At 40.9% G+C, this 117,423-nt stretch overlaps 2 protein-coding genes across 5 annotated transcripts; both read right to left on the bottom strand.

The window, feature by feature from the left end:
* Positions 1-17,242: 17,242 nt before the first annotated feature.
* soga3a (SOGA family member 3a) lies at positions 17,243-32,364 on the bottom strand. Its single transcript, XM_059981521.1, has 6 exons — positions 29,982-32,364; positions 28,836-28,913; positions 25,540-25,686; positions 25,367-25,446; positions 20,587-21,967; positions 17,243-18,081 (listed from the first exon to the last, which is right to left on the bottom strand). Exons 1-6 carry the CDS (start codon positions 30,162-30,164, stop codon positions 17,908-17,910), a joined length of 2,043 nt encoding a protein of 680 aa, XP_059837504.1. The 5' UTR covers positions 30,165-32,364; the 3' UTR covers positions 17,243-17,907.
* Positions 32,365-35,644: 3,280 nt separating this feature from the next.
* Positions 35,645-97,408, bottom strand: LOC132400510 (protein SOGA3). 4 transcript variants are annotated; one of them, XR_009514275.1, is made up of 10 exons: positions 97,320-97,408; positions 91,217-91,862; positions 90,628-90,852; positions 90,288-90,446; positions 67,204-67,272; positions 64,458-65,672; positions 61,655-61,840; positions 48,553-48,744; positions 40,100-40,221; positions 35,645-35,803 (listed from the first exon to the last, which is right to left on the bottom strand). XR_009514275.1 is itself a non-coding variant. In XM_059981520.1 (7 exons), the coding sequence occupies exons 2-7, from the start codon at positions 91,802-91,804 to the stop codon at positions 61,841-61,843; spliced, it is 2,367 nt and encodes a 788-aa protein (XP_059837503.1). In that variant the 5' UTR covers positions 91,805-91,862; positions 97,320-97,408; the 3' UTR covers positions 61,704-61,840. The 4 variants fall into 4 exon arrangements, 1 of the variants encoding a protein (XP_059837503.1); XR_009514277.1 differs by lacking the exon at positions 61,655-61,840; XR_009514276.1 differs by lacking the exon at positions 97,320-97,408 and having other exon boundaries at positions 91,217-92,221.
* Between the last annotated feature and the right edge of the window lie 20,015 nt (positions 97,409-117,423).

Raw genomic sequence — 117,423 nt, forward strand, 5'->3', positions numbered from 1 at the left:
CTCGCGCCGATCTGCCCAAAAGCCCGTCAACAACCGCTTACAGACTCAGAAGAAAGAACAACATTAATCCCCATTTGGTTTACAAAGGAATACAATTCTCATTATCAGTAAATTTTAACCCAAACAAGCTTCCAGCACTCTCTCGCAACAAAGGAGCATTCCTGCTTTTAACAAAAAAAAGAAGCCCTTTTGATTACATACACAGTAACAAAGAAAAAAGAAGAAACCCCCTTTACATTAGCATTAATGAGACATGGTTGAAATGTTTTATAATAAACAGAATTAAGGATTTTACACATAGTTAAATGGATGTACATGTGCCTTACAGTTGAATACTATTTTCAATAAATTATCTATAACCTAATAAAATACACTCAGTGGCCACTTTATTGGGTGCAGCTGTACACCTCTTAATGAAAATATCTAATCAGCCAATCATGTGGCAGCAACTCAATGCATAAAAGCATGCAGGCATGGTCAAGAGGTTCAGTTGTTGTTCAGACCAGACATCAAAATGGGGAAGAAAAATGATCAAGGTGATTTTGGCAATAGATTGATCATTGGTGCCAGACGGGATGGTTTGAGTATCACACTGCTGATCTGGGGTTTTCATGCACAACCGTCTCTAGAGTTGAGAAAGAATCACGCGATAAACAAAATTCAGTGAGTGGCAGTTTTGTGGCGAAAGCACCTTGTTAATGAGGGAGATCAGAGGAGAATGGCCAGGCTGGTTCAAACTAACAGGATGATAAGAGTAACTCAAATAGCCATGTGTTACAACCTTGGTGTGCAGAAGCACATCTCTGAACGTACGACGTCAAACTTTGAGTGGATGGGCTACAGCAGCAGAAGCCCATGAGCATACACTCAGTTGTCATTTAATTAGATTCAGGAGATACCTAAAAAGTGGACAGTGAGTGTAGATATTTGCATGCAGCTGTCAACCTAGTAAATAACAAAATTAATTTTGTACAAATCCGTTATGAAACATGGCATCTGCAGTCAGCCAGAATTGGACAGTCCACAAGATGTTCAGTTGTCAAGCATTTTTGCGAACAAGAGCATTGATATGAGAATCAATTGTTTGTCACTAACTGTAAGATGTGAAGTGTTGTAAATCTAGCAAGGTTTCTTCCAAATCTTACATTCCTTGTAAGTAAATCCTTTGGAGTTCTTTGTCTAGTTATATGGTATGGACTACAAATTCATGATGGAATTGGATAGAGATCTACCATTGTTAGTCCTACTTTCTGTGAAATCTTCCTCGCTAGTCTTAAGGTTTGGATGCTTATAATTGTGATGGTGTTAAACATTGAGCAGAATTAAGTCGCTGCTGTGGGAACATTGGTTTATGCATTTGCGGTGCTTGTTAGGACATCTTGTTGAGCAAGTCACATCCAGTTAATCCATCAAAGTTTGCCACAACAGTCAGAGGAGGTATTACCCAACATTAGTTTTAATTAGTTTTAGCTCAGATGGCTGCCTCTCTGAAGGAATGATTGAAGAAGCCCTACATATAACTCTGATGAGATAGGAACATTAGGTTTCTTCTTAATGAGCCATTTATATTTCTATGGCTGATGTTTCATCAGTGGATAACTATCTAAATAAAAATAAAGAACTCTATAGTGCCTTAATTGAGAAGCTATGTCTTTTTTCTTCATACTTTATATCTTAAAATATTTAAGTGAAGAATTTCAACACATTTTAATTGCTTTTAATGTAAAAGTCTAGTCATTCTTCAATGATGTTACCTAAGCTCCATATAATATTGAGAACCGTATTAGACGCCGGAGCTAAAACTGAAACTAATGATTACATTCAACCAGCCAGGCAGCATCTGCAGAGGGATGCAGAAAATGGATCAGCCATATGTCAGTACCTCCAGTTGAATTTTGTCTTTTTGTGTGTTTTCCCCGTAGCCGTCAGTCTGTGGTTTTGTATTCCCATGTGCTCGTTTGTTTTCATGCCCCATGTGCTCTTGTCTCTCCTCCTGCTCTACTCCGTCCCCTGTATTACTGAGTACTCTGCCTCTCACCTGTTTCTCTTTATTACCTGTTCTGCTGCCACTTCTGTCTCATTGTGCTCCACTTATCATCTGCCTCTCTGTTAATTGCTCAGTGTATTTCAGTCCTGTGTTTTCACCTGTTTGTTGCCAGATTGTGCCAGTGAATTTTCCTGAGCCTTTCCAGCATTCGTATCTGTACTCTGTCCGTCTGAATATCAACTCTGCCTGAACTTTGACACCAATTATGTTTGCACCTCAGGATTTGTTACTCACTGTGTGCACAGTATTGGGTCTGTGATTGGATCCCTGCTGCAGTGCTCTGACACCATTATGAAATGGCGGAGCAGTCTTAATTGGTCAAGTGGCCTAACTCTGCTCCTGTATCTTATGTTCTGATGTAGAATTAATCTTTCACATCAGGATCATTTATCAACGCTTCATCATCATTTTGATAAATAAATTTCAAACTGAATAATGATTTCTTCTTCTATCTTCTTCTACTGACTGAGCTGCTGAGCATATCCCATAATTTCTGTTTTTAATTTCAGATTTCCAGCATGTGCAATTTTCTTTGTTTTTAATATAACTTTTGAGGTTTGCAATATCCATGAAAAACTCAGAATGACATGAGATCAGTGTGGTCCTGTCCAACCTTCCTAAAAGTGGGCAATATTGTATGTTGATGTGACTTTAACTGTGACCTGAGTGGTGATCGAATGACCTTTGCTTGGAATTTGCAGAAGGAGCAGGGAAATTTAGACTGGATCAGGACTAACAGGAAAGCAGACAAAACCTCAGTATAAAATTGAACTCTTATTCACTTGTTAAAGAATGGACAAAGTGAAGACTCTCCTTTATGTACTTCCCAATGAAATATAGATTTCCTCTTAAGTAAACTGCAATTAGCATTAAATAACCTAGCAAAACTTGTGCCTGTCACAGAAGAGTATTATCTGTATTTGTAACTGCTGTCTTTGGCAATGATTATTATTATCATTGAAATACTAAAAAAAATTACACAGATCTTTACTAGTCTTTAAAATGAGGCAAAAATAAATTCTAGCAAGGTATCAGTCTAGGTTTATGTCCATATAGGGCCTATGGCACATTTAACTAAAATGAAATATGTACAAAGTTGACTGATGTTATTTATTAATAGGAATAATGAAAATAAGTCATAGCATTGTATTTGGGCATCTTACCTGTTACTGGTCTGGGTGTGGATTTATGATCTTATAGGCATAGTTGCTTAGCCAAGGGTGGTAGTGGGGACAAGCTCACACTACCTATTAAATGCTCCTAATGGCGTGCACCTCAAATGGCTTCTGACAACCAAGTCCAGCTCCAGCTTTCATGTGTAGCTTAGCCCAGCAGAACCATTTCTACACTCAGGAGAAGGGGCAAAGGCAGGTGACTGGTGCCTTAAAACCAGTCACTTTGGGCAGATGGGGCTCATCTGCCATGGTTGGCAACTCATCTAGGAGAGGGAAAATCTGATCTCCACTGCCTTGCAGCTATACCCACTTATAGGATGGCTTCGGGAGTAAACACCAAGAGAAAAGTCCGGAGCTGGAGTCCCCAATACCTACATTGAGTTCAATGCCGAATGGAAACTCCTGCAACGCTTCTGGTACCAAACTGAATCAGTCTCTGCCGTCTCTTTGGGTTCATCAGATACGTGGAGAGGGGCAGCTTGTCGTACTGCCCGGCTTTGTGTATCTAGACAGCTAGGGTGCAACATCTGTAGTTGACCTCGACCAATATTTCACCAAGTTGATAAATTGGACAGTGTATTTTTGCATGACAGGCATCATGTAAAGAGCAACATCATAGGACAACACGCGGGTCCTGACGAAGGGTCTCGGCCCGAAACGTCGACAGCACTTCTCCCTATAGATGCTGTCTGGCCTGCTGTGTTCTACCAGCATTTTGTGTGTGTTGCTTGAACATCATAGATTTGTTTTAGCTACTGTTATATTTTCACCCTTATTTTTCCATTCTCTCTGAGGTCTTTATTTCCCCTATCTTTGTATTCTCTTCTAAGCATTACAATCATAATGGACCTGTACCCCACACATCACCAGGTTCAAGAACAGCTATTTCCCTTAAACCATTTGGTTCCTGAAGCAACATGTACAACCGTAATCTGAGCAATACATACATTGATAACTTTGCCCTACAATGGACTTTCTTTTGTGCTCATTGTGCCCTTCCTTATAATTGTGTATAATTAATTTTTCTGTTTTTTTTGTGAATGAAGTTTATCTGATGGTATGTGCCTGTGAAGCTGTACTTGCATGACTTGTACATATGACAATAAACTCAACTTTGACTTTCCCTTCCAAAATCCCACAAGTTCATGTGCAATCTAAACCCCACACATCCAGGTGCAGCCCAACAGCATTGGTTCCTGGTAACACACACAAAATGCTCTAAGAACTCAGCAGGCCAGGCAGCAACTATGGAAAAGAGTAAACAGTCGACATTTTGGGCAGAGACCCTTCTTCAGGGCTGTTATTTATGCTCCTGATTCCAAGGTAACGGGACAGAAGTTATTGATTTATTGAGATACAGCTGAATAGGCCCTTTTGTTCTTCAGCAGTCCTGAAGACGGGTCTCGTCCTGAAACGGCGACTGATTAATTTTTTTCTATAGATGCTGCCTGGCCTGCTGTGTTCCTTCAGTATTTTTTGTGTGTGTGTTGCTTTGGATCTCCAGCATCTGCAGATTTTCTCATATTTGTGAATCCAGCTCTGATTCCTGCTCCTTTTCTATCCCTACTCCTGGAAATGATTTTAGGCCGCTGCCTGTAAGGAATTTGTACGTTCTCCCCGCAACTGTGTGGATTTCCTCCGGGTGCTCCGGTTTCATCCCACAGTCCAAAGACATACCAGTTGGCAGGTTAATTTGTCACTGCAAACTGTACTGTGATTAGGCTAGGGCGGGGGTCGGCAACCCGCGGCTCCGGAGCCACATGTGGCTCTTTTACGTCTGTGCTGCGGCTCCCTGTTGCTTTGGGAAATAATTGGTTGTGGCGACCCTTTTCCTGGCACATCCGAACCGACTCACAATTAGATAGCCTACGGGGGTTTGCGAGCACAGAGCTTTGGAGCCTCTGCGCCATGGGGGGCAGGTTGAGGGAGGCTTAAAAGTGAGGCTGAAGATTTCGAATAAAGTTTTTTCCTTCGACTGCAGTTACCGACTCCGTGTCGTAATTTTAGCGCTGCGTGTAGCACACCGCTACATGGTCAGTATTTAATTAAAATGTATTTTATGTTAGTTTGTTAGTTTTTGAAATGTAAATCTAAATTTGAAGATTATGGTGATCTTGTACAATCTAAATAAGACGTTGTGGCGACCCATTTCCTGACACATCCGAACCGGCTCACAATTAGCCAGCGTTCAGGCTAAGGGAGATAGCCTACGGGGGTTTGTGAGTACGTGTCTTTTGCAGCATCCGCGCCCATGGGGGGCGGGTTGAGGGAGGCTTAAAAGCAAGGCTGTTTAGTTCGAATAAAGCTATCTTTGACTGCAGTTTACTGACTGTGTGTAGCACACCGCTACAACGTGTTTTTATCGCTGGCTGTCCAGAGGGGAGGTGCTGAAACGCTTTGTCGCGTGTCTGGAAGAAGTGAAAACTTTCCTGGGCAGCAAAGGGCTCAACTTTCCTGAGCTGGAACAGCCAGAGTGGCTGGAAAAGCTACACTTCATGGTAGACATGACAGCGCACCTGAACAGGCTGAACACAGCTCTTCAATGGGGTAAGGACGTACAGCCCTGCACATGTTGGAGGATGTTTTGGCATTCGAGCGCAAGTTGACGTTGCTTGCCAGAGATTTACAGAAAGGCACATTGTCGCACTTCCCCAATTTGAGAGAGTTCAAACAAGGTCACGACATGATAAATTCGGAGTATTTACATTCTGCAATCATCACAATGCAAACATCGTTTGGGAAACGCTTCTGTGAGTTCAGAGAGGAAAAAAACACATTATCCTTCCCGGTCACTCCCCTAAGCATCGATCCATCCCTACTGAATACGACTGCATTGTCAGGTGTGAGTCAACCTGAACAAGTATGATAAATATTTTAATTGCCTATTATTTTACGTATATTCATATGTTTTCATTGTTCAGTGAAATAGTCCTTTTATTTTTCAGGCTGTCAGCTGGCTGACGTTATTTTTGGTTTGCTGCTGGCGGCAAATTTAAGTTTGGCGTTTTTCATAAATACAAGAAGGACTCAAATAGACGTTGAGTATTTTACTTAAAAGTATCCTTCAACCCAACGTCTTTTTTTTGGAGTTCAAAATGTTTTTGTTGCATACAGAAATGTAATTTCGTTTTCTCTGCAGGAGTTCATCAATTTCATAAATGCAACACATTATAGTTTGTTTATACATAGCATAAAGGCAAAACAAAAGGTTGTATGCAGTGTTATTTCAGTTTAAATGTCAAACGGGTTTTGCGGCTCCCAGTGCTTTCTTTTCTGTGGGAAACGGGTCCAAGTGGCTCTTTCAGTGGTAAAGGTTGCTGACCCCTGGGCTAGGGTTAAATCGGGGGTTGCTGGCTCAAAGGGCCAGAAGGGCCTACTCAGCTGTATCTCAGTAAATTAATCAATCAATCAATAAATATATAAGGTCCCATTATCTTGGAATCAGGAGCATATATAGCAGAATCAAGTCACTTGCTCTTTGAGTAAGTCCTGGCTTTGCTCATGAGGGAATGAGAGCCCAGATTGCAATCAGTCATTCCTGTGCTCTGGGGGTGGGACAGCAGGCCGATAACAATGGTTGTCTTAATTCAATAAGACAGTGGCAGATGGAAGCCTGGATACTCGGTTAGGGAATTACTTTCTTCATAAGTATCATTATACATAGGTCTCAAGAGAAAGATTAAAGTGCCCCAGTAAAATTCAATGCACGGAAATTGTCTGATGTTACTCTTCCGCAGATGCCACTAACATCTGCCTGTTCACTCCGGCACAGGTTTCTAGCCTGCCCAGATATTTTCAGCTAATCTGCACTTTCAGCTGTCTTTGCCTGACTCTGGAGGTGTCGGGGGGTGGGGAGTTAGACAACATAAATAAGGCCTAAATATTATAATGGTGGTAAAACTGTTTTAATAATAGAGGCAGGTGGTCCATAGCAGCCTCAGGAGTCAGTGAAGTCTACGGAAAGCTTATTAAGGGGATGGTTGGGGTTGTAATCATGTTGGGAGATTGGGAAGTTTGGGAGTGTTGCATAGGAAATGGCACCACATCAAGTGGTGCTTTGAACCGTGGACACCTGAACCTGATTTCCAGTTCAAGGCTGCACAGCTTGAGATTTAAATTAATGTTTTTTTATCAACTCCTTCAAATTATTGTTTTAAATTAGATGATCTGAAATGTTCTGGCAATATCATGTTTTCCCTTCATAGTCATTTTTTAAAACAGTCTTTGGAGCCAACTTCACAGCATGGTTTTGGCCAAATCTTCCTGAGGTAAGTGTTTTAATTTTCAACTGTCTAATTAAAAAGTAAAGGTTCATGGTTTGAATTCTCTTTTGACATGTAAATGAAATGAAGTACCAAACATTATCCACACACAGTTTTGTGTCCTCCTTTGGTCAGGCTGCAGGAAGATACGTTTGATATTTTGTCATTGAGTTGGCATTGCAAAGCTGACCTGAATCTATTATGTCTGTGAGATGCTATAGACAGTAAAGGTTCAACTCAGGTTATTTTTATTATTGCCAGGAAAGTTTCTATTCACAGAAATCAAAATTAAAATTTTCTAACATTACACTGAGAAGAAAATCTTTCTCAGTGGGTAATTCTAAGTAAAATCACCAAAAGCATTATTATAATGTAATCAGGTGACCATCGAATCTTATTCGGTACCGTTAAAAGCTTGGGCACTCATCCGGGTAATGCTAGAATAGTCGTCTGTGCCTTTAAGTGGAGATGGTGATGTCATTACACACATGCGGGATAGAGGGGAGGCCATTTTGTTTTCTGCTGCAGGAGCAGGTGGGGCATTGGAATCAAGCTCCCCCAGAGGTACTGGGCTTGGTGAGGAAAGATCTTCACGAGTAAAGAACTTGACACTGGATAGTGTGGCTTGCAGAATTCCTCACCAGCCAAGTAGAATTGCCACTGACGTATTAGTACTGTGTTAGTTTTGTGCCTTTTTCTTTGTATTTTTATACTGCATACACAATTGGTCGAGACACAAGTGTGTGGATCGAAGGTTAAACGGAGACTGTAATGGCAGGACCTGATTGTAAAGTCATTCACTCCATAATGTACTGGTTAGGCACAGGAGTACATTCAGCCAGAGACTCATTCCACCGAGATGCAACACTGAGCGTCATAGGAAGTCATTCCTACCTGTGGCCATCAAACTTTACAACTCCTCCTTCAGAGTGTCAGACACCCTGAGCCAATAGGCTGGTCCTGGACTTATTTCCACTTGGCATGATTTAACTTATTATTATTTAATTATTTATGGTTTTATATTGCCATATTTCTTCACTATTCTTGGTGCGGCTGTAATGAAACCCAGTTTCCCTCGGGATCAATGAAGTACATCTGTCTGTCTGTCTGTTTTGTTTTAAGACCCTCTTCTGGCACTTAAACATCTAAAACAGATAAAGGAATTAAAACCCGAAAAAATAGTTGTTGTCCTGGGTGTGTACTTTTCCCCGGGCCACAACAATAATGTGCCATATATTAACCTTCACAGTTCGGGTGCCAATGATAATAGCTGAGAACCAGCTCCAACTCCCATTTGACAGCATAGTCTGTAAAATGAGCAGATTATTTCCAGAATATTTCAGCCATTTAAGATTTCCAACAACTGTAGTTATTTGCAGTATTATTTTTCCTTCTGCTCTGATTCATCTCCTACTTGCATCTTCTCCAGACAGATCAGCAGTAAATAATTATCCTTCTCCACCCTCTTTCAGCCACCTCCACCATTATTTGTCATCTGACTGTATTGATCTCCACCCTGTTCCCCTAATTCACTCCACCCTTCCATTTGTCTGTAAATTAAAATGATTGCTTCAATGTCGAATCATTGATATGAAACATTAACTCTTTACCTCTCCATAGCTACACACACAAAATGCTGGAGGAACTCAGCAGGGGCAGGCAGCTTCTGTGGAAACAGTCGATGTTTCAGGCTGATGCCTTTCTTCAGGACCAGAAAGGAAAGAAGACACTGTAGCGGTGTGCTACAAGCAGCGCTAGAATTACGACACGGAGTCGGTAACTGCAGTCGAAGGAAAAACTTTATTCGAAAACTTCAGCCTCACTTTTAAGCCTCTGTCAACCGGCCCCCCATGGCGAAGAGGCTCCAAAGCTCTGTGCTCGCAAACCCCCGTAGGCTATCTAATTGTGAGTCGGTTCGCATACGCTAGGAAATGAGCCGCCACATAACCCCCCCCCAGAACCGGCGATACACCCCCCAATGTCCACAGCCTGGGCCAGAACCTGCTTGGGAGGTCGGCCTCTGCGCCGAGGCGCCGGAAACTCGGCCGGTTGCGCCAGGTCCACATGGGCCGGCTTGAGGCGGTCCACCGTGAAAACCTCCTCCTTCCCCCCAACGTCCAGCACGAACGTGGACCCGTTGTTCCGGAGCACCGTAAACGGCCCCTCGTATGGCCGCTGCAGCGGTGGCCGATGCCCGCCCCTTCGTACAAACACAAACTTACAGTTCCGTAGGTCTTTGGGTACGCAGGTCGGGTGCCGCCCATGCTGTGAAGTGGGTATGGGGGCCAGGTTACCGAGCTTCTCGCGAAGTCTGCCCAGGACTGCAGCGGGTTCTTCCTCTTGCCCCCTCGGGGCTGGTAGGAACTCCCCGGGGACGACCAGGGGCGCGCCGTATACCAACTCGGCCGACGAGGCGTGCAGGTCATCCTTGGGCGCTGTGCGGATGCCGAGAAGGACCCAGGGAAGCTCGTCCGCCCAGTTGGCTCCTCGCAGGCGGGCCATGAGGGCCGACTTCAGGTGACGGTGGAAACGCTCCACTAGCCCGTTCGACTGTGGGTGGTAGGCAGTGGTGTGGTGCAGCTGAGTCCCCAAAAGGCTGGCCATAGCTGACCACAGGCTGGAGGTGAACTGGGCGCCTCTGTCGGAGGTAATGTGGGCTGGTACACCAAAGCGGGATATCCAGGTGGCGATCAGGGCTCGGGCGCAAGATTCGGAGGTGGTGTCGGTGAGCGGGACCGCCTCTGGCCATCTTGTGAACCGGTCCACGATAGTCAGGAGGTAACGCGCTCCGCGCGACACTGGCAGGGGGCCCACGATATCCACATGAATGTGGTCGAAACGCCGGTGGGCGGGATGGAACTGCTGCGGTGGGGCTTTGGTGTGCCGCTGAACCTTGGCCATCTGGCAGTGCATGCACGTCCTGGCCCATTCACTGACCTGTTTGCGGAGTCCGTGCCAAACGAACCTGCTGGAAACCATCCGGACAGTTGTCCGGATGGAGGGATGTGCCAAGTTATGAATGGAGTCGAAAACACGTCGCCGCCAGGCTGCGGGGACGACCGGACGGGGCTGGCTGGTGGCGACGTCACAGAGTAGGGTCCTCTCACCCGGGCCCACGGGGAGGTCCTGGAGCTGCAAACCAGAGACTGCAGTCCTGTAACTCGGAATCTCCTCATCTACCTGCTGTGCCTCTGCCAGTGCCTCAAAATCTACCCCTTGGGAAAGGGCATGAACGGTAGGGCGAGAGAGCGCATCCGCCACGACATTGTCCTTACCCGAGACGTGCCGGACATCCGTTGTGTATTCAGAGATGTAGGACAGGTGGCGTTGCTGGCGGGATGACCAGGGGTCGGATGCTTTCGTAAACGCAAAGGTAAGCGGTTTGTGGTCCGTGAACGCGGTGAAGGGCCGACCTTCTAGGAAGTACCTGAAATGCCGGATTGCCAGGTAGAGCGCCAACAGTTCCCGGTCAAAAGCACTGTACTTGAGCTCGGGTGGCCGCAGGTGTTTGCTGAAAAACGCCAGGGGTTGCCAGCGACCTGCGATGAGCTGCTCCAGCACCCCACCGACTGCCGTGTTTGATGCGTCCACTGTGAGGGCGGTAGGGGTGTCCATTCTGGGATGTACTAGCATTGCGGCGTCAGCCAAAGCTTCCTTCGTTTGAACGAAAGCGGCGGCGGACTCCTCGTCCCAGGTAATGTCCTTGCTCGGACCCGACATCAGGGCGAACAGGGGGCGCATGATCCGGGCAGCTGAAGGGAGGAAGCGGCGGTAGAAATTGACCATACCTACGAATTCCTGAAGGCCTTTGATCGTGGTGGGTCGGGGGAAGTGGCGGACCGCATCTACCTTAGCGGGCAGAGGGGTTGCCCCGTCTTTAGTAATCCTGTGGCCCAGGAAGTCAATGGTATCAAGTCCGAACTGGCATTTGGCAGGGTTGATTGTAAGACCGTACTCACTCAGTCGGGCGCAGAGTTGACGGAGGTGGGACAGATGCTCCTGACGACTGCCGCTGGCTATGAGGATGTCATCCAAATAGATGAACGCGAAGTCCAGGTCCCGTCCCACCGCGTCCATTAACCGCTGGAACGTCTGTGCGGCATTCTTCAGGCCGAACGGCATGCGGAGGAACTCGAAGAGGCCAAACGGGGTGATGAGAGCCGTCTTGGGGACGTCGTCAGGATGCATCGGGATTTGATGGTACCCTCGGACAAGGTCGACCTTGGAGAAGATCCGGGCGCCGTGCAGGTTTGCCGCAAAGTCCTGAATGTGCGGCACAGGGTAGCGGTCCGGTGTGGTAGCCTCGTTCAGCCTGCGGTAGTCGCCGCACGGTCTCCAGCCCCCCGTCGCTTTGGGCACCATGTGCAGGGGGGAAGCCCAGGGGCTGTCGGACCGCCGGATGATCCCCAATTCCTCCATTCTCTGGAACTCTTCCTTCGCCAGTCGGAGCTTGTCCGGGGGAAGCCGCCGAGCACGGGCATGGAGGGGTGGTCCCTGTGTCGGGATGTGGTGCTGTACGCCGTGCCTGGGCATGGCTGCTGTGAACTGCGGTGCCAGAACCGATGGGAACTCCGCCAGGACCCTGGTGAAGTCGTTGTCGGACAGCGTGATGGAGCCGAGGTGAGGGGCTGGCAACTGGGCCGCGCCCAGGGAGAACGTCTGAAAGGTCTTGGCGTGTACCAGTCTCTTCCTGGGCAGGTCAACCAGCAGGCTGTGAGCTCGCAAAAAATCCGCACCCAGAAGCGGTTGGGCTACGGCGGCCAGTGTGAAGTCCCACGTGAACTGGCTGGAGCCGAACTGTAGCTGCACCTGACGGGTGCCATAGGTCCTTACTGTGCTGCCATTCACGGCCCTCAGGGGGGGACCTGGTGCCCTGCTGCGAGTGTCGTAACTTGTCGGAGGCAAAACGCTGATCTCAGCCCCAGTATCGACCAAAAACCGGCGTCCCGACCTTCTATCCCACACATACAGGAGGCTATCCCGATGGCCAGCCGCCGTAGCCATCAGCGGCGGCTGGCCCTGGCGTTTCCCGGGAACTTGCAGGGCGGGCGACAACGGCGGGCTTCTGCGCCCCACCGCTGGTGGTAGAAGCACCAGTGTTCATTGGGCCGGGGGTTAGTGGGCTCTGCGGCCGGGCCTGGACTGGTTTGCTGCTGGGAGCGTGGCTGGGAGATCTGTGCGATGGACGCCCCGCTCACCTTTTTGGCGTTCCACAGCAAGTCCGCCCGGGCTGCCACCTTCCGGGGGTCACTGAAATCTGCGTCGGACAGCAGCAGGCGTATGTCCTCGGGCAGCTGCTCCAGGAATGCCTGCTCAAACATGAGGCATGTGTGTCCCTCGGCCAGAGACAACATCTCGTTCATTAAAGCCGATGGAGGTCTGTCGCCCAAGCCATCCAGGTGCAGTAAACGGGCAGCCCGCTCGCGCCGTGAGAGTCCGAAAGTCCTGAGGAGCAGGGCTTTGAATTCCGTGTACTTGCCGTCTGCCGGGGGCGACTGTACGAACTCCGCGACCTGGGCAGCTGTGTCCTGGTCGAGGGAACTCACCACGTAGTAGTAGCGGGTGTCTTCTGAGGTGATCCGGCGAACGTGGAATTGGGCTTCGGCTTGCTGGAACCATAGGTCCGGGCGCTGTGTCCAGAAACCCGGCAGTGTCAACGAAACCGCATGAACAGAGGCGGCGTCGGTCATTTCTGGTCCAAAAATCGTTTGGACCGTCGGGGTCACCAATTGTAGCGGTGTGCTACAAGCAGCGCTAGAATTACGACACGGAGTCGGTAACTGCAGTCGAAGGAAAAACTTTATTCGAAAACTTCAGCCTCACTTTTAAGCCTCTGTCAACCGGCCCCCCATGGCGAAGAGGCTCCAAAGCTCTGTGCTCGCAAACCCCCGTAGGCTATCTAATTGTGAGTCGGTTCGCATACGCTAGGAAATGAGCCGCCACAACACCAGGTTAAAAAGATGGAGTAGGGGGAGAAGAGGATTAACTATGACAGGTGAAACCAGACAGGTTGGAAAGGTAAAGGGCTGGAGAAGAAGGAATCTGATTTGAGAGGAGAGTGGACCATGGGAGAAAGGGAAGGAGGAGGCACACCAGTGGGAGGTGATGGGCGGGTGAGAAGAGAAACAGCACTATGCAAAAGTCTTAGGCATATGTATTTGTCAATGTGGAGCAAGGGGCGAGCTTTTAAATCTGGCGGGAGCAAAGGATGTTGGGAACGGTGAGGATGGAGGGCTGTGGGATTGGTGGCAGAGGAGTGCCGGAGTGGAGAGGGGATAGCATGGGTGCAGACACATTCAGCCCGAGACCTCAGGCAAGGTCACTTGATTCCAAAAAATTATGTTTTAAGATCATTCCAGAATGTCTCTGGTCCTTGCTCTTTTCCCAACCATGATTCCTCTCTCGCTGCCACCTTCCCACTCTCAATCCGTAATAGAGACCCATATCAGAATCAGATTTATCAATACTCACATATGTCATGAAATTAGTTTTTTTGTGTGGCAGCAGTACAGTGCAATATATAAAATTACTATAGTACTGTGCAAAGGTCTTAGGCACCCTAGCTATATAAATGTGCCTAAGACTATTGCACGGTATTCAAAGAGGCCAGAGTGGGGAGTAAGGGGAGCGAAGTTTTACCAGGAAAAATCGATGCTCTTGCCAGCAGTTGCTAGCTGACCTGCTGAGTCTGTCCCACATTTTCTGTTTTTACTTCAGGCACGGAGAGCAGGAAAATTGTGACATTCCCCTCTGTGGAACTGTGGTTCCAGTGCAGCTTCATTGCCGTAAAAGTCAAATCCTGCTATTGACATGCTAATGACGTGCTATGATAGTTAATCTCAGGATAGCAGGAACGTGATGCAGAGCTCGTTCGTGTCTATCCTGATAGCAAGAGGTATTAAAGCACTGATAGTCCCTCAAAAATCCATCTGGATGAAATTAGCCAATGCTGTAAATATTGTGTGCACTGGTGTGCAAACATGGGGGGAGAAAAAAATAAAGACACAGGTTAAACAGACGAAATCCACACAGTCATCACCAGAGGTCAGGATTGAACTTGGGTCGCTGGAGCTGTGGTAGTACCCACAGCACCACTGTGCTATTAACTCTTTATACATTGGTATTTTCTATTCATAGTAGATAAGTTAGATCAGTAAAAATAAATAAAAGCAGTATGTTGCATATCCAATTCCACATGTTGGGGGGGGGAAGAGTGTATTAATTTTACCCTGACTCTACTAGACAAGGCGCCTTGTTAAATGTCACTTGATTTCACTTTCCATTGACTTCAATGCTAAATGATTGCCTGTACACTTCTGAGCCAAAATTAGCTGGGTATGCTAAGCCTGGTGTGTCCAAATGCTGTGCCAACTTCATATCCAATGATGCTGACTTGTGATAAGGAGGATAATATCTTTACATACTTTCATCATCTATTAGTTTTGGGCACATTCACTACACAACAATTGAACTGTAATGCAAAGCTTCTTATTCTTTCCTGTTCTGCAGTGTAAAGTCACAACAGACATTAATACAGACGTTTTTCTCTTCTGACTTCCATAGAGTTTTTTTAAACACCATTCGGATCCACTTAGCAGTAATTGTGCTATATTATTTTAATGGGAAACAAGGGAGAATTTCACTTTCAGAAGACATTGTGTTGGCTATGAAGGAATTAAAATAAGGAAGAAAACATCAACTCCAACGAATCAAGGACAGTGGAATTAGACAAACCAGTTGATCTTTGTTCTTGGTATTTGGTTGAAAGAATGGAGGCTGCCATTTTGTGAAACAGTTCTGTAACCTCCATTTTGTGAAACAGCTCTGTAACCTCCATTTTGTGAGCTATCTTGTGAACTGATTTTGCTCTGGAATAACTGTATCAGATTGCTTTAAAACGGACACAGTGATGCTCCTGATAAATCTGCTGAACTAGATGATTACTGTACTTCCAAATAAAAAAAAATATTTGTGAGGTGTTCTCTGGTAAGATAGAATATGCAGGTTTATAAATAGGGGAGTCTGTGTCTGAGTCTAGCATCTGGCTGGTCTGCTGATTCAGAATAAAGAGACATTAAATTATACAAGTTGTTTCTTGTGAGAAGGGCAATAAAACGATGCTGGCTTGAACCAGAGCCAATGGGAAACTGACACGTTAGCCAGATAGGCCACAGCCAACAAGATTAAAAAATGAAAAGCAGTGAGAACTCTGGAGATTAACTATTGCAAGGAAGACCCTCATGCCCAGGGCTGTGAGTAGGATGAGCTGATTGGCCAGCCTCATTTCGGTATTATAACTTGGAGAAGTGGTCTGAGTGAGTATTGGTACAGAGGGAACAGCAGAATTCATGTTTTAAGTAGTTGGTCCAGGTTCAACGGTTATGTGATATTCGTGCAGACAATAAAATGCAAGCTTTGATTAAGAGTTGTGAATTGCCTAGCCTAAATCAGTTGATGATAGTCAACAATTGGAACTGAAGAATAGGTAGCAGAAGGCCAACCTAGAAATTGATACTACTAAGGAATGAAAGATTGTGTTAATTTCTTTAAAGTTTTGTCTGCCTTGTCAAAAAGGGCATGAGTTTATAATACTTGAAATTAGAATACATTGAGGTTTCTTCCAAAAAAATGATAAAGAATGTTAAAATTTTGCCATGAAAAACTATGTCCAGAACATATTTGGGCCTATTTTTGCTCAAAGTGTTACAAATTTTTGGCGCTGTTGCTGAAACATCCTTCAGCATAGCTGACGAGATCTTTATGTACTTATTAATTAAAGTGGAAGAGGAAAACTGTCAGAAGTTTAATGACACTGAGTCAAAGAACATACTTCACACTGGAGTTGGAATTCATCCAGTAGTTATGACATCTGTGTCTTTTAGTCATGTCTAAAGACAACACAAACTTATTGGTTTAATAATCTGGTTCTCAGGGGCAACAAGTTTACAAGGGAAAACTTAGTTAGCTAGATACTTCTATTCGATATTTGGAGTTTAATTTCTCTTGTTCTAAACATTTGCTGAAAACATCTTAAGACCAATTTGGATCTCCTGTCAAAATTTGTGAAAGTAGGCACAATATGAATGTGTAATACAAGAGGGGGGGGGGTGTAATTTTAAGTTTATCAGAGGAAAATATAGGGAGGGGGATATCAAAGATGAGTGTTTTCTTTAACACTGAGTGTGGTGGGTGCATGAAACTTCCTGCCAGGGTGGGGGTTGGTAGAGGCAGATACATTAGGGACAATTAAGGTTCCTAGAGAGGCACATGGATGATAGAAAAATAGAGGGCTATGTAGGAGGGATGGGTTAGAATGATCGCAAAGTAGGTTTGTAGTCAGCTCAACATTGTGGTTCCAAGAGTCTGCACAGTATTGTACTGCAATATTCTATGTTCTAATACATGTTGTGCTTTGCACATAGCATCACATGGTTCCAACTGGAAGCTGGGCAAAGAGCTTGCAATACCACACACTGATTGTTAAAAAGCCTGTTAAGTTCCTGGTGGAATTCACCCATTTGTAGCTACAGAAGAACTGTTTAATGTGCTGTCAATGGAGATGAGAAAATGTAAAGGGAGCAGTTAACAAGGTGCTGTGTGTGTGTGTGTGTGTGTGTGTGTGCTTTTTCCACACCATGACCTGCCCCAGTTAAGTGTTTTGCCACAACAAAGTGTGGAATGATCACAGAGCAAGAGACTACAGCAAATATCAATATTATATATAAAGTTATAGTAAAATGAAAAATTAAAAATCTATATACCAGAACTAGTCAGCTTTATTTTTAATATTGTACATTTACTTTTTTTTACAGATGAAAACAGGTTTAATAAGACCAACATTTTATTCTTCAAACTGCCTTAAGTCATACTTAAACTTAATGAGACAGTCTTCTTGCTTTATTTTATACTTCCACATATTTTGAATTGAAATAAAAACCTGCTTTCTATAATTAGACTGCTGCTCACCATGAACATATACTATAGATGCCAACTGTCCCCTAAATGCCCAAAGACACAGCATCAACTATTCATGCATAAACAAACACATTTGCATGCAAATAACTGAGCTCTCTGCTCTTCATAGAATACAGCTGATATACAAGTTTGCAACAAAATACAGAATGTTATAGTAAACATTTGTAAAATAATAACACTGAATTATTTAATAGGATGGAAAATTATTAAATATTGGAAACGATTTGTTATGACATAAGTTAATTGAAAATTATGCAAAATGTTTAGATTATGACAGTCAATATACAGTAATTACTGGAGACTACCAATCATAATTTCAACAATTTATTTTTGTATGTTGAGACTAGTTGAAGGATATATACTGCAGAAATTTTTATAGGAATGAACTGTAGCATTATTTAAGAAAGCCATTATAATATCTGTTAATTTGTAAGGGGCTTGTAACACATTATATTGCTGAGGTTTTTATATCAAAACGGAAAGCTTGATTGCATTTCTGTGAAGGCCACTTATGTGCAGCTGGTGACCGTGTTGCCCATCGTGAAGGTAATCGCCGGTTTTGTGGTCTAGCAGGACGGGAGAAACTCCTCTCGTTCAATCTCACTGTCACAGGCAACAAAGTCTGTAGGAAAAATTTTTGAGTTAGCAGGAAGAAATGCTACTACAATTCTGCAACATCCAGTATATTTGGATATTTATTTATTTATTGAGATACAGAGTGGAATAGGCCCTTCTGGCCCTTTCAGCCATGCCACTCAGTGATCTCCCAATTTAATTCTAGCCAAATCATGGGACAATTTACAATGACTGACTAACCTACCAATCAGTACATCATTGGACTGTATGAGGAAACTGGAGCATCCAGAGGAAACCCACATGTTCATGGGAGAATATACTAATTCAAGGCAACAGCAAGAATTGAACCCTGGTCGCCTGGGCTGTAAAGCACTGTGCTAACCACTATGCTACCGTGCCACTATTAAAAGCTCTGTTGTTACAACTAATGCATGTAGCATAACATGATAAAAATACTAGGTCTTAGTCATCCTAAAGTACACAATTTCAGCCATTCTTATTAAAGGTAAGTGTTGGCGCGTGGCCTAGTGGGCAAGGCATCAGACTAGTAACCTGAAGGTCACTGGTTCAAGCCTCAGCTGAGGCAGCGTGTTTGTATCCTTGAGCAAGGCACTTAACAACACATTGCTCTGCGATGTCACCGATGCCAAGCTGTATGGGTCCTAGTGCCCTTCACTTGGACAACAGCGGTGGCGTGGAGAGGGGAAGGCCTGCAGCTTGGGCAACTGCCGGTCTCCCATACAACCCTTCCCAGGCCCGCGCCCTGGAAACTCCAGGCGCAGATCCATGGTCTCTACAGACCGATGGATGCCACCACCATTACAGGTAGGACACTTACATTGCAGAGAACATAGTTATGGATTCACCAGGATATGCAAAGTATAGAACAGTATGTCAGCAACACTGGAAATATTTCTACTGGAATCTAAAATGTTTGTAAAACTGTGAAAAGTTTTTTCTTGAAGAGTAAGATTGAGATGGATCTTGAGAGTGAAACTTTTCACTCTTCACTGCCATTGCTCTGCATCCCATGGCGTAAGCGAGCATGAGAATCAAGGAATTCTTGTCAGTGATTCACTGCAGGCCATCAGGATGTGGTCCAACAGTAGCTCATCACAGAGTTCAGTGAAGAAGGAGACACTTGGGTTAACTGCTCGAAGCAGTCTGTGTCTAGTCACTTAGTTTGTTGAGTCATTTAGTTCATTCCTAGCTGATACTGGAACCAGATTTATCTAGAGACTCTGTTGTGATTAAAAGTGCAAAAAAAAAATCCAAAAGCAACGACTGGGTGTTACGAGTGCAAAGGGTGACAGCAGTGGGGAGAGGGAGTGTCAGCATGAGGAAGCAACAACAGGCGAAAGAATTTACGCCCGAGTCTAACAATATGTGAGTCTACGTTGCTAAAACTCACAGTATGACTTCACTGAAACATTATATGCTGTACAAGGAGAGGCAATACACTTGATGTTCAGAAACATCTAAAACCATCCATAAAACATTTAAAATAATAATCCATCCTCTTCATTTAAAAAATGGTGGATTTTTCATTTTTAAATGAAAATGTAAATAAACTCAATTAATTAAAATAAGCATCCATTCCTCTCTACTGGAGTGAATGGAGTTGCTGACTATTCCAGTCAGCTGGTAAGATTCTTTGGCAAGACTCTGCTTTCATTTGCTCTCCATCAGAGCATATTTGGGAAAACCATGGCAACGTATGTTTAGGATGCATATTTAGCATCCTTGAACAACCTGATACTAATAGCAATATGGCACAGGACATCTTACATTTCCTAACATACCCTAGTAAGTTCAAAGGTGTTTATAACCACTTATATGTATTATTATTTGACTTGTTAAAATTATTTGACTTTTTTCCACTGTGAGATGTTTTTGAGTATTTCTAAAAAAAAAATTTAGGGTTTGACAGTCTGAATCATGATTTAGCCAACTGTCAAGATTTCTTCATTGATTTTAAGGGTAAGGCTTGTTAGGCACCAATAGAAGTTTAAAGAGCCTCCAGCAACACCCACAGGTTTCAACTGGACACGTTCTTATATTGATTTCAGATGTGCACCTACAGAACAAAATCTATTTTAAGTACTTTTTTGTTCAAGACTGTTGCTAAACTATCAAATTTACTTATGTCAGAAGAGGCCATTTGACTGTTCAGCATATGTTAGCCTCCAGTGCAGTCCCATCAGTCCCATTTCTCCCTCCCATTTCCCAATAACCTAATTTCTCTCATCACCCACCTACAACACAGTTAATTTCATCATCATCATCATCATATGCCATGTCATATGATTTGGGCAACCATGGTCTTCCATCTGTCTTTATGAGTTAATTTACAATAGTAATTAACCTACCTACCATCAGGGAAGTGACAGGAAACTAGGACAACTAGAGGAAAATCCACAGGGGAGATGGAGAATGTGGAAACTGCACAGAGATAGTTGGTGGTGGTCAAGACTGGACTCAGCACACTGTAGCCGAGGGACTACCTGCTGCACTACTCCTCGGTTACTAAAAACATCAAAATCCTGCTTACCATCGGTAATGAAAGTTGCTGCCCTGAGACCCCCTGGGATTGTTGTGATTGTTTCTTCAACTCCTTTTCTTGATCCGGGTGAACCATTTGAAAAGGGTGCGAAATCCTATTTGAATTTCCATGCAATGCAACAGGACAAGATGTGTGTTGCTTTGTACCATCTGCAAAACACACAACTTCATTCTTCACTTGAAAGGAAGGATTTGGTGATCTTTCATCGTTCCTCAATGTTGTGTGACCGAAATCAAAATTCAACCATGCATCCCTTAAATGTGTTGGATTGGAAAAATGATCTGAAATCACGTCAACCTTGTCAAGCATGTGCCTTTTATCGTTATCCGCCATCTGACAAGGAAGTCCATGGCAATGCTTTGGCTCATCTATTTTTACACTGGTGATAGACAGTGGCTTACGGGGTTTAACTGCATAAACTGCAATATTTAAAGGAAGTTGTCTGGTTGCATGGACATTACTTTCAGAATGAATTTCAATGCTAGATCCTTGGCCAGGAGTTGTTGCATACTGCACCACAGATTTTCCACATGCATCAGAGTCACGACTTTTGGTGCTCAAGGTGTTGAGGCTATCATCTTGTCCTGATGGTACATCCTTTGCAGACCACAGATGCATGCTACTGGTATTGAAAATTTCTGTTGCCTTTGAAGACCTTCGAAAGTTATTCTCTATTCGATTAGTTTTCTGAGGCAGAGATTTTCTTGGCCTCAATATTTTACCTTGTTTTTTCTCTTGCATAGGTAACACTTGGTTTTTATCTGAAGACAACTGTATTTTTGAACCAATATATTGGCTTTCAGTTACTAAGTCAGTTGCTTCACATGATACCTGGCTGCAATTATCCTCACTGCCCTTAGGACCTGTGTCATATCCAATAAATGGTGCTGATGTTTTAAAATCCCTTCCATCTTTCAGAACCTTCAGCCCTTGATTCTGTAGCATTGCTTCATGAGGGCCAGTACAACTTTTTCTTGCAACACGACTGTGTATTTCACAATTACTGTTACCCTCCTTCAAAGCATCCTCATGATCCTGTGAAAATACCAAGAATGTACTTGCAAGATACAATGAGGATGTCCTTGGTGGGATTGGTGGAGCTTTTCCTCTTGTGAGAGAAGTATCATTTACACCATTTCCTCCTGAGGGCCCAGCAGAAATTTCAAATTTATCCCAGGTGAAGTGATTCCTGTTTATCTCACTATGTAGATCTTCAGAACGTTTTTGATGTCGAGAAAGTATAGGCTGAAATGCTTTAAATGTATCATTTGGCATGTGGTTTTTCTCATCTGAAGAGGTTTCATTTATTAATAATTCACTTCCATTACTTTTCTCTTGGCATGCTTGCAGATACGGATAGGGCTTTTGTCTAGATTTAAAAAAAATTGGTAGCTTTTTAGCAACTTTAAGATTAATAAGATGCTGAATTAAACATTTTTGTTTTAATCATTCAGTTTAGGCTGTTCAGTAATGATAGTGAGTTCTAGGGTTTGATGTAGAGTACTATGCAAAACTCTTAGGCACATATATATATATATATATATATATATATATATATATATATATATATATATATATATATAGCAAGGGTGCCTAAGACTTTTCAAAGTATTGTAGTAATTTTATATATTGCACTTTTCTGCTGTTGCTACAAAAATCAAATTTCATAATTTTAGTGAGTGATGATAAAGCTGATTCTGATATGGTTCTCCACTGGAGTATTCTAAGCAGTTAAAAACATTGAAACACAGAAAACCTACAACACAATACAGGCCCTTCGGCCCACAAAGTTGTGCCGAACATGTCCCTACCTTAGAAATTACTAGGGTTACACGTAACCCTCTGTTTTTCTAAGCTCCATGGACCAATCCAAAAGTCTCTTAAAAGACCCTATCATATCCGCCTCCTCCACCGTTGTCATCATCTTATTCACCTCTATCAGGTCATCTCTCATCCTCCGTCGCTCCAAGGAGAGACAGCCGAGTTCCCTCAACCTGTTTTCATAAGGCATGTTCCCCAATCCTGGCAACATCTTTGTAAATCTCCTCTGCACCCTTTCTATGGTTTCCATATCCTTCCTGTAGTGAGGTGACCAGAAATGAGCAGAGTACTCCACGTGGGGAATAACCAGGGTCCTATATAGCTGCAACATTACCTCTCGGCTCTTATATTCAATTCCACGATTGATGAAGGCCAGTACACCATATGCTTTCCGAGCATCCTATGGACTCAGACCCCATGATCCCTCTGATCCTCCACACTGCCAAGAATCTTACCATTAATACTATATTCTGCCATCATATTTGACCTACCAAAATGAACTACACACTTATCTAGGTTGAACTCCATCTGCCACTTCTCAGCCCAGTTTTGCATCCTATCGATCTCCCACTGTAATCTCTGACTGCCCTCCACACTATCCACAACACCTCCAACCTTTGTGTCATCAGCAAACATACTAACCCATACCAACACTTCCTCATCCAGATCATTTATAAAAATCACAAGGAGTAAGGGTCCCAGAACAGATCTCTGAGGTGCTCCTCTGGTCACTGGCATAAGAACTTAAGAAATTGGAACAGGAGTAGGACATCTGGCCCATTGAGCCTGCTCCACCATTCAATAAGATCATGGCTGATCTGGTCATGGATTCATCTCCACTGTCCTGCCTTTTCTCATAACCCATAATTCCTCTACTATGAAAAATCTATCCAAACTTGTATTAAATACATTTACTGAAGTAGCCTCCACTGCTTCATAGGCAGAGAATTCCAGACTCACCACTCTCTGGGAAAGGCAGATTCTCCTCATCTCTGTCCTAAATCTTTCCTGTCTCTATCTTATCTATCCCTTTCATAATTTTATATGTTTCTATAAGATCTCCTCTCATTCTTCTGAATTCCAGCGAGTACAGTCCCAGGCGACTCACAGTCTAACCCCCTCATTCTGGAATCAACGTGGTGAAATTCCTCTGAACTGCCTCCAAAGCCAGTAAGCCTAAGTGGTTTTGGGCTCCTTTTCTAAAAGGTGTGCTGGCATTGGACAGGGTCTAGACGAGGTTTCTGAGAATGATTCTGGGAATGGAAGGGTTAACTATGAGGAACATTTGATGGTTCTGGGCCTGTAGTCGCTGGAGTGTAGACAAATGAGGGAGGGAATCCCATTGAAACCTATTGAATATTGAAATGTCTAGATAGAGTGGTTGGAGAGGAAGTTTCCTATATTGGCAGAGCCTAGGATTAGAAGCCATAGCCTCAATAGAGGGATGTCCATTTAGAACAGAGATTAAGAGGAATTTATTTGACCAAAGGGTAATGACTCTGTGGAATTCATTGTCACAGATGGCTGTGGACCCAAGTCATTGAGTATATTTAAAGCGGAGGTTGATGGGTTCTTGATTATTCACAGCATCAGAGGTTATGGGGCAAGGGCAGGAGAATGGGGTTGAGAGAGATAATAAATCAGCCAAGATGGAGTATCAGAGAAGACTGAATGGCCTAATTCTGCTCCTGTGTCTTATGATGATCCTGTATGTTTAGGTCTCAACCTGTTTTTTTGGAGGCACATGTTAAAAGCTGGCTTGGTACAACAATGCAGTGTATTCAATATTTCGTCCCAATGTGTTTCACAAGAATGCCAACAAACACTACACTGTGCAAGATTTTGGGGCAAGTGATTATAAACTTGGCCAATGTTTTAAGAAATTGAGAGGCAGAATAACAAAATTTAATCCTATGATTGCTCTAGGGACTTCAATATTTGGGAGCTGCATTTTGAATGTCCAGGAGTCCATCACAGACACAGTGTCAATTTGAAGAATTGTAAGGATGGAGGGCAAGGGGAAGAAGGCCTGAAAACAAGGATGACAACTTTAGAATTGAGGAATTATATAACAGGAAGCTAACACATGTCAGTGAGTGCTAATTATATCTTCTAATAAACAAGTATCATTTTTACTGGAGCCCTGTGCAGGAAAGCCATTGTAGCTTCCAGTTTAGTCTAATCTGCAGGAGGTAGGCCTAACTAAGCCAAAGGGGTAAGTGCTATTGTTTTTAAATTAGATTTCTCTGTGGGGATAGAAAAGGCAGGGCTACTTTACCATCTATTCTACTCACTTTTTTCAGAAGGTAATACTATCCAATTGTCAGCACACCCAGCAGCAGCCTACTGTCACTTGAAATCTTTTGCACATTTATTCGTCTACCATTGCTTAATTTTCTTTCTCAGAAATAAAGGGATCTGATTATCAATAATATGTATAGGCTTGCTGTAATAAAAGCAAAGGAAACTTAAATTGCACAGCACAGCAACACATACAAAATGCTGGAGGAACTCAGCAGGCCAGGCAGCATCTATGGAAACATTCGACATTTTGGGCTGAGACCTTTCATCAGGACTGGAAAAAAGATGAGGAGTCAAAGAGTAAGAAATTGGGAGGGGGGGGGGGTGAATAACCATAAGGTGATAGGTGAAACCGGGAGGTGGGGAGGGGTGCAGCAAACAAGTTGGGAATTTGATTAGTGAAAAAGATACAGGGTTGGACCAGCCCTGATTTATCTCCCCTCAGCCAGTTATGGCCATTTCAGTCTGACATATTGACCTCAAAAATGAACTTTTTACATGTCCATGTTTTTCCATCATTAATTTTACACTGGTCACCTGCCAGTCTTCTCAATTCAAAGCACCTTGGCAAAAAGTCCTTCATTTTCACTTACATACCATAAATTCATAGGAACTGCAATTTATAATGTTTCAGACATACTGATACCTTATGGTGCTCATTTTTTTCTGGACTTCCTCCTGATAACTGCATAGTTCTTCACTTACTTTTGCTATTTCTTGTAAAGCCTGTGGAAAAGACAAATTATAAGATGTAAGGGTGCCCAAACGTCAATTCCTTATCTCCAAATGTAATGCAATTTGAAGATGCAGATTACTTACTGCATTCAATGCACTGCAGCAGTTCTTATCATTCTCCGTACTTCCCACATTTTGACCGTGACCACCTTTTTTAAAACTTTCAAGTGATAGTTCTTCTATGAACAATGAGTTATTTCTATTCTTTTCCATGCCTTGATCTGTAGGGACCTTTAAGGAACAGTGATTATTCTATCGATAACATGATCTATAAAAAGTGAGAGTAATTTAATCTCGCAACAGCAACCAAATCAGAATAAAGAAAACCAAGAAAGCGCAAGATAATTTGGCTACATTAGATTTTGAAACTACATTAAAACTTGTGACAGCAAACAAACAATGGCTAACAGTTAAAGACTACAATCTTTGCAAGTAATACATATCCCTTTTTAGACAAAGAAAATGTGGTCTACCTCAATTAAGAAAAAGTAAAAAGCAGATTAAAGAAAAAAAAAGGCACATAATGTTTCCCAAAACACTGCAAGTCTGAAAATGTAGTTAAATTACATAATTCTGCATAGGAGTACCTGAAGATTGATTAAGGGAAGTCAGTACATGGAAAGAAGTTTACAAGTACTATGGAAACAGACATCAACAGATAGAAAAAATTAGCTAAAGATGTTGCTCCCCATGGCAGGCCGCGTCAGGCTCGAGGTCGCTCCCCACAGCAGGCTGTGTTGGGCCCGAGGTCAGGAGCCTGCTTCTCAGCAGATAAAGGCCCCATGGAAGGACTGAGTTCAAGCTGTTGCCCTCAATGCTGACAGAAGATGTTTTTGAAATTCCGAGACATACGTGATTATCAGTGTGGACTATAGTTTATATTAGTCTCCTTCAGTTTTTCTGTGTTTCCTTTCTTGTTGCTGATTGGCAGGTAGGCGATGTGTTACTTTTTTGAGTGAGGGAAGGGTTGAGTGATGTTTTTGCTGGTGGAACACAGCAGGCCAGGCAGCATCTATAGGGAGAAGTGCTGTCGACGTTTCGGGCCGAGACCCTTCGTCAGGACTAACTGAAAGGGAAGAAACTAAGAGATTTGTAAGTAGTGGGGGGAAATGCGAAATGATAGGAGAAGACCGGAGGGGGTGGGATGAAGCTAAGAGCTGGAAAGGTGATTGGCAAAAGTGATACAGAGCTGGCGAAGGGAAAGGATCATGGGACTGGAGGCCTAGGGAGAAAGAAAGAGGGAGGGGAGTACCAGAGCTCTGGTCTTCTCCTATCATTTTGCATTCCCCCCCACTCCTACTTTCAAATCTCTTAGTATCTTTCCTTTCAGTTAGTCCTGATGAAGGGTCTCGGCCTGAAACGTCGACAGCGCTTCTCCCTATAGATGCTGCCTGGCCTGTTGTGTTCCAGCAGCATTTGGTGTGTGTTAAACTAATCATGGCTGATGCTTTTCTTTTCTCCTTCTCAACCCCAGTTCCTGGCCTTCACCCTGTAACCTTTGATGCCATGTGCAATCAAGAACCTACACACCCAAAAACCTGGCCTCCACAGCTGCACGTGGCAACAGATTCCACAAATTCACCACCCTTTGGCTAAAGAAATTTCTCCACATCTGTTTTGAAAGGGCACCCCTCTATCCTGAAGCTGTGCCCTCGTCCTAGATTCTCCCACCATGGGAAACATCCTTACCACATCTACTCAGTCTAGGTCTTTCAACATTCGAAAGGTTTCAATGAGATCCCCCCCACCATCCTTCTGAATTCCAGTGAGTACAGACCCAGAACCATCAAATGCTCCTCATAGTTAACCCTTTCATTCCCAGAACCATCCTTCTGAACCTCTTCTGGACCCTCTCCAATGCCAGCACATCTTTTCTAAGATGAGGGGCCCAAAACTCTTCACAAAAAATCCTCAAGGTGAGGCCTCACTAGTGCCTTACAAAGCCTCAGTATCACATCCTTGCTCTTGAATTCTAGACCTCTTGAAAAGAATGTTTGAGGTGGGTGGCGTCTTTGATTATGCTAGCGGCTTTATTGTTGTATTGAGAAGTATAGACAATGTTTGTAGAGAGGAGGCTAGTTTTCATGATGTGCTGTGTCCACAACTTTCTGCCGTTTCTTGCAGTCACATGCAGAGAGCAGTTGCCATGTCAAGCCATTATGCATCTAGACAGAATGCTTTCTATGGTGCATCAATAAAAATTGATAATCAACGGGGACATGCAAAACTTCTTTAGCTTCCTCAGGAAGCAGAGCTTTCTAGGCCACGGTATTTCATGGCTATTACAGATGTTCAATCTTAAGAAGTTGAAGCTCTTAACATCAATCAAGACAAGAAAATGTTAACTACCACCCTCCTTCCTGAAGTCAATGACCAGTTCTTTTAGGGGTAACATATATGTCAACTGGTTAAATGTTTTTAAGGTTTAAATCTAAATTTGTTGGTGGTACATAGCTGGGTTTGAGAAAAATCTCTACCAAAGGAGGTGTACAGTGCTCCTTCCCTCCACTGGCCCTTGATTATGTGACCACTGACTCCAGGCAGACAATCTCTGAAGAGTATTGATAAAGAATGGGGTCACTCATCATGTAAAGACACTGCCCAGAAGGAGGCAATGGCAAACCACTTCTGTAGAAACATTTACCAAGACCAATCATGATCCATGATCTCCCACGTCATATGCCATGGCACATAAATATGATGATGTTGACAACACGGCTGGATGGCAGTAGGAATTGCATGGAGAATGCAGAGATTTCTGAGGGATATACAGAAGTTAGATGAAAGGTTGAGGATATGGCAGATAAAATATAATGTGGAAAGAGATGGAATCGTCCGCTTTGGTAGCAGAAACAGGTGTGCTGTTCAGAAGGACTTGCCCTATACTCAATTACTCGAAGTTAATATAGAGGAGCAATAACAAATGGAAGGCAACAATATACTGGCTTTTGTTGCAAGAGATTTTCAGTACACAGGTAAGTTTTCCCTGGCCAGGCCGTGTGGAACCAGAGTCACATTGGGAAAAGACCAATCAGTCAAGACAAGGATGAGGAAGAATGTCTTCACCCAGACAATAGCAAATTACCAGAATTCAGTATCCAAGCAAGGCGTGGAGATCGTTTGGTATACTCAAGACAAAGTGATAAACGTTTTATATATTAATGGAACTGAGGAACATGGGTTGGTGAAGGAAAATAGCACATAAGTAAAAGATCAGCCATGGTCCCACTGAAAGGCCAGAAAGGGTGAATGGCCTACTGTGGCTTATGTTCATCCAAAATAACATCATCAGTTCTTGCTGCTTGCACACTGACGCTGTTCACACAAGCATGGTCTATTTCATTACATTCAAGATAAGAAGCATATAAATTGCACATTACCCAGTCATCTCTTCTGCTTTTTCTTTGTCCTTGTCCATGTAATTTACATTCTTGTCTTGAATTTACATCCCAGTAAATCTATGAAGATTGAAAACCATGTGCACATGATGTAAATTAGAGTATTTCGTCAAATAGGTAAATTTTGTGATTCAATCATTCTCAAGTTCATCTGAGAAGTAGTAGTAGTGTATGCTCTACAATTGTTGATGAAAATAGTTTTTACTGTAATTAAATACTTCTATTTGTGGCTTTAAATAGATTTCAAAATTTTTTGCAATTATTTGTCACTGCTTTGAATTAGCAGTTTATGTTTAATTTCATCATGCATCATAAATCAAAATTATTTTTAATTTTTATGTATAAACATTTGTATTGGCTGGAATGGGAGGGGGGATGCTGGGGAGCCAACGGGGTAGTAACCCAAAAATGTTTGGGAACCATAGCGGTAAACGGTGGGGGAGTGCCGCAAATGGAAAATTACAATGTATAAGAGGTCGGAGTTGCTGAAGGGTGTGATCAAAGTTATGATCAAGTGGAGAGGGAATGCAGACCCTTGAGGTTTAGCAAGTTAAAGGGAACTCTCTGCAGCTGGTTACCAGTACCAGACTCCATGGGTAGACTGGATGGCTAAGGCATTCTCAGAAGCCTGAAGGAAGTTTGCTTCTGCAGCAGTTGCCCATATCATTCATGGTCCCTACACAGGAGTGTGTACTTTTCACAGAAAATATGTGCTGTAGGCCACTAGATCACCCTGTGTGTCTCCAGGTACATACTCCTTGCAATTATCAACGACCCAGAAGCAACAGGACAAACACTGCGATGAACTCAGTGATGTGACTGGTATTCCAATGAAATTCTGGTATGTTGTTACACAACCAGAACTTCTGGATTTCTCCCTGATACGAGCTGTTTGAAGAACATTTTGATGCCATTCCAAATGCTGTTCGTGCATGGGGGGGGGGGGGGGGGTTCTTTCTAACATTTTTCTGTCATTCATTCTTTGGGTTTTTTTCTGTTTCATGAATGTCTGCAAAGAGTAAGAATTTCAGGTTTTATACTGTATACATTCTCTGATATTAAATTGAACCATTGAATAAACTGCAAGACATGCCATTATGTACTTTTTAGATATGATAAATAGAACACCTGCTCTATCTTCCTCTGCATATCCTTCAGCTGACATTCCCATTCCTTTCTTTCATTATCAAAGCACTTCAGTAATTCCATCTTCTCCATGCTCCAATTTTTCTCGCTCTCTTCCAAATGCTTCTTCAGATCCATGGTGACCAACAAACACTGCTCTTTCCCAAACGCTTCCTTTCTTTCCATGCACCGTTTAGTTTTCTTTTCTTCTAGCTTTCGTTTATGGAGACAAGAAAGGAGTATTCATGAGTACTTCACATGTTATACCTGGACTGGGGAGCATGCCTTATGAGAATAGGTCAAGTGAACTTGGCCTGTCTTACTGGAGCGATGGAGGATGAGAGGTGACCTGATAGAGGTGTATAAGATGATGAAAAGCACTGATCATGTGGATAGTCAGAGACTTTTTCCCAGGGCTGAAATGGCTAACGTGAAAGGGCATAGTTTTAAGGAGCTTGGAGGCACGTACAGAGGAGATGTCAGGGATAAGTTTTTTACGCAGAGAATGGTGAGCGCGTGGAATGGGCTGCCGGTGACGGTGGGTGGAGGTGGATACAATAGGGTCTTTTAAGAGACCCCTGGATAGGTATATGGAGCTTAGAAAAATAGAAGGCTATGGGTAACCTTAAGTAATTTCTAAAGTAAGTACATGTTCGGCACAGTATTGTGGGCTGAAGAGCCTGTATTGTGCTGTAGGTTTTCTATGTTTCTGTGTAAATCAGCATGCATTGTGTGGGAACCTGCAATTGCCACCACGTCTCTAATGCCAATGTAACATGTCTACAACTCTCTAATCCTAACTGCAAGTCTTTTTGGAATGTAGGACGAGCATCTGGAGCAATGTGGAGAATGCACAAACTCCTGGGTAGACAATTTCAAGAGCACCTGCCACACTCCTCCTCAAACTGTGGGAGTCCTTGTGCAGGATTCCCTAAAGGTTAACTTGCAGGTTGCATCAGTGCTAAGGAAGGCAAATGCAATGTTAGCATTAACTTCCACAACACTAGAATATAAGAGCAAGGATGTAATGCTGAAGCATTATAAGGCATTTGTCACACCACAGTTGGCGTATTGTGAGCCCTTAATCGAAGAAAAGATGTGCTGGCATTGGAGAGGATCCAGTGGAGGTCCACAAGAATGATCCCGGGAATGAAAGGGTTAACATATGAGGAGTGTTTGATGGCTTTTGTTTGATGACTTGCCGGAGTTTAGACAAATGAGGGGGGATCTCATTGAAACTTAACAAATATTGAAAGGCCTAGATAGAGTGCATGTAGAGAGGATACTTCCTATAGTGGGGGGGTCTAGGACCAGCGGGCAAAGTGTCAGAATAGAGGGACGTTCATTTAGAATGGAGATGAGAAGGATGGTGAATCTATGGAATGCATTGCCACTGGCAGTTGTCAAGACCAAGTCATCGAGCACATTTAAAGCAGAAGGGTATAGGTTTTTGATTGGTCAGGACATAAAAGGCTACAGGAGAAGGCAGGTTAAGAGGGATAATAAATCAGCCATGATACAGTGGTGGAGCAGAATCTATAGGTGGGTTCCTATGTCTCATGGTCACAATCTGGACTTGGAAACAATGTCATTCCTGGAATTCCCTGCCCAACAGCATAGTGGTACTGAAGGACTGTAGTAGATTACAAAGGTACCTTGTCACCTCCTGCTCATGGGCAATCAAGGCCTAACAAAATATATTGACTTTTACCAGGGTTATCTTGATCCTGAAAAATAATGAAGCTTTTATTCACTTTGGAAAAACACTGAATCTTATACTGGCAAAATGTTATTTTTTTTGTATGTGATCTTGGTGATAGAAAATAAGCCATATGCTATTGACACAAAGGTAAGTCACATATCAAACAGTATGAATGACAGCACTTTATAGGGAAATTGTAGGGAACTGACAGATTGACTAAATAGAAAAAGTTGTGGCAAATCATAAACACAAGAAATTCTGCAGATGCTGGAAATCTAGAGTAACACACACAAAACTCCAGAGGAACTCAGCAGGTCTGGCAGCATCTATAGGAAGGAATAAAGAGTCAACATTTCGGGTTGAGACCCTTGATCAGGACTAGAAAGGAAGGGAGAAGAAGCCTAAGAATGTTGAATGTTCTAAACAAGACACTAGGATAGGATTACATTGAGAAATTGCTGGCCAGCTTGGCTAAAAGGGCCTATTCTGTGCTGTACTTCAACAAGGGGGATTAAAAGTTACTTCACAGATATACAATGTCTTGTTTAGAGCATTCCTGTAGTACTCCAAGTAATTTTGGGCACATAGAGCACATTAGAATGGATAGATTGACTTTAAAGGCAAGGCTGCATTGATCTTTCAGAGTTAGACATAATCTGGAAAATAATTATTGGGAAAATTTACATAAGATTGTATTCCCTGCGTTTTCAATATATGATTGTAGGTTAAAATATCAAGTGGAACTGAGAAGGACAGATAGAGAGGAACTATTTCCGTGGTCACGGAGTCTAGTAGTAGGAGCAGAATCTGAAAATAGATCAGGCCTTTCATGAGTGAAATTAGTAAACTATTCTACATACAGAAGATGGTAAAAACATTAGAATCTTTGAATAGTAAATCATGCTCTAGAAATAGCTAACTTAAGATCTAATGAGGTAATTTTTATTAACCAAAAAGGATACAAAGAGGAAGCAAAGTTTAGGTTCTATTCAGTGACAGCACAGGCTCAAGCAGATAAATAATCTCATGTTCTTTTGCATCTATAAAAAGTGGTGAATCTACAGTATGCCAATGAAACCAAATATCTAGGATTGCTGAGGGAAACCTAAAACATTTATTGATATAAATAGCAAATTAAGACTACGTAGCCTAAACAACCTCACAGAATCACATTCTTCTTTATTTACCAATAGAGTACAGGTAGCTGCTGGTCAGATTCTGATAAAGAAGCTTAGCTTTGGACCATCAGATAGCGACACAACCTGAACTTGCTTTGTGTACCCAATGGATGAACAGAACATGAGCTTTGATAAAATTGAGGAAAAAAGAGAATATAAAAATATAGTCATCACCCATGAATAGCAGCATTACAGATCACTGAATATTTGTGTGGTTGAGTACAACAATGATTTCTGACTCCGGCATTAAAAGGTGGCAAACTATGATAGAGTATGGATTTGAATTTAGGAAGTTTAAACTCAAAACTACAGATTACAATAAACTTCATTTTCCAAAATTTGATTTGCACACCCTTCAATTTGAATAAATGAAACTTTCTGCTGTTCAATAAACATGCAGAAGTACAGCTTACTAGCCAACACCTCATTCAACTTTGTATCAAACTTTTCAAGCCAAATAATTACTTACTGTAAATACATATGGGTACTGCAATTTATTGACATTTGTAGCACCCACTTTCAATTAAAAATATGCATTGTACATTCACTGTTTGACACTATTTAATCTGCACTTCAGTGGAGACAATTAAAAATGTATAAGATTTCCCCACTATATTTCTGTAATGAACCTGAACATATTTATCTTTATATAAAGCTACTCTTTATCTTTCATCTGTATGCACATATAATGAATAACTGATGACTCCATTATGCATACCACACAGAGGATTTTTCTTTCATTTGCTTTTTTAAGATAAATGGATGTTACCGACTGTGCAAAACTTCAGCGTAAGTATTCATTTAACCATTCACAAATTAAATCATGTGCTTACTTAAACATGGGTTGCTCATTTCAAAAAGAAACAAGTGAATGTCTGAATGCTGCTCCATGGCAAATTTTACCATTCCACCAGGCACTACCTAATTTTGTCTCTTGTACAAACAGGAATGGTGCATAGTTCCTCGAAGGTGGAATCTCATGTGGATAGGGTGTTGAAGAAAGCTTTTGGTATGCTGGCCGTTATAATTCAGAGCATTGAGTATAGGAGTTGGGATGTAATGTTAAAATTGTACAAGGTATTGGTGAGGCTAAATTTGGAGTATTGTGTACAGTTCTGATCACCGAATTGTAGGAAAGATGTCAACAAAATTGAGAGAGTACGGAGGAGATTTACTAGAATGTTACCTGGGTTTCAGCACCTAAGTTACAGAGAAAGGTTGAACAAGTTAGGTCTTTGTTCTTTGGAGCACAGAAGGTTGAGGGAGACTTGATAGAGGTATTTAAAATTATGAGGGGGATAGATAGAGTTGATGTGGATAGGCTTTTTCCATTGAGAGTAGGGGAGATTCAAACAAGAGGACATGAGTTGAGAGTTAGGGGACAAAAGTTTAGGGGTAACACGAGGGGAACTTCTTTACTCAGAGAGTGGTAGCTGTGTGGAACTAGCTTCCAGTAGAAGTGGTAGAGGCAGGTTTGATATTGTCATTTAAGGTAAAATTGGATAGGTATATGGAGGGTTATGGGCTGAGTGCAGGTCAGTGGAACTTGGTGAGAGTAAGCATTCGGCACGGACTAGAAGGGCCGAGATGGCCTGTTTCCGTGTTGTAATTGTTATATGGTTATATGGAAGTACTGGGCAGGAAATTCATACAAGTACAATTGAAATCTGATATTCAAAAAGGACTGCAAAATAAACTTTACACTACACACCTGAATCTCATAGAACTAAATACTGACCACAGCCAAGATAATCGATTCCTTCCCCATTCTTCTGACAATCCACTATTTCACTATTTGAAAATCCCCATTGCTTACTAGATACTTCCTGGCTTTCCCTTTCCACTCACCGGCCCATGGTTCCCACGTTCGATTTCCACTCACCTGGTCCATTGCAAAATATTGTAGAACATTGAAAAGAGTCAAATGTAAGTATATTAATAGGAAATAACTTCAAATAATCTAGAACATCTGCCAGTACTACACCATTTTCTGAACACATTGTATCTAGTGACTATAATGCCAATAGTTTCAAGGTAATTATGGGAAAGGATAGGTCTGGTTCTTGGATTGAGATTCTAGATTGGAGAATGGCCAATTTTGATGCTATCAGAAAGGATCTGGCAAATGTGGACTGGGACAGGCTATTTTCTGCCAAAGGTGTACTTGGTAAGTGGGAGGCCTTCAAAAGTGAAATTTTGGGAGTACAAGGTTTGTTTGTTTCTGTCACAATAAAAGGCAAGGATAACAGGTTTAGGGAACTTCGTTTTCGAGAGAAATTGAGGCTCTGGTTAAGAAAAAGAAGGAGGTGCAGAGCAGATAGCTCCAAATGAGGTACTTGAGGAGTACAAGAAATGCGGGAGAACAATTAAGAAGGAAATCAGGAGGGCTAAAAGAAGACATGTGGTTGCCCTAGCAGACAAGGCGAAGGAGAATTCTAAGGTTTCTACAGATATATTAAGAGTGAAAGGATAGCAATGAACAAAATTGGCCCTCTGGAAGTTCAGGGTGGTCATCTATGTGTGGAGCAGAAAGGGATAGTTTCAAGATGGAGTGCAAATAGCACTCTTTCTGATTGTAGTATTCCACATTTTACAAGCAACATTTCATATTTCTTATAATTTAATTACATATTATGCGACTTAAATATTCTATTCAACTGTTGAGTAGTGCACTCAATAAAGTTCTTTCCAACTAACTGCTAAACACTGCACATCACTTTATCTCTCCCTGGTAACATGCATTTTAAAATTATACAAACATTTAACATGTTCAAACTGACCTGTTTAATACAATTTAGCTTTTTTCGTTCCAATTCCCAGGCATGTTTATCTTTAGAACACTGATGGTGTAGCTTTGCCTTTTGATCTTCCTCCTTGTTAATGTTAGCCTGAACACCTTGCAAAATGGACTTGAGATCTAGCAAAATTCTTCTGTTTTCATCAGCCTATGAGAAAGATGATAAACCTTCAATATTATGTCATTGGCTAAATTGATCCAACTATGAAGCATAGATGACATTGATTTACAAATATCTGTAAAATGAAAGGACTTTTGGTGCAATCACAAGTAAAAGGCAAATAGCTTATGTGAAAGTTATAATTAGGACGTGATCAGTGATGTACCATCTGAAGGGAAGAAAATCTGCCATCCATTATCAGTCTGACCTCCAACCAACTCAACCCTTGCAGTTTATTCTTAGATACCATCTGAAATGATCTGGTAAATTCAGAGCCTGTAAAAACTGATTGGAAAGCTGAGCCTATTGGGCCTGAACACCTCCCTTTGCAACTGGATCCTAGACTTCCTGACTGGGAGACCTCAGTTAGTCCGGATAGGGAGCAGCATCTCCAACACCATCACACTGAGCACAGGGGCTCCCGAGGGTTGCGTGCTCAGTCCACTGCTGTTCACTCTGCTGACCCACGACTGTGCTGCAACACACAGCTCGAACCACATCATCAAGTTCGCCGATGACACGACCGTGGTGGGTCTCATCAGCAAGAACGACAAGTCAGCTTACAGAGAGGAAGTGCAGCGGCTAACAGACTGGTGCAGAGCCAACAACCTGTCTCTTAATGTGAACAAAACAAAAGAGATGGTTGTTGACTTCAGGAGGGCATGGAGCGACCACTCCCTGCTGAACATCAACGGCTCCTCGGTAGAGATCTTAAAGAGCACCAAATTTCTTGGTGTTCACCTGATGGAGAACCTCACCTGGTCCCTCAACACCAGCTCCATAGCAAAGAAAGCCCAGCAGCATCTCTACTTTTTGCAAAGGCTGAGGGAAGTCCATCTCCCACCCCCCCCCCCATCCTCATCATATTCTACAGGGGTTGTATTGAGAGCATCCTGAGCAACTGCATCACTGCCTGGTTCAGAAATTGCACCATCTCAGATCGCAAGACCCTGCAGCAGATAGTGAGGTCAGCTGAGAAGATCATCGGGGTCTCTCTTCCTGCCATCACAGACATTTACACTACACGCTGCATCCGCAAAGGAAACAGCATTATGAAGGACCCCATGCACCCCTCATACAATCTCTTCTCCCTCCTGCTGTCTGGGAAAAGGCTCTGAAGCATTCGGGCTCTTACAACCAGACTATATACCAGTTTCTTCCCCCAAGCTATCAGACTCCTCAATATCCGAAGCCTGGACTGACACCTTGCCCTACTGTCCTGTTTATTATTTATTGTAATGCCTGCACTGTTTTTGTGCACTTTATGCAGTCCAGTGTAGATCTGTAGTCTAGTATAGCTTTCTCTGTTTTTTTTTATGTAGTTCAGTCTAGTTTTTGTACTGTGTCATGTAAACCATGTTCCTGAAAAACATTGTCTCATTTTTTACTATGCACTGTGCCAGTAGTTATGGTCGGAATGACAACAAAAGTTGACTTGACTTAATATACAAGGGGTGATTGATATGTTAGTGGCCTAAGGTAGAGGGAGTCAATTTTAGAAAACCTAGCACATTTTTCAGCATAGTCCCCTCCTACATGTACACACTAAGTCCAACAGTTGTACAGCGTACAGATCCCTTCTTTGTAGAAGAGGTCCACAGCAGCGATGATTGATAAGTTCGTGGCCTAATGTAGAAGGAGAGGAGTTATTAACTTCAAACTACGAGAGCCTTTTGGACCTCCAGGGTCCACAGCAGGGGTGATTGATAAGTTTGTGGCCTAAGGTAAAAGGAGATGAGTTATACAGCTCTCATTACATGCACATGCAGTTCAATTCTTTGAGTGAAAATGCAAAGTTTGAAGTTAATAACTCATCTCCTTCTATCTTAGGCATGAACATATCAATCACCCCTGCTGTGGACCACTTCTGGAGGTCCAAGACGCCAACTTCTACAAAGAAGGGCTCCGTATGCTCCACGACTGCTGGACTAAGTGTGTAAATGTAGGAAAAATAGATGTGCTTGGTTTTCTAAAATTGATTCCTTCTACCTTAGGCCACAAACTTATCAATCACCCCTCATATGACAGCACAGAGGAGATAAGGGAAGTTTAAACATTTTCCTTGCCCATCACCTGAATATATATTCTACAGTGACATTCCAGTGCTTTTTGTTAAAAATGAGACATGGTTTCTAACATATGATCTCTTTAAAGATCTAAAGGTACTATATGAAACAGGTTCTTCCGGTATCCTGCCTAAGCCTTTACTTCTCAACTAATAGCATTAAAATAGATGGATTAGTAATATATTCCATTGTATTTGTGCCAATTTCTGCATACAGCTTAACTCTTGTGCTTCCTACATTATAAAAATAGCATTTTAAAAATACTTAAGAGGCTGGAAAATGTTTTAGCATGTTGTGGCATGAGCAACAGAAATGAAAGATTCTTTTTCCTTTTAGTACACTTAATTTCAATGACTATGCCAATGTTATTGTTACTGGCTTCATAGGAGATGCCTGACATAAGAATTCTGGTTACTTGCAGTAAAGTGTCAGTTACCCAGCACCTCCGTTGACTGAGAACGGAGATCCGTTGACAGGGGGAGAAGTAGCACTGAGTACCTGGGCAGATATTGGGTTAATAGAATATTTAATTAACTGCCATCCAGCATATCAGAAACAGAGATCTCATCCAATGAGCTATTCAAATTTCCAATAAAATCTTAAAATTGTTTAATTACATTTTATTTCGCAACTTACAGTCTGACTTTACTCCACAATCCTGTGCACCAGTTTTAAATATTATGATTTTTTTTTGGAAGAGACAAATAACAGCATGTAATAAAACTTGACGGAAGTGATAATTTAAAAAGGTAAAAAAGACACTTTCAGGTGCATTTGGACCACATAAGAAGTTAGATTATTTCAATTTTCGAACTGAATGTGAAATACACGAAACCACCTTTATCAAAGAGGAACAAAAGCTTATTTAATTGCAACTTGAAAACTCAAGTAACATGTCAAATGCATTTGTCTCCTCTTTTAAAAAAAATGCTGTAGCACAGATTTTATTAAGAAATAATGCAAAGTATCTTAATAAAGAAATAAATATGTTCTCTAATATAGTACTGACCATTACATTCTACTATAGTAAACATTAAGTGAAGCAGAATGCATTTTATTTACTTGGATTCCAGTGACTTCCCTCAGTATCATTTCCCTTTCTTTCACCCATACTTCTTTCTCTTGTCTGTAGCATCTTTTGATTTCTTTGAACTTTCTCTTCAGTTGGAAGAGCTGGTCCTGGAGTTCACGAGCATCAGGTTGAGATATGCAGGTGTTTATTGGCGAGCTCTCCGCACGTGCAAAGCCAGGTGAAATCGACATAGCTGAGAGGGTTTTCTTCCTCTCCCTGCCTCTGCTTTTCTCTCAGGACTTCAATATACACTGCCAGCCCTGCACTCTGTTCTCAGTGCCTCCACCATAAGCCTCTGCACTACATCCAACAATATTCCACATCTTGGGTAGAAAGCAAGTATACTTCCTTTTACCCCTCGTCCTTTACTGGAAGAAAGTGGAATGCTGCTTTATCAAATATTTGCCTTGGTTCTTTGGAGTTTTGTGTCCCTGTGCTGCCCTGGTTCATGGACATCAGCTTCATATGGTGCATCTGCATACACAATCAAATCAGGCACGGCACGTAATACAGGAAATCACATCATGTTGACATGCAGATTCTGTTCGCTTATTCTTAGAACAATTTTGTCAACGACCCTGTTGATCTTTAGCATAAGCACATTATGTAAATATAATCTCAATTCATGTTGTAGAGATTCTCCTAACTCCTTCGGCAGTTCTAAGTAATACTTCAAAAATTCTACAGGTTCAACACACAGGTTTCTAAATGAAGGTATTGATGCAAGTTGGTTAAGTTCACAGTTGATTATTTCTATCTTTGAGTCTGCCCTCCAGCTGTCCCACTCTTCAAAGCTTTTATCACTTTAGACCTAGTGTTACTTGTGTTGGACACAGAAAAACTTCCTGACAGAACAATGCATATACAATAGTAAATAAACTAGGTACTTTTTTGGAGACTAACTTAAGGCTGACGTGCACCAGTGAGCAATAACAAAGGAGGGAGCTGGGGAGTGGCTAGAAAGAAAACCTCTCGATATTATATACTAAGGTTTTACAAAAAGGCTGTGACAGATATACAATTCCCAGTTAAATTATCCACTTCACTTTTAGTTCTAAGGAAAACAAGTGGCAGTGTCCATCAAGTTTGATTTTGTATTAGAAAGGCAACATTCCAGAATCGCAACAACAGCATCAGGTTTCTCACCTGCCTTCCTCTTTGTGGTTATGTCGAGCCTTGCTCTTTTCTGAACATAGTTGTATTGCCGGGAAACAGCCAAGTGGGCCAGGAAATGCAGGGGAGTAAAATTCTTCTCTGCACAGGACCTTCTGAGAAAGAGACAAAAGCGACGACAAGAAAATCATTGTTCAACTTATCTCCAAGTCAAAAACAACTAACTCTCAGTAGCCGGCACATGACAGAAAGTCAGGGCACCTTCAATTTATTTACACAAGCCAAGGTATGTACATAATATGAAATTTGACACTCTTCCTTTGCGCACCCCCCCCCCCCCAACATATACATACATACACACACACACACAAAAAACATCTTTGGATCCCAAGCCACTTTTAGGTTTCAAGTGAATATAGTCAGATTAACACATAGCAAAAACAGCAAATAAATCAGAGACCTGTTCTAAGTGTCAAAAGCAACTCCAAAGTCACATTCAGTAGGCTGTTAATCCTTGGGTCACATACATCAGCCCAAGTGTCTTCGTGCTTCAGATACCACCCACACTGATCACGTAAAGTATAAATTCATACTGACATAAGCTCCTGAATTGAATTATCGAGGTCTTTGGCAACAAAATAACTTTATTAAAAGCACTTCTGGTCAACTATCAAACAACATCTTTTTATTCATAAGTTGATGTTATCAAGAAACTCTTCATATTTTTGGCTGAGACACAACAATCTTCACTTGCTATTGCCGAATGGGTTTGTAACAAATACATAAGCCAATGTTTACAAGTGAAATCTGCTGCAAATGCCACAACCAGTTAAGTATAGCTTAACAGAAGTTATATTAAGATGCCCAAGAGTCCCAATTTATAGATGGACTTTAGGTTATTTATGTCCTTGACTTAATGTTTACACATCAGTGAACCAGTTTATGATAAACATAATCATTGGGTATGATCAAAATATTGGTTAAAAATCAAGGAGTGAAATAGAAAAGTAAAGTTACACAACAGTATATCTGTTGCAAGAACATCCTTTTAAAGCTCTTTAATTATTAAAAGTGAGACTTTCCTGTAAGTCAATGGAACTACCAGGATCCTCCCCTCTTATGTTACAGACAAGCAAACCAATAATATTCCATTAACTATTGGCAACACTCAGCAAGCCAGTCATGGAACAAAGGTCATCTTTCAAATTGGAGACCAACAAAATTGTGAAACTTAAAACCACCAAGGAGAAGTAACTGGGCAAAATGCAGACACAGAAGTTGGGCCCAAAAGGTATAACTGAAATGAAACCAAGAACTTCAAATGCTAGGAAAGTAACAAAAGCAGAGAATGTTGGAACTACTCAACAGGCAAGAATACATTCTTGGAGAGAGAGAAAGAGTTCATATTCTTTCTCTTCATATTCTGAAGCAGAAACAGATCATAGGCGTAATTGGCTACAGCAGGATTACAGAGGAAAAATGCAAAGGAAAATCCAGTCAGGAGTGCTTAATTACCCCAAGATTACGCTAGATAATTTTAGTACTTACAACTACTTAGTTTAACATTACTGAATTGCTAAATGTCTACATGTGGAGGATTTGTGTCTTATAAACCAAACTAGATCTCTGTTAATTGGAAACATTTATATCGACACACTAGCAGAACCCTCTAATCACCAAAGCATCATGTGCATTAAGCCTTCTAAAGGAAATCTACATATAGAATTAACCTCAACCTGATCTAATATTTACAAATAAAATTGAAATGGAGCAATGGAGCCCTCCAACTTTCACTGGAGCTGTTGAGTTATTAGGTGCAAGCAACTTTAAATAAATCAAGTATTTTAGATTATCAGGCTGAAGAGAGGTCCTTGATCTCAAATGAATGTAGCTAATGCATTTACCAAGCACCCAAATATTTTTAATTAATAAATTAAAACTGAACTTACCTATGTAAGAAGCAAGTATTGAAATATATGAAAACATTTGGACTGACTACAGAACTCCTGATATACTTCCACAGTTGCAAAACAAAGAGTAACCAACCTGCAAGATTCTCAAATATACAAGGGCCACCACCCTATGCTGTAATTTACATATTAACTTTGTCTGTCAACAATATCTTCAACATTTATTACAATAAGCTAAGGGAAAGTGAAGATCTGGGAGATGGCCATCTTCACCCTAAAGTATCTTTCTTTGTTCTGAGAGAAAATAACTAATTTTTAAAAGCATTTTGGCTCCATGAAAATGTTTAAACATTTTTTTAAAAAACTAATAGGCATCTAAAGTGGTCATTGTGTGAACTACAACTAGATCATTGTGCAATAAACAGTTTTAATTTAGATTATAAATGCAGGCATTTGAAAATCATTGAAGGTATTTCTCAAAATATATCGGGATCATCTATAACTGGAGAGCAAACTGAACAGAATTAATATGTACTTGGCACCCTTAACACTAATCACAAAGGGGATTCATTTAATTAGTTTGCGATAGTTATCAATGTTCAGTATGTTCATTCAGTAGAGGGTGGGCCCTGATTGAGAAGTTACATTGAGAGGTGGGAAGCAATTTCAATGGGTTTCAGGGACTGGATAGTTGGCAGCAAGCCTGTATGGTTGCCTGTTTCATTTAGAACATTTAGCACAGGAGAAGGCCCTTCAGGCCACAATTAAAATTGTAATCAAATCTCTTCTGCCAACACAATGACCAAATTCTTTCATTTTCCTCACGTTCAAGTGCTGTCTAAATGCCCCTTAAAATTTAGAGGTACAGCAAGATAACAGGCCCTGCTGGCCCAACAACCCCGAGCTGCCCGATTACAGCCTCATGACCGATTAACCTACTAACTCATAATGTGGAAAGAAAATGCAACCTGGAGGAAACAAACAAGGTACTGAAAAGACCGTACAAACTCCTTACAGACGGTGGTGGAACCAGGGCCACTGCTGCTGCTATAGTGTTACACTGACCACTACTCTACTGAGCCCACCCCCACTGTGGAGTTATGGAGATTTAGGTAGACTGAAGATATTAATTCTTTCTAGGATTCACATTGACAGGAAAAGTGTGTTTTTCATTTGGAATCAAGGAGGCCACTAAACTATATTTTAACATATGTTACTATTTAAGATTTATTGATTGTTGCTGACCAAAGAGCCTACTTTTAGTCTAACCAACGTAATGATGAAATACTTTTTTTTTGGCAATGAGACATTTTGTTATTCCAGGTATCATCATCATTATATGCTGTGTCATATGACGTAGCCGATCATGGTCTCATGACCATAACCGTACTTGGCAAATTTTTCTACAGCAGTGGTTTTCCATTGCCTTCTTTTGGGCAGTGTCTTTACAAGAGAGGTGACCCCAAGCACTATCAATTCTCTTCAGAGATTGTCTGCCTGCTATCAGTGGTTGTATAACCAGGGCTTGTGATCTGTACCAGCTGCTCCTTCAACTATCCATCAACTGTTCCCGTGGCTTCACGTGACCCTGATGGGAGCGGTGAGGGGGCTAAGCAGGTGCTGCAGCTTGCCCAAGGGTGACCTACAGGCTAGCAGAGGGAAGGAGTGCCTTACACCTCCTTTGGAACGCATCTCCACCCCATCATCCATCTTCCCCATCTCTCAAAGCATGCATACAGAGTGAAAACTTAAATGTTTAGATAAAGTCGTAAAACCATACACCTCGAAGAGGACCACAACCTTGTTGAAGGGTTTGGAGGCTTGCATGCCTCAATGACCTGAACCACCTTGGTTGGAGTCAGGGCTCTCTGCTTTGGCACTTGCTAGGGTCACCCATGCCAAACAGGTCACAGTGTAGAGGCCAGACCAAGAGTGGTCCATGGGTCCTCCAGGTTTGGGGATTCAGCTCAGAGCTAACAACCCTGACTGGTGTTACAGGAATAACAAAGACTTGCATGACTGACAGTAGTGAAAACTGAGCTACTGACACAATGAAGGAAACCCTAAACACCCCGCCAGAGATAGAGGACTTTCGTTGCTGCCCTAAACGTCAGCAGCCTAACAGGCAGTAGAGTAGAGAGTGAAACCATACAGCACTGAAACAGTCCCTTCAATCCCCACCCCCTCGTCCATTCCAACCATCGAGCCATCAGCTATACTAATCCCCTTTACCAGTACTTGCTTTATTGCCTTCTGTGTCTTGGTGATTCAAGCCCCTGGTCTGGATGCTTCTTAAATGTTGTACAAGTACCTGCCTCTAGCACTCATGCAAGCAGTGCATTTCAAATACCAAAGGGTGGAAAAAAAAGATTTCCTGCTCAGATACCCTCCAAACCTCCCACCTCTGTGCTAATGAGGGAAGATTCATATTATCTATCCCATTTATTTCCTTCAGAATTTTGTTAGCCTCATTATGTCCCCCTTTGCCTTCTCTGCTTCAAGGAGTACAAACCCAGTCATATTTTTTATATTTACATATCATACGCACATATATCGGGCTAAGGTCCTTAGACATTTGCACAGCATACTTTCAAGTATTGCACTGTACTGTCCCTGCAAAATTAAAATGAACTTCATGAGATATGCGAGTGATGATAAACCTGATTCTGATAATGGTCTCTATTGTGGACTGAGAGTGGGAAGGGGACAGGGTGAGGGTAAACATGGTTGGGAAAAGGGGGGGGGGGGGTGGGAATGGGAAGCACCAAAGAGACATTTTGCAATGATCGATAAATCAATTGTATGGAATCAAATTACCTAGCCTGGTGTCTCAGGGCTGGGCATGTCTGCACCCATGCCCCCACCCCAGCACTCCTTCTCTGTACCTGTCGATTAGGTAGGGATAAGGTTAGGGTTAGTAAGTTGTCGGCCTGCTGTGTTGGCACCAGAAGCATGGTGACTCTTACAGACTGCCCCCAACACATCTTGGACTGCATTTCACTGTATAAACCATAAGATATAGGAGCAGAATTAGACCATTTGGCCCATCAAGTCCACTCTGCCTTTTCAACATGGGTAATCCATTTTTCTTCACCCCCAATCGCTTGCCTTTTCCCCGTATCCTCTCATGCCCTGACAAATCAAGAAAAATATCAACCTCTGCCTTAAATATACATAAAGACATGGCCTCCGTAGCTGCATGTGGCAATGAATTCAACAGATTCACCACTCTCAGGCTAAAGAAATTACTCCTCATCTCCGCTCTAAAAGGACACCCCTCTGCTCTGAGGCTGTGTCCTCTGGTCTTAGAGTCTCGTACCACCTTGGCCGATGTGAGAAGAACCCTGTGCAGGGTCAACCCACAGAAGGCTGCTGGACCAGACAACATCCCTGGTAGAGTGCTCAGGGGATGTGCAGACCAGCTAGCAGATGTTCTCACTGACATCTTCAACATCTCCCTGAGCAGCGCCACCGTTCCAACGTCCTTCAAGGCCGCCACCGTCGTCCCCATGCCAAAGAAGTCTTCAGTGTCCTGCCTCAATGACTACCGTCCCGTGGCACTCACATCCATTATCATGAAGTTTTTCAAGAGACTCGTCATGAGGCGTATCAAGACCCTGCTGCCCCCCTCACTGGACCCCCTGCAGTTTGTGTACCATCCCAATCGCTCAACAGATGATGCCATTGCCATCACCCTGAACCTGGCCCTAACCCACCCGGACAAAAAAGGACACATACGTTTGAATGCTGCTCATAGACTTCAGTTCAGCATTCAACACAATCATCCCTCAGAAACTGACTGGAAAGCTGAGCCTACTGGGCCTGAACACCTTCCTCTGCAACTGGATCCTAGACTTCCTGACTGGGAGACCTCAGTCAGTCCAGATCGGGAGCAGCATCTCCAACACCATCACACTGAGCACGGGGGCTCCCCAGGGTTGCGTGCTCAGCCCACTGCTGTTCCCTTTGCTGACCCACGACTGTGCTGCAACACACAGCTCGAACCACATCATCAAGTTCGCCAATGACACAAACGTGGTGGGTCTCATCAACAAGAATGATGAGTCAGCATACAGAGAGGAGGTGCAGCGGCTAGAGGACTGGTGCAGAGCCAACAACCTGTCTCTGAATGTGAACAAAACAAAAGAGATGGTTGTTGACTTCAGGAGGGCACGGAGTGACCACTCCCCGCTGAACATCAACTGCTCCTCGGTAGAGATCGTAAAGAGCACCAAATTTCTTTGTGTTCACCTGGCGGAGAATCTCACCTGGTCTCTCAACACCAGCTCCATAGCAAAGAAAGCCCAGCAGCATCTCTATTTTCTGCGAAGTCTGAGGAAAGTCCATCTCCCACCCCCCAGCCTCATCACATTCTACAGGGGTTGTATTGAGAGCATCCTGAGCAGCTGCATCACTGCCTGGTTCAGAAATTGCACCATCTCGGATCGCAAGGCCCTGCAGCGGATAGTGAGGTCAGCTGAAATCATCGGGGTCTCTCTTCCCGCCATTTCGGATGTTTACACTACACGCTGCATCCACAAAGCAAACAGCATTATGAAGAACCCCACGCACCCCTCATTCAAACTCTTCTCCCTCCTGCCATCTGGGAAAAGGCACTGAAGCATTCGGGCTCTCACGACCAGACTATGTAACAGTTTCTTCTCCCAAGCTATCAGACTCCTCAATACCCAGAGTCTGGACTGACACCAACTTACTGCCCTGTTGTCTTGTTTATTATTTATTGTAATGCCTGCACTGTTTTGTGCAGACCTGGGTAGGTCTGTAGTCTAGTGTTTTTTTTTCTGTGTTGTTTTTTACGTAGTTCAGTGTAGTTTTTGTACTGTTTCATGTAACACCATGGTCCTGAAAAACATTGTCTCATTTTTACTGTGTACTGTACCAGCAGTTATGGCCGAAATGACAATAAAAAGTGACTTGACTTGACATAAGAAACATTCTCTCCACATCTACTCTTTCAAGGCCTTTCACCATTTGATAGGTTTCTCCTCATTCTTCCGAATTCCAGTGAATACAGGCCCAGAGCCATCAAACGCTCTTCATATGACAAGCTGTTCAATCCTGGAATCATTTTTGTGAACTTTCTTTGAATCCTCTCCAATGTCTGGTCATCCTTTCTCAGATAAATGGTTCAAAACTGCTCACAATACTCCAAGTGAGGCCTCACCAGTGCCTTATAAAGCCTCAGCATTACATCCTTGCTTTTATATTCTTGAAATGAATACTAACATTGCATTTGCCTTCCTCACCACAGAATCAACCTACAAATTAACCTTCAGGCAATCCCAAGTCCTCACAAGCTCCCAAGGTAGTCATAGCCAAAGGGTGGTAGTGGGCATGAACTCCCACTGCTAAACAAATGCTCTTCACGGCGTGCATCTCAAACAGCCTCTGACAACCAAGTCCAATTCCTGGCCTTTGCATGTGGCATAGTTCTTATGCCCGGCGGAGCAGAGCTGTTCTCACTGACAGGAGACGGGGCAAAGGCGGGCCACAGGCGCCTTAAAACCAGTTACTCCAGGCAGCTCATCTAGGAGAGGGAAAACTCCAATTTCAAACTTACACTGCCTTGCGGCTATACCCGCTCACGGGAGAGACTCTGGGAGTAAACCCCCGAGGAAAAATCCGGAGTCGGAGTCCTAAAGGCCGCTGACTCCTGTACCCAGCACCGGTACGGCAACTCCTGCGATGCTGCTGGCACGAAACTGTACCGACTCTCGTCGTTCCTTTGGACCAACAGAGGCCGGCCGGACGCACGCACGCGCGCGCGCGCATACACACACACACGCGCACACACACACACACACACACACACACACACACACACACACACACACACACACACACACACACACACACACACACACACACACCTCACAAGGACTCCCAAGTTCCTTGGCACCTCAGATCAAAGCTGAGATTGACATATATTCCTTGCTTAAATTAAGGATATGTAACCAAGGCATGTCAATGAAATGACAATACAGAACATCCTTTTCTAACTAGACTTAATAAACCACAGGGATGAAGGTTCTATTCCACTACTTATGAAGTAAGAAAATCAGTTGCATTTTCCAAGCCCACCTTCACCAATCAGATTTACATCCATGAATCAAAGTCTTTCACAGAGTGCTAAGTGTAATCATCGCTATAACTTTTTGTGCCAATGGCTTATTACAAAGAGGCTTCAGGGATACTTGTCAGATCAGTATATGATCCAGCTATACTGATGACAGACCAACAATAAACATTTTCTCTTTTTATTTGCCTGGTTAGGAATTTGTAGAATGATGCTGGCTCCCATTAAACCCAGTTTGATCAACTGGGTCTTCACTGGTGTAAACAGCATCATGGGGAAGGTCTTGAATAACAGCTGAGAGAGGAGTTACCAGCTGCTGAGCTACATATGTTGGCTTAACCAGTTATTAGAGCTATCACGCACTCAGTTTTGAAATTTCAGAACTATCTTATAATATTTTAATAATGTTTAAAAGTTAAAAGTTATAATTAAACTAAACTATTTAAAATATTCAAATAAAGAAATGCAAAGTAACTTACCTTAGGACCTTGTAGTTATTTGGAGGAGATTTTCCATAAAAAATGATGAAGCAACGGAACGTCTTCACTTTGCTGAACAACGACTGGATGCAAATTCAGGAGTTCTACTGTCATCTGGTGATCCTGAAGTTGCAGACAATCATAAAAGATTCATCCGGGTTGGTCTGTAACACATTCCGCAAACAGGGAAATCTGCAAATGCAGGAGAGCTCAATTTATAAAAAGTTGGGCTTTCTCCAGGCTACTGCAGAGGAAAGAGACAGGCAAATTCTTCAGTGTTGTCACCTCCACTGAGATTATGTTGTTGAGTTATGATCTCACTTATGTGGCACTGTGTCTCAGTAATTATATGAATCACAACAGCCTCCCTTCTCTAGCTCAGTTGAGATGATAAACAAAATTTCTTGCATGTGAATTCTCAACATGCTGGGAGCTGTCACAGATGCTTTCATACATCTTCAGCGTAATGTGTCTGTTCAATTTCAACAAAAGGAATTTCTGCAGTCATACACACTGAGACCATGAGAAAATATGCTCATCAGTAACAGATTCAGGAACCCAAGGCATTGTGAATCAATTAAATAATTGTTAATCACTCCAAGGGATTTATTTACTTGGCAATCTAATTGACAATGAGACCTCTGAACAAATCACTGATAACCAATCTTCCACTCAGTACATCCAGATTAAATTAGCAGATTTCCCTCAATATTCATGAAGCAAGACTTCACCCAAGCTGCTCCACAGCAAAGCGGAATGCAAGGACTGACGCACGATGAGACATTTAATATATTAGGTCTTTATTCTCTGGAATTAAAAAGCATCATAATTCCATAAAAAGTCTTAAAGACCTTGCTAAGGAAGTGACTGAGGTGCTACTCAATTGGTGAGAGTATAGAACTGAGGAAATGGAAAAGACACAGGGGGTGGATTTGAGGTGTTGGGCAGTCAGGAAAGTTAAGGAGGAGGGCCAGGGGAAATCATAAACCAAAGCTATGACCTTTCAGGGCTGCCATGAGGAGAAACCACAAAAAAAAGATTAGTCAATGAGTACACTCAATGCTGAGATCAATAGTTTTATTTACACAAAAACAAAGTACTGGAAGCACTTAGTGAGCGAGGCAACATTGGTGCAAAATTTAACAATAAAAATTTAAGATCAATGGCCTATGATCAGAATGAGAAAACGTTAGAAATTATTTTAGTTTACAGTCAAGGGGAAGAATGAGAGATAGGAACAGAAAAATTGAGCAGTGAATTAAATGATAGTAGCCAAAGGTCACAGAGTGAAGCAAAGCTTTTGTCCCCAACCACTTTTCAATGCTGATTTTCAAACGTAATTTTGCCTTCATTTTCTCTATACCTGCCTTCTTGTTTCCTAGTATAATTCAGGACTTAAGGGCCACAGACTCTTACATAAGATTGCCTGCAGGGAGGAAAATTTACTTCCAATTTTGAAACTTACAGCAAGGCTTGAACAGCTTAATATTCCTCAGCAAACAGGATTAACAACTAACACTGATACACCATGTAATTGAACATAATTCAACAAAGAACAGTGTTCGAAAAATTAATCCGTTTATAAGTCTGCAATAGAGACTTTCCTGAAGCTCACACAGATCATGCCAAGACCAGTCTGAGTACTTATATGGTCAAAACCTTTGGTTTCTATACAACAATAACAAAGTTGAAACATTGCCACTGACTGAAGGTTGGCAAAGCAACAAGAACACCACCCTATGTTTCTGCTTGGCTGTGGGGAAACGTCTGGCAAAAATCTGATGCAATCTGAGCAGACCAGGTTTACAGAGGCCCCATATAAATTAGGTAAGCATAAATGGTTCTGTCTACCTCTACAGATATCCTAAACATGTAAATGTATAAGGCAAATAAAGTTGATCCTTAAATGCTATTAACAGAGGGACAAGTACCAGGAAAAACAATTCTTTCCACTGAGAACAAACGAGAAAATCTGCAGATGCTGGAAATCCAAGCAACACACATAAAATGCTGGAGGAACTCAACAGACCAGGCAACATCAATGAAAAAGAGTATAGTTACACTTAGACTACCAGCAATAACAGCTGATTATCAATCCTAGCATAAACAAGTAGTCTGCAAAAGTCTTAGGCACATATGGCTAGGGTGCCTAAGATTTTTGCACAGTACTGTCTAATTTTATGTATTGCATTGTACTGCTGCAGCAGGAAAACAAATTTCATGACATTTGTGAGTGATCATAAACCTGATTCTGCTATGTGACTCTATTGTGGACTGAAAGTGGGAAGAGAGCAAGAAGAAGGGAATCGTGGTTGGGAAAAGTGAAAGGGAGAAGGGAGAGAGCGGGAAGTGCCAGAGAGACATTCTGTAATGGTCAATAAACCAATTGTTTGGAATCAAATGAACTTGCCCGGTGTGTCAGTGCTGGGTGTGTCTGCACATGACCCACCTCCCAGCCCCGGCACTCCTTCTCAGCCACCTATTCCACACCCCTCCCATGGCGTACCAACATTCTTTGCTCCCACCAGAGAGTGGTGGGAATGTGGACTGAGCTGCCAGATGAAGTGGTAAATGAAGGCTCACTTTTAACATTTAAGAAAAACTTGGGACAGGTACATGGATGACAGGTGTATGGAGGGATATAGTCCAGGTGCAGGTCAGTGGGACTAGGCAGAAAAATGGTTTGGCACAGCCAAGAAGGGCCAAAGGGCCTGTTTCTGTGCTGTAATGTTCTATGGGGGGGTGGGGAAGAGGGAGAGGGAGAGTGCGATTATACATAATGTGCCAAAGGTTTTTGGTCAGTACTGTACCAGGATCCTTGTATTGTTGGTTCAGTCAGAAGAGACAAGGCAGTAGGGGAAAGACTTAATTGCAATTCAATAGGAGTCTGTAACCCAGTCAAGACCCTCATCAAAGGCATCGTTTTGAAGTTTCTAGGCTCACCAAGAGACCTCTCCAGGGCACCTCCCACCACCTTCCTGCCATCTGTAAGCTCTGCTGGTGTAGGAGCCATATATCTATTTATTGTCTGTCTGTACTGTACTTGTGTTGTGCATCCTCACTGTGGGCTAAGGGAATTTGTCACGTGGGTTTTGATGGTGGTTAATGGACCTTGGGTGGCAGTTAAAATAAGACTAATAAAGTCAGTCACCTTTTCACCTGCATGCTGAGGGGATGATCCAAGGAAGTGCAATTATTTTTTGTTGGCCACTTGTCCTTGTTTGAATTTGATGCATTTTGCATGAATTACAGAAGAGTCAAATAATCTTATTGCTGCTTTTTAATAAAGGATTAAACATACTTTTGCATCTTGGAACTCAGTTGGAAGCATGTCATACTGTGCGATACTTATCCTCCACTTATTCTCTCAGCGATTTTTAGTTTGTTTTCAAGTAGTCGCTACAATCCAGGCATCTGACATGTATGTACGGAGCACTATGTTATTAAAATGCTCTTTCATTGCTCCAGGATCAGTGTTGGATAGTGCAAGTGGCCAATACCACTGTGGTAATCACAGTCTGCCATTTTTCACTCTTGGAATCTAAGGAATGAAACCTGGTACACTGTCACCTATCACACAACAGTGAATGACCTAACTACAAATAACCATATAACAATTACAACACGGAAACAGGCCATCTCGGCCCTTCTAGTCTGTGCCGAACGCTTACTCTCACCTAGTCCCACTGACCCGCTCGCAGCCTTAACCCTCCATTCCTTTCCTGTCCATATACCTATCCAATTTTACTTTAAATGACAATACCGAACCTGCCTCTACCACTTCTACTGGATTATAAATAGGATTAAGATATGTACACTGAAATATCGAAAAACATAGTAAAATGCGTTGTTTGTGTCAAATCAGATCAGCAAGGATTGTGCTGAGCCACGCAAGTGTCTCCAAGCTTCCCGTACCAACACAGTTTGCTCAAAAATCACTAACTCTAACCATACGACTTTGCAATGTGGGAAATGTAATATTTGAGGTGAACATACAAAATTACAGACAACAGTGGAAAATGAACTGAGTGATGTTTGTGTTCGCAGGCGCAGTATAATAACAATTTATAATAATAATAATTGGATGACATGATGTTCGTGAAATCAGTTTCTTGCTTTGTTCTGGCTATCACATTTTGTCTTATCCTGTTCTTCAGAAAGCTTTAATTTTGCCTAAGGAAATTCTCAACCCAGATTATCTAAACACATGAAACTGTTTATTCTGCAAGATTCGTCTTGAAATATAATTTCAAATTATAATGACTAAATTAAATAATTTATAATAATTTAGGGAGATTATTGATTTACTGTTCTATAGTACTGTAGATCCAGGCAAGAGAGTTAACCTCAGAGTATCGAACTGCCCCATCACTTTGCCAGATCCAGATCTCCCGTGTACACAAAAACTAAAATTTGGTAAATATCATCATTTAAGTGACAGTTGTTTTAAATAAATTCTCAATGATGGAAGTATTATTTCACAAATCACGAAAAGCTTAATAAACCGTAAACCTTATTAATAAACCCAAAGCTGCATTTTCAAAATAAACAGGACTCCTCATCTCACGTTCTCAATCATGATTGCATATTTATTTATTTATTATCATTATTATTTCTTCCTTTTTGTATTTGCACAGTTTGTTGTCTTTTGCACACTGGTTGAACACCCAATCGGTCTTTCACCGATTCTATTATGCACTTATTGAGTATGGTGGCAAGAAAATGAATCTCAGGGATGTACATGGTGACATATATGTACTTAGATAATAAATTTCCTTTGAACTTTGAATAATCTCACAGAACAATTAACTATGTCTCAAATAATTTTAATGTCTCAGTTATTGTACTAGATGACTCATTAACTATCATTTATGTCTAAACCAGGAAACATTTACACTTCAGGCTACAGACTTTAGCTACAGCAACCATAACATCATCATTTACCTCACAGTTTATTTAGGATTTGAACCTATTTTATACAATATCATATCTGTGGATCTAATCGATTTCAAACACCAGAAAAACTGTTTTTTTTAAGCTCCCGATGCAGTTGGTTTATTTATTTGGATATACAGCTCGGAACAGGCCCGTCCAGCTCAACGAACCGCACCACCCAGCAACCCACCTATCTAATCCTAGCCTAATCACAGGGCAATTCACGATGACTAATTAACCTATTAACCAGTATGTCTTTGGAATGTGGGAGGAAACCAGAGCACGCGGAGGAGACTTACATAGTTATGGAGAGGGATGTACAAACTCCTTATAGATGACACTGGAATTGAACTCCAAACTCACAGACACAGAGCTGTAATAGTGTTGTGCCAACTGCTACAATATTGAATCTCCATTGTGATTTAACCGGTCCCGACAAATATTACATTAAGTATTACCTCTAACTGAGCCTTTAGAAAAATGTAAAACTACACAAAGTTTATTCTTGTGCAATGCACACAAAGTCAAGTGTTTTTCTCCCCAGGGGCTGAATGCAGTTAGAAATGTGCCCATGTGAAATGGCACCAACCTGGAGATTCTTTTGCATACAAATCATGACAATGATCTGTTTACTGCATCAAATATGCATATAATATGATTCTTCAAGTACTGCTCCTTTAAGGCACTGGAAGAAGAAATTAGTTCAATGTGACAGCAAAGTGAACCTATCTCCAGCTCTGTCAATCCAATTAGGACAGCTGTATCTACAACTGTGCAATTTAAAGGGAGCACTCATAAAACAAGTCCCAGCCTGGAGCAAGAGGAGGAGTCAGGCAGGTTTCCCATAATTTACACATGCAAGCATAAGATATTGGAGCAAAAGTAGGTAGTTCAGCCCATCAAGTCTGTTCCACCATTCCATCATGGCAAATCAATTTCCCTCTCAACCCCAGTCTCCTACCTTCTCACCGTAACCTTTCATACACTGGCTAATCAAGAAATTATCAACCTCCACCTTAAGTACACCCAGTGATCTTGCCTCCACAGCTGCCTGTGGCAACAAAATCCAGATTCACCACCCCTCTGGCTAAAGAAATTCCTGCTCATCTCTGTTTTAAAATGGACGTCCCTCTAATCCAAGGCTATGCCTCTGGTCCTAGACTCTCCCACCATAGAAACACCATCTCCACATGCACTCTATCCAGGCCTTTCAACATTCGACAGGCTTCAAACAGATTCCCCCACATTCTTTTAAATTCTATCGAGTAAAGGCCCAGAGCTATCCATTGCTCTTTGTAGGATATACATTCCCAGAATCACTCCGGTGAACCTCCTCTGAACCCTCTCTAATGCCAGCACATCCTTTCTTAGATAAGGGGCCCAAAACTGCTCAATACTTCAAGTAAGGCCTCACCACTGCCTTATAAATTCTCAGCACAACATTTTTGCTTTTATATTCTAGTCCTCTTGTAGTAAATGCTAACTTTTGTTCATCACTCTCCAAACTCCTCGGTAATGAGGCCACCCACATCCCTCAAGCTCAGAACCATCACCCATCAAACTCTCAAACACAAGACCCCATCATTCAAACTATACACATCAACCACCTCCCCTGTGATCACGTAACCCAACTGCAAGCCCCCATTACACAACGGCCCTTCCCCCTAATCAGAAACTCGCAGTAATAATCCTAAATTAGGGCCCAATTTTCCTCATTGAGCAATATCACAATTCAGCAGTGATACTCACAACACCCACATTTTTTATCCCAAATAAGCCCCAAAATCTCACAGCTGACCTTACTTCCATTTATGTGCATCAGCTGAACCTCTCCTTTCACATGACCCCTTCCTAATCATCAACCCCTGCCCGCATCACTGAAACACTCCCCCCGTGAACAGCACAAAAAGGCTGCAGAGATGACCTTCAGTAACGACGTCAACTAATGCTTGTTTTCCATAGATGCTGCCTGGCCTTCCGAGTTCCTCCAGCATTTTGTGTTTGTTGCTCGGGTTTTCAGCATCTGCAGGTTTTCTCTTGCCCATATGGATCTGGTCCTTGAACCTACTGGTGTTACTCAGGCACTCTACACATAAGCAGCAAGAAAACCAACATAACCAATGGGTCCACAACCAAAATGGACATTAGTGTTCCTCAGCAACTGCCAATAAATTCCTAAGGCAATGCTTTATGTTTACTTGGGAGCAGCACAAAATTGACCACTTGGCCTCCTCATTCTGAGTCTTCAGTGAGTGTAGACCAGTGTGCTGCCTGCTCAAAAGCAACCAACCACCATTCACTAACTTAGAAGCCTCTTCAGCTATGGATGAAGACAATATGGACCCCAGTGTTAAGAGTTCAAACTGAAATCCCTCACTAATTTTCTCAAGTCAAAGACTCAAATTTAGAGATGTTGAAGGTGAAGTAGTATGTCAGCGAGGCTCAATTTTGAGTATTGTGTGCAGTTTTGGTTACCTTCCTATAGGAAAGATGTAAATAAGGTTCAAAGAGTATAGAGTAAATTTACAAGGACGTTGCCTGGTCTGGAGGACCTGCGTTATAAGGAAAGATTGAATAGGCTAGGACTTTATTCCTTGGAATGTAAAAGATTGAGGGGAGATTTGATAGGGGTATACAAAATTATGAGCGGTATAGATAGGGCAAATGCAAGCAGGCTTTTTCCACTGTTGGGATTACAACTAGAGGTCATGGATTAAGGGTAAAAGGTGAAAAGTTTAAGGGGAACATGAGGGGAAACTTCTTCACTCAGAGAGTCATGAGAGTGTGGAATGAGCTGCCAGTGCAAGTGATGCATGTGAACTCAATTGCAATGTTTAAGAGAAGTTTGGATAGGTACATGGACAGCATATGTATGGAGGGCTGTGGTCCTAGTACAATAGGAGTAGACAGTTCAAATGCTTCGATAGGAGTGTTCAGTTTAAATGGTTCAACACTGACCAGATGGGCTGAAGGGCCTGTTTCTGGTGCTGTACTTTTTTAAGACTCTATTACCTGCATACACCTTTATGCAGGAAATTAAATACCCCACTCATTTAAAAAGTAGCGTAAATAATTAGAACTATATATATCATACAACATTTACTATGATATAATAAAATTCAAATTCATTATACTAAGCATTTGAATCCAAAGCCTTTGCACAAATATTGAAAGGCTGAACAGCACTAAAAGGCAGCAGAGATGACCTTCAGTAATTTTAGATGTGATCTGTTAATGTTCAGCAATGTAATCAAACAATTATAAATTCTGATAAAGTCTTTAAGCAAACACAAGTATTCCTCATGGGTGCAGGAACTCTACAAAGTTATTTATGAAAGGATTTTTAACCTTGGAAATATGGATGTCATTTGTCTCTCAAGAATGCTCATTAAAAATCAACAAGGGAAGATTTTCTATTTGCTCAATATAGAGTGAATACTCATTGCATTAAGATGCAACAGATAGTGTAGTGGTTAGCATGACATTATTTCAGCTTGGGGCATTTTGGAGTTCGATTCCAGTGCCGTCTGTAACAAGTCTGTAGGTCATCCCCACTGAATGTATGGGTTTCCCTGGGTGCTCCAGTTTCCTTCCACAGTCCAAAGATGTACCGGTTTGTAGGTTAATTGTTCATTGTAAATTGTCCTGTGATTAGACTAGGGTTAATCGGGTTTGTCAGGGGTTGATGAGGCAGTGTAGCTTGAATGGCTGGGGCCTACTTCATGCCGTATCACTAATAAAATTAAATTTCTATTAGTTCAAGAGTGACAATAGGCTGGCAAAGCCACATTATTATTTGCATTAATGCTTGCAAGGACATTGATGTCTATTAATCAGTTAAAATTGGTAAAGTGAACACGAATAAAATCCTCCCTTTGCTTGTTCAGCTGAACAATCGTACCTGTTAAGATTTCAGATGTGCAGCACCTTTAAATGAAGCTGAAGAGTAACAGCCCCATTCCCAAATACACGACTTTGCATTTAGTCCCAACTGATTGTAACTGGTTACCAACACAGAAAAATGCAACTTAAGCTATTCTATTAATAATCACGAAGAAAGTTCTTAGATACATTTAGGTGTTTGAATAGAGCCAGCGTTCAAAATTTCTGTGTATGCACAGCAGTAATCAAGGCTAAAATTTTAAAACAGCAGGACACAAGCATACAGAACATCAGTTAAACCTTATATTGTTTGGGTCTGTTCCGTTCACAAAAATACTACGAAGACTAGTCAAGTCCTGGAAGTGATAGAGAAGCTGTATCAGATAGTATCAGATAAATAAATCTTGACTAAAGTCAGGAGAACAGCAATTGATTCAGCATTTTCAGGGGAACAATAGAAATACAAAAGGTGTTGTGCAAATTGACAATTTTGCAAATATGGTATTTAGCTGTTTCCCTCATTACTGGCTGGCATGCACTGAGTATCGAAAAATTGTGATAATTATAAAATAAAAACAAACCAAACAAGAAACTTCATTATTAATATTTGTGCATATATCTTGTAATTAATGCTAATTATTTTTTCTGACATTGAAAATTAATGATTACAATTCTGACCCTCATTCTTTCAGAACTTGAATTATTGAGCAATTATATTTATAATGCCAAATTTTAAAATATTACTTAATCTTACTTTCTGTCTCTGTTAACTGAGGACTGATACAACTTTCCTTTTCTTCTTTGTTTCTTATTCTGAGCCAGATTTGATGTTAAATTCATCTCGTATAATAAGTCCTGCCCCTTGTTATTTGCTTATTTCTTCATTCTCAAATCTTTTTAAGCACTGCTGTCGCTTTTAGGGTCTGGGGGAGGGAGGGTGGTGTAACGGCCAATTTTAACAAACTAATTGCTGCTGGTGGTGACCTAGCACAGGTGATATCCTTGAATAATGCACCCTCCAATCAAATCCAGTAATGATATTCCATAAAGTCGAAGAAATATATTCAATCTTTTATTAGCATCTATCAAAACATACAATCTTGAAGATGCAATTAAGCATAACAAAGCAATCAACAAAAGATATGACACCAAGCAGTTCCCAAAACAAAGCATGAATACGTAACTTATTCCCTTTGCTTTTATCACAGCCCCACTAATGTGACAAGTTACCAAAATAAACCATCAACACAGAACACAATGCAGTTGGAGAACAGATGCATGGCTACTGCAGGTGACATTACTTGAAGTTCCAAATCAAATCTTAGGAAATTGAGTGGTACAATGCTCAGACTTGTTCTTCAGCAACTACAAGGATTAAATTAAATGATCCACCCAACTTTCATTGATGTAGAATCTTAGGCAAAATAAAAGCACTACCTTAACAACCAAACCAGCATAAGTATAGCTCCCAGATTCCACTTCTCAGGCCAGATTCCACACTGATCTTTCCAATTTCTAATCACAAAGCAAGAATGCTTCAAAGCACTGTTAACAAATCAGAAATTAATCCTCTGCAAATGGAAGCTATTGTCAAAAAAGACAAAAAGCAAAGTCAAAGGGATAAATGTTGAGGGGGACCTTGAAGAAAAGTGTTAAAGTGAAGGATTTATAGACAGTATCCAGGCAGATGAAGATAAGACGGCCAAAGGCAGGGAGATTACTTTTAAGAAGGTCAAAGACCCCAAATTGGAGGAATACAGATTTTTTGAGAAGGTTGTATGATATTACAGCGACAAGATGATTCAAAGGTGGGCAGTTTAGTCTAAAAACAAGGAAGCATATACATGTTTGTACACTTCAGATCTAATTTGAAGATCATCACAAGAACTCAGTGAAATGGAGGTTTCTGTGGTTCCTCGCAAAATTAAATATAACAAACACTTTGAGTAAATGAACAAAATATTCCTAGTTATTTAAAACCAGCAAGTAACTGCCAAGTAGCCCCAACTTTTATAATCATATGCTTATTCTCAAAGAATTCTTTTTATACCTTGGTTAAATCACTTAGAAAATCTTTAAAGCAGTTCCAAAACACTTCCACATAAATTTCTGCAAAGTTGTTCAAGAACTTGCTGAGCCAGTAGAAGAAATAACATATCCAGTTAAATACCCTAATGCCACTTCCAGAATGAAGAAGGGTATATGACAGACTTTGTCTACCTCTGCAACTTTATTTTTTGGCATGCTTATCTAACACAATTTAAATTGTGTTCAATTTAAATTTACATTAATCAATAATAGGAAAGTCACAAGTATCCTGTAGAAATGTGATTGCTCAAGAAAAAGAATTTGCATTTTTAGAGCAATCCTTACTTTCATCCAATACTTCGGAATAGAGATCATGACAGCAGCAAATACATATAGGATATGTAGGAGCCATGTACCCATTTATTGTCAGTCTATATTGTATTTGTGTTGTGCATCCTCACTGTGGGTAAGGTAATCTGTCACGTGAGTTTCGGTGGAGGTTAGCAGACAATGCACAGCGTTGGGTGGCAGTTAAAATAAAATGTATATAGTCACTTATTCTGCAGCTTACAGCGGAGGTGAATAAGGGGCACATATTTTTTGTCGACCACTCAACTTTGAACTTGATCCAATTACTTTTACATGAAATATGGAAGAGTCGGATGATCTTATTGTTAGCTTGTAATAAAGGATTGAGTGTCCCTTTTCGACTTGGTACAGTTAGTTGGAAGTGCGTCATACAGTGTGATACCCCCTCATTTGGCGCTCAGCAAATTTTAGTTTGTTTTCAAGTAGGCACTTACAGGCCAGAGAGAGCAAAAATTACATTTGTCTGTTCTAGGATGGTGCCTTTACAAGAAAACCAACCTAAATGCCAACTTAAAAACACACAATGCTGGCAGAACTCAGCAGGCCAGACAGCATCTATGGGAGGAGGTAGTGATGGCGTTTCAGGCCAAAACCCTCTCAATGCCAACTTAGCGTTTTATGGATATTTCTGACTTCTAATCACAGACTTGTACACCATGTGTCCTTGATTATTATGAATATACTCACAAATATTGGAATTCCAACCCTGTATGCCTTGATTTCCTATCCATTTTAGTAAATGTTTTTTTTTCTCTCCACAATAGCTTTGAGTGTTACTCTTCCCATGGACCTGAAATTAGCTCTTAAAGGTTAATGGCTATTTACTTCCTGTTTATAGCAACAATATATAACTAATATTTATTTTAAATGTTCATTTTCTGGAGATGGGCTTCACTGATAAGGTTATCATTTATTAACTGTCCCTAACTCCCCATGAGAAGCTGATGGTGTGCTGTCTCCTTTAATACCAGCGGGAAATTAATATGAATGAGGAAAGGACTGGAAAAAATACATTAAGAATAATGAAATTAACACAATATTCTGATCTACCTAAGAATAAAAAGCTAAATAAACAGTGAATTTGACCCACTCCTCCGAGACACATTTCCTGATATCAATGTGGAATTTAATTTTCCAAACTGTTGTTTTGAATAATTTCCAAAAACAAATTCTACTGCCACTGTTCGCACCAATGGACTTGAAGCTATTTTACTCTATTTCCGTTATTATGATGCTACTGTTAATTGTCCCCATCAAGCTGGTAATATTATAGATAACATATTTTAGAAATTGAATAAAGTATATCGTCATGTGGAAATATATCTGTAACCCTTAAGTCTATACGAATTTATAACTTTTATATAATCTAATGTGACAAAATGGAACCTGTGTGATCCCAGAGTGCATTGCTGAAGTGGCTGGATGGGAAGCTTGCAAGGGTATGAGATTTATAGCACAGAGTGTTTTCACATTACATGATTGTAAGGAGAGTAAACAGGACACAGCTGGTGGGGGGGGGGGGGTGTAGAGAAGCCTCAAAGACAAATAGGTTCATTAAAGACAAATGCCACTCATTCAAGATGGATGTGAGATAAGACAGGAATGCAATTAAGGGATGGAACAACCTCAAAGACATACAGTTGATGAATTACTGGACTCTGCAAATGTATAAAAATTATCTGTTTTGAGCTGTAAGATTGAAGCTACCTACTGATGACTTAATGTACAGAAGTAGTCTTCCCTCGTAAGTTATAAATGTGCTTATAATCCGATCCACTCTGAATTTGTTGTAGTCTGTTACTGCATATTTAGAAGACCCAGCTGAACAGTACATGACAGTCAATTATATCAGACTTTGCTGGGAGGAACGATTTAGAAAGTGACTCACCTAATGGCTTCATGTAAAAATCCGCGTTGAAAATTGGTAGTCTCCAGTATTAAACAACGATTTGCATATTGGATTCTGTAATGTCTTGACTGCTAAGTGTGTTATTTTGTATTTGCCGATTTCTTGATGAGGTATTAAAATAAATGAATAAACTAAAAAGGTAGTATGTTGAAGTAGATGGGGATTCTACAGAACAAAGAAAAGCGTGAAAAGAAAAACCAATTTAAATATGGTAGCGTAGGACAATGATGAAAATAATACAAGGATGAGAATAAGTAAAATAATAGGTTGAAACATCTGGACAGGCAAATACAAAAAATAAGAATTATTATTACATTCCAGAACATCATATCATAGCAATTTTCACTTTTGAAAACAAACAATAAGATATCGCAATACAATTTTCAACAACATGGTACTGCAAACATATTAACTACTTACAGCATATAAAAATTTACAAAACTTTGTACATAAAAATGGGTAATATATGTTACTGAACCTCCAAGAGGACCACAACCTTGTCATAGGGTTTGGAGGCCAAAGACCCAGAGAGCTATGCTGGCTGGAGTCAGGACCTTATGCTTTGGCTCTCCGTAGAGTCACCCATACCAAACTCGGGTCAAAGGATAGAGGCCAAACTAAGAGTGGTCCATCAGTCCTCCAAGTTCGGGGGTTCAGCTCTGGGCTAACAACCCTGCACAAGAAACAGTAATGAAGAGTCCTTCTACATCTGAATGGCCAAGGACTGACAGATGGAGGACCTCTATTGCTGCCCTAAACACCAGCAGGAGTAATGGGCAGTTAGTAAGTAATGTTACTGAACTCATTTGACATTTCTTTCAACTGAAAATAAATTTTAAATGAAAGTTGGAAATGATGGTATAATAATGATAAATAAGATACTGCTGTAAAGATGTGCATGTATAAATTAGTCCTCAATTGGTAGTACTAAATGCATGCAATTCTGGCAGATGCATGGTGATGCTGCATCTCTCCTCCAATGAGACTCCCTGGCAAATTAGAAACTATTCAATTGGCACTGTTTCTGATTACTCTCACTTTAGGCATTGAGTTGCTGTATGCAGACGATATTTGCACAAGTGCACATTCTGAGGGTGAAATATGAGTCATTGTCAACTTGTTCACTGAAGTATACCAATGAGTGGACCTTGCACTCACCCTTCAGTAAACAAAAAGAGTCTTACTCCCATTGTAAAATTTCACCCTCTGACAATGAAGGTTCAAAACAATACCCTTTTAAACAGGGGACTGTCCCCTCATCTCAGGAACTATCCCTCAGTGAATGCCGAAATCAAAGAAGAAATTCATCTTTACTTTTATTGCTTCAGCAGAGACTTCGTCTGTCTAAGGACTGTTTGCAGATCAAGGCCACAAACCTGCCACAATGCATGTGGACAGAGATTCCTGTACTCCTGCACACTTCACACTCCAACCACATAATGCTCACGTAGCTCACACTGGCCACACCTCAATAGCACGCGTCAAAGAAGCCAGCAGAGTCAAAGACCCCATCCACCCCGGACATTCTCTCTTCTCCCCACTCCCACTGGGCAGAAGACACTTAAAAGCACATACCACCATATTCAAAGGCAACTGTTATAACACTATTGAAATGGTTGGTTCCCTAGTATGGACTCTTCACCTCACAATCACCTTGCATCCACTGTAATTGTTTACCTCCACTCACTCTGTAGCTGTTACTTTGTTCTGCATTCCGTTATTGTTTTACTTGTTCTACCTCAATGCACTGCATAATGATTTGATCTGTAAGAAAAGTTTACGAGCGAAGCTTTTCAGTACATGTGACAATAGTAAACCAATTCCAATTCCAACTCAAAGTGCTGAAATATAGAACCAATGCTTTCTCTACAAAATTCTCCCAATCTACTGAGAGGACAAGCAAGTCAATTTCTAGGTCAAAATTCTCAACTTTTCATCCCCTAGTTACAATTTTTAAAAACGGAAAAGCTATAAATCTAAAGCAAAAACAGAAAATGCTGGCAACACTTAGCAGGTCAGGCAGCACACTGACTATCCGGCTCATTCATATACTTGGTATAGGAGTCCCCAAATAGACAAACTACTCCAGGCTCTGTCTTGACAACAAATTGGCAGATGAACAGAGAAAATGTCCCCTTGGAAAAGTGCAATATTCCAACTGGCTCAAGGGAAACCTTGGCCCACGATTACACAAAATGAAGAAAGACCATTCAAGATGGTGCTGACGAGTTCAGTCACAGCGAGCCCAACGTAAATAGTGGAAGAGCTCAGAACCTAAGCAAACTACCCAACCATCTGCTGCATAAGCACACCCTGCACCACCAACAGTATGGTGTCACAGGTCTCATTTTGGCCTCATCAACATCTATGAACCACCAAACTGGACAGGAAGCAAGTTACCCTTAATCTAAAGGAGGTTCCCAACCTATTTTATGCCATGAACCTCTACTATTAACCAAGGGGTCTAAAGGGATGTCCAAGAGAGATGAAGACTGTAGCAGCTGCATATTGCACTACATTTTCATAACTCTGTTCCTGTTTTGCAGGCTCCAGTGAAATCAATGGGAACATTTTAATAGCCGAGCCTCTATTATATAATGCATTTAGTGTTACCAACCGTTGACACAGCAGGTTCCACAAAGGAATAAAGAAACTCCCCTCTTTGATTAAATATGCTATTAAAGTGTCATGAATAACAAGTTTCAAGCAATCTTTTAAGAACCGAAATCATTCAACGAACATATCAACACTTAACTAAATTTAAAGCGTTAACTTTTCTTACCTGACTAACAGACAAAGGTTCCTCTGTATTTTTCTCGTCTGTTGTTTTTGGTACCTCTAGTCTGTCTATGAAAGTCTGCAGCTCCTTCCTAAATGCTTTCATCTGAGCGTTGATTCTGTAGAGAAGTTCGTGCTCTCTGATCCTGCTGCTTTCATCTTCATCCTCGATTCTGCCGAACAGATCACCATTTGCCACATAAATTCTTGCCTCGGTTATTATTGTGCTCGTGTCAGTGATCAACCGATCTATAGTTCTGCTCAGGCGCTCTGCTTCCAGCCGTATGTCTGACATCTGTTGTCGGTCTTTGAGATTTTTTTGAAGCAATCTGCCGTCTGTGGAAAATAAAGACCTCGGTGGCGTCTGTAAACACCTGATGTTGCGGACTTCTTCCGAGTCACTTTCCCCACCTATGGGCCCTTCCCTTTTACGGTGGGGCGGCCGGGAATCATCATCACTCTCTTTTTTCCCTGCATCGCTCTCCGCATCACTGTCTCTGGGACTTGCGCGGATACCCAAATGGGACGCCAGGTCATAGCGTTGCATATTAGACATCAGTACCCGATTTTCATACTGCAGCTGCATGACTTTGCCACTGAGTTCATTGATTTGCATCCTCGCTGCCTTTAGCTCTTCTTGTAGCACTTCCGTGACTTTGGAGTTCTCGCTATTCCTGGAGGCATCTTGCGCACTTCCTGTTTTGTACTTGTATTTATTGACTTCAGCTGAAAGGCGCTTATTTTGGTCTTCTAAGTCAGCCAGATTGCGCCTCAGTAATTCGGCTTCATCCTCGACCAGTTGCAAGTTCTGCCTCAGCTCAGACACAGCTTCGCTTTGATCCCGGAAAGCGGAAGCACCAACACCCATGTAATCTTCACCACCTATCCCTCCTTTTTCATAGTGGGCCCTCACGTCATCCAACTCAGCCTTTAACCCTCTATTTTCAACCTCAAGTTCAACTATTTTTCTCCCCAGGATATTAGCTTCTTCTTCTACCAGCCGGAGGCGTAGTTTGAGTTCAGCTTCTCTGGTTGTAGGAGGTCCCCCTGCTTCACCTTTCGGCAAAGGGCTATCCAGATCCCCATAAAAAGACCTGTACTTTTGCAATTCACGCTCCAGTCTGTCTTTCTCTTTATCAATTTTTGCCATTTTCTTACGCATTAATATTGCTTCTTCTTTGATGAACTGTAGTTGGCATTTTATATCATCATTGTCCTCCTTGAGGATAGTTAACAAAAAGATAATTCCCATCATGATCATTTGAAGGAACAGATTCCTTTGAATCATTACTACAGGCAAATATAACTTTATATAACTGATTAGCCAAACAGTAACACCGTTTCATTTTTAATTGAAATTCTGAAGTTTTATAAGCTAATTTGAATGAATATTTTCAGCCATTAAAAATGAGAGGGTGAATGCCACTAATAAGATTGCAAAGATGGACTCATGAATTTAGCACCAACTTAGTGATGTAATACCAAATTTTCTTAAGAATATTATTTTGTCATAGACCTTGTCTTCTTGGGGAGTGCTGCAGGAGAAAAGTTCACCTATTTAGTTGAGGGTGAACTAGGTTCAGATTTCAATGGCCCACTATGCTGAATTAATTGATGACCCCCCCCCCCCCCCACCACCATTGGTATGACAATTGTGCTGCAAGTTCATTCTGGGGGAATTGGTCCTCTCTCCAGCAGGCTAAATGTGTGATACCGCAGCTTCTCCATGTGATCAAATTTCACATCAGACGCCGGTGATAATAAACCTGATTCTGATTTGGATACTCCACCTTCAAACTTCAGAAATGAATCTCAGGAGCACCATGTGACAGAGAGCTGCCATCTCATTTTAGCATTACAAAATGAAACAGAATTTCTAGACTCCTGTCTTTAAAGATGGAAGATTTGAAGAGCTGAAATTTACTTCTACAGAGAAAGAAACAAATTCAAAATGGAAGATCTAACAGACAGTGGCTCTCAAATGGCAACAACAGGTCGAGGGAGCATATGTTAATCCTTTCCATCCAAACTAAAAGGCCCAACTGAAAAAACAACAAAGAGTATTACAACTAATGGAAGTCTCTATCGGTATTTAGGAAATTACAAAAACCACAGCACCATTTGCATCTGAGGTAAGGAAGAGGGCAAAAAGGGATTCTGTTCATAACTGGTCATTAAATATTTTACTGAGACTTGGCGCTTCAAACATAACGTTTTCTTTAATTATTTATTCCAGTTTTACTAGAAATTGGAAAAAATTAACAACCAAAGTAGAATGAAGATATTTTCAGGGAGGGGATGAAGCATTTTTGTGAGCCTGTTAGACAAAATGCATTTTGTGCTTAGGCCCTGTTTTCTTCCCACCAGGTAACACATTTATTAAAATGGCTCTCTGGTCATGATAGATATCAGACACCTGGAACTTAGCACAGGTTGCACCCAGCCTAGCACCCCACCTTTACAACAATACTTGACCCTTAAACCGTATTCTGCAGGAGCTCTGGCAGTGGAGCATGGTGACAGTTTATTTGTTTCAGGATTTCAAAGTTACTTAAACATTAACCAGATACATAAAAATCTATTATTGATATGGATAAGCTACATCTTATTTTCATTCATATTAATCAATCTCTCTTTGATTCATGTAAAATTACCTGGTTTAAATGTAGAAAATATTACTAAAATTATGTTGTAAAATCATTCATGTAAATGATTGCATTGTTACTTAATATTTAAAACAATCACATTACCTCTTGAGATTGTTGGGACTTCTTTTCAGATTTTTGCAGATCTTTACTTCCACGTCGCTTTAATGAAGACTGCAAGGGAAATGAAATCAGATACCCTGATTGTAATTTATTAATTTAACGATTTATGCATACAAAAATATGTTACTGCTTGCCGTAACTAATTGGACATCTATATAAATCCATTGTAGAACCTCCACCATCAGTGTTAGAAAAATTCATTCAAATCCACTAACTTGGTTTCAATGCAACTTGCAAGGTTCAATGCTAACATGATTTAATTTTCAAGTCTCATTGTCAAGCTACACAATGAACTTTACATCTCTAAGTTTGTGATTTAATCAAGTATATGTTTTATTTACACCATGATTTCATACATTTATTTATTATATATCACTTTCAATGAGTGCAAAAAGCATTTTTTTTGAAAGCTTTCAATACCAGTTATGTGTGCAATTGGAGCTGTGATGCAGGTTCTCAGGGCTAACACTGCTATGTGGCACACAGCACCTCTCACATCTGTCAGTGTATCACACATACATACCATGATTTTGGCTGTTAAGTTTCCAATTAGGAGGAGTTCTGCATTTTTGAGCTTATCCAGTTTTAGGCTCAGTATGTTTGATAACTGAGTCTTACTTAAATGCCACTAGTTCAGAGGGCTTGCAGAATAAATAAATAACCAAATGTAGAAAATCACAAGTGAACCCAAACCAACAGCTGAATTAGCATTGCTGTTTCACACTACTATTAGAATGTAAGATAAATGCTCCCATGTCGAAGAAAGGACATACTGACTGCAAATCTGCTTTTTTTTATAGGTATACCGAGGTCGGTGTGAGTCGAACAGAAGAGGTGCATAGGCAAAGAAAAAAACAAAGAAGGCAAAAAGAAAAAAATGATTTATTAATTCTATTTCAGAAAAATAGCTGAAGACACATGATTATCCATCCACGTGTTCTTGACAATAGAAATGATATTTTTTGCACTGATGAAAGTATATTGATATACACAAATGGAAATATGAAAATAGGTAAACTTTTGACTTTTTTCCATTGAAATAATATTTTAAGACCACCTAGATCTATGTGAAATAAGCGGCTTTGAAGGCTCAGCAGAATGGGTCAGGAAGTAAGGAAATTAATTGAACAGAGAGCACTACTACCTGGGAGAGGAGTGAGTGACAGTCAGCAGAGAGTTGATAAAGGAACAAGAGAGAGTTAAGTCACAAGAGAAACATAGGGCTGAATGCATTTTTCAAGGAGAGAGTAGGGAGTTGGTAGGAAATGGAATGCACAATCAGATGGTGTAAAACTGTAGATGGGATTAAGGGATCAAGAATTAAAGGATCATGGGATCAAGTCATGAATGATTTGAGAGGGAACAGGAAGAGAATTCCAGATGATCAGGTTTTCTCCAGACTCTTACAAAATCTCCAGCCAAATATGACAGCATGCAGTTGAATAACTTTTTAAAATGAAAGGAGATAGAGGGGAATTCTGCTGACAACTTAGCATGCAATCTTTTACCTTTTAAGAAAGTATATATTCTCTCCATCCCTGACAGAAAAGGAAAGCACAAATGTTGTGTGTTTATAGACATAAACCAGTCACTTGGAATAAAAGTTCTGATGATTTGATTGCATTCTCTTAAAGACTTTGTGGAAAAAAAAATCAACAAATCTTTCAAAATGTCACAAACTAACAGAATTCTAAACATCACTTACAGACTACACTGGAAGTTCTTCTACATAGACATTTGAGATAAAAATATCCAACTAGGTCCCAAGAGACAGAGTGACAGCTTCTTAAGAAAAATTTCAATGAGTGTAAAAAACATGGGGGGGGGGGACAGTGAAGGTAATAACTTTCTTCTTTAAACTGTAGGCAAAATGTGTGAACATTTAAATTTAAAATTATATACTTCATTGAACAGGAAAACTGAAAAGAATCCAATTGAACAGTTACTAACTCTATCCCAACCTACCACCTGGTGACCAGAGCAAGAAACTACAGGAATGTTAATCCAAATCACTGAGATTTGGATTAACAAGAGATCCAAAAGAGATCCAAATCTCTTTTAATCCAGCAGGTTTGGGACGCTGGTAATGCCAGATCAGCAGATTTTGCAGTCTACTGGATAATGGTTCATGAATACAGGGGCACCCCGGGTTACAAAAAGACCTGATTAATGGAAACTTGACACAAGATCTCCCCTAAATTTTTAAATCATTTTCAAGATATGGAACTTACAGAAATGCAAATCCTTTCAGGACAGGGTATAAATTATACTTAATCCGGAAGGAAAAGACACTTGTTTTTAAGAACTCTGCTACCAGTTCACAGCAGGAGGCCATCTTAGAGGTTTGCATTGGAAACAGACCAAATTAATCTCTCCATTAAATGAGTAATATCCATCAATCCTTTGGACCTGGGGCATTCTGATTGTGCACCACTGCAACCATAGAGGGGAAGACAATACATAAATTTTCATGTTAATTGACTCTCAATGAAATTGTTCATTCCTCACATAATGGGAACAGTTTATAGAGAGTTATCAGAATTGAAACCACTGCCTGCACTTTAATATACTTTGAATTTACTTCTGTTTTTTTTTAAAAAAGATGTTATGCTGTACCAAGTTAGTTTAAAACATATACAGGAACCAGGGACAAAGCAAATAGATAGCAAGCATTATCTGCTGAGCCAGATGCCAAACTATGGACAGATGACAGTTTTACCATCTGTTTTAGATAACAGCTTAACAGTAAACATGGACCAAATTAATACTAAAACACAGATAGACAATACATACAAAAGGAACTCAAAGTATGTATAACAATAGCATAAGTATCTAAATAAAGCATATCTCCTAATATTTACCATTTCTTTCTCCGTATGTATTTTATTCATTTTATCAATCCCATGCACATACATACAGAAAAAATATTTGCAGTATTATTTTTAAATGCTTTAGATAATTTTGCCATTTGCAAATAAACATTCAAATTCGTACCTAACAAATTCTTTTGTTACCAGACCATGTGGAATAATCTACCATAAAATAACAAAAGCAAGAAGGACCAGAGAATGTATTTACTAAATTCCATTAAGGCATGGGTTCCCAACCTTTTTTATGCCATGGGCCCCTACCATTAACTGAGGGTTTTGTGGACCCCTTTTTGGGAACCCCTGCATTAGGGAGTAGTCAATCCTCAAAGGGAAAACTATTTATATCAAACAGAATGTATGCTATGGAAAGAAATGTAGGATATACAGTGACATGCAAAAGTTTGGGCACCCCAATTGAGTAGAAGATGAACGGATCTCCAAAAGTCATAAAGTTAAAGATGAAACATTCTTTTCAACATTTTAAGCAAGATTAGTGTATTATTTTTTGTTTTGTACAATTTTAGTGTGAAAAAAAGGAAAGAAGCACCATGCAAACGTTTGGGCACCCCAAGAGATTTGAGCTCTCAGATAACTTTTTCCAAAGTCTCAGACCTTAATTAACTTGTTAGGGCTATGGCTTGTTCACAGTCATCATTAGGAAAGGCCAGGTGATGCAAATTTCAAAGCCTTATAAGTACCCTGACACCTCAAACCTTGTCCCAACAATCAGCAGCCCTGGGCTCCTCTAAGCAGCTGCCTAGCACACTGAAAATTAAAATAAATGATGTCCACAAAGCAGAAGAAGGCTATAAGAAGATAGCAAAGTGTTTTCAGGTAGCTGTTTCCTCAGTTTGTTATGTAATTAAGAAACGGCAGTTAACAGGAACAGTGGAGGTCAAGTTAAGGTCTGGAAGACCAAGAAAACCTTCCAAGAGAACTGCTCGTAGGATTACTAGAAAGGCAAATCAAAACCCCCATTTGACTGCAAAATACCTTCAAGAAGATTTAGCAGACTCTGGAGTGGTGGTGCACTGTTCTACTGTGCAGCGACACCTGCACGAATATGACCTTCATGGAAGAGTCATCAGAAGAAAACCTTCCCCGCGTCCTCACCACAAAATTCAGTGTCTGAAGTTTCCAAAGGAACATCTAAACAAGCCTGATACATTTTGGAAACAGGTTCTGTGAAGTTAAAATAGAACTTTTTGGCCGCAATGAGCAAAGGTATGTTTGGAGAACAAAGGGTGCAGAATTTCATAAAAAGAACACCTCTACAACTGTTTAGCATGGGGGTGGATTGATCATGCTTTGGGCTTGTGTTGCAGCCAGTGGCACAGGGAACATTTCACTGGAAGAGGGAAGAATGAATTTAATTAAATACCAGCAAATTCTGGAAGCAAACATCATACTGTCTGTAAAAAAAAAAGCTGAAGATGAAAAGAGGATGGCTTCTACAACAGGTTAATGATCCTAAACACACCTCAAAATCCACAGTAGACTACCTCAAGAGGCGCAAGCTGAAGATTTTGCCATGGCCCTCACAGTACCCCAACCTCAACATCATCAAAAATCTGTGGATAGATCTCAATTGCAGTGCATGCAAGACGGCCCAGAATCTCACAGAACTAGAAGCCTTTTGCAAGGAAGAATGGGCGAAAATCCCCCAGGCTAGAATTGAAAGACCCTTAGCTGGCTACAGAAAGCATTTACAAGCTGTGATACTTGCCAAAGGGGATGTTACTAAGTACTGACCATGCAGGGTGCCCAAACTTTTGCTTTGGGCCCTTTTCCTTGTTTGTTATTTTGAAACTGTAAAAGATGGAAATAAAAAAGTAATCTAGCTTAAAATACTAAAGAAATATGTCATCTTTAACTTCATGTCTTTTGGAAATCAGGTCATCGTTCACTCGCTTAGCTTTTCACGGTAACAGAAATTTTGACCAGGGGTGCCCAAACTTTTGCATACCACTGTATAGACAGAATACATTGGTTTCTATTATAACAAGTAACTATGCAGTAAATGTTAAGGTCATCCAATCAGCTATTTAGTGATGCTATTTCTCTTTGTGATCTTCTACTCTGAGAAATGTTCACATTGGCATCTGAAAAGGACCACATACATTTGATTTTCATTATCACTGGCAAGGAAACAAAAGTTTATTTTCAAAATTTGAAATCAGAAACATAATAGAGAACTACAGGATGTACAAATGAATTAAAGGCAGTAAGATTTCCACTGCTGGCTTTAGTAATAACTAAATTATTGAAAGATAATATTAGCAGCTGCTGGATCGTAAAATTCTGTACCAATAAACTCAACAGAATTAGTCACAACAATAATGGAGATGGAGCAGTAATGATCAAGGCACATTTTTACCCGATTCCTCCAAGTTTCTACAGAAAATACTTGAGACACAGCTGGAGGCAGTTTGCTACAAGGGCTACATTACCATAAAATGTAACTATTCATGTTTTATAGAGCAAACACGAGGAAATCTGCAGATGCTGGAAATTCAAACAACACACACAAAATGCTGGTGGAACACAGCAGGCCAGGCAGCATCTATAAGGAGAAGCACTGTCGATGTTTCAGGCCGAGACCCTTCGTCAGGACTCTTCGACAGTGCTGACGAAGGGTCTCAGCCCGAAACGTCGACAGTGCTTCTCCTTCTAGATGCTGCCTAGCCTGCTGTGTTCCACCAGCATTTTGTGTGTGTTGTTTTCATGTTTTATAGACCTCTTTTTGCAAATAGACAAAAACTAAATACTATAGTAGCCTGCTTACCATATAAATACAAAACAATGGCCTTTAATTTGATTTTTTTTCTGAATTTCAATTCATCCCAAAGTACTTCACTATTAAATAATTTGTGCAGCTACAGCCTACTGCTGAAGAGTAAGGTCTCCAAACATCAATGAAATGAGATGATTTGTTTTTGTGATAACGTCTGAATTAAGACCGAAAGGTTTTAAATATTAGAGGGATCAAGGAATATTGGAACAGTTCTCGAAAGGTGTGTTGAGGTAAAAGATTAGTCAGAATCTTGTTAAATGGTGCAGCAGGCTTAAGGAGCTGATTATTCTATTCCAGCTTCTGGTTGATTAAGGTTGGTCAGAGTACCGGGCGGGGTTGTCTTCCTCTCCTTCAACAGAGTGATACGGGTTCATTTGGAACTATGTAAGGAGTACCAGCAGGAATTTGGATTAATGCCTAGTTTAAAAATCATCTATCAGTTGGTCTTTATATAATTGATCATTTTTCAGCATTTTGCATTGACACTGCACCATACTTTAGGACCAGGCCAGGTGCCTCCAGCACAGAGGCCACAAGCTGAAGGCTGTGTTCATACGCTCCTGTGTTGCTGCATTTTCGGCTCAAGCCCCTACAGTGACAATTAAATGACTCCACGGTAACAGCGCTATCTTCAGCGAGTGTGAATGAACAGACTTCTGGCTGAGTAAAGCAAAGACAGGACAGCTGGTTTAGCCAGATCACAGAGAAGTACAGCACCATTAAAAAAGTTGGATTTAAAGGTCTGAGTATAGATTAAAAACTGGAATTTATGTATTGGTAATGTAAATTAAGTGGTTATGAACTTAGATGATTAAAGAGTTGAGAGTACATCACTGGTGAATTCCAAGAATATCAAAAATTGCCCATACTGGAAACCTGCAATAAAAACTTAAAAGGCTAAAAGCAGAAATTGTTTGTGGAAACAAAAATAGAATTCACCATCAAAAATTTTGAGAAGCAGAATCTCTACAGTGACACTGACAAGTCCTTTAAGCAACAGTGCCACTCAGTGATCTCTTGCCTGCAGAACAGCTTGAGGTGCCTTGCCAGGAATTCCAAGCCCTCCTAACAGCAATGGTGGACAGGCGTAAAAGCAGCAAGCTATCACTATGCACTTTGTCTGCCTGTTTGTTTTATTGAGCTACGACGCAGAACAGGCCCTTCCGGACCTTCGAGACACACTACCCAGCAACCCCCAGCCTAATCACAGGACAATTTACAATACCCAATTAACCTACCAACTAGTACACCTCTGGATTGTGGGAGGACACCTGAGCACCTGGAGGAAATTCATGCGGTCATGGGGAGAATGTACCAACTCCATACGGGCAGCTGTGGGAATTGAACCCAGGTCGCTGGTACTGTAAAGTGATTATACTAACCATGCTGTAAGCCAGTAAGACAAAGGAGGACAATCAGACTATTCAACCCACTGAGTCTGCTCTGCCTTTTCATCACGGCTGACTGATTACCCCTGTACTTCTGCAGAGAAACTACAGAACCTCTGCAAGCTTCAATTGCTCTCAACAGCCCAGATGAGAAACAAAATACGGACAGAGAAAAAAAAATCAGCAACTGCAGCAAACATGCCAAAATGTTAATGAATCTGAGAGTTTCAATATAAAGTAGTTCTTCTATTATAAATAGATACAAGTTCCAGTTAGAGTTCATTAATAATAATAACACAAAGTAGGGGGAATTTTCAGCAGGTCAGTTTCATCACTTCAGGTGAAACATAATTCACTTGAAGTTTTATGTTACCTGACCAGAAGAATATTTTCAACACACTCAGTATTTTTTTTGTATTTAGAATACCCACAATATTTTGTGGTGGTGTATTTACCATTAACACTTTAGTAATTGCCCTCAACATGTTAGTGCTACAAAGCAAAGGTATTTAAACCCAAATCACTCTCAAAAATAATACGTGCTTCAACCAAAAAGTGAGAGATCACAGGGAGAGCCAAAGGCCCAACTATTATTAGGCACATACAATTCTAACACACAATGCAAATAAAGCAATGAAAGGTTAGAAGAGCAATTATGCCAATGATAAGGAGACACAGCAGTTGGTAATAGTAAATTGCTAATTAATAAATCTGGGAGTCCATAGCTTTACTCTCATTAGCATCTTCTTATAAAATCCCAGTCTGTTTTACTAAGGTCTGATGGGGAACAGACTCTTTATTATTCTCTGATGTGGACAAGGAAACTACTCATTTATACAGACTGGTTACCTTCATCAGCAGCTGTTAAGGAGATTAGCTGTATTTGTCACATGTACATCAAAAAACCAAAATTATGCAGTGAAATACATCGGTCGCATCAATGTCATGGGGGCAGGCTTCCAGCACCAACAGAGCATGCCCTCAACTTAATAACCCTAACCCATATGCCTTGGGAATATGGAAGGAAAACAGAGCACCTGGAGGAAAACCCGCTCAGTCACAGGGAGAATGTACCGTAAATTCCGGACTATAAGCAGCTACTTTTTCCCACGCTTTGAACACTGCGGCAACACTGCGGCCTATACTACGGTGCGGCTAATGCATGTTTTTTTTCATGCCGCCAAAAACATTTTGCCTCGTAACAGTAGACCAATAAAATTGATGAGTAGTTCACAGAGGTCCAATGAAATTGTACGATAAATCAAGCGCACATTCACAATTAAATTATTGTAAATCAGTCATTTGTACTCACCCTCATCAACATGGAAAACACTCGAAGAAAAGCATATGATGCAGCTTTTAAGTTAAAGGCGATCAATCTGGCGGTTGAAGAAGGAAATCGAGCTGCTGCACATAATCTTGGCATAAATGAATCAATGTTGAGACGGTGGAGACGCCAGCGTGAAGAACTGAGTCAATGCAAAAAGACGATAAAAGCTTTCAGAGGTAATCATAGCAGATGGCCCGAACTTGAAAACTTTCTTGAAGACTGGGTTAACACACAAGAGAACAGGCGGCCGTGGTGTTTCCACCGTGCAGATCAGACTGAAGGCTAAAGCAATCGGCACCAAAATGAAAATCGAAGATTTTAGAGGTGGCCCATCGTGGTGTTTTAGATTTATGAGACGAAAAGGCCTGTCCATCAGGGTATGCACGACTCTGTGTCAGCAGCTCCCTCCCGACCACGAGGAAAAGCTTGCTAACTTCCACACATTCACTCAAACAAAGATAGCGGAGAATTCCATCGGGCCAGATGATAGCATAAATATGGATGAAGTACCTTTGACGTTTGACCTGCCTCTCACTCGGACTGTTAATAAAAAAGATGACTCGTCCATCATACTGAAAACAAGTGGCCATGAGAGAACGCATTTTACTTGTGTTCTGAGCTGCACAGCATCCGGACTAAAGCTTCCACTGATGGTGATTTTTTAAGCGGCTGACAATGAAAGTTCAGTGAAAGCTGCTATCAAGAGTACAAATTCAATTCCAGCTGATTCCTGGGGGCACCACGAAGTATTTGCAGCCACTGGACATCAGCGTGAACCGGGCATTTGAAGTGGCGCTGCGCATTGAGTGGGCGGCTTGGATGACGAGCAGCGAGAAATCCTTTACCAAAACAGGACGCATGCGAAGAGCATCTTTAACTCAAGTCTGCCAGTGGATCCTAAATGCGTGGAGCCGTGTCACAACATCCACCATCACCAGCGGGTTTCGAAAGGCTGGACTGCTGCGTGATGAAGAGGACCGCGTGCGCTCAAGTGAGAGCGACAACGAAGAGACTGAAGTGAGTGATGAGATCCTGAGGTTTTATTCAATTCGGACACTGAAGGACTTTGATGGTTTTAGTGCGCAGGAGGAAGATGAAGAAGGCGATCAATAACTTTTCCTGGTAGGCTGCAGTATATATATATTTTTTTACCAGTCGTTAGGAGATATTGGAATGTTGTTCGTGCACTGTTCAGTAAAAAAGTATACGCAACGTAATTTGTGTGTTACCGATACATATGTATATTTAAAAGTAGCTGTGTTACAGGCACTGTTTGAAAAAAAGCATTTGCAATATATATTTGTTTATGTTACCATACGGATTTAATTAAAAGTTAAAAAATCCTCACGTGTAATATCTTTCTGTGTAAATATCTCATATTACAACGTGGGACACCTGCAGCTTAAAATCCGGTGCGGCCTGTACAAGTACAAAATTGATTTTCTTTCTAAAATTAGAGCGTGCGGCTTTTAATCAGGTGTGCTCTGTAGTCCGGAATCTACGGTACAAACTCTTTACAGCCAGCAGTGTGAGTTGAACACCAATCAGTGATCGCTGGCGCTGTCACTAACTGCTAAGCTGCCATGCCACCTCCAAGGGCAGCTCATCATCATCTTCAAAGAAGGATTGGTAACCTTGCCTGCATTTCTCACATCCAGGAAGTTAATACATGGCAGTTTAGAGCTGGAACTAATACAGAACAGTTCTGATCTATTTTGGTCACCAAGTCACCAACTATACAAAATTTAATGCTAATTGGCATTGTTATTCAAATGATAGCTGGTGAAAAAAATGAAAAATTAGCACAAGCTGTATTTCTAAGGTTAGGGTTGAAGTAGAAAGAAGGCTTTATTTGATAAATACTGCAAGGAGGATACTCGAAGGAAGATATCATATCTTGATAAAAGGAAGTCAAATGAAGTTCAAAGTACACTTATTATCATAGGATGTATACATTATACAATCTTGAGATTTGTCTCCTTATGGGCAGCCAGTAAACAAAGAAACCCAAAAGAACCCATGAAAAAGGCCAACACCCAATGTGCAGAGAAAAAAAATTGTGCAAACAATAGAAGTAAGCAAATAGCATTCAGAACAAAGTGAGTCCACAGACACAAAATGTTGAGCAGCCTCAGCCTCAAAATCCTGAATTTTCAGCAAAATCAACTTCAGATTTTAAAAAAACTGCAGTCCTGTTATTCCTAAATCAACATAAATCCATGCTCAGTGATATCAAAAAGGGTTAATTTATTAATTCTATCTTTATTACATTTAATATGGAAAATAGTATTTAATTAGTGAAATCACCTCCCTTGACTTGAAATGCAGCAATACAATATTTTTCCACACTTTTCAATGCTGTGTTGGTTGGTAGAGTTCAAAAATTGATCCTAGATCATGCTTTGTACAACACCCATACAAAATCTGAATTATTTCAAATTATGCTGATGATACAAACATAAACATTTCAATAAAACACAAAGAAATCAAGGTAAATCAGTTGTACAGCACTTAATTTTAATAAGTACACTTTTAAATCAAAAAATAGTTGTAGCTTTAGTACAACGCAGAAGAAGGAAAATGTGGATGGTATAATCAATTGGTCTTTAGAGTGTAATTCAATATGCCAAGACAGTGATTAGTAGATCAAGCAAAACATTAAATTGTCTTGCCAAAAATCTGAAATACGAAGTCAATGCCACAGCATGAACTCAGTATAAGGTGAGGTATTACGTTTAAATTTTCAACAGTTTAACTGATGAAAACTGTGATAAGAATGATTTCTAAAAAGCAATTAATGTGCTTTAAACACCCGTCTAGATGGCCAGTATTAATCTTCAAGATGAAGGTGCAGAATGGGAGTAGAAATAGCCGAGATTAATAATGATAACAGTGACAACTAAATGGATTTAAGGAACTTAAGAACTGTAAAGAGCTTTTTCTTATATATAAATCATTAGGATTCATATTAGATTGGTTGGATTGGATAGAAAAGGGAGAAAATGAGAGAGCTAGAGAGTGATAAGTTAAAAATTAACAAAACACTCAATAATATTTATTTACCTCAGTAAATAGGGTGTCCCATGGTTTGTGTGGATCTACAAAACTGTTTAAAACTAAATTATAAATTATTCTGGTGCAGAACATTAACAGGCCTTAATTTCACTGACGTGAAGATAATTTATATTCTTCATTTCTTCTACCAAGATGTGACCAATACTGACTAAGCTACACATATCACACATCACTAACTCCAAGATAGTGGCAATGGTGTTCCTAAATGGTTTTATACTAAATTTCTCTCTTGAGCTTGATGACAATGATCATTTAATGGTCTATTTGTTGTTTTAACTGGCAGGAAACGCCAAGCTGAAAAACAACGGAATTATGGCAGTAAGCTAGTGCAGGCAACTGGATCTGCATCCAAACAGCACTGGTAGCATTCATTTCCTTCTGCAGTGCCAATTTACTTCTAAAATGAAACAATGTTTAGTTATGTCTACCATCTGTGCCTGATAATTTCCTACATAACAAATTTATCAAATCTCATTTATAAATGTACTAACATACTGAATTTTATTTCAGTGAATAACATGCAAATTATTTAAACAATGAATTGGGGTTTGAGGATAAAAATGCAAAAAAAGATCACTTTCACACATCAGTGCTTAAATTCTATGGCACCCGCAGCTTGATATTCATTTTCAATGCTGGCATTGGTAGATAAATGCAAAGATCAGCAGCCTGATTTTAATTTTTAGCATTAAGCCCACGTCAAGTTTTTTATCACAGCAATCCATTCCCAACTCCAATATAATACTCCCTATCAAGCACTTGAAAGGCTGTTAATTATCTGCATGTTGTTCTCCTGCACTCAACAGCTGGCATGTCCAATAAAACAGCAGAGGGAGATGAAAAGTGCAGTGGAAGCAACAGAAACAAAATGAAGTAAAGGAAATTGGTGAAGACAAAGTGGGGAGATACAAGGCTATAAGAGTAAATATAAACTGTATTGAGAAAAACCAACAAGGATAAATATAAGCTGTGTTGAGATGAAAAATAAATGAAGAGTGAAAAGTAGGAAGTCTAAAACTAAACTTTCAGTGATAATAAGAGGCAGGTGTGTTAAAAGCAGAAATGGAAACAATGAAGCACAGCACTGAAGGAGACTGAAAAAGACATTTTGTCGACTTACCACTACCAATATCTTCAACTAGACAGGCATCAAAGGCTGAGAAGCAAATCATAAACATGAGAAATTCTGCAGATGCTGGAAATCCAAAGCAACACACACAAAATGCTGGAGGAACTCAGCAGGTCAGGCAGCAACTACGGAAATGAATAAACTGTCGACGTTTCGGGTCGAGATCAAGAAGTTTGGGCCAAAATGTGTTGGTCACAATGTGTCCCAATTAACCAGAATCCACTGTATTTAAATTATCAATGTTTTGGATCCGGAGATGCTTTGATCCAGAAGGTTCTTCAGAAGTCAAAAATTAATCTTGAGATTACAGCTGTTGTGTTAGGTTCTCATAACAATGAAAATAACGGAAATTCAACTTCCTCTACTGCAGAGAAAGAGAGAAAGGGAGGAAGAACAAAGAAAAAGAAAGAACAAAGTTGTTGTGGTTATTTTATACTAAAAACTAGCAAACCACATTCCAGTGATAATCACTGATGAAATAGTCAGGTCATTGGCGTGATACAGGCTGCAGAGAAACTTTTAGAAAAATACAGAATGGGCTACACTACAATAACTGAAGATTCCCTGGACAATTAACCACATAAAGGTGATTGTATAAAAATAACCTGCAAGAAAAATGCAATAAAAATAACTACTTTACAGACTCACCAAATAGAACAACTGAAGACTCAGCAAAGTAACAGGAATCCCTGCCACACTCTTCTTACCTATTCAACTATAAACCAAGGCATGCTTTGACATGGCTTCTATTATCACATCACTTTCAGTCGTCACATGATGTCTTAGCAATATCTGATAAAGTCACTGAGAAAGTACTCACATATGCATCAACTATACCCTACTCTCTACCTCTCCCCAACATATCTTTTAAATCCCTTAATACTTTGCTCTTCATCCAATACAGGAAAAAAGTTTGTCATTAGAAAGCTGAAATTACCGTCTTCTTTCCCATTTTTACCCCATGAATTTCCAACAGATTGCTTTCTTATAAATGATCATCTTCTCAGGTTAAAACATGTCTTGAGATGTATTTGGAAATTGAACTGAACTTCAAACTCATAACTTCTTTGTCATACAGATCATATTCTTCTCTCCTCCCCTGAAGAACGGGTGCTTCAACTTATCGGAAAGCCTTTTGATACTTTTGATCCTTCACCCTTCAAAACCCTTTCATCATCCAATTGTTTTTCCCACATGAGCCCATTCATTATTTATATCAGTCCTTGTTCTGTGCTGGCTCACAGTCATTCCATCTCTGTACTCAGATCCCATCACATTTTCAGATGACTGTATTCAATGCCTCATTGATGCTCATGCCATTGGATATAAAATCTTAATACGCAAATTTCCTGTTCACTTCCTTAACACTTCAGAAAACTCAGCTCTTTGATCCAATTTTTCATTATCCTTCCCTTTTGGCTTTCATTTCTATGTACTGAAGCCACCTTAAACTTAATCTTGTACACTGAAGATAAAATATAAACATAACTTGCTGTTGTCTGCTGATGTGCTCCAGTTGGGTAAACCACGGCTCTAGGATTAAACATTTCTGGGAATTCATAGCAAAAAGAACATAAAGAGAACTTAAAGTGGAGTTAAAATGTGGGGCTGGGTTTGACAACAGACATGATATGATCAGAACTGTTTCCTTTCATTAATCATTGGGATATTTATCTCATAGACACTGTCGCACTCACAGACTCACTCCGTTCAGCCAAAATCCCAGCCATCTGCCCTGCATCCTTTGTCCATTTTGGACATGTGATAGTACAACCCCACCAATGTACACGATGATAATGCCATGGAGTTTCCTAGCATCAAGTAAAGCAAGGATGAGGAAATCATCCATCCTTCCTCAACACATCTACTGAATTTTCAAAGGAAACTCTTCAGGGAAGCATGGGCACAGAATGTGTCCATCAATGTAAAATATGTCAGCAGTGTCAGTTCCCTGACTGAACTGACTGAGACCTGAAAGATGCAACTGCCAGACTGAGCCTGTGACAGATTACAAGAGAAGAATTATAACAGAAGAAAAATCTATTTGATACTGTCCTCACAAATCCTTCTATTGTTAATGCATCTGATAATCAGACACTGGAAGAACTGTGAGGCCTTTAAAACAGAAAGGGTTTCAGCTGGTCTAGGAGTACTCCATGACAGTGAAAGATAGGAAAATTAAAGAAATTTGAGCTGCTTAATGATCAGAAAGTTAGAAATTAGATACAATAAAAATAAAATAAAAAATGAAAACCAGGCCATGGGAGGAGGCTCTTGCCATAATTTTCCAAACTTACATACATTCAGGACGCTGCATCCTTTGTCCATTTTGCTCAAGAGACAGTACAACCCTCCCCAGTTGCAAAATGGCAAAGGTGACTCTTGTTCAAAATGGTGGTGTGTGTTTATTCCCAGTAATTACAGACAAGAAACCAGATGGACACTTGTGGTGGAGTCTGTTTTATTGTATCTAATTTCTAACTTTTTTTTTTGCTTTTTTGCTTTCACAGATTAACAGGTGCTGCAACACCATGGACAGAAATTTGGCCAGATAACAGGGACTAGAGAATAATAGCAAAAAAATACGTCTTTTCTGACTGGAAGAAAGTATGCTTCTTTTAATAAGACCATTCGACCATAAGATATAGGAGTGGAATTGGGCCATTTGCCCATCGAGTCTGATCCGCCATTTCACTGTAGCTGATCCATTTCCCTCTCAGTCCCAATTTCTTGCCTTCCCCCTGTATCCCTTCATGCCCTGACGAAGCAAGAATCTATCACCATCTGCCTTAAAAATACATAAAGAATTACCCTCCAAAGCTGCCTGTGGCAATGAATTCCAGAGATTCACCACTCACTGGCTAAAGAAATCCCTTCTCATCTCCATCTGCATTTTAAAATGACACCCTTCTATTCTGAGGCTGTGTCCTCTGCTCCAGCACAAGGAGTCCCTTTGCACCTCAGATTTTTGTATTTTCTCTCTATTTAGAAAATAGTCAACCCTTTCATTTCCTCTACCAAAGTGCATGACAAATACTTCCCGACACTGTATCCCACCTGCCATGTCTTTGCTCATTCTCCTGTAGCCTCTCTACCTGCCCCTCCACCTTTCTTCATATTGTCTGCAAAATTTGCAACAAAGCCATCAATTCCATCATCCAAATCAGTGACATATATAATGTAAAAAGAATCAGTCCTAACACAGACCCCTGTGGAACACCACTAGTCACTGGCAGCCAAACAGAAAAGGCTGCCTCTATTCCCACTCTTTGCCTCCTGCCAATTAGCCACTGCTTTATCTATGATGGAGTCTTTCCTGTAATACTGTACCATGGGCTCGCAGCTTGTTGAGCAGCAGTGTGGGTGGCACCTTGTCAAAGACCTTCTGAAAATCCAAGTGCAAGTGTTGCTCCTTTCCTTGTTATTTCTTCAAATTCTAACAGACTTGTCAGGCAAGTTTTTCCCTTGAGCAAATCATGCTGACTAAGGCCTATTTTATTATATGCCTCCAAGTACACAGAAGTCAGATTCTTAACAGTAGACTCCAACATCTTCCCAAGCACTGAGGTCAGACTAACTGACCCATGATTTCCTTTCTTCTGCTTCACTTCCTTCTTGAAGAGTGGAGTGACATTTGCAATTTTCTATTCTTCTGGAACCATTCCAGAATGTAGTGATTTTTTTAAAGATCATTACTAATGCCTCCACAATCTCTTCAGCCACCTCTTTCAGGCTTATTGAGAAAGTAAGGAGGCATGGGATCTAAGGAGACATTGCTTTGTGGATCCAGAATTGGCTTGCCCACAGAAAGCAATGTGTGCTTGTAGAGGGGTCATATTCTGTATGGAGGTTGGTGACCAGTGGTGTGCCTCAGGGATCTGTTCTGGGACCTCTAATCTTTATCACTATTATAAATGACCTGGATGAGGAACTGGAGGGATGGGTTAGTAAATTTGTTGATGACACAAAGGTTGGGGATGACGTGGATAGTGTGGAGGGCTGTCAGAGGTTACAGTGGGACATTGATAGGATGCAAAACTGGGCTGAGAAGTGGCAGATGGAGTTCAACCCAGAAGTGTGAGGTGGTTCATTTTGGTAGGTCAAATATGATGGCAGAATATCATATTAATGGTAAGACTCTTGGCAGTGTGAAGGATCAGAGGGATCTTGGGGTCTGAGTCCATAGGACACTCAAAGCTGCTGCACAGGCTGACTCTGTGGTTAAGAAGGCATAAGGTGCATTGGCCTTCATCAATCATGGGATTGAGGTTAGGAGCCGAGAAGTAATGTTGCAACCATTTTGGACCCTGGTCAGACCCCACTTAAGAGCACTGTGCTCAATTCTGGTCGCCTCACTACAGGAAGGATGTGGAAACCATAGAAAGGGTGCAGAGGAGATTTAGAAGGATGTTGCCTCAATTGGGAGGGGGGGCATACCTTATGAGAATAGGTTGCGTGAACTTGGCCTTTTCTCCTTGGAGCAACGGAGGATGAGAACTGACCTGATAGAGGTATACAAGATGATGAGAGGAATTGATCACATGGATAGTCAGAGGCTTTTTCCCAGGGCTGAAATGGCTAGAACAAGGGGGCACAGTTTTAAGGTGCTTGGAAGTAGCTACAGAGGAAATGTCAGGGGTAAGTTTTTTTACACAGAGAGTGGTGAGTGTGTGGAATGGGCTGCCGGCGACGGTGGTGGAGGTGGATAGGAGACTCCTGGATAGGTACATGGAGCTTAGAAAAGTAAGAGGGCTATGGGTAACCCCAAGTAATTTCTAAAGCAAGGACATGTCCGGCACAGCTTTGTAGGCCAAAGGGCCTGTATTGTGCTGTAGGTTTTCGATCTTTCTATAAATGAGTTTAAACCCATCTAAACAATTCTATCCAACTTGTCCGCAATAATATTGGATCCCCTCAGCTTCAGGTCTAAAACATCCTTTTTACAGGTCATACCTTCCCCAGAAGGGATCCCAATGGTCCAAAGATCTGAACCCCTGCCCCTGCACCAGTTCCTCAGCCACACATTCACCTGCCAAATCATCCTATTCTTACCCTCACTGGCATGTGGTACAAGCATAAATCCAGAAATAACTACCCTGGAGCTCCTGTTTCTCAGCTTTTTACCTAGCTCCTTAAAATCTCTCTTCAGGACCTTCTCACCTTGTCTACCTATGTCACTGGTATAAATATGTACCAAGAATGCCATGGACATGATCCGAGACATCCCTGATCCTGGCACCAGGGAAGCAACATGCCATCCGGGTGTCTCTATTGCTCCCACAAAATCTTGTCTCTGTTCCTCTGGCTAAGGAATCTCTTACCAACACTACAGTCCCCTTCACCTCTTTGCACTTCTGGGCCACAGCATCAGACTGAGTGCCAGAGACTCGGTTACTGTGGCTCCCCCCAGGAAGTCATCCCCCTCAACAGTATCTAAAGTTGTATAACTATTATTGCAGGGACAGCCACAGGTGTACTCTGCAGTGGCTGTGCATTTCCCCTTCATCTCCTGACAGTAACCCAGTTACCTGTCTCTTGCAATCTGGAGATGACTATCTCCCTGTCGCTCCTGTCTATCACTTCCTCATTCTCCCATATGAGTTGAAGGTCATTAAGCTGCAGCTCCAGTTCCTTAACACATTCTCTCAGGAGCTGCAACTAGGTAACCTGGTGCAAATGGGTTTATCTAGGAGACTGGAGGTCTCCCAGACTTCCCACATCCCACATACAGTACAAAACACTGCCCCTGGCCACTCTCACTGAACTACTATGCCATATAACAGATGAGGAATGAGCAAGTAAGAGCAGAGAGAGAGTAACTTCAAGACACTTCACCTCACCCAAGTCTGAGGAGCCAAAGCCTCTCTAAAGACCGGTACACTAAAAAGAATGGTTGCTCAAAGAATGGTTGCACCACTTGCACTTGAATTGTTTTTATTGGCTCTTTCTAATGAATCCGTCTTGTTAATTGGTCACTTCTCAACTCAGAGAAACTACCGAGAAACCCTGCCTTCAAAATCTCAATCACCCTCCTGATTAAAAGGTAGCTCCTTTTACGCACCACTGACATTCACTGATTGTCCAACTCAGAGAAAACTGTCGCAAAGCTCTGCTTTTTAAACCTTGAACTGCAGACCTGACTGAAAGGTAGCTCTTTTTATGCAGTGCCTCTTGCTAATAGATCGCTCCTCATCTCAAAGAAACTGCTGTAAAGTTCTGCTTTTCAAACCTCAATCGTAGTCCTGATTAAAAGTAGCTCTTTTTACACAACCCTGACATTAATGCATATTAAAGGCAAACTAGGCCCAATTTCAAATCTGTGGATGATACAAAAACTTGGGTATAATGTACAGTGAAGAGAATAGTAATAGATTTCACAGAGATATCCAAGCTAATGGATAGATGGTGGATGAAATTTATTTTGAGAAACACAGTCTTAAATTTTTGTTGAAAAAAAATGAGAGGATGTAATATTAAATAAAAAGCACAATTTTGAAAGGAAAACCACAAAAATCTGTGAGCCTACAAGCATTGTAATCAAAAACCCTAGCACAGAATGAATTAATGGTTGATAAAAGCAAACTGAATACCAGACTTTATAATTAGAGGCACAGAGACATAAAACACGGGTTTGCCCGTGACTGCAGTATGGTGATCAGTTCCAGGCTATAAACTTTAGCAAATATGTGATGGCTCTAGAGTGGACAAATAGCTGCACATTTTATCCAAATAAAACTGAAGAACAGCAGGAAGGTGAAAAGAGAAATGAAAGATCTCATGTAAAAGGAAACTACAGACATCTTGTGCCCACTGCATCTCCTTTATCTATTCTTTCTTCAATTAGCAACACAAGACAATAAGGTCAGAGATTACTGCTGATAATCAACAGTTAAATATAAAACAAGTTAATACTTTTAAGGAAAATTAACATATTAAGTAATACTTTGGCTTCTATATAGAATCCTCTGAGTATCAGGGTACAATATACATCAGTAACATCAAGGCATTTCATTGGTCATCGGAGCAGGCTCGCAGAGTTTATTCTTTTATTCCATTAATTGGTCATTAGGTCTTCCCTGAGATGGACTTAGCCCTTTTTTTTAAAAACACCATTCCTATCCTCCATATATAATTGTTTGCAGCAACAACATCAACATTTTCAGAAACACAAGAAATTCTGCAGATGATGGAAATCCAAAGCAAAACGCACAAAATGCTGGAGGAACTCAGCAGGCCAGCAGCATCCATGCAAATAAACAGTCAACATTTTGGGCCGAGACCCTTCTGCAGGACTGAACATTTTGAGATGATTTTCCTCCACAGCAGATTAACTGGTTAATTTCAGCCAGTATTTAACTTAAATAAATCAATTAATATGAATATTAATGTTATTATTTGCTTTTTTCCACATAAATCTCTGTTCTCTCATTCTGGAGTGTTTTTTTTAATTTATAATTAGTTTTCTTTTAAGGACAAATCAGCTCTAATTTTTTGCACTTCAGTAGGACCAATAGGGTAGGTCTTATATAGTGAATGGTAGGCTACTGAGGAATGTGATAGAACAAAGGATCTGGGAATACATTAAAAGTTTCATCACAGGTATACAGGGTCTTAAAGAAAGATTATGGCACACTGGCCTTCATTGATAAAAATACGGAGTATAAGACAAGGGATGTTATGTTGAAGTTCTGTAAGACATTGGTAAGGTGTAACTTGGAGTATTGTGTACAGTTTTGGTCACCTACCTACAGTAAAGATGTAAATAAGGTTGAAACAGTACAGAGAAGATTTACAAGGATGCTACAGGGTCTGGAGGACCTGAGTTATGAGGAAAGACTGAATAGATTAGGACTCTATTCTTTAGAACGTAGAAGATTGACAGGAGATTTGATAGTGGTATACAAAATTATGAGGGGTATAGATTGGGTAAGTGCAAGCAGGCTTTTTCACTGAGGTTAATTGGGACTACAACCAAAGATCATGGGCTAAGGGTGAAAAGTGAAAAGTTTAAAGAGAACATAACGGGAAAGATCTTCACTCAGAGGGCCGTGGGAGTGTGGAATGAGCTGCCACCGCAAGTGGTGTATGTAAGCTTGATTTCAACGTTTAAGGGAAGTTTGGATACGTACATGGATAGTAGGGTATGGAGGGCTATGGTCCTGGTGCAGGTTGATGGGAGTAGGAAGTTTCAATGGTTTTGGCATGGACTAGACAGGCCAAAGGTCCTGCTTCTGTGGTGTACTTCTCTATGACTCTAATGGAATAAAAAAAAAGCACTAAAGGATTCAAATCAAATGAAGCATTTAGGCACTAAGTGCATTGTGGCAATATAAGTTCTCTTCAGTTTTTAAACAGATGATCATGAACTTTTCTTTCAAGCTAAAAATCACTAACTTTAATATGTCACTTTCTATTTCAGCTTTTGCAATTTTTATCTGATAACCTGCTTAGTTCAGGTTCTGGTTCTTGATGTAGCACATAATAGTTCTTCTAGATATAAAGCATAGAAAATAGAACATAGAATAGTACAGCTCATTACAGGCCCTTCGGCCCACAATATTGTGCCAACCCTCAAAACCTGCCTCCCATATAACCCCCCCCCACCTTAAATTCCTCCATATTCCTGTCTAGCAGACTTTTAAACTTCACTAGTGTACCTGCCTCCACCACTGACTCAGGCGGTGCATTCCACACACCAATCACTCTCTGAGTGAAAAACCTTCCTCTAATATCCCCGTTGAACTTCGCTCCCCTTACCTTAAAGCCATGTCCTCTTGTACTGAGCAGTGGTGCCCTGGGGAAGAGGTGCTGGCTGTCCACTCTGTCCATTCCTCTTAATATCTTGTACACCTCTATCATGTCTCCTCTCATCCTCCTTCTCTCCAAAGAGTAAAGCCCTAGCTCCCTTAATCTCTGATCATAATCCATACTCTCTAAACCAGGCAGCATCCTGGTAAATCTCCTCTGTATCCTTCCCAATGCTTCCACATCCTTCCTATACTGAGGTGACCAGAACTGGACACAGTACTGACAAGTGTGGCCTAACTAGAGTTTTATAGAGCTGCATCATTACATCGCATCTCTTAAACTCTATCCCTCGACTTATGAAAGCTAATACCCCATAAGCTTTCTTAACTACCCTATCTACCTGTGAGGCAACTTTCAGGGATCTGTGGACATGTAACCCCAGATCCCTCTGTTCCTCCACACTACCAAATATCCTGCCATTTACTTTGTACTCTGCCTTGTAGTTTGTCCTTCCAAAGTGTACCACCTCACGCTTCTTCGGGTTGAACTCCATCTGCCACTTCTCAGCCCACTTCTGCATCCTATCAATGTCTTTCTGCAATCTTCAACAATCCTCTACATTATCTACAACACCACCAATCTTTGTGTCATCTGCAAACTTGCCAACCCACCCTTCTACCCCCACATCCAGGTCATTAATAAAAATCACGAACAGTAGAGGTCCCAGAACAGATCCTTGTGGGACACCACTAGTCACAACCCTCCAATCTGAATGTACTCCCTCCACCACGACCCTCTGCCTTCTGCAAGCAAGCCAATTCTGAATCCACCTTGCCAAACTTCCCTGGATCCCATACCTTGACTTTCTGAATAAGCCTACCGTGTGGAACCTTGTCAAATGCCTTACTAGAATCCATGTAGATCACATCCACTGCACTACCCTCATCTATATGCCTGGTCACCTCCTCAAAGAACTCTATCAGGCTTGTTAGGCACAATCTGCCCTTCACAAAGCCATGCTGACTGTCCTTGGTCAGAACATGATTTTCTAAATGCCCACAGATCCTATCTCTAAGAATCTTTTCCAACAGCTTTCCCACCACAGACGTAACTGAACATAAACCAGTACCATTTTATATTTGTACTTGCAGGAGTTCCTGCCTTGTTTAGATTGTCAAAATTGCTCCCACCCTGTACACTCATGATTAGTTTGGCATCTACTTATGAGCAGACTAGACCCACTGCTAAATTGATGCCAGCACCAAACTGGCACAGATTAGTCCAAGGGTTAGCTACTTTACAGACTTGTCATCTCCTTTGGGCGCAAGGCAAACAACTTGAAAAAATTGGTAACAAAGCTAAAAATAAAAATTCAATCTTATTTACATCCCCTGGACCTCATGGCAGGCACTTGCAAAATCATGTAGTATTTGTACAAGAAGGACCTGACGTGAAAAACAAGACCTGGGTTTTTAGACAATTTTCTTGTGTGAAGGTTTAACACATCTTCCACATCTTTGTAAACTGCTAACTTTTTTTTACACACATGATACTTTCTAAAAAAACAAATCGCAAGTTCTACTAAAAATATCAATTTAAAGTTAGAGATATATGTGTAATGTTCCTCCTCCACCACCACAATCAACATAGTTGACATCTAAAGATATGAAAGGCATCTGATTTCTTACTGTTATGAACTTTTTACACATAAACAGTGATCACAACTACTTGCCTCTTTTATTTTGTCCAGCTCATTCTGTAAAGCTTGCTTGGTAATTTCAGCCTCTATTAACTGCTGACGCAAGGCTTCATTTTCCTCCTCAGTTTTGGTGCGTTTTTCCTCAACGTTTTCCAATTCGTGGTGCAGGCGGACAGATACATCTTTGGCAACCTGTAATGGATGATAGCAGTCATGTCGATGTTTTGCTGTCGGAGAAAATATACAGATGAGTAACTACCTTAAAATGGGTGAAAATTGGTTATAAGTGCTTTACTTCAAAGATGCCAAACTCTATTTGTATTTAGTAACTTCAGCGACCTAGTGGCATGTGACAGATTGGAAGTGAGTTGACCTTAAGGTCTTGTTCCAGACTTCTCAGGAGCTCGTTGTCCATCTCGCCGGTCTGAGCGAACCTCATCCTTTTCCTCTCGGTCTTACGCAGGCGGTACTGCAGGATCCGGCAGTTCTTGTTGGCCCGCTCCAGCTCCCGCCGGAGGTCCTGCAGTTGGCAGGCGTCCTCCTCATAGAAACTGTCCCTCATCTCGTCCATCTCGGTTCGCATCTCCTCGATTTCGTTCTGCCAAAGCAATGCTTTCATTTAAAAAAAATCGAGTTCAACAATAACGGGGGGTGGAAAAACTCAAATGAAGAGATAAAAAGGGTATATCCTGCAAAAGCAAAGCCGCTTTGCAATCTGCGACAGGCGTTTCCCGAACACAATGGCCATGTTGGCTGCGTTTGGAATTTGTCAACATCACCTTTCTCAGCGAAATGGGGTCCAAAAGAGCTGACTCCCAGTGCCCCAAATATTCAGGTCGTCTTGTTGCATTAACACAAATTACTGTACCTTCCCCACTACCCCCCCCCCCACCCCCACCCCCAGCCCCAGCCCCAGCCCCAGCCCCAGCCCATCTCTGCAACGCACCGAAACAAAAGCCTACCTTAAGGCCCAGGTTTTCCGAGCGCAGTTTCTCGATCTCATTCTGCAGGCTTTCTTCTTGCTCCGTCATCGCCTCCATGTTGGCGTCTCCGGCCGGCCGCTCATCCAGCTCGGCGGCACCTTTGGTGTGCATCGCGGCAGCGCTGGACAGCGCCTTGGCCACGCTGGGCGGCGCCGCTCCCGCCGGCTCCCCGCCCCCGCCCACCGGCTGCGGTGGCGGCGGCGCCGCTATTGCTGCCGTCTCGGCGACAGCCGGTGCGCGGCCGCTCTTGGCAGGGTTCGCCACCGTGCTCTGATCTCCCTCCTCTCCGGCGCCGTCATGGGGCGTAGCCGCGACCACCCTTTCAGCACCGAAGGGGCGGACAGTTGCCGCGGGTCTGTTCGGCTTGTCTTTCGCGGCTGCGGCAGCTTGGCTGGCGATCCGGCCGGGGTGGTAACCCGGTTTCAGTGCATTGGCTTTGCCAGCCAGCGATGTCTTGATGGAAGGTCTGGAGTTAATATCCCGGAATCTGGCCGGCGAGGAGGCTCGTTGCTGTTTTCTGTTGTGAGAGTGCTGTCGGTTTTCAGCAGCGCCGCTGGTTGGGTTCATGGTGTTACTGACATCTATGTGCAATGCTCAGGCAGCTCCATGCATACCACTTCTTGTGCTGCGGGAAATTTCAAGTTAGAACAGAAAAATCTATGCAATTATAGAAATAATAACAGAGTTTACTACGCCAAGTGTAGAAGTATTATTTGCAAGCTGTAGCAACGCAGTTAGTCGGGTGGTGATCACTACCATTGATCTTTCCAGCAACCTGTTTTAATATGCAGAGAATCGTTCGAAGACGATCATTAGGCAATTTGAATCCAACTTCGTGCTTCACAGGATCGGAACAAGGTGGGAACCCAGTTTCTGCATCGTCTGTTGTATTACGAATGACTTTCATTTATTAAAGCAACTGTACTTGTATTTAAATTTGTCAATACATCAGGAAACTGTGAATAGGCCATGGTCTTTATTGGATCAAACCACAAGAAAATTATCAACAAAAACCTTTATTAATACAAGTTTTTTGAAGACTCCACAGATTTTGGTCTCTGAATTGGATCATATTCTTGCTGGACTCAAATTAACAGCTGGTTGCTCTTGTAAGAATGGTTGACCCTGTGAACTGGCATGTTACCAAGATACGCCATGTCAAATTTCCTTTCCAAAAATTAATTAATTAAAGCTGGATTTTCAAGGTTAGTTTCCTGCACCACGGGGTAAAATTTGGAAATCCAATTACTTACAGCCAGCGCCATGCTTCTAATTTCCTTGTAGAATAACTTTTCTGTCACTAAACACTCTTGAGTGGTTAACAAAGTTCTACAGATGCACAGTGGAAAGCACCCTAGCTGATGCATCAGTCTAGTATGGAATACCAGTGCCCAGGAACAGAGAGTGCTGTCCCAGTCCCAGTCCATCACAGGCAAAGCCCTCGCCACCATTTATGGTACATTTATATAAAGCACTGCTACAAGAAAGCATCCACCATCAAAGACCACCACCATCCAGTCCATACCCCCTTCTTGCCACTACCATCAGGTCTACCTGGTCCCACGCCACCAGGTTCAGAATGCTAGTTTAAGAGCCTGATGATTGTAGGATAACCACTATTACCCTACAGCCATCACAGACCTGAATTAGCATGATTAACTTCATTCACCACTACTCTGAGCCGATACTACAATCTACAGATTCACTATAAACTCATGTCCTTAATATCACTTTTGTTTGCACAGTTTTTCTTTTGCACAATGGCTGCTTGTCAGTCTTGTCTATTTAAGTATAGCTTTTCATATAATTCCACAGAATTTTTTCCTGTAAATGCAAGAAGAGTAATCTCAAAATAATGTATGGTAACATATATAACTTTGAGATTAGATATTATTATAAAAGTATGTATAACATACATAAATGTAATACAATAATAAATTTAATAATAAAATTAGTTCTCAAAATATACTGGCATTATTCAGATTCCTGGTCTGGTACTTAAGTACAATAAAGTAGTAAATATTATCACTTACTGAAGGTGCAATATGGTTTTAAACTTTTAATTTAATTCAATAGTGAAGCTTTATAGTAGCCAGGCAATTTTCCGTAGTTTGCAGCAGAATAATTGTAAGCTGGCAGGTTATACTTGCATGTATTTAGTACTCTGGTTTAGTGCTGGTGATGGATTCCACTTGATTCTACCATTTATATTGCCCATCTCTCCTTAAGGAAGACATATTATCTTACTAAATGCTAAAAAATTCCAGTTAGGGAGATGAATCTACAATGAATTTGTCTGGCATTAGGATCAAGTGCTTGCCGTAAAAAAACCTTTTAACTTGAGCATTCACAAGCCCCATTCCTAGTTTTTTCAAAATCACATGGTCTTTTTGATTTATATTATGTACTCTTGCCGGTTGAGTAATTTCAAATGTAAATATGGCCTTGTTTTCTAGAAGGTCATTGGTAAGGGATGTGTAATTTTTTTCTGATCGTACACATCCATTACTGTATCTTATTTTAGACATATACGCTCATTATTTATTTATCCTATGAAAATATAATACTCATGAGTGCCCTGTCTGTCACTTTCCTGATATGACATTATGTGCCTGTGATGCTGCACTTTTCATTGTACTTGTGCGTACATGTTCATTGAGCATATGACAATAAACTTAACTTTCAATTTTCCATCCTGCTAATCTCGGCAAACAATTTTTGCCGAGGCTTGTCCTCTACTGCATAGTGTGTTAAAACACGTGTTTTATGTAGTCATCAAATATTAATAACATGCTACTTTTGCCAAATCCACATCTATTAAGCACGAAAGTGGAGCTACCGTTTAATCCAGACAGCATCCAGACTTCCGACTTGTCAATCTATTTCCTTTTCTTGGTACTCATTTTCTCATCTATCATTGTTCATTACATATTATAAGACACCATTCAATACACTGGTCTGTATGCATATCTGCATTCATATTATGCATATAACTAATACATTTATCAAGTGCATGCTCTCTAAATGTGAATGTTCTCAGACAAATTGGAATAATGTGGATTCTTTCAATTTGGCTACAAGAGATAATAGTTTAATTATTCTTAATTTATTAGCATTTCATTACTGGGAAATCCAATATAATGTTCTCCCACTCCATGGTTGAGCGAGGGGAGGGGGAAATTGTGAACAAATCCCAAATATTCTTCAATAATGGTTGCCATCATCAGAGCTCAGAGATTTACACAATGAGTCATACATGCCATTCTTCCTGTGCCACCTGTCACTCAAGACACAATGGTCTTTCCTGCTTTCCTTGTTCTGATTATAATTATTGAGTCTTCATATGGTCAAGTTTATTTAAGTTCGATTATTGATGTTTACACAAGTGACTGTTCTGCTAATTGCTGATTGCTCATGGCTGTTTGCACAATTTTCCTGTAAATTGTTGGTTGCGATTGTGTCTATTATGGTATTGTCCTATGTTTTATGCTTGGCACTGGACCACAATCAATTCTGGCATGTTTCATTATTATGACTTACATAATTTTAAAATCAGCGCTGTGCGCCTACATCTATTCTTCCATAATGCACCCAGAGTGTATTTTCACATTTACCACCATTTGTAATCATTGAAAAACATTTGGCATCTCTGCCATATCTTCATCCTCTACAACTAGATTCATCATTAATGACAAAACCATTCCTCCATAACCTCTGGGACTAAAATATTTCACAACCCCAACTAAGGACGATTATGTCATTGAAAGATCTCTAGAGAAATTGCTGAATACAACAAATTTTACTCACCCCTCCCCCCCCCAACTGATACAATATCTCTATACATACATGTTATTTAATGGTCTTTTTGCTTTCAGGTGAATTTAATATCTCCACCTTTTAGGTAATCTAATACTGATGTAATAATCTGCCAAAGCAATGAACTAAACATAACCGCTTTGGTCAATCTTATCCTTGTCCTTCTACATCAGGGGTTCCCAACTTTTTTTATGCCATAGTCCAAAACCTTTAAGCAAGAGGTCCTTCGAGCCCAGGTTAGGAACCCCAGTTCTACATATTGATTTGTTCAGATTTTGCTGAATTATGCTATGTGAGTGCCTGAAAACACATGAGAAATTCTTTTATATTCGTGACCTGAGCAAGTACAATGCAACAAGTCACTCCCCGACAACACATATTAGTTTGTTACCAAGTAACATTCATTCATGAATGTCTGCATCAGGATACTTATAATTTCAATTATATAAAGATGCATGACCCTGAGAAGATTTTAAAGAAGGAAGCTTTTGAATTATTTTTGAATTTGACTTCATAAAACAAAACTCTATTCGAATACTGATTTAATATTAAATGCCTGTCCTAGTCGCATAAAAAGAAACTGTGACTATATATTATCAACTTCCATCAACTCAAAATTACCTCAAGCTGATGTATAGTGAATTTTGAAGTGCAAGCTGACAGTCCGCTATCAAAAATGATGTCAGGTATGTTACACATGGTTGCCATGTCTTTGAAGATGCCTCAATGCTATCAACCTTCCAAAACAAAAATAAATTGGCTCTTATCTCAAAGGCACTAGCTGGTATTGCACAGTAATAAGCAGGCAAAATTTGTCATAAAATATTAATGCATTAACTCTATTCATTTGGCCACATTATGCTACAGTTAAGTGGTGGTTCTGTAACTTGTAGCATCAACAGAATCTAATTACCATCTCCACAGTACAAATATGGGCAGATGTACCTTTTGATTTATATTTTTCTTACTTGACCTCCTATTAGTCTGCAATTTCCAGAGATACTATTAAGTTCTGTTGTGATAATTTGGAGGGTTGTTTATTCCAGAACAATGCAACCCAGATTCTAGTGAGCCTGCATACTGTCTGGGCAATGGTAATTTTACCTATGTTTTTCCTAGTTTAAATGCTAGTCTTTGATCGCATGAAATTCTACACACAAATTTTCTATTAAGTATGTGGATGATAGCTTTCCTCACATTCTAGAAAAAAATCTACAAATGCCTGGATCCCCAGAGATACTTAATGCTGTCCTGTGGTAGGAATACAGTTATTCCACACCTAGCATAAGGAAAGTAATCATTAAATGACAATATTTATTTATGTTCATGAAACACCCCTAAGTGCGCAACCCTCAGCCATTCATATTCCCAGTATCCTATATGAGATCCATTCTGTTCCAACAATTCCACTAACCATCATGACACAAGCAAACTGGGATCGGGTACCACAGCTCAGCTGGTCAGACTGAGAATATATGGCTGCAAGTATTAGTCATTCTGACATTACTAAACACGTGTAATTGTGATCCATCTACTTATTATTGTTCGTTAGAGGATTTTATTGTTTTTTTAAATGCTGCGAATCACAAAACACTAATATTTGAAACAAGAGGATATTTTACAGTTTAGTGGCATGAAATAACGTGGCATTTTTAAAAAGTTCGTGTATTTTCACATAAAAGTGTGGGAGTGCTGCTTTCAGACAACAAATGCCACATGAGGTAACCATCTTGTCTCACGCCCCTAAGAACGATGCGGCGCGGTGGGCGGAGATACAGTGCCACATATTTAGACACGAAAAGTCAAATACGTGAATATTTTACTTCCTATTGTCGATGCCATCTTAACGAGTAAAAACCTCGATGAAAATACATCCTGATTGCTGCATCGCTTAAGGCAGCTGGAACGGCTGCCCCCCCACCCCCCATCACAAGGGAGATCGCGCCGCGCTCCTGCAGCCGCTATTGTGCACAGCGACGGGACAGCCGGATTTCAGCAAGACCGTTGTAGACGAGATTATTAAAACTATTTAAAAAGAAAAAAAAACGCCAGTGAAGCAGTCACATTATTGAGGAATTCCACGAACGGATAATAGAAAAAAATCTTAGAGCAAAAGCAATAAATTTAAAAGAACAGTCAAAGGGAGGTATAAGTTTTATTGGCACAGAGTGAAGATGCTTTCTCTCTTTGCGAAGATGCACCCCCAAGTCTATCAAATGAGCCTCCTGGCTTGGCAAGTGAGAGGTCTGAGGAAGAAGGGACTCACCGTTTTCGGTTTGTGCTGCTGGAACAAGCTTCCATAGCTCAGCTCAGCTTGCCGCTTTATTTGCATCTCCCCCAGGCTAGAGCATTGCTCTGTCTGATGAGCAGCCCACCGAGCAGGGAGGAGCTTCCCACTGACTTCCGAGGGGGTGGACCATCGACGCCGCCACGCTAGAGCCGACCCGCTGCTGACATCTGCCGCGACCTTGCAGGATCTTGACTGAGGCAAACGCGTCTTCTGTTTCTCCGCCCCCTGCACTTCTGAGACAATGCATAAGCCTATATCGGAGGTTGAAAAGGGCCCCTGGTAATAGAGAGGGACATTAAAAAAAAAGACACCGTGAAACACTACTGGAAAAGGTTTGGAAAGGCTCAGCAAGCTAGGCGGTACCTGTAGACAGAGTCAACCATCGGGTCGAGGACCTTCATCGGAAATGAGAAAGAGAAATGCAGTTGGTTTTAAGTTGCATAGGATGAGGCGAGAGGCAGATGGGGAAAGGAGACTATCGGAAGATACATGAACAAAGAGGGATAATGCACAGGCATAAGAGATCAGCTTTAATTTGGCAAGATGGTGGGCTCTGACATTGAGGGCCCAATGACCTGATCCCGTGCGGGTACTGTTCTGTGTTCTGTCTAATTAGGTAAGACCCGGATTGGCATGGGGACAAAATGCAGTTGATATGGGTCATCTATGTCCTCTAAGGGGAGGCAGAGAGAGAAAGAAAGGGAGAAACATAACAAAAGCTTTACCGTAATGACTGAAGTCAATTGATACTATACTGCAAAACTGTGTAGCATTAGTTACCAGCAGTTACTAGAAGTAGCTTGTAATTAGTTACTTGAAGTGTAACATTACGTTACACTGTGTTTCACCGCCAATTCACATCGTGACAAACTGATAACATTACAAATTCCATCCGCAAATTTGACTTTGGGTTTGGTAGTTCTGCAGTTCTCTGAGGTGCAGTAGTGTTGTGAGCTGTCAGCGGCAGATCAGTGTATCACCATAATATCCAAAGCCATGAGAAAAATAAGCAAGAACGGCTCCGCTTGCTCTACAATACAAAAGATTTTATCTGAAATCCTCAATCCTAATCGCTTCACGTGTTTACTTCTTGTCGATATATCAGATTTAGTCTTGAATATACACAACTGAATTTCAATCAGATTTGCAAAGGAATTACTGTGAATGCGAGTGTTGCAAAGCCCAAGCCTTTAGTTGTAGACTACTATCAACATTCAAGGAAAACCACCAGCCTCTGCCCTAAATTATCTAAGAATTTTGTATGTGTCAAAGAGATCCTCTGAAAATCAAAATATACAGTATCCATAGGTTTATTCTTTACTGGGACACAAAGGCTTCATCCTCTGGAACCAGTAGGAGGTAACTAATAAAGTGGCCTTTGAGTGTATGTTCATGGTCTTCTGCTGCTGTAGCCGATCCACTTTAAGATTTGATTGGTGTTCATTCAGAGATGCTCTTCTGCACACCACTGTTGCAGCACATGGTTATGTGAATTGCTGTCACCTTCCTGTAAATTTGAAACCATCTGATCATTCTTTGACTTCTCTTAATAACAAGGCTTTTTTTGTGCCCCCAGAACTGCGCTTACTGGATTTTTTATTGTTCCTCATACCAAACTCTAGGGACAGTTCTGTGTGAAAACTCCAGGAGATCAGCAGTTTCAGCGATGATCAAACCACCCTGTCTGATACCAACAATCATTCCATGGTCAAAGTCACTTAGATCAAATTTCTTCCCCCATCTTGATGTTTGGTCTGAACAACAATTGAACCACTTGAGTATGTCTGTATGTTCTTTTTAATGCAATGAGTTGGTGCCATATGATTGGCTGGTTAGATATTTGCATTAGCAAGCACACATACAGATACATCTAATAAAGTGGCCACTGAGTGTATATCAAACATGATTTTCCTTTCATGGAACTGTGTTCACAATGATTTAGCATAGTGGTTTTCCAAGTGTTTTGTTGCCATGCTACTAAAATTGACTTCTGCTATTTATTTATAAATGATCTCTCTCTCTTTGCTCAAGCAGTAATATTGCACTTGCTACCATCTGACTCATAGGAACTGTTCCACTTGCCTTGAGTCAGATGGTATTCTGCAAAATCAAATCCACCTCCAGATCTGCCTAAGTTAAAATCCTAGGGTGTATGCCAACTTGTCAAGCAAAATTGTTGACTTTTATTCCCATTATTTGTGCGATTTTTTCTCTGCAAATATTAACTGTATTGATTGTTTTATACCCTTTATTATCATTTCAGCAATGGTCATCACCTCACTTTTTTGCCTCACTCCTTGATGAATAGTTCCACACCAATAGAAAATTGTCTCTCCAACATATTTACTCTAGAATTACAATGGTTGTCAAGTATGAAGAGTGGAGTTCATGAGGAGCCTTATCACTAACTAAAATAAACACTAAAATAAAGTTGAAATATTTGTAAATATCTTAATAAAAATGTGAATCTGATGTTTGCACTTAGACTCCACATGATCACTTTACCACCAATGATAACTGTGTTAATGCAACTCGATTCATGCAATATAAGTGGATTAATCTGGTTGCAAAAAAGTTTGTATATTTAAAGAAATGTGTTTTGGAGCTAGATGCTTTCCTTGGCATACAAAGATATATAAAATCTACCATTAGCTTCCCATACCTTATTCAAACTTACTGGTTTTATAGGACTGAAACATAGAAAATAGATTAGTACAACACAGAAACTCATCTGAGTCACCAGAGAGACACTGAAGCTGATGATATAAGAATTTATTTGTCACAATAAGCCTTTGTAATTTCAAAAATAGACTTAATTTATAATAAGAATATAGACTAAGGAAGAAATGGTGCAAAACATTTACATTCATGGTTGTTACTTCCAATAGTGTAAACTTGTTGAAATAATAAAACATAATACCATCTATGTGGCCTTTTGGGATGATACTGTATACCCTTTGAATGCTTCCCCCGCCCCCAACTTGGCCACTTCATGTATGGCAGAGGAAAGAGCCCAGACTGTGGTCCTTGCCTACAGTGCACTGAGTTTCAGCACATCCCTCAGCAAGTACTCTTGAAGCCTGGAATGTGCTAATCTGCTCTTCTAGACATCTTGCAGTGCTGGAAGACCAAGTTTCAGAAGGATCAAAGAGTGTCTTTCACCTTCCATCAGGATTTTATGTTTGTCTTGGTGTGTGATCCTGAGAACAGGTGTCAGTCAGAATCCTCTGTTATGCAGCTTCTTGGAACCAAGACATGGACCCTTGCATACTTCTCCATACCCTCCTAGCAAATCTACCATGTGCAAAGAGGTGGATATCTGCCTCTTCTCCACCACAGCTGTATCAGAGGCAGCATGCATTATGGATGATGTATAGGAAAAGATCTGACAGTAAGGCTCCCTCTTACCACCAGCCAAGTGAGGTCCTGGTGCTAATCATTCTGCGAACTGACCATGGATCGGAGTGGAAGATAGTGACATAGTCCATGTACAGGGGGATTTTCACTTGTGTGCCTCCACTGCCTGGCAACATCACCCCTCCTATGCTCTTGTCCTTCCTGATGGATTTGACAAAGGGTTCTAGGCAAATCACAAGCAAGACGAGGGAGAGTGGACAACCCTGCCTGACTTCAGACTTGATGGGGAGGCTATCTGTCTCCCACCCATTGATTTGGAATGCACTATGGATATCTATGTAGAGCAGTCGGCTCCAATTCCCGATTCCTTTTGGAAAATCCATTTTGGAGAGCATGTCCATCATGTACAGTAGATATGATATATCCTGTCAAAAGTGTTCCCTGGTTCAAGATAACCAGATAGGCTACAATGGCAACTAATCTACTAATGTTTTAACTAATGTTCAAACACCTTTGCTGAGACTAAGTACTCAAACGAATGGCCTAAAAGATTCTGAGGACAGAGATCCTAAAAGCTCAAAATTAATGTTATGAGAGTTGAATCTCTGAGTACACAAATATCCCAACTATTGATAGATCAAGTATACCTGTGACCATGTTAGATGTGCTATGTAACAATATCAGTATGGTCTGCAAGCTTCCTTGAACCTCATCAGAATGATGTAAAATAACTTTGCCATAGTTGGCTGGTTTGATGCAGGCTGATAGACATAGCCTTGTTGTTTTATACTTGGCTGATGCATACCAGAATATCTGATGGTCACTTCACTTTGCAAACTTTATCCCTTGAACAGTCAATATCACCTGGGTAGTAGCTGGTGCTCGGTAGTCAGTGTTGTTTGTTTACAAAGCTGTCCTTTTAACTTCAAATTGATAATAGCTTACAATTCACATTAAAAACTGAAGACTAGTTCTAATTTGATTTAACGTCTGCTATGTTCACACAATTCCATAACTCCAGGCTCGCAATGCTGTGCCAAATGAATTAAACTAGTAATTGAAATGAATGTACCACAGCTCTGAGGGGCCGAAGGGTGCGGGGTAGCCCGCTCCTTTGTGAGAATCGCAAGAGCATTATTGGGTTGGGTCAGAGGACCCAGGAAATGAGAGAGAGAGACATGGCCATTGTCTCCTGGAGACAACGTTTGTGGATTGGGGACTATGCTACGTGCAAGCCCTCGGGCAAAGTGGACTGGTTGAGAGAGAGATTGCATCATCCCAACCTGATTGACATCTGAGACCCCGTGAGGAAGTATAAAAGAGGGTCTAGGGGAACAACCCCTTCAGACACACCAGAAGAAACGCTAGCAATCCCGTAATAGCGGGAAGCAATTTGAAGGAAGCCACGTGCGTTCGGTTCCCTTGCCTGGGGACTGGTGGCTGGTACCACGGAAAATGACTTGGAACTAACAACAGGGAACCAACTCCCCCCGACTCAACGGATTGGCCTCATAAAAGACCCGGGCAAGTTTAAAACCACTTCTCTTAAACCCAAAGAGCTGCAGCCTGAAAGGACGGTGACTTTTATCTTCCCATCGGACAATACAATATCCCCTAGCCTAGACAAACGATAGAGCTATTGCTTAATTGATGATTATTATTATACCCGTGTTTTTAGATTGAGTATTGACGACGTATATTATCTGAATGTCTGTATTAATCTTATTTTGTGCCACTTTATAAATAAAGACTTTTAAAAAATAGTACCATCAGACTTCAACGGGCCTCTCTATCTTTGTTGGTAAGTGACCCAGTTACGGGGTTCATAACATAACTAAACTAGTCCTGTCTGTCTACAAAATTTACATTTCACCCATTCTGTCCAAATTCATTTGCTTATTTAAGAGCCTTTTAAACACTTCTGTTATCTTTGCTCCATCACTACCCTGTTAGCATAATCCAGGAACCCACAACTCTCTCAGTGAAAAATTTGTCTTGTACATCACCTTAAATATATATCTTCTAGTACAGAGGTTCCCAACTTTTTTATGCCATGGACCCATACCATTAACCGAGGGATCTGTGGACCCCAGGTTGTGAACCCGTCTCTAGTATTATACATTTTCACCCTGGGATAAAGTTACTGGCAATGCCCCTCATTAAAAGCCTTTATCTAAACTAAAGGTCTTTCCTAAGCCTCTGCTGCTCTAGAGAAGAGAATTCACGTTTATTCAACCTCTCCTTAAAACACATGCATTCTAATCCAGGAAACATCCTGGTAAACCTGTGAACCTCATCCTCATTCTTGGAGAGGGTACCTCTCCAAGTTTTCCACATCCTTCCAATATTGGGGCAGCCAGAATTCAATGTAATGCTCCAGGTGTTCACTCCAGTGGAGTCAAGGTGGCTCCAGTGAACAACAATTCCCGGGCAATATCTTCCAGATAGTCAATTATTTCACCTTTTCTACGCCTTTTACTTATTTCTTTTTTCTTAATTCTGTTTTGGAAACTTTTGGAGCCTGTGACTTACAGATTGGCATTCAATCAAATGATCTAGCACTCTGCTTTTCCAAGAAAATTCTAGGAGAGGACCTCGAGCACAAGCTGTCCTGAACAGCAGATAAGCGTTGGGTCATGATCGACTGTATTTCACACCAATCGAAGCATCATGGAAAATTGAAATAGACAAGAAAATGTGGATGAGGCTGGATTGGTAGTCATTCTTAATGGTTTGGGTCAGGGGTCAAGAGGCCGTGAGAAGCCGGAGGTCACTCCCCACGGGAGGCGCGTCAGGCCAGAGGCTTGGAGGCTGCTTTTCAGTGGATGAAGGCCCCATGGAACACTGGGTCTGAGCTGCTGCTCTCCTCGATGCTGACAGAGGATTTTTTTGAAATTCTGAGACATATGCAATTATCAGTGGGAACTGTTGTTTATATTGGTCTCCGTCAGTTTTTTTGTGTTTTCTTTCTTCTTGTTGACTGGCAGGTGGGTGATATGTTACTTTTTTGGGTGAGGGAGAGGTTGAGTATTTGATGTTTTTGTCACTGCTTTTCGTGTGGGAGGAGCTTGGGGGTTTGAGGTTTGATGTTTTAGCTGCCATGTCTAGGTGGGCGATCTGTTAGTTTCTATGTGAGCAGAGGTTGGGGGCTTGGGGTTTGTGAGTCTTTTTTTTTCTTTTTCTTTTCCATGCAGGAGGGGGCCTCAATGACTTCCATGGCTTTTCGGTATTTTGTGGCGATCTGGAGAAGACGAATCTCAGAGTTGCATGCTTTGATAATATATGAACCTTTGAACCTTTTACTAAAGCTGCAAAATAACTTCCCAATTCTCAAACTCAGTGTCTCAACTAATAAAGGCAAGCATGCCATACACCGTCCTTACCACTCTATCAACCTATGCAGCCATTTTTTGGGAGCTGTGAACTTAGAGCCCCAGCTCCTCCTTTAACACTGTTCGGGGTCTAGAATTAACAGTGTACTGTTGCTTTACATTTGATCTCTAAAAGTGAAACACCTCTTGTTTGGTTACATTAAACTCTATTTGCCATTTTCTTGCCCATATCTGCAAATGATCTCTATCCCATCTATTCTTTGGCCATCTCCTACGCCATCTACACCACCACCAATCTCTATCATCTACAGACTAACCCACCCATCTGCATCTTCATCCAGGGCATTTATGTCACATACAGCAGATGTCCCAGTGTGGATTCTTGTGGAATATAGCTAGGCATAGACCTTTAGCCAGAATAAATCCCATCAGCACTACCCCCTGTCTTCCATGAGCGAGCAAATACTGAATCCAGATGACCAAGTCACGTATCTTACTGGATCTCAACAACAGAGTACACAAAAAGATCTTTAATCTTTGCAGTAAACATACATCTGTAACCTGTATTGATGATTATAGGAGGGGAGACACTTGCCCCCCTGTTTGTCCCTCCTTGAGTATTCTTCTCATTTTAATTTTATTTAGTGTTAAGAGGTCATTGTCAGCCTTAAACAAAAGTTTCTGCAGCTTTATCCTCCAGTTATCATCAGTGAAGCTGCAGACCCCATTTTGATTTATCAGTAGATGTGCAAAACCATAGAACCATAGAACATCAGAGCACAGAAACAGGCCTTTTGGCCCTTCATGGCTGTGCTGAACCATTTTTCTGCCTAGTCCCACTGACCTGCACCTGGCCCATATCCCTCCATACACCTCTCATCCATGTACCTGTCCAAGTTTTCCTTAAATGTTAAAAGTGAGCCTGCACTTACCACTTCATCTGGCAGCTCATTCCACACTCCCACCACTCTCTGCATGAAGAAGCCCCCCCCCCATGTTCCCTTTAAACTTTTCCCCCTTCACCCTTAACTCATGTCCTCTGTTTTTTTTTCTCCCCTAGCCTCAGTGGGAAAAACCTGCTTGCATTCACTCTATCTATACCCATCATAATTTTATATACCTCTATCAAATCTCCCTTCATTCTTCTACACTCCAGGGAATAAAGTCCTAACCTATTCAACCTTTCGCTGTAACTCAGTTTCTCAAGTCCCGGCAACATCCTTGTAAACCTTCACTGCACTCTTTCAACTTCATTAATATCCTTCCTGTGCTAGATCTCCTAAAATTGATTCATAGCCCTACGAAATAAAGCTCTCCAGTTGCAAATAAACCTGAAGTTGCAGCTACGCCATGAAAATATTAACGGCATATAAAAAAAAGATGTGAATGGAATACTGAGATTTGTCATGTGATTGGTAGTATGAAGTTTAAGATTTATCCTTGGTTATGTTCTAGATGCACAGTAAAGTAGCACCTGGATTTTGTTCATAGAATTCAATTCCATTATTTTCAATGGGGTTGAACAGAAATGACTGATGAAGAGTCTTTATTTTAGAAAGGAGAAAAGGCAAGAAGTGATGCTAACTTTTTATAAACCTCATTAAGATTATAGTTCAAGTCCAGAACCCAGAACGTACTGATTAAACTGAACTCAATGTTTGGATGAAGATTTAGGCACTGGGCCATATTGAAAAGGTCAGGGTGTTAGGGCTCAAGGTGAGGGACGGGCTGGTTCAGATCACATCTCCACGACTCGGCTGTGCATTAACTATTGGATTCACTTTGGAATTTGTTTTCAGAACGGTGTTTGCTTGCTTGCGGTTATAGTTTGAATGATGCGGTTTTTTTTTTCTCTGCACATTGGGTGTTTGTGATGTTCTTTAATAATTTTTATAGGCATGATTTTTTTTTATTAATTGGATAGTGGCTGTTCAATGGTCTTTTTTATATAGATTCTTCTGGGTTTCTTTGTATTGTGGCTGCCTGTTAGGAGACAAATCCCAAGGTTGTATAATGTATATATACTTTGATAATAAATGTACTTTTAACTTTGAGTACGGTGTGCAGTTTTGAGCACAGTGCTATAGAATATTATGCAGGTATTAGAAAATGCCCAGTGACAGAAAAACATGACATATTAGAGCATTATAACATAAAAGTGATTTAATACAGTAATGCAGGCAGTTGATTATATCTGTAAATATCTTCAGCCAAAATGTTGATAGAACCGATTTGCCTTCAGTGATTTGAGTTGTCAAAAATAGGTTTAGAGCGAGAAAAAGAAAAGAAAAATCTTAGACTCCGAACTTTGGGGGTTACCTAAACATTTAGGAACATGCTACATAAGTGCTTGTAGGAAAAGAAAGCAAGAAGATCTTGTAAATAAAACTGACACATGAGATTAAGACTTTGCTCATTTTGAGGATCATCACTTGACACAAATGGGCTGAATGATTTCTATCTTCACTGGATTTATCACACATTACAGGCCAATGGAATTATGGAAGGCAGAGGTAGAATTAAGAAACAGTACACTGAGCAAAAACAAATTGAAGGCAATGTTATGTATCCCAGTCTCTACTGATGAAGAATTAACTATATTTAATCAGCAAAAGCTCAAGTATTGGATGTGGACAAGCAAATTCCAATAGAGACAAGGGTAAAAGACAAACAAGATAAAAATATTCCTATAATATCACATCATTTAAAAAAATATTTTATTTATAATTTTCTACAAACTACAACAAAGAAAAGAAAATCAATAATATAAATAGAAGGATCATTGCCATATAAACAAAAATAACAATAATACATGTCTTAACAAATGAGCAAGTCACTCATAGTAAAAAAGGAAAAAAAAGAGAAAAAGAAAGAAAAGCACCCAATCCATCACCTATCCAACTCCAAGCCAACCATTATATGAGATACATGTTAATTACCCCAGAACTACATATTGCGATAAAAAAAGGAGGGGGGGCAGCCTGCTACCTGATCAGAAAAAAAACAAATTTAAAAAAGAAGCTGGAAATATAGAGTCTGATTATCAAGGGAAAAAGAACAAACACCTGTCAATCTAGGTGAGAGTTATGAAAATATTCGAGAAAAAGATCCCCACACCCTATGGAACTTTATGTCCGAAATAGAAAGTGAGTAGTGAAACTTTTCAAGAACTAAACAAGACATAATATCCCTAAGCCGTTGAGCATGGGTAGGGGGAACTACATCTCTCCATCTAAGGAGTACTGCTCGTCTGGCTAGAAGAGAGGCAAAAGACAATGTTTGTTGTTTAGCCGGGGTCAAGTGCTTGTCAGGGTCTTTAAGTATACCAAAAAGAGCAATCAAAAGATCAGGTTCCAAATGACAATTTAATATAGAAGATAAAGTTAAAAAAACATCTTTCCAAAATTTTTCCAGAGTAGGACAGGCCCAATACAAATGGAAAAGGGAGACCTCACCTCCTTTGCATTTGTCACACCGGGGACTAATATCAGGATAGAACTTCGCCAATTTGGTTTTGGACATATGAGCCCTGTGGATGACTTTAAACTGCAGGAGACAATAACGAGCACATAAAGAGATTGAATTGACCGATTTAAGAATTGAATCCCAAGCCTTGTCGGACAAAGAAAAACCTAAGTCATGCTCCCAAGTAGTTTTAATTTTATCACAAGGGGCTTGTCTGAGAATCATAAATTTAACACGAATAGTAGAAATTGCGCCTTTGCCCAAGGGGTTCATTTGAAGAAACAAGTCTTTTTTATCAGGTTGTTCAGGAAAATGTGATATTAAAGGGCTAATAAAATGTCTAATTTGAAGGTATCTTAAAAAAAGAATATTTGGTAAATCAAACTTTATAGACAACTGTTCAAAAGATGCAAACCGATTGTCTATAAAAAGATCTTCAAAACACCTGATACCTCTCCTACACCAGTCTTGGAATGTGGAATCCTGCATAGATGGTTGAAATAAATGATTGTATAGAATAGGACTAGAGAGGGAAAAACTATAAAGACCATGGTATTTTCTAATTTGAGCCCATATTCTCAGAGTATGCCTGATTACAGGATTAACAATAGATTTTGGCAATTGGCAAGGAAGAACAAATCCAAGTAAAGCTGGAATTGATAATTTCTTATAAGTGTTTAATTCCATTGCCACCTTCTCTTTTAGGCTTTTGGAGATGAGCTTTATTGAGTCTGGGCTGTTTACCCTTCCATAGGTATGACAAGATAATAGAATCTAAAGAATCAAAAAAATCTTTAAGAATAACTATAGGTAAAGTTTGAAATAAGCATAAAAATTTAGGGAGAATATACATTTTAATTACATTAATTTGCCCAATTAAAGACATGGAGAGAGGTGACCACTGTGCTAATCTCTGATTTGTAAAATTTAAAAGATTATTGAAATTCTCATCGAACATTTGATTATAGTTCCTTGTTACGATAATACCAAGATAGGTAAAACAATTGTTTACTACTTTAAAAGGGAGATTGTGAAATTCTAATTCTTGTACTTCCTTATTTATCGGAAAAAGTTCACTCTTATGTAGATTAAGTTTGTATCCGGATAGCTGACTAAATTTATTGAGAAGTGAAAACAACAAAGGTAAGGAGGTGGTCGGGTTTGATATAAAAAGTAACAAATCATCAGCGTATAGAGAGACTTTGTGCTCAAAACCACCCCTCCAGATCCCAGTCAGTTCAGTACAACTGCAAAATGCAATTGCCAATGGCTCGAAAGCCAGATCAAATAACAAAGGGCTTAAAGGGCATCCCTGTCGGGTGCCACATTTAAGATCAAATGGTTGGGATTGCTGGGAATTAGTCAAAACTGTTGCAATTGGATGGGAATATAGTAACTTAATCTAATTTAAAAAATTATATCCAAAATCAAATTTTTCTAAAACCGCAAATAAATAGTGTCACTCCACCCGATTAAACACCTTTTCGGCATCAAGAGAGATAACACATTCGGGGTCCCTGATGAAGATGAATATAGAATATAAAAAGATGTCTAAAATTGAAAAAAGGAAGGCGATTTTTAATAAAGCCAGATTGATCCTCAGAGATAACTAAGGGTAAAACAGTCTCTAGCCTACGGGCCAAAACTTTAGTTAAAATTTTAGCATCTACATTTAATAGAGAAATCGGCCTGTATGTAGCACATTCTAATGGGTCCTTGCCTTTTTTCACTAAAAGAATGATACAAGCCGCATCAAATGATGTAGGCAATTTATTTTGTTTAAAAGAATCAGAAAAAACTAAACAAAGTTGGGATAAGAGCAATGAGGAAAATGATTTATAAAATTCTGTAGAGAACCCATCAGGACCAGGAGATTTACCAGGCTGTAAAGTAGAAATAGCAGAGGATATTTCCTTTAAGGATAATGGCTCATTCAATTTATGTTTAAGATCAGAAGAAAGTTTAGCAATATTTAAACTATCTAAAAATAGCACACCATTAAATTTTATTGGGCTAATTGTACTTTTTTTAATCATCTGTGTCAATCAGCTATTTATTTTAAATACTTTTAAATATTTTCTGCTGAAATAATGCACTTATTGGAACACAAACTACAAGTCTGTCCAAAGTTTATGAAAAATAACTATTCAGAATAATAATTCAGGAGAAACAATTTACTTTAAAAACAATATACCAACCAACTCACTTCATTACACATTCTGAAAATATAATGTCTTAATTCTGTTGGTAATTATATTTGGAAATTAAATGCTAGAATAAAAATACTAAACAACTACTATTTACTGCAACATGGAGAACAGTCAGAGTCCTGTTAAGTCATAAGAAAACATATAAATGCTACCGAAGAATTTATGGGTTCATTATGTGATCTGACATTAAAAGTGCTTGCAGATCACATTTTCTATGAAAAAGCAATTTTAATCCGCAAAGAGCTTTCCTGAAACTCAGAAATTCTTCAAGTTAAAATATTTTCATGAAAAGTTAGAAGAGCATATCAAGTCAATAAATTCTATTGAATTTCTCTAAACTATTTTTTACAACATAAATTATTTTGGAGTGTTTTTCTACTTTTAAACTTTACTTGTGAATAATTTTAAATGATGATTGCCACCAAACAAGATCTTCAGAGTTTTGATCAGAAATTTGAGTCTCCTGCATTATACTGTGCTGATTTTAATAATAGAGTGAATGTTTAAGAATCTCAAAGTGAAATGGGAAATGACCAGAAACCAAAATAATCAAAACATTATATGAAGTATATAAGACCAGCAACCATTCAAAAACAAACCACTTAACCTATTGCTCAAGAGCTAGTGATACAGAACCCACAACCCAACAAAGTAGCATTGATAATAATGTTTTAACAGTTAATTGAACAGGCAGATTTTTAAAAATTCATGTTTTTACAATCTGGATGTTGCGATCTTGACAACATCAAAGGTTATTGTCTGTTTGTGATTGACCTTGAGAAGGTAACTTCTCCAGTCCTGGTGAAAGTACTTCCACATAGTGTTGGGCTGTGAGTTCCAGGATTTAGAATGTGAAAGAATGAAGGATGAATGATACAGTTCCAATTTAGGATCCTGCTGATCTTGAATGATGGTGCTCTCATGTATCTACTGTTCTTGTTCTGCCTGGTTAGTGTTTTTTAAAGTGAGAGTCATGATCCTTGGGGGGGGGGGGGGATTTCAGGATCCTGATGAAGGGTCTTGGCCTGAAACATCGGCTCTTTATTCTTTTCTATAGATGCTGCCTGATTGCTGAACCTACAAGGGAATGTGTTATCTTAGATCTGGTCCTGTGCAATGAGACAGGTAAAATTAGCAATCTTGTAATTAGGGATCCTCTTGGAAAGAGTGATCACAGTATGACTGAATTTCTCATACAAACAGGGGGTGCGCTATTTCAATCTAAAACCAGTGTATTATGCCTGAACAATGGAGAATACAATGGGATGAGGGAGGAGTTGTCTGGTGTAGACTGGAAACACAGGCTATATGGTGGGGCAGTTGAACAGTGGAAGACTTTCGAAGAGATTTTTCATGGTGCTCAACAGTTAAAAGCAAGGACAGTAAAGGTGGGGAGAGCCAGCCTTGGATAACTAAGGAAATAAAGGAAGGCATCAAATTAAAAACTCGTACATACAAAGTCGCCAAGTGTAGTGTGAAACTGGAAGATTGGGAAAACTTTGAAAAGCAACAAAGTACCACTAAATGGGCAATAAAGAAAGGGAAGATAGATTATGAAAAGAAACTAGCACAAAATACCAAAATAAATAGTAGAAGTTTTTTAAATTATTGAGCGTAAAAGGTGGCTAAAGTGAATGTAGGTCCCTTGGAGGCTGAGAAGGGGTAATGATGTTGGGTAATGAAGAAATGAATGAGGGTTTGAATGACTATTTTGTGTCAGTCTTCTTGGTGGAGGATGCATCTAACATGTCAAAGAGAGATGTTATGGATGCGATGGGAGGTGAGGACTTTGAACAATAGCTATCGCTAAAGGGGTAGTGCTGTGCAAACTTGTGGGCCTGAAGATAGATAAGTCCCCTGGTCCTGATGGAATGCATCAGGGTACTGCAAGAAAGGGTAGAAGTTATAGTAGAAGCTTTACTGATGATTTACCAGAATTCTCTGGACACCGGACAGGTCCCAGCGGATTGGAGGACGGCAAATGTCACACCACTGTTCAAAAAAGGATGTAGGCAAAAGGCAGATAACTATAGGCCAGTTAGTGTAATATCTGTAGTTGGGAAAATGCTTGAAGCTATCATAAAATAAGAAATAGCGAGGCATCTGGAAAGAAATGGATCCATCAGGCAGGTGCAGCATGGATTCAGCAAAGGTAGGTCCTGTTTGACAAATTTACTGGAGTTCTTTCAGGATATAATGAGCGCAGTGGATAGAGGGGAACAGACGGGTGTTATTTATTTGGATTTCCAGAAGGTGTTCAATAAGGTGCCGCATAAAAGACCTATCCATAAGATAAGGATGCATAGATTTGGGGGTGATGTATTAGCATGGTTAGAGGATTCGTTAACTAATAGAAAGCAGAGAGTTGGGATACATGGGTGTTACTGTGGTTGGCAATCAGTGGTGAACGGTGTGCTGCAGAGGTTGGTGCTGGGCCTGCACCTGTTCACGATATACATTAACGATCTGGGCGAGGGGACTGAGTGTAGTGTATCTAAGTTTGCTGATGGCACTAAATTGAGTGGAAAAGCAAATAGTGCACAAAATGCAGAGTGTTTGCAGAGAGATATAGATGGGTTAAGTGAGTGGGCAAGGGTCTGGCAGATGGAGTACAATGTTGGTAAATGTGAGGTCATCCACTTTGAAAGGAAAAATAAAAGAGCAGATTATTATTTAAATGGTAAAAATTGCAGCATGCTGCTGTGCAGAGGAACTTGGGAGGGTTTGTGGATGAAACAAAAGGGGGAAGCAGGCTATCAAGAAGGCAAATGAAATGTTGGTCTTCATTGCTAGGGATTGAATTTGAGAGCAGGGAGGTTATGCTGCAACTGTACAGTGTACTGGTGAGGCCACACCTGGAGTACTGCGTGTGGTTTTGGTCTCCTTACTTGAAGAAAGATATGCCTGTACTGGCTTTGGAGACAGTGCAGAAGAGGTTCACCAGGTTGATTCCAGAGCTGAGCGGGTTATGACTATGTGGAGAGATTGAATCGCCTGGGACTGTACTCGCTGGAATTCAGAGGAATGAGAGGTGATCTTATAGAATTATATGAAATTATGAAAGGGATAGTTAAGATAGAAGCAGTAAAGTTGTTTCCACTTGTAGGTGAGGCTAAAACTAGGGGACGTAGCCTTAAGAACAGAAATGAGGAGGAACTGCTTTTCCCAGAGAGTGGTGAATCTGTGGAATTCTCTGCCCAATGAAGCAGTGGAGGCTCCCTCAGTAAATATATTTAAGACAAGGTTGGATAGATTTTTGCATAGTAGGGGAATCAAGGGTTATGGGGAAAAGGCAGGTAGGTGGATGAATCCATGGTCCGATCAGCCATGATCTTATTGAATGGTGGAGCAGGTTTGACAGACCAGATGGCCCACTCTTGCTCCTATCTCTTATGTTCTTATGATCTACTAAGTTCCTCAGCATTTTATGTATGTTACTCTGGATTTTCAACATCTGTAGAATATCTTGTGTTTATGTTTCACCATCTCTAATCCGTTAAAGAAATGCCTGTCCCCAGTTTAGGAAATGTGTTCTTATTGCTCACATACAAGCAATTTGGTTTAAGTCATGGAAACATCAGCTAGTGCCATTTTAAATTATTGCAATTGTACCTGCCTCTACCACTTCCTCAAACAGCTTATTCCATTTCATCAGTGTAAAAGACTTGACTCTCAGGTTCCCATCCCACCTTAACAGTATGTCCTCTAGTTTAAGGATAGTGACCAGAAATGCACATAATACTCTCTATCCCTCCAGCTCCCTGCTTCTGGAGGATAGTACCAGAATCTTGGGTCTTGGGCAAGGTTTAAGGAACGTGGTTTCTGGATTGGACTCTGCAGTTCATGTTAACTGTGTTTCTGCTTACTTCTTCATTGCTATTTAGTGCGATATTGATCTGGGCGGACTGGCTCTGCAGCCTGCCAACAACAACCAATACAGCACTAAATTGAACTGAACTACACTGAACATTCTTAGACCGTCTCAAGGACTCTTTGGTTTTATATTCTGTGTGGTGTTTGCATGTTTTTTGTTGTTTGTGCAATTTGTTCCCTTATTTTTGCACTTTGGGTGTTTGATGTTTTCTTTGTACAGATTCTAAGGTGTTTCTTTGTTTTGTGGCCGTCTGTGGGAAGATGAATCTCAGGGTTGTAAACTACATACATATTTGATAATAAATGTACTTCGAATCTTTCAATCTTTGAAGTGCATTCTCACCAATATCTTGTACTCAAAGCCTCAATTGACAAAGGTAAGCATGCCATCTACTTTCTTGTCTGCCCTGTTTAGAGAACTATGCACTTGTATCTGCCTGTTCTACAACGTTCTGCAACACCAAACTATATTCACCATCTGGATAGTCTGCCCTGGGTTAACTTTGCAAAGTGTTATCACTACACACTTGTCTGAATTAAATTCCATCTGCCATTTCTTTGCCTACATTCCCAGTAACCTAGATCATGTTGTAACTTTAGAGAACCTCTTCACTGTTTGCGACACCACCAATTCGGCATCATCCACAAACCAACCAATTATGGCCACCTACAATCCCATCCATATCCCTAATAAGCAGAACAAATAAAGTGAGCCGCCCAAAACGATGTTGTGATGTAGTTCGTGAGGTGCTGTTGGAATACCCTGGGTATGAAGCTTCTGAATCAACACAAACAAAATGCTGGAGGAACTCAGCAGACCAGGCAACACCTATGGAAATGAATAAACAGTCAACATTTCAGGCTGACTCTCTTCCTAAGGACTGGAAAGGAAGGGGGGAAAGATGCCAGAATAAAAAGGTGGGGGGGGGGTGGAGAGGAAGGAAGATATCTTGAAGGTGATAGGTGAAGCCAGGTGGATGGGATGGATAAAGAGCTGGAGAGGAAGGAATTTGATAGAAGGGAGTTGACCATTGGAGAAAGGGACCAAAGGGAAGTGATAGGCAGGTGAAAAGAAGCAAGAGGCCAGAGTGGGGAATAGAAGAGGAGGAGAGAAGAAAGGATTTTTTTTACCAGAAGGGGAAATTGATATTAACTTCTGTGTAGCTAGGAGATGGCAGGTACTGCAGAGTGATGGTCGGAATGGAGGTTTTGGATGGTAGGTGGTGTTACTCAATATTTAACTAATATTTGAGTAATCTTGTATATTGATTGATAAAGCATTATTGTTCATTTAAATAATTCATCACAGGTTTAGGACATACATGGTAAATGGTAGGGCATTGAGGAATGCAGTAGAACAGGGGGATCTAGGAATAATGGTGCATAGTTCTCTGAAGGTGGAATCTCATGTGGATAGGGTGGTGAAGAAAGCTTTTGGTATGCTGGGTGTAACGTTCTCCTTCGCGTGTCACTGATAACGCCGAATTTAACGTCGAGATAAACCAGTTAATAAGAACCAGATCGCAGTAAGATTAACCATTTACTGTTCACTCTTCACATTAACATATGGTGAAAACTGTTGATAAAACAATACAAGATTGATACAGTATTTGTTCCTTCCTTAATATCACATTTCAAGTGTAAATACTTGCAAAGGTGACTATAACTACATTACACTAAGGTGCAGTATACAGGGAGAGTTTACCTGCTCCATTGACTACTTTAAATACACTTCCATGCAAACTATCCGCGACTCTTTAACTAACGAAAGCATAAACATTATCTACCGTCGTTACTTCTAACAGGATCGGCATTAACATCTTAGTTCAATATATCGATTATCTATTAACTTACAGCGTTGCTCTCACTGTGATTTCTCATGCCTGCAAACAACTTCTGCTCAGGTGTGCCTCGTGGAAAGCCCCCACCCTCGCGCTAATTTAAAACCGGTGTTTTCCCACAAGACGCGGCGAAACCGGATGTGACGTCATCGCATGCCGATATATTTTACATGCAATGAATATACTTTAAACACTTCTAATTCTAACTAGAAAATACTATTGAATGAATTACTAAGCGAAAATATTATAAACTAAATAACTGTCGTAAAGACAGCACACTCCCCGCTTGACCTTCGTAAGGTCACAATGAGCAGAGTACAAAACTTAGTCTCTTAATCAGTCATTGGGTAGAAGTAGAATAACTTCTGTAACTGGCCCTTGGTAAATTTTCACATCGCCTTGGTCGGTAGTCTTCAATTTGATCTTCCTGACATGTCCATCCCCGCTAGGGAATGTAGCAGTGATTCTGGCTGTTGGCCAGCTGTTGCGAGCGATTTGCTTGTCCCTGAGCAGGACTAAGTCTCCAACTTGAAGATTCCTGTGGGGTTCTGTCCACTTTTGTCTCTGTTGCAACAAAGGTAGATATTTTTGTCTCCAGCGAGGCCAGAACTGATTTGCCAGAGCCTGGACTTGTCTCCATTGCTTTGTGTACAAATCCTTGTCTGAGAAGTCTCCTGGTGGAGGAGGTGCTCCTGCCTTCTGCGTAAGGAGCGTTGATGGCGAAGGTATGAAGGGGTTTTCTGGGTCAGAAGACACAGGTAGGAATGATTGTGCGTTTATAATGGCTGTGACCTCTGCCATTAGGGTGCACAGTACCTCGTGGGCCAATTGGGTGCGTTGCTGCATCTCAGGTTTCCTTTTCTGGGTTTTCCGTAAGGACGTGAACCATTTGACTGCCTGCTCTTTGTTATCTGGTGAGCGCTGGCGTGGTTCTCTGGGTGGCAATGGGGCAACCCCATTATTTGCTTCATCTCTGAAGACCTTGGTGTCTTTGGGTTTTAAAGAAATGGTATCTTGAGCTGATTGTGCAAGTTTGTTTCCGTGCTCGGTTTGAACGAAAACTGACTGACCTAGCGTCTCGTCAGTTACTTTACGCTTGGTAATGTCTTGTTGTGCTTCTTCAGGGTACACCTCAGTGAGGCAGATCTTGGAACAAGAACGGCTTGACTGAGTTTGACCGCAAACTTCTGTACAGTTCGAGCTGACAATTGTTGTCCTGGAGTGAACCTCTCCCTCCCCGCCGTCCTGTTGTGGGGGTGAAGGAGCGTTGTCAGTTCTTTCATTCTTGACTTCATCATGGAGCCGTGAGGGTAAATTTCCTTCCTCGTATGGATGTGATGCAATCGTGACTCTCTGAGGTTCCTCGTAGCTGGGGAAGTTATCGAATACGTATGGAGAGGGGAGACGAGCCTGCCTGTCTATTTGAGATTGTACATAGTCGCTTGTGCGTTCCAGACTGGTCCTTTCTAAAGTAGATCTTGCTTCGGTCAGATCACACGACCCTTCAGCTTCTTCTATGTACTCTGCTTCCGCCATGGCAGCTTCTTCTTCTCTTTCTAGCTGCAGCACTTGCAACTCTGTCGATATTTTTGCCATTTCCAACTGGGTTTCGGCTTCTCTGGCGGCCTCTTCTCTTTGTCTGGCAGCCTTTTCGGCTTCTCTGGCGGCCCTTTCTTCCTGGATTTCGGCTTCTCTGGCAGCCTCTTCTCTTTGTCTGGCGGGCCTTTCTTTCTGGATTTCGGCTTCTCTGGCAGCCTCTTCTCTTTGTCTGGCTGCCCTTTCTTTCTGGATTTCGGCTTCTCTGGTGGCCAGTTTCATTTTCAAAACTGCTTCTTGTCTGGCGTAACGCAGTAGCACCTTGGCGGCTTCTGCCTTTCTGGCGGCCCTTTCGGCTTCTCTGGCAGCCCTTTCGGCTTCTCTGGCAGCCTTTTCGGCTTCTTTCTGGATTTCGGCTTCTCTGGCAGCCTTTTCTTTCTGGATTTCGGCTTCTCTGATGGCCAGT

This window comes from Hypanus sabinus, chromosome 10, assembly GCF_030144855.1.
Source record: "Hypanus sabinus isolate sHypSab1 chromosome 10, sHypSab1.hap1, whole genome shotgun sequence".
Classification (NCBI taxonomy): domain Eukaryota; kingdom Metazoa; phylum Chordata; class Chondrichthyes; order Myliobatiformes; family Dasyatidae; genus Hypanus; species Hypanus sabinus.

Excerpts from the sequence above, each read along its gene's own strand:
- LOC132400510 (XM_059981520.1), bottom strand. The coding sequence starts at position 91,804 with ATGAACCCAACCAGCGGCGCTGCTGAAAACCGACAGCACTCTCACAAC. Across the intron at positions 90,447-90,627 it reads GTCTGGAACAAGACCTTAAG|GTTGCCAAAGATGTATCTGT; the intron begins GTCAACTCACTT and ends CATCCATTACAG. Across the intron at positions 61,952-64,457 it reads AACCTTTGTCTGTTAGTCAG|ATGTTTCAACCTATTATTTT; the intron begins GTAAGAAAAGTT and ends TTGCCTGTCCAG.
- soga3a (XM_059981521.1), bottom strand. The coding sequence starts at position 30,164 with ATGGAAAGAAAGGAAGCGTTTGGGAAAGAGCAGTGTTTGTTGGTCACC. Across the intron at positions 28,914-29,981 it reads TGCAGAGGAAGATAGAGCAG|ATTTACTGGGATGTAAATTC; the intron begins GTGTTCTATTTA and ends CAATCTTCATAG. Across the intron at positions 21,968-25,366 it reads AAAAAAATGAGCACCATAAG|ACAAAAGCCCTATCCGTATC; the intron begins GTATCAGTATGT and ends TTTTAAATCTAG.